The sequence below is a fragment of the Ricinus communis genome, chromosome 6 (assembly GCF_019578655.1).
Source record: "Ricinus communis isolate WT05 ecotype wild-type chromosome 6, ASM1957865v1, whole genome shotgun sequence".
Classification (NCBI taxonomy): Eukaryota; Viridiplantae; Streptophyta; class Magnoliopsida; order Malpighiales; family Euphorbiaceae; genus Ricinus; species Ricinus communis.
Window position 1 is genome coordinate 23279567 of NC_063261.1, and position 141487 is coordinate 23421053.

Consider the following 141487-nt stretch of genomic DNA (forward strand, 5'->3'; position numbering starts at 1 on the left):
TATATTTAAATATTTTTAAAGATTTTATTATTATATACATTATACTTTTTAGAATAAATGTTAAAAATGCTTTTTTTAAGATCATCCAATGTCAAATCTGAAGAAAAAAATGGCAAATTTTTTAGAAGTATATAAGAAAATCAATTCTTTTGCGGGACAAGGCCTCTGGATTTAATAGCTAATAAGGATATTTTTTGTTATAGATTTCATGATGATCCATTTGCTACTTATTTCAACTTGATATTGTTGAAAACTAAAGACATAACTATCATATAATTAATTAATATATTTTAGATTTTATCCTGGTCAATTACATGATATAATTGAAATAAATCTCTAATATTTAATTGATAAAATTTCTAATAGAATTAAAAATACTTAATTACTAATTAAATTTTAAACTTTACACTTTTTAACAATTTTATATAATTATTTCAAAATTTTAATATAAGTACATATGCTTTTAATTTTTTTAAAATTTTTTTCAATAATAATTTTTAAATTTTACAATGACAAAGATGACATGACAAGTCAATTTCTACTTAGTAATATAAAAATTAGTGAGTAAATAAAAAATTTATTATATTTATGTATGAGATTTTTAGTGATCATATTATTAAATTTAAGACAAACTATTCTTTTTGATTTATAATTGTTATTCTTGTAGTAAATATAATTGACTTCTTGTATCATTTTTTTTTACTTTGAAATTTTAAAAATTATCATCGGAAAATATTTCTGAAAACAAATTAAAAGAATGAGTATTTGTTTTAAAATATTAAAATAATTGGATAAAATTATTAAAAATGTATAAGATTCAAAATTTATTTTATAATTAGGCCAATTAAAAAGTAGCAAAACTTTATGATTGTTTTTACCATTACCATGTATTTTTTTACACACAAATACCATCATCACAAAAATAATATCAATATGGAGTAGGTTAGATGGGTAATAATTTCTAACAACAATTGTGTATATATATATATATATATATATATATATATATATATATATACTACAAAAACTAAAGAAAAACAGCTTTTTTTAAAAAAAAATTCTCTTTGGTCAACAATGATTTAGAATAATGCCTCAAATTTTCTCTTGATGCAGTAACAATAGTTGTTAGGTACTTATATGAAGTAAGTATCATATTAGAGTTTCAATCCGTACCAATTGGTAGCCCCACATTTCCCTTCAAATTCAACCCTACCACCATTTTCAATTCAATGGAGGGAAAGAAAATTGAAAAGAGTTACTAAGAAAACAAAAAGGCAAAGGAAAATGTTGGGGCAGAACCTGTAATCAATGGCACAACTTGGAATTGAAGCAAAGCGGTTTCATATCAGTCCTGATTCTTGGTTTTTGGTATTTCCCTTTCTATTTTTACTCACATACCCCTACCTTTATACAAAGCCCTAATGATATTTTACCCAAAAAGCACAAAAATCCAAGGGCATTTCTGTCAGGACAACTCAAAAGTTGAAACAAATTGTAGTAGTAAGAACTTAATGGAAGTTGAAAAGAGATTACCGCCAAGGTGGGTGTAAAAGAAAAAAGGGTTTAGTTTTAATTAACAAGAGAACAAAAAACAGCACTAATTAAGGGTGATAATTGAGGTTTCCTTCTTTTTGACAATTTCATGCCTCTTTTGCCTCCATAAATAGCAGTCCACTCTTTGCCTTCTCTTCACATCCCAAAATCCCCATTTTTTTCTCTAGAGCTCAGTAGATAGTAATAGATAATATAGCAATGGCGGTTAAGGGTGCAATTGGTTTTGTGTTTTTGGTGCTGTTTTTGACCCTTGTTGATGCAAGAATTCCTGGTGTTTACAGTGGTGGATCATGGCAAAACGCCCATGCTACTTTCTATGGCGGCAGTGATGCTTCTGGAACAATGGGTACTTCCATTCTTTTACCTATTCATGCTGTTATGCTTTGAAATTCTTGTTTAGCTCATCATTATGAATACTGGGTATATGTTTTCTTGTCATTGTTTGATGTATACTGCTCTGTCCGTCACTCTCTGTTTTTTTGTAATTTACCCAAGATTTCTTGCTGCATTTTCCAAGAAAACGAAGAACGCAAAAAAGAAGTTCATGCCCTGAATCTAAATTCAACCTCATTATTTCAATAGCATTTAAAATGGTAGGCATACATGAGATGTCAAGAATTGAATTCTGAAGATAACTACTCTGATGGTTACTCGCTAATTTAACAACATACACCACAAAACATTAAATTATGTCAAGAAATGAAAAAGTTGCCATTTTCATGAATGATTTTTCTCTATGTTGGCAGGTGGAGCTTGTGGTTATGGAAACCTATACAGCCAAGGGTACGGCGTGAACACTGCAGCATTAAGCACAGCTCTGTTCAACAATGGACTTAGTTGTGGTGCCTGCTTTGAAATCAAGTGCGCTAATGATCCACAATGGTGCCATTCTGGTAGCCCATCGATCTTTATTACAGCCACAAACTTTTGCCCCCCTAACTATGCTCTGCCTAGTGACGATGGTGGTTGGTGCAACCCTCCTCGCCCTCACTTCGATCTCGCCATGCCCATGTTCCTCAAGATCGCCGAGTACCGTGCCGGCATCGTCCCTGTCTCTTATCGCCGGTAAAAGATTGAACTTTCTTGCTCTGTTTACTACTACTATCTCTTTACTGCTTTTTCTTTATCAAAATCTTGAGAAAGTTGTCCACAAATAGCTCAAATAAGGAAAAGTATTAATGGGTATTTTGATAAGCAAAGTAAGGAATATATTCAGATTATGTATTGATTTTTACCATTTCTTTTTTGGCAAAAAAATCTGGCCACCTTGAAATAAAAGTCAAAATACACAGGTGATGATGAGTATGAATTAGTATCATTGGCTAAACTTAGGGCCCTAATTGCTCCAATTTCTACTGTTAATTACCAAAATGCCTATCTAAATATTTTTATTTTCTCTTTTTAAAAATAGGGTGCCGTGTAGAAAGCAAGGAGGAATCAGGTTCACAATCAACGGCTTCCGTTACTTCAACTTGGTTTTGATCACCAACGTCGCAGGTGCAGGAGATGTCGTGAAGGCTAGCGTGAAAGGGTCGAAGACTGGTTGGATGACCATGAGCCGTAACTGGGGTCAAAACTGGCAATCAAATGCCGTTTTGGTTGGTCAGTCACTTTCCTTCAGGGTCACAGGCAGTGATAGACGCACCTCCACTTCTTGGAATATCGTCCCTTCAAATTGGCAATTTGGTCAAACTTTCACCGGAAAGAATTTCAGGGTCTAAATATTTTTTTACTTCAAATTCCCCTTTTACGTTTTTGCCCTTTTTTTTTTTATTTATAATTTTGGGAAAAGAATTAAATTGGAAAAATGTGTGTTGGTTTAGGTGAATTTTTAATTTTCTCTTTTGAGAAACTTTTGTTAAAGGGGGATTGGGTGAGTGTGTTTTTTGATGGGTAAAAGGTGAAAAAGTGAAATGTAAGGGAAGGAGCTGAGGAGGCTGCAAAGATAAATGTAGCCCGCAGCTTTTCTATTTACCATATATTATAGAGAAATGATAGTTAACTCTCTTCATTTTGTGCTCCATCTGTGATTATTGCAAGGTTTTAGCTTTTATTAGTATCTAAATTTGGAAAAGTTGATTTGTTTAAACATAATGCAAACGGAGAGTAAAGTGGAATCGGATTAAAAAAATCCAATCGAACTAATGTATTCAGTTCTGCTTTATAAATTTAGTTTAAATCAATTTAATTTTAAAAAAATCAAAAAATTTGTTCAAAATCAGTTTCAGGACAAATAAAATTGGTTGAACTCAATTAAACTAATACTTATATTTCTGAATAAAAATATTTTTAGTATATTATAAAATTTAATTTCTCAAAAATAGATTTAGGTTCAATTTGTATGGCTATTAAGTTCATTTATTTTATTTTATTTTATATTATAGAATATTTAATTTATATGACTATTGAATTTGAATCATATTTATTTATGAAAATTTTGTTATTTAATTTTAATTTTAATTGTAATGGTTTAGTTGAATTTTGAACTGAATAGATCAAATGCTCACTCCTAATTATAATAAGATTGTATGGTTAGCAATTTGAGTTAGAAAGCATGGGTATTTTCTCGCTTTTGTCGGACAAAGTTGGATGGAAAGGAAAGGAAGGTGCAAAACTTTCTTTCATAAAGCCTTAAGTCCAAGTTCAACCACTTGGGGATTCCAAATTTGCAATCTTCCTCTTCTTTTCCACTAAGAAAACAATTGAAAAGAAAGTGAACGTTTCCCTTCTTTAATTCATTTCATAAAACATAATCTGAAAGTTGTTTTAGAATTGGCAAATTTGAATTGAGAGCAGGATTTCTTTACTTACAATGCCTGATTTCACATCAATTAATGATGATCTTGTTAACTATTTTTAGAGGTGTGAAAGCTAAAGCATGAAACCAATGAATATAAAAATAAAAACTCATCCATGCCCAAAATTTGACTAAATTCTTTATTTGAAAGTGAGCTTGTGATATCAAGTCAAATATTCCGATTGTGCATGTTGCTTTGTTCATCATTATATCTTTGACCTTGTAGGTGTAGTATGTTCTATCATGCAAACAGAAGCTAGAAGAAAATATATTTATAATTTTGAGAGATTCTTATCTAAATTTGGTATACATATCACAACTAATAGGAGAGCGTTTACACTTTTTTATTAAACTATTGACACATATTTCATAATTTCAAATTAATAAGTATGTGTCAATCGTCTATCAATTTAGTATATGTGTGGAGACAAACATCAAACCTAAATAAAAAAAAATTATAAGCCTAATCCGGCTAGAGGTGTATATTTCATTTTCAATAAACATTCCCTTTTTTTTTTTTTTGTTTATCTTCAAAGAAAAAAGAGTACAAGATAAGAGCAGGACATTGTGGATGCGGCCACGTGCATGTTTGAAAATGAACTTGTTACAATACTAGAAATTAGCGATCATGCTACAGTAGCATCCAAGGCTAAAGTAAAGAAAAGTCTTTTAATCTTTTTAACATTTTAGTATTTTATGTTTCTTCTATTTATCACTCAATGTCCAATCAAACTAATTTTATAAACTTATCATCAAGCATATAATTTTGTAAACCTTTTATTAGGTGACATGAAATGTCATCAATATTATTAATATTATGAATAATTTACCATTTAATTAAGTGGTTTTGGACTCTCACCAAATGAGAATGCATCTTCTTTAATTTTAGCTGAATTAATAAGATAAAAGTTTTTATGTAGAGCTTGTCTTTACCTTATAAGATATACGTATTCCAACTATAGTACATGCAATTTTTCTTTTTTACTTGTCCATTTTGACAGCCTTGACTTGGCATCGCCTTCTGTGAATTGTGGGCAAATTTAATCATTCCTTATGTTCTTCTAGTCGAGTTTGTCTAACAAGCAATTCAACATTACTTCCGACTGATTTTGGTGTTTAGTTGGGCAAGTAAACGACTCTGTGCAGAATTTTCAACGTGCCCAAGTTGCGGTTCAACCTACAATTGGCGTTTACATTAGTTGTCACTTCATGGCAGCCGCCTCCGAAGTGGAGATGGGTACTGCTGATGCTGCATTCCATGAAGCCGACAATAATGGTCATGGGTTGCTTTGTATTTCAGTAAAACCTGCAGAACGGGTGGGCTTAGTTTTGGCTTTAGATTGTGGTTTCTTGGTTGGGCGCTGGTTGTTAAAATCAGATTCTTCTAATGTTACTTGTGGTTAATGAAAAATGGTTCTTGTTCGGGGTTAGGTTTAATTTAGTTGCTAATATTCATTCATTAGCCTTTGCAAGGTTTGCCCATTGGCAGGTCTCTAAATGCTCTGGCATATAGCGTTGCAAAATTTGGTATTTAATTAGAATATAATTTATGAATTAATAAATTAATTGAGTAAACAATAAAGTTACACATATACTTAAATTTTATACGTTAAATTAAGAATTTTATGTGTAAATTAAGCATACATTTTAAAAGATTCTTAAGCGTGAGAAATTTATATATATATATATATATATATATTAGGTTCTGTGTCTGAGACACAGAGTGCTCCAATCCTACTCAAGAATGGCTTGTTTTCTGATAAGATCCGTAGCATTTCAGAACTACTGCATGCAGATGAAAATTACAGAATGCTCTTCACGGACTTTGCTTAATTACATAAACATTAAAGAAGCCACAATTGAACCAATGACGTTTGAAAAACATGGGCTGGAATCACAGAGCCACTAATTCTATTTGGTGATGCGACCCCTTGGACCTAATCTATGTAGAAAAATATGATCCTAATAGAGCAAAATCACAGCTAATAATTTTAAAAAATAAAGATAAAGTAAAACAAAATACACAATAGAACACATAGATTTACGTGGAAAACCCCTAAATAAATTAGGGTAAAAACCACGGACAAGGATAAAATAATTTTACTATAAGAAAATAATAGGAGTTACAAACTCTCTATTTATAAAGGAGAAAACATTAAAATTCTCTCTTTATAATAGGAGAAAAATAATTGCTTAACTCTATAATATTTTTTTCTTATTTTTGGGATGATTGAATAACAAGGCGAGGCCTCTATTATATAGGCTTGGAAGGTACCTCAAGATTGTTAACTTAGCAATCTAGGAGAAATACTCCTCAAAAATTAATAACTTAACAATGTGGGAGAGACACAAATCCCTAAATATCAACAATCTCCTACTTGAAGATTTGATTGAGGATCAGTCAGATCTTCACACCGTCCTTTCTTCCTTGCCTTTCCATGCTGCTTATACTTTTATCAGGCCACTAGAGGATTGACACCAAATAAATTTATCAGTGTTAACTGCCATCGTCAAAAAATCTGCTAGGTTGTCTTTAGTATGAATTTTTTGCATATCCACAGTGCACTCTTCCACTTTTTCACGAACGAAGTGATACTGGACTCGTATGTGCTTTGACTTTGAATGAAAAGCTGGATTCCTTGTGAGATGCAAGACACTCTGACTGTCACAGAACAAAGGAATATGCTCTTGTTCGTGCCCGAGTTCCTCCATCATCATTTTCAACCATGCTGCTTCCTTACTAGCTTGTGTAGCTGCTACATATTCGCCTTGTTGTTGATAGAAGTGTGAACACATACCCTGTAGTAGATTTGCTTTTATCAAGATCACCTGCATAATTTGAGTTAACATATCCTCTGATAATAAAGTCTGATCCTCCATAACACAATGCAACATCTGAGGTTCCCTTAATATATCTTAAAATCCTCTTTACAGCATTCCAATGCTCTCTGCCAGGATTCGCCATGTATCGACTTACTACTCCCACTGCATGTGTAATGTCTGGTCGTGTACAAATCATCGCGAATATTAAACTCTCCACTACTGATGCATACGGTACTCGAGACATTTCCATCCTTCCTTCTTCACTGCTAGGACTCATACTAGAGGATAATTTGAAACTAATAAGAAGTGGGGTAGAAATTGACTTACAATCTTCCATATTAAAGCGTCGCAAGACCTTCTTCAAATAATTTTTCTGAGAAAGCCAAATCTTCCTATTGTTTCTGTCTTGGTGACTTTGCATCCCTAGAATCTTGTTTGCTGGTCCCAAGTCCTTCATTTCAAATTTTCTAGCCAACTGTGCCTTTAGTTATTCAATATGATCCTTATTGGGGCCTGCTACCAACATGTCATCTACATACAACAGTAAGATAATAAAATCACTTTTACCAAACCTCTTGAAATATGCACAAGGGTCTGCATTAAGTCTGTTGTATCCAAGGCTCATGATGAAGGAATCAAATCTCTTATACCAACACCTCGGCGCCTGCTTTAAACCGTATAAAGATTTGTTCAACCTACAAACCAAGTTTCGCTTTCCTTTTTCTTCAAAACCTTCTAGCTGGAGCATATAAATTTCTTCCTTAAGATCTCCATGAAGAAAAACTGTTTTCACATCTAGCTGCTCTAGATGTAAGTCAAATGTAGCACACATCGCCAAGACTACTCGAATAATTGTTAATCGAACCACAGGGGAAAATATTTCGTTGAAGTCAATCCCCTCCTTCTAAGCATATCCTTTCACCACCATTCTTGCACGAAACCGCTCCACTTGATCATCACTATTTCTTTTGATCTTAAAGACCCATTTGTTGCCAATGGCCTTTCTTCTTTGTGGTAGTGGCACAAGCTCCCAAGTCTTGTTCTTATGTAGAGCTTCCATCTCTTCTTGCATTGCTGCCATCCACTGAGATGCATCTGAACTACTCATTGCTTCTTGGAGAGTTGATGGCTCCCCTTCCTCAGTTAGAAGACAGTATGCGACATTGCTGCCTATATTATAATCTTTCTGTCAGGTTGGTGTAAATTTTATACGTTTTCCCTTTCCAAGTTCTGACTTTTCAAACTCGGCTGGCTCTTCAAACTCGATTGGTTCTTCCTCTTCGTGCTCTGGTGCTGCTTCAGAAGAATCTTCTTCTGTAGACTTTCTTTCCACCTGTATAGTTGTAGTCTCCGAATTTTCTTTTGAAGTGCTATCATCTTCTCCCTTCAATTTATCTTCTAAGAAGATTACATCCCTGTTGATTATAACCTTGTGGGCAGTGGGATCCCACAGGTGATACCCCTTCATACCATCAGCATACACAGGACTTCCAAATATATGGAGGTTTGAATAATCAACTGGCTTCCCAGTCCACATCTCCATCGGTGTCTTTTGATCAATTGCTGTAGATGAAGACCGGTTAATCACATAACAAGCGGTGTTAACTGCCTCAGCCCAAAATGCCTTATTCAGGCCTGTAGCTCCCAACATTGCTCTAGTTCTTTCTAACAGAGTTCTGTTCATCCGCTCTGCCACTCCATTTTGCTGAGGAGTGTATGCCGTAGTGAACTGCCTCTTAATGCCTTCTTGCTTACAAAAGCTATCAAATTCATTACTTGTGTATTCTCCTCCATTATCTGTCCTCAAACACTTGATCTTATTGCCTAAATCAAGTTCAACCCGTACTTTGTAAGTTTTGAAAACTGCAAATATATCTCCCTTGCTCTTGATAGGATACACCCAATATCTCCTGGAGTAATCATCGATGAAGGACACAAAGTACTTAGCTCCTCCTAGTGATGAAACTGGTGCTTGCCATACATCAGAGTGAACTAATTCTAGAATATCCTTGCTTCTAGAATTGGATGTATTGAACTGTAGTTGATGCTGCTTGCTTGTTATGCAATGCTCACAAAAGGGTAATGACACCTTTGTGAGATCAGGAAGTAGATTTTTCTCAGCAAGAACCTTCATGCCTTGTTCAGACATATGTCCAAGCTTCTGATGCCACACCATTGCAGATCTCTCGCTTGAACTACTTGAAGCAACAGATGCTTCGCCCATGCACAGTCTCTCCCAAAAACATATACAAATTAGCAGCAATTTTTTCTCCTTTCATAATTACAAGCGCTCCTCAACTAATCTTCATGATTCCTTTCTGAACTTTGATAATGCAATTAAGATCATCTAGCTGTCCCAGAGATAACAAATTCTTTTTCAGACCTTCCACATGTCGCACTCCTTGAATAGTGCGGATTGTACCGTCATGCATCTTCAACCTGATAGTTCCAATGCCTATGATTTTTAAGACATTATCTTCACAACTATACACAGATCCTCCTAAAATAGGTTCATAATGATGGAACCATTCTCTTCGAGAGGTCATGTGATAAGTTGCTCATGAGTCAAGAAGCCATACATCAGCAAATCTCTTCCTGCTCTCAGTTGATATTGCTGCTTCACAGCACAATACATTTCCATCATCCGAAGTGCATGCCACATTTCCTTGAGGATTGGAATTCTTCAGACTCCAACAATCCCTCTTCAAGTGACCTTTCTTACCACAATGGTAACATTTATAATTCTTCTTACTTTTTGATTTTGATCTACCATAATTGTGACACCCATTTGGACCACGTTCTGTTGATCTCCCTCTCATCACCATCAAGGCTTCCACCTATTGTGAACCTGCCTGCTTGTCTTCCTTGTTCCTTCACCAATATTCTTCTTCAAGAATAGCGGCTGCTATATCATCAAAGACTAGAATTTCGGTAACAACATTATTTATCAAACTGATGATGAGTTGATCATACGAATCAGGTAGACTTTGGAGTAGAAGTTATGCACGTTCTTGTGACTCTATTTTATAGCCCAAAGATGTGAGTTGAGAAAATAGAGTATTCAAGACATTAAGGTGCTCTGTCACTGAAGTAGATTTTGACATTCTTAATGTGTAAAGTTTCCTCTTAAGGAAAATTTTTTTGTGTAATGACTTGGCTTCGTACAGTCTAGTGAGGTGGTCCCAAATCTCCTTTGCCGTTTTCTTTTCTTCTATACTGGACAAAATCCCATCTGCAAGTGCCAGATGAAGGTTTGCAATAGCATTCCCATCCATCTCGTTCCACTTATTATCATCTGTGAGTATTGTCGGTCGGTCACTGATAGCCGCAAGACAATTGTCTTTTCTCAATACATCCTTTATCTTTAATTTCTACAGTGAGAAATTACTCCCGTTGAACTTTTCGATCTCAAATTTTACCGCCACTGCTTCTATCACAAACGGTGCCTTTTAGCTTGTAAAATGAACCGCAGTAATGAACACAACTCACTAGGTAAGTTCCCAGGAAAGACTGGAGGGTCACAAGCGGACCTCTTAAATACCAATCTCCTTAGACAGAACCTTCCCTAAATTGTAAGTATTCTTACTACTCCACACAAGCTCTTTTGCACCAAAGAAACCTCAAAAAACCCTCTTCTGATGTGAAAGATCAGACTGAGCTGCAACCACCGAATTTTAAGAAATTTCTTGCCAACCAAGCTCTGATACCAATTGTAGAAAAATATGAACCTGATAGAGCAAAATCACAGCTAATAATTTAAGAAAATAAAGATAAAGTAAGATAAAATATACAATAGAACACACAGATTTACGTGAAAAACCCCTAAACAAATTAGGGTAAAAACCACGGGCAAGGATAGGAGAATTTTACTATAAAAAAATAATAGGAGTTACAAACTCTCTATTTATAAAGGAGAAAACATTAAAATTCTCTCTTTATAATAGGAGAAAAATAACTGCTTAACTTTCTAATATTTTTCTCTTATTTTTGGGATGATTGAATAACAAGGTGAGGTCTCTATTATATAGGCTTGGAAGGTACTTCAAGATTGTTAACTTAACAATCTAGGAGAAATACTTCTCAAAAATTAATAATTTAACAATATGAGAGAGACACAAATCCCTAAATATCAACAATCTAAAGTGACAACACAATGGCTAACTTTGTTCAATTTGCACACCTCACAAGGGGAACCTAACAAATACAAGCACAATACATAGAAAGAAACCCATCAGTGAAACAGCATTTTATGTTTGATATTCCATATCATATGTGATGTGAGGATACTAAAGAACCATCCTGACAATATTACTATTTAACACCAGTCAATTGACAATTTGAGTTAGAAAGCAAAGGGTATAATATCTTGGTTTTGTTTGGAAAGAAAACAAAATAAATCGGATGGAAAGGAAAAGGGAGGGTGCAAAACTTTCTTTCATAAAGCCTAAGCGTCCAACTTGAAGCTCAATCCTCTTCCTTTTTCCCAATAAAACAATTGAAAAGAAAGTGAACACTTTCCCTTCTTTAATTCATTTCACAAGAAATAATAATTCGAAAGTGCTCTTTTTAAAATGGCAAGTCTGAATGGAGAGCAGAATATCTTTACTTACAATACCTGGTTTCACATGAAATGTTCATCATCTGGTTAGCTATTTAGAGGTGTGAAAGGTAGAGCATGCATACATATCAATGGAATAAGAATATAAAAAAAAAACTTATCCATACCCAAACAGAATTATATTCTTTCTTTGTAAGAGTGGAAGTGACATCAATTCAAGTCAAATATTCCAATTCTATATGTTACTAGATTCATCATTCATATCTTTGACCTTGTTCATGCAAACTAAATTGAAAAGAAAAAAAAAAAAAAGGCAAAAGAATGGAGGAGGCAATGGCAATACCATGTGATGTTGAAAACATTGCACATGCATCCATCTCTCATGTTTGAAAATGAATTGTTATTGGCTTAGGAAAATACCAGAAATTAGGTACTGATACAACAAATAGTATCCAAAGCCCAAAGTAAATAAAAGTCCCTTAATCTTTTTAATATTTTATTACCTTTGTTTTTGTTTTGTTTTTTTTAACACTTAATATCGCATAATATTCAACATCTTGAGTTTCATCTATATGTAAAATATAGCTTAACATCTAATTAAGCATTTAGTAAATAAAATTGTATTTTCTTTAAATCTTAACTAAACTTAAAAGATTAGGATAGAGTTTTAACATCCTTTTAGGTCCCGTAATTATAGTTAGATATCATAATATTTGTTTTTTATAAAAAATAATTGTCAGAGATAAGAAGTGCATTAAGACATTCCAATTAGGTTGACACCATATTATTAATAAAAGAAACTGAAAAAAGAAACAATGTCAATGAAAGACAATCCCGCATTACAAAAGAAATTTATGAGAATATAAAGTTCCCCCTATAACAGTAATAAAAATAGATAAAAATCACTACAAAAGTTAAAATTCTATAATTATCATATTACTCTATATAAAAACGGAAATAATAATATAAATAGTTATTTTTAGTTACATTTAGTCTCATTTGATCATAAAAATAAATTTTTATTTTTTTTATTATTCGATTTTAACTTTATTACAAGTTAATTATCTTATCCATAAGAAATTAATATATTTATATTTTTTTAGTTACTTTTTCTATTAGCTATTTTTTTCACTGATAAATTTTTATTTATAAAATAACTAAATTAGAACTTAATTAAAACTGAATAATTGAAACGATAAATTAAAATTTTGTGAATTAAAATAAAGCTAAGATGTGAAGTTGAAAGAATAGTATATATAATTATCTCCTACAAATATGAAAAACCAAAATGCCCATTTGCCTTATCAAGTAGAGGCATTTGGCCACGAAGCTCCCATCGAACGCTCCTATTCTTACTATGGAAGAACTGCACTACCAAAGACAAATCACTTAAAGTTTATGCCACCGAAGGTGTCATTATTCCCGAACAGTAAACATGGCGATTTTCATTTGAACATGAAATGCTGAAACACAAGCTAAAGGAAAAGCAAAACAATTTTGCACATAACCTTTTCCATATCTAAGGAAGTACCTCTAGCTCCCGCATTAGAGGAACCATGAGTATTCACTTTAGTGAATCCACCCACGAGGAAGATGGATCCAACTTATAATAAGAATTTTAGGAGCAAGAGCCGTCATTTCATTGATTTAAGTTGCTAAAGTATCATTAAGTTAGAATGAGAGTTAGATCTAAATCCAACTATGAAGAAACCACATTGGCTTATGCACTTGATGAAGGAAGAGAGATCAGTTAGGAATATGATCCTTAAAATAATGCAAGTACATGAAAAATGGCCTTAAGCTGATCTTCATAGCTTAATTGAATAATTGAAAAATTGTGGAATTATAAAGCATATTAATCTTAAAAAGATTTTCTATGTCTAACCAGACAGACAACTGAAATAAAATGGGCTGATGATGTGACAGGCTAGACTAGAGAAATGATTCGACGAGGGCGGAAAGTGGCGCCGGGACAAGGATAAAATGCTTGGACAATGAATAGTTTCTGACAGGCTTTTAGGATGACAACATTCTAAGATACGGGAATACATGAAATAAATCAAATTGCACATCGAAATGAGACGGAGAATGATTGATAACATATATGTAAAGAGTTGGAACTAATCACATGTGGTGCCTTTTGGTTGTTTGGCCGTGGAGTTGCAGGAACTCCAAAGTTAAACATGCTTGGTGTAAAGAAATTCTAGGATGGATGACCTCTTGGGAAGTTCTTGAACCCGCCAAATGGACAATACCGTGAGGTCAGTGGGGAGCCAAAGCGGATAATATCTCATATAATCTAGTTTCGGATCGTTATAAATAGTGTTAGAACATGACCCCTCTAGTAGATGTGTGGTTCGAGGACGAACCAGGCAGAAGCTAATGGGCATGTGACAGCTTAGCTTAGAGAAGTGGTCCGACGAGAGCGGAAAGTAAACACTAGAGCAAGGATAAGATGCATGGACAATGAGCGACTTCTGACAGACTTCTAGGCACCCATCCTAGAATTTCTCTAAACCAGCCAAAGGGATAAAACTGTGAGGTCGGTGAGGGACCAAAGCGGACAATATCTAATGTGATTTGATTTCGAGTCATTACAAATGATACCAGAACAGAATACATCTAGTAGATGTGTGGTTCAATGGTATTAGAACATGACCCCTCTAGTAGATGTGTGGTTCGAGAACGAACCAGACGGAAGCTGATGGACATGTGACAACCTAGCCTAAAGAAGCGATCTGATAAGGGCAGAAAGTAGACACCACGGCAGGGATAAGATACCTAGACAATGAGCATCTTTTAACAGACTTCCAGAATGACAACATTCTAAAGTACATGATATATGAGTGACTCGAATTGCACATTGAAATTGATGAAAAATGATTGATAACATCTATGTAAAAAATATAATCAAATAAGACACTTTTTGGTTGTTTGACTGTGAAGTTATAGGAACTCCAAAATTAAACATGTCTAATTCAGAAATATTCTAGAATGAATGACCTCCTCCCTTGAGAAGTTATTGAGCCGCCAAAAAGATAAAACTGTAAAATCAGTGAAAGGCGAATATAGATAATATCTTATGTGATCTGATTCCGGATCATTACAAATAAATTTTAATAGCTCCAAGATTATCGTGAATCATATCATATGACAATGGAGAATGCATTAGCATTAGTGAAAAATGGATATAGTTAAAGGAATATAAGTTTGTCAAGTCAAAGAAGGGCTTTCCCCTATTAAGATTGGGCTTTCAATAGCCCTCACTAATAATGTATGATAAAAATATATGGATATAAGGGGCCATCCTACCAAATACAGATAAGTTGCAATTACCCGAAGACTTCTCCATTCGATAACTCTTTCCTATTGGCAATACTAATATTAGTCATAATCTAATCAAGAAAAATTAAAGAGTATTTTTGCTAAAGCCCCACTACAAGTAATATTAATATTTAAGCCTTTTCACGATTTACTTTAACATTCCTATAACTTTTCTTTAACTTAAATCTTTTCGTGGTATTCCCTGCTTCCTCTATATTAATCACATTATTAATAGTCTGCACCAGCTTATTATTAAATATCTGTCTCTTTAAGATTAAAATACATCAAAAAATTTAAGAATTAAAACGCATCAAAAATTTAATAATTGTTATGATAATATTAAATGGCTTGGATTATATTGGATTGTGTCGATTGTTATCCAGCAACGGAAGGTCCCATAGCAAATATATAGGCATTACTCGTTGCCTCCAAGGAGAAATCATCTAACAAGTGGGCTTGCAGCAAATGAGGGATTAGAGTTCATTTCATTTCATTATAACACATCATACTAAACACGCAAGGCTTTCAATTGTGCCAAGCATATCCAACTTATATTCAGGAAAACGTGGCACCCTCTTCTTTTTACAATCACATGTTGCCACAATTGATAAATAAGATTATCCGCGTACTAAGAGATTAAGGAAAACTTAGGCAGATACAACTAGACAAACGCTCTTCTGATAGTTTGCTTGATTATGTAAACATTAAAGAAGCCACAAATTTCATTCTGGCGATGCATAATGAATAAAGCCTGTACTTTGTTTAACTTGCAACTCTCACAAGCATATCGTGAAACAGCATTTATGTTAATTCTAATGAACTATGTCAATTCCCAAGATATTCTGTAAAACCAAGTCCAGCTCTTGCAACAGATATGCAAAAGTCGGGGCAACATGCAAATGTGAATTTTGCTTTTAAAAGAAAAAAGGCAAATGACAAGCCCTCAGATCTCATAGCTTCAAATAATCATCTCCGGTTATAATGCAAATGGCGTCCATCAAAAGCCTTCACACACCACCACAATGCACAGAAATATGTGTGTGTGTGAGGAGGTGGTGATGGCAAATATGGTGGTGAGTGAAGCCTAATAATGAACAAGAAATCCATTTGCAACCGTTCAATAAAGTTTATGTTGTACATCATTGGGCAAATTCAAAGAAGGAAATAAAAAATGAACTAGAAATCCATTTATAAAAATTTGTTTCTGTAGCTAAGCAAATTATATATCTTAATGACCTGTAATGAGAATTATTGAGCAGATTACCAAACAATATGCACATACTACATGCTATAAATGAAGATAGAAGCTCAATACTGGAGAAAGATTGAATCTTTTAGGCAAAAAATCAAACAAGTTGAAGGCAATGTGAGATGGGATTTAGTAGATGAAGTGGGATCAAAAGCAACCACCATCTGTGGATACCATCACTACGGTTGTCTGGCCGCTGCCTAATTTACATGCCCAGATTGCCCCAAAGCAGTTAAACTGCTTTGAGAACAAAACAAGTAGCAATTAGGCTTTCTATGTATGCACAGTTGGTCAGTGAGAAAACAAAGACAAAATATACGCTTTCTCACAACAAAAACAACACATGCAATATCAATACCACAAGGATCAATAATAGAAATAATGGGTTCATATCAAGTGTAAAAGATTAAAAGAACCGTCATCGTGGGAAAGAAAAAAAAACCCAAATTGAAATAAGAGGATACAAAAAAAATACAAATCGGAGAGATACACCAAAAGCCTTACTCTTTTGAGAAGAGTGGCGGCATATACTCTTCTTCTTTGCTTTTTTTTTTTCTTCGACACTTTTAATCGATTTGGGTTTTTTTGAATGAGACCACTCAAGCCTCTCTCTTTCAAATCATAACCCAACGAACCTAATTATATAGTTGAATAACCAAACGGAACCAAGAAAGAAAGAAAAAAAAAAACCTAAATTCTAGGGTTTTAGGAACGTGAGAATTTTGTGACGGCGATAGAAAAGAGATGCAGAGCGTTTAGGTTTTTCAATTTTTATAGAAGTAGTCTGTTTTGATTGGGCTTCCAAGGGCTCATTTCTTAGGCCTATACCCACTGCTTAATTAATATTTCAGTTTTCCATTTTTTTTGTTTTCTTAAACAAAAAGCCATTCTTTCAAGCATAACTTTATTTCAGAAGGAGATGTTCAACCCTAAATACCGTAAATCACAGCATTCATTAGACATGATTACGAATCTCAATTCAATTTCGAAGATGCACACTATTAATTATACAACCTCCTTAAAAAAACTGAGATGAATCAAGCTTCTATTTCTTTTTCTCCTTAATGACATTTTATCACTACATATAATATTTCAATCAATCTCATTAAACATTGAGGGAATCATTTCGATAACGCAAACCTGGTATCCTTTTTTTGAACATTCCATGCAAACCTTGTTTGGTCACCTAAGTTTAGTTAAACTGAGCTTTCTCTGTCACATTGATCATAAAAAACACATAAAAAGAAATGAAATAAAATATGATGCGTGCTTGTTTCTGTGTTACATTTGAACATTTTCCCGCCAAACAGACAGGGATCAGAACGAGAAAATATTTAAACAATAAATAAATACATAAAAATTGTAATGAAGGTGGAAAGTTGCCTTGCACGAATATTGACGAGGAGAGCGATTCTGGTTTTGCTGGAATAGTGTTATTTTTGTCCGCTGTGCAGTCTATTATTGGGTTTCATTGATGGCCTTGCCCCTAACCAAAGCTCTAAAGAGAGGCCCAGGCCCAGGCCTAACTTCAATATTCCTTACATGAAAACCATCTCTTTTGCACTCGGATTGGCATTCTCACTTAAGAATTAAAAAATAATAATTAAACTCGAGTCTCTTTACCGCAATAAACCAAATTAAACTTTAAGTCTTTTTACAGCAATAAAGCAATGTCGCAGTAAACCAATATTGATAAGAGATTATCGTGTTTATAATGAATTAAAAAGATAGTTATCCCCTTGTGTCTCATTACTTAAAATGAGCCTATGATAAATTAAAAGAAAACATTATTTACTCTTTGATGACCTAATTTTTTTGGTAACAGTGCAAATCGAGGAGTTAGTTTATGCTTATTGATTTGAGTTTACATTTATGATTGTTCCTCTTCTGCTTCATTATCTGTATTACAATTGATAAGAAATTTGGAGAAGTTTGATGTCTTTTGATTGGTTGAATGATGTACGTGGTGCGGATGTAGAGGTGCAGGGCTATAAATCTTACTGCATAAAGCGTACGCGCTGACTACTAAATTGCACTCTTCCAAACTTAACTTGAGCATACATTCAAGTTTGTCTTAAATTTTGGAGGGCAATGAAAAAGAAGGTAGCCAGTTCATGTTGCTGCCCAATCTGTGGAAAATGCAAAAAAAATCATAAGTCAAGTAAAATAATCTTCTTTCCCGTTGTAATCATGCAAGAAAAAACTTGGAAAGTTACTAATAAAGTTGTGGAGGACAGTGTAATTACAGTTATTGAGAACCTACTGTTCATTAGGGTGCTGGCTCAATCATTGCACTGGGAAGTAATCTGATTATAGTTTAGCTCAAGCACTGCTCTCACAAAGTGAAAGTCATTGGTCCCAAACCCAAGCCCTCTTCCCAAACATATTATGGCTACATCTTTGGTACAAATTTGCCCTAACATGATGGATTCAACATGTCACATGGACAGTTCATTCCAGGCAAGCAGTCTCATAAGAGTAGCAATTCCTGCAATATCTTAAAAATCTAATATCTTATACAGAATAAAGGACTTAGAAACATAGAGCAATATGAAACAACATAGCAGCTCATCTTCCGGTGACATGTCTTCTAGTTTTGAGGCACACCATCTCCCAATTCTTGTTTCTCGTTTTCTGTTTCCTGTGTACAGAATCAATGTTGCTACATGAGAACAGTACTAAGGAAAAACCAAGTAAAGTTTTTAAATAATTAAATATAAGAATAAAAGAAAGAAAAAGAAAGATCATGCACACTTAACTGCTATTAAGAAAATCAAAGTAACTTGCACATCTAACTTGCTATTAATTAAAAAAATGTACAATTTAATATATGCTTATACCTATCACTGAAGCAAAGGCGAGGAGATGAAAATTGCAAGCGAGTTTAAGTTACCAATGAACATTTTCATCATTTTCTTACAAACAAAAGATATCAGTTTTCATCAATTGCCATCTCTGTGGTGCATGCGGTGAGACATCATTCTCTTTGATATTAAAAAGACATAACCATACTTCCTCAGAAAAAGACAAAAAGACACCATTTATAGCAACAAGTTAAAAGGAAATATGCACCATTTCTTCTCCTCACGAAACAATATTATCAAGACGAACAAGAATTTGTTACAATAAGTGGAGTGACAGGAAAAGGAAGAGTATGTTCTGCAGAAACTGATGTTCCTGTTCAACCACTGAGTTTGTACCAACCTTCATTGTAGTCTCCTGCGCTTAGCAATTTGCCATTGCTTCAATAAAAACGAGACTCCCTCTTTCAAGGTCGCCTTCTTCTCTTCTTTATAGTTCCATAACTCTGAAGTAATATACCTTCCGCTGGGATTGTAATCATTTATCTCTTTCACGGCATCAGTCACAGCCTTGTAAACTTCATCCCCCAATTCATCTTTAAGACCATTCAATTTTTCATCCTTATCATCAATAACTTCCTAAACCAAAAAATTGAAATACACCCATGTCATCGTGAAAGAAGCAAAAAGGGCCTTTATTTGCAAAATATGATAAGAAAATCTTTTAACATTTCAAGAATTTATCTTATTCAAAGAATCGGTTCATGCACACTAACTACAATTTTGCTCCATAAGCTTATTCTGATATATAGCAGAGACTTACCAGCAAAACACAGGAAACACATGTAGCAATTATATAAAGCAGGCAGCTCATAGATGGTAGTATTTAAAAGAAAACATTTCATTGAAAAAACAACATGTACAGATGAGAAGAAAAAACTGAATTAACTCAAAAATCAAACTAATGTAAACCTAGTAAAACTATAGTGAATTATCCAAGAGAAAATAGAAATGTAGAGATTGCTGCAAATGGAAGCTGCCACCATAAGATGCATCTAGTTTGCTGATCCTCTCACTTAAAATAGGATAACAAAAGTACAATATTCTTGTAGTACAAAAGTTCGGCCCAACAGGGCATGGAAGCCTTGGTTCTTTAATTTTGAGAAATCAATTGAAGAGATGGAACTAGTGTACTTGGACTGTTAGCAGTAAATTCGTTGCCAGAGAGTATATAAGCTTGAGATAGCCCCAACACAAGATGGTGAGAGGATACGGTACCGCAAGCGTAGAATAATCAATAAAAAGAGTAAATTTGACATTCCAGTATTCTAGAGTTCATTATTTATAAGTGTGAGCCAACTGAAAAAGCTTTTAAATGTAAGGTTGCACCTGTTGGAGTTGGAACAATGACTCTAAAATGTACTTATCCAATATAACAAACAATAAGAGAAGATTTCACTGAAAAATTAACCGGAAAACAGGCTAGCGATGATTCAATTACTTCTGTCTTGGTACTGGTAGAAGAGTGTCCCCCATGGCTGGACAATATAATTCTCAATGTTGTGCTTTCTTAAAGGATTTTCGAGCAAAAGAAATCTCGTGCGAGTTGCACAAGTTAATAAAGAGTCCCTCTTGTTAATTTTCAATCTAGCACTAAAGAGTAGGCACGTCAGATCTGCAATGTAAATGAACAAGACATGTGTTGTCTCACTTGTACCAGAGCAGCTTTTTCTTATTAAATCAACAGCTGGAGGCTAGATGTTCTAAGATAATTTTGAAATGCATACCTTATTTTTTCCATCAACCATAGCAACTTTGAAAGGATGCCAGCCTGGATCTTTAAGATATTCCACCCACAATGAGCAAAGTTCTGAAGCTCGAACTTCTGCTTCTTCCTCGGTGTACTTTCTCTTCATTGCTTCAAGGAATGGTTTACTGTCAAGTTCTCCCATCCTCTTAACACCAATTTGAGCACGGTTTGATATTTCTTTCAGCCCCTGCAATGTAATTTAATTAGTACCATATCACAAAAAATAGGTAGTTTTAACTTCACAAAGTATAAAATAAGCATTTAAATAACAAGTATAACTGTGTATCAATTACATTTGGAACTTTTAGTTTCGTTTGGTTTGACTATATCAGTAAGAATTTAAAATAAAATAAATTGAGCTATTGAGCCAAGGTTTCCTCAGTTTTAGTTATGCCATCAGCAATTCCATGAACTAACTATTCCGGTCATCAAAACAACTCTAGTAGCATGGAAATGGACTGCAAAGAATATTTGTATCATGAACAAAACCAAGGATGTTGAAAGATTATGGAAATGGCAGTTCTCCTCTCTATCATAACTCATATATTAATTATATTTGACTTTGAAAAGGCAGAAATATAGTTGCTCACATTAATTAATTCTTTTCGGGCTTCCTGCAGTTCATCATTGCTCTTGCGCTCACTTACAATAAGAGCCTGGTTAAGTGTTTCTAAGTCCTCAAGTTCTCCTTCTTTTTCTCTCAAATTCTGAATTATTGTCTCCATCTTTTGCAGAACTTCTACATCTCCATCATCTCCCATGTGTTTCATTACATTTAATGTGCCTCTAAGTCTCTCAATTTCCAGCTCTAGAGCTTGTTTGGCATCCAGCTGTTTTTGAAGTTGAATAATTCGGTTGTGAAGTTCCTCCTTTTGCCTCTGAGAAAAAAATAATAAAGGTAACAGAGGTAACTTCAAGTTTTATGTCTTTTAACATGGAAACAACTTAAAAATAAAAGGCAAACCTTCTGATCTTCTGCCAATTTTAACACATTCTCATCAGCCTTTTGTTGCTCGAAAGCAGCCAGCTGAAGTGAGCTATTTCTGATTGCATTCTGAAATACCAAGAAAATAAGAATTGACAGGCTTATAAAATAGCAATTTTGAGCAGAGAATAAGATAAACACTTGAACTCAAGATGTAAAACAACTGAAAAATAGCACTACTAACAGTGTTCCGTGTGCAAATGAGAGAGATGGAGGAAAAGTGTTCATGTCCATGTTGTGGTATCATGAAAAAGAAGTTATGACGTATTGTGTGGATGCTACAACAGGAAGACAATAAAAAGAAATGTCAAGCATTTAGCACCTTGAGAAGAAGTTTAGCTAAAGAGAAAAAATCATTGAGATAACAAACCTAGGAGCTTCAATTCATGCAATTTCATATAATGCTGCTCGGTGGTGATGGTTTCTTGTGGAAGCAAATGATGTGGTTAGAACCATAGACTGTCTTAGATCATTGTAATTATTGAGAGTAATGGAAGGGTTTCACCTCTTGAAATTTCATGAAAAGGAAACATTGTGGATGACAATATCTAAACAAGACATGGGCCGAAAGCACTACATATCATAGCTTTTTCGATGGTCCATTTTTTGCAAACACAACATACCTTTTCTATCTCTTCAGAGAGCTTCCTTCTGTCATTTTCATTCTTGGCCTCACGTTTTTCTAATTCTGATCCACGCATCTCAAGCTCTCTTTTCTGAGAATCTACTTGCAACTTAAGCTTTTCGTGGTCATTAAATATCTTCTGAAAGTGCTCCCTAGCACTCATTTGTATTTTTCTAATCTCTGAAATGCAAAAGAGATAGAATCACGATCACAGCATAGTACTAAATCCTAAGAAATAAAAATATGGCATTAAGCAGCAATGGAACTTCAATAGGTAAACAAGCATTATACTGCCTGCTATTATAAGAAGCACCTTCATTGTACGCTTGAAGAAGCCTATCTTTCTCTTCCATCAACTTGTTGAGGGAGACAGAAGTCTCGCTAAACTTATCTTGCATCTCCTGTATGTGCTTATTTTTTATCTCGATTATGTTGTTCAAATTTGATATGAGTTTGTCCTGCTTTCGTGCTTCTTCCTCCATAATTTCAGAGATTGTTTTAAGGTCTCCAGTCTTTCTTAGGTGATCTCCAATAATATTATCTGCCTTATAATCATCAGCGCGTGCCACCCAACAATAAACTCCAGATTTTTCTCCTGTTGTAAAATAATCTTTTTTCCCATGATGGTCTGCCTCATAGGCCTTCTCAAATGATAGGGCATTATGTAAACCAGGCCAATCCTTGTGGAATTCCACAACAGCACTTCCCGAATGACCTCGATAATTCCATAGGGGATGTACCCTTGTGGGATTAAATCCTCGACTGATCAACTCATCCCTAAATTTGGATCCACTTGCTCCTACGAATCGCCCGTCTGGTGCCTTCGTAGTTGGAATATTAATCACAATGCCTGTCCAGGGCCACACAATCTTCTCATCATGATTGCAGCTGTCAAGGGGGTCACTCTCACCCTTTGGTTTTGATGGGCTCCCTAAATCTGCTATATCTTTCTCCAAGTACTTAACCAGTGCCAGGTGATTTGCCTTTTCCTTAGTAGATCTTTTCTTTGACGCACTTCGTCCCACCCCAGAAGCATGTTGGAGTAGATCCCTGTATAGGTACTCTCTCTTTCTCTTCTTAGGGCAGTAGGGACAAGTAAAAGTCTCATCTGAAATTTTCACATGGTGAGTTCCATTCTTCAGCTCCTCATAACATTGAGCTTCATACTCATCCAATTCAGATTCACTCATATCTGTGTCCTCATCTGAACTATGATCCACTGAACTTCCCATGTAAATTCCCAAAGAAGCACCTGAAATCAAAAGATATAAAACTAAGTGACATATTCTGTTGATATATCTGCTGACTACTACCATTTACACACAACCTCTTTGCCAAAGAACATAATCCATAATGTAAAATCCATAAGAATGATAATTGGCTAAAATAATTCTTTTTCTAAAAAATGAAAATCCAGAATAACTGGAAAGTTGAGTAAGAAAGAACAAGAAAATATTCTTCAAGTTTGACTTATAAGGCAAATGACAAACTCAAACACCAAAATGTCACTAAAACAATTCTAACGGTGAGACAAATGTACAAACAACAGAAGAGAAAGGAAACACTCCAATGAAATTGGAAAAGCTAAAATGTGAAATTTTTTAATTATTGTAGACATACTTGAGTTCCAAGAATCTCTAGCTGCTTTGGGACTACAAGATCTCTACCTAATTAAAAAGCCACATAGGTGCATTACAAAAGCCAGATTCTGGTCGATACATAATTTGCAATGTTCTTAATCCTGAGAAGTCATTTCAGGCATTAACATATTCTGATACACATTTAACAAAAATTCCAGTTTAATAAATTAATCAACCAAAAGGACATAGACTTTCAGCATAAAATTGTGAAAAGAAATCATGATTCAGTTGCAGGCAAAAAAGAAAAAAGAAAAACCTCAACGAACCAAATGCAACCTTAATTAGCATACTAACATAAGAAAAATATTAATGCAAAAATTCACATGCAGCTCAACATATTATGAAATTGCCCTTTTTCTTTTGCTGTGTTTGTTTGGCCAGCAAGCGCACTTGCACAACAAATTACAGAAATGAGGGAGAACAAATGAGCATTTTCTTGTTTGACTAAGAAGTAAAGTAAAATACCGGATGATTTTCATAATTACTATCCTGAGAACGATACAGAAAGTCGAGATTCACAAAACGGAAAAAAAGAAGAACTTATAATACAAATAAAAATAATCACGAGAGAAGCTAAAGCTTAAAGAACGAGCAATACATGCAGCAGATCAAGGAGAACAAAGGTCACTGAACAGAGAAGTGATGAAAAATTATAAACATTTAAAATTAAAATTGGAATTGAAAATTAAAGAACCGCATGCATGTATCAAAATTTAAGGAACAAAGATAAAAATGCGAGCGAACCAGAGAAATAAACAAATTGGAGCTAGAGATATTATGAAACTGTGAGAGCTTGCTGGAGAGAAACGGTGGAGAAGATTGCAGGGGCTTCTTGGAGCTTTTGGGTCAATAGTAGGAGAGTTTGGCAGTGAGGTCTGAGGAAGATGATTTGACAAGAGAAATGTTTTTGGATTATAGTGTGGGAACTGTGGTGATTTGTACGCGCCGATGATGCGCATTTTGGCAATTAAGCTAGCAAATGGAACATTTTATTTTTTTATTCTGATTTTATTTTACTTATTTTGGTGTAAGATTTTAGACTTTATATTGTTCCCTATTATTTTAAAACGGATAAGGCAATTTTACAGGAAATTCTTTTTCTCTAATGAAAACAACAGATAATCTAAATATGAAGATTTATTTAAATTTAAATATGTAATTAAAGTCAAGATTTTATACTTTAACAAAATTTACAATATTATTATCTAAAATTATGTTATTACTTTATTGTTAATACATTTATCCATACTTTTATGAAATATAGAGTTTTTGATAAATTTGAAAGATTCTTTTCATTGTTTTCAGAAAAAAAAATTAGAAAGATCATTTTTTACATGGATTATTAATTAATTTTTTAAATTTTTTCTATCTATTGTTAATTTAATAATTAAGAATCTAAAATATTAGTTAACATGAATATTAATATCTATAATTAATTTTTATTTAATATAATTTTTATTTAAATATTAAAGAATATAAATTAATATTCGGATTATGGTGAAAATTTTAAAAAAATATTAAAACTGTTTTAGTAAATATTATTAAGAATAGCGGTATTAATTAAAATAAATAAATATTTTAACTTTTATGTAAAATTAAAAATGATCTGTTAAAATTTGATAAAAAATAAAATTTATTAACTAATATTTTTTACTTTTAAATAGAGAATTGCTTAAATATATTTATTTTTTTCAAGAAAAAAAACTAGTTATTAAATAAAGTATATTTTATCAACTTCAAGAGTTCATATTAAACTTTCAAAATTAATAGGATCTCCTATCTTCATATAATAATGCTAATAAGTGCTTTTACTTTCTCTAAACCTTATTATAAAATCATTAAATTCGTTTAGGTCACTAAGACTCAATAAATATCATTGATTAAAAAAATCAGTTTTATTTTAATAAAAATGTAAGAAATAAAATATACCATCAAGTATTTAATTTGTCTTTTTATTATAGACAATATTATGGTATGTAATAAAAAAACAGTTAAAAAAATAATTTTGATTTGAAATTAAAAAGCTAGCACTAAATTTCAAAAGGGTGGCCTATTTCTATGCAATATAAGAATTAATATTTCTTAATTAATTCGAGTATATACATTAAATAATATCTTGTACTATGATAAAAAGAAATCCTATATCGTAGAAGATGGTACGTGTTAGGCACATGGGTTTTACGCGCCATTGGCCCTGTTTTTTTGTTTTTTGAACAAACGCGCCATTGGCACTTAAAATTAAAACCCCAATTATATATCGTAATTGGCAGGTGACATAACTCTACGATCAGACCTGAAACTAGTCCAGTCAGCAAACGGCGCTGCGTGCTGCACCTCAAAAGCACAGGTGGGTCTTTTCCTTATTAGTAAAACTCTACGTGCATAAGAGTGCGGCACCATCTCCGCTTCACGGACTCGTATTCAGGGGATTCATTATATTATAAGGGTAATTATTTTTTGCCACGTAAAGTTTTTTATATTAGGGCATCTGGCCGTACCTTCTATTTTTAAAAAGTTTTTTATTTAATAAAGAATATCTTTTACTAGTATAATATTTTTGTATATAATGCTTTCTTTTATTTTTCTTTTTTTTTATCTAATAAATATTAATATTTTAAATTATTATATTTTAAAAAAAACTATTATTTTTAATAAAATAAACAAAAAAATAGTAAATATCAATTAATAAAATGAGTAAAAATTTATAATATATTTAATTATAATAAAAATAAAAAAAAATTTAGATCTCTAAATATATAAAGTCAAATCTACTCTCTATTTTATATTTTAAAAATATAAAATATATTAGAGTCTTATTTTATTGAATTGCTGTTTATAATGAAAAATTGAGCTTATATAAAAAGTCTTTGGAGATGCTTTTACACTACTTACTCATTATATTTAAGAGATATATCTTTTAATATGTTATATTTAAAATGCTCAATTATTAAAATTTAAGTTAAATTGTCATTAGATGGTATTTAAAAAAATGAATTTTTTCTTATTTTCACTCTCATTTTTTATATTTTTTATTATTTTATTTTATATAAATCAAACCATTTGATAAAGATAATAAAAGTATATATTAATTTAATCTAAAAAAACTATTATCCTTAGTGTTTTGTCCCCTCAAATCTTATTTATAAAATAAAACTAAACAAATATATAATTACGTGATATATTTTCCGTTAGTCTATTAGACCATTAATATTAAATATAATAAATCAATCTCAATTTATAGAAAAATTATCTATTAAAAAATCAAAATTAAAGCTACAAAATTAATTAATTAAACTTTCTATGGAATTATTTTATTTTTTTCTTTGTCCAATAAATATAAAATGCTTAAAAATATGATCAAATTACTGATTTTTTTATTTAGTTTAATTTAATATTTAACTAATTAGATCAGTTTAATTTATAAAAATACATATTATTAAACCACAGCAATTTGGACAGCGAAAGACCCTACTAATATCATAGTAGTATAAAGCAAACAGGGGACGGACAGGAATAAAAAAATGGCCCCACTCAGGCTCTGCGCGTCCTGACTTGTTGAGTGAACTACTGATTTGATATACTGGGCCTGTCCGGGAAATAGATAAATGCACCAAAATTAAGACAGTAACAGTTACTGCATATTTACTATATCAGGTAAAGTGGATAAGATTTTAAAACTTCACTTCTCTTTTACTCTTCGGATCCAATTTTGATAGATCTTTCCATTTTATGCAAAAATTAAAAAATTTAGTATTTTTCAACTAATATTAATGTTTTTAACTATTTTTATTAAAACTCTTAATAAATTTTTTAATATTTATATAATAATTTAAGTATTAATAAACTTGTCATTCTATTTGTAACTTTAAAATTTAATAAAATTTATATTATAATTCAATAAATACTGTTTAGTAATTAATTATAAAATCAAATAAATAAAATTAATTATCGGTATTTATATTCATATTAACTAATGAGAGGGTATTATACACTTTTAATTAATAAACTAACAACTAAAAAGGATGTCTATATTTTTAAAAAATAATTATAAAAATAGTGCATAAATTTATTAAAATTTAACAATTAAGTGTTTAAACTTTTAAAAGTTACAATTTAGTGTGTGAAATCGAAAATTATTAACATTTAAGTGTTTAAACCGGTAACCTATATAAAAGAAGCTGGATAACTATAAAAATGGTATATGAACTTGTTAAAATTTGATAATTAAATATTTAAAATTTTTAAGATTACAATTTAGTGTATTAATTTAGTAAATACTCACAATTAAATGTATATAGCAGGTTAATAACAATTATAAATTTGTAATCTTAAAATATATGTTATCTGCTTAATAGATTAAAAAAATAAAATGCCAAAAAAACTTTTAAAATGTATATATTTTTAATAGATTAATACACAGTTCACCATCATCATATACTGTTTTCACTATTTTTTTTCTTTCAATTCTTTTAAATAAATATCTATTCAATTTTGAGTGACATGTTACTTCTTCGACCCATTACTATAAATATTTTAAAAAAATCAATCATTATTAGTGATAATTACTAATATTTTTATTTATCTTTATAGTTTTTTGTTGTTTACATAAAAATTGTATACTGAATCATGTAAATATTATATTTCATTATGAAAATATAATAGAGTTTTATTTGTAATAAGTTGATATGGATAATCTGGAACCTGTTATTGACCTGCTATACATACTAAATCCTAAATATTTACTAGGCTATACATCAAATTGTAACTTTTAAAATTTTAAACACGTAATTATTAAATTTTAACAAATTCAAACACTATTTCTATAATTATTCCTATTTTTAAATGGATTAAAAAAATAATACATAAATAATTTTCTATAATTATACACTTGAGATCAGATAAAATTTATAACTATAAGGAGGTCATAATTTAATAGAAGTTTGAGTTCTACATATTTTTTTTAGATTTAATACTTAATCTTGTTGGTGAAATAGTAGAAACTAAAATACGTAAACTCTTGTCAGATTATATAAATAATATTGATGAGACAAAACAATAATACAGTAAAATAAAATATAACATAATATATATTTTTAAATTTATATATAAATATTACTATATAGATGAATATTTTTCTAAGACGAAATTTAAAAAATTTATAATTTATTACAATAAAAAATTTATGTCCGCACTCTAAATTATGATTGTAACATTTTTATTATTATATAAATGTCATAATAAAAATTATTTACATATAGAATATTACAATACAGTGATTCTAGTGCATGTTAAAATATAAAATTTCTATGCCTCGTGAATGAGGCAGTCAAAATATATTGGATGGAGAGTTGACCTCAAGATTATAAGTTGGAACTAAAATAAAATTTTCCAACACGTGTTTTTAAGACAAAGTAATACCTCTGCACAGTTGTATCTACATTTTAAATAAATAAAAAATAGGTTTATTTTTCAGAAAAAAACAACGACTATATTTTGATTGGGTTCAATCATATTATAAATCAACTTCCACAAATATACATAAATAAATTATGTATTTTTCTGTTGTATTTCATATAACAACCATATAAATTAAGTATTCAGAGATAATATCTAATTAATTCATATTACTTACATGTTTCAATTTTAAAAGTTTAGATAAATATAAATTAAAAGTTGGAACAAGTATTCAATTCAAATCATAATATAAAATTTAATTTTTCTCATAATACATCATCTTTAAAACTATTATCTATATAGTCACTTATTTTTTATGGTGCACACAATTGTTACTATCAATTTAATTATAGATATCCTTAATTGAAACAAATTAGAAATTAATTTTTATTTCATATTTAACTAATATTAAATTAAATCATATAATAATAATTAATAAAAAGTGTAAAATGAGAAAACCTTGTTAGTTTATTAATTAATATATTAATTAGATTTATATAATTGATATAAAAATATAATTAGTATTTTATTTTTTAAAATTGAGATTATTGTTTAATTAATAAATTAATTTATTATGTTAATACAATAAAATCTTTCTATAATGATACTTTATATATAAATAATCTCTACATAGTTATAAAAAATTTCAATCTCAATTTAAACTAGTTGTAAATAGAAATAAATTCTATATTATAATAAGTTATGAGGTTTTTAATTTATGTCTATATAAAATATATATATTTTAAAAAATATATATGTTATACTATATTTTATTTTATTATTTTATTATTTTAATTTTTTAATTATATTTGTATAATATGACAAAATATTAACATATTTTATCTATAATTGCTATCATTTAACCAATAAGATTATGTTTTAAGTTAAAATAAAAATTTTAATATTCAAACTTCCACTAAGTTATAATCTATTCATAGTCATAAATTTTATTTGATTAATTATAATACGATTATACTATATATTAAATCTTAAAACTAAAAATATTATTTAATTAGTAAATAACATATTAATTAATATATTAATTATATTAATTATTAAAATAAAAATTCAAATAAACATAATAAACATAAAAGTTACTAGGCAACATTATATTTATGTAAAAAAAAAAAATTAAATATATTAAAACCATAATGCATATGGGTAAAAAATGCTTTGTGATATATATAATATTTAATTTCTGACTTAAAATATTTATTTATATATTTCTTTTGAATTTTACTAATTTCTTGAGTAATTTTTGAATCATAATATTAATTTTAAGTTTTATTTTATTCCTATTATAATATATTTTAACTTCACCAACAATGCACAAAACAGAATTGAGGGCTTGGGTTTGGTCTGGAAGCCATGGCTCTCACTTTTGAGTGCAGTGCTTGAGCTAGTGTACTGATTAAGCCATCACCCAAATGAAGAGTGGGTTCTCAATAACAGTTGTGACGACGGCAATTGAACGAAGTGGCTCAAAGATCTTTAAACCAGCAACTGAACAAAGTGAGGAGTATCGGGCAGCGTCTTAGGAGTGGTAAGATAGTATTTTGAGAGTTTTGACGATAACTGCATATCAAATAATTGAATTCGAAATCTTAGTTAAGCTCTTGTCTGTACGCTTTTGGTCCAGTTTCTTTTTTCTTTTGTCATTAGAAAAGAGTTCAAAGGTTCCTTATTTAGTTCAAAGAGTTGCAAATAACCGTCAGCTGAAAGGGATGTCGCTCATCTATAAATGACTGCGGCCCGAATAAGCTAGCGGCCCATTATTTGCATGGAGAAGTATGCTAATCCATTCCGGTATTGTAGTATCCCACAAAGGTACAAGATCATATTTCTCCAATCAGACTACTTATCCTATCATCCAAACAGCCCCCATCGGCTCCAGCTCTCCACTTCTGCAAACTCCAAAACCTCTCTTCTCTCTCTAAAAAGTTAAAAAAAGAAAAAGAAATTGAATTCTGGAAGCGAAGATTTTCGATATATATATATTTGTACAGGAAGTATGTTTCCTCAATTCGGTGCAACAGGAGAGACACTAAGCAAAGCATCAACGATCATGTTTAGAATAGGTACAGATGCTCACTTGTACGACGATCCGGAGGATGTTAACATCGCTCCCTTGCTTGATAGCAAATTTGATTCTGAGAAATGTGAAGCTCTTAAGCGTCTCCTCGCTCTCATCGCTCAAGGATTTGACGTTTCCAATTTCTTTCCTCAGGTCTTTACATCCTCTTTCTGTTTGGTTTTAAGTGACAGTTTTTGAATGTTGAATTAGGAATTTGGTGATTTTGACTCAGCATGAAATTCTGTTTATTTATTTTCATTTCTATGCTGTGATCAAGGGAATTGCAGGTTGTTAAAAATGTGGCGTCTCAGTCATTGGAAGTAAAGAAGCTGGTTTACTTATACTTGCTGCATTATGCTGAAAAGTACGTAACATACATTTATCTAAGTGGAATATTTCGTTACTGAAAGTCATGCAAGACGACATGAAAGATTTGCGAACCTATATGGTATTTTACTTAAGTTAATTCTATCCTTGCTTCTTCCTAGGCGTCCAAATGAAGCTTTGCTGTCAATCAATTCTTTCCAGAAGGATTTGGGAGACACAAATCCACTAGTGAGGGCTTGGGCACTTCGTACCATGGCAGGAATTCGTCTACATGTAATTGCACCTCTTGTTTTGGTCGCTTTAGGCAAGTGTGCTAGAGATCCATCTGTTTATGTCAGAAAATGTGCTGCTAATGCTCTTCCCAAGTTACATGATTTGCACATAGACGAACATTCTACTACAATTCAAGAGGTGGGTTGATTAGATTTGAAAGTTTCGTAAGCGATTGCTTCTTTACATTAGGACTAAGGAATTTAAGCAGTTTGCAATTGCTAATTCATGCTTTATTGGCCAAATAGTTTTCCAAGGATCTATACCTTACAGCATATGAGAATGGCTATGGCTATGCAAATACACTACCATTATGTCCATCTCTGGATAATTTTATGTTATAGCAAAGCTTATATTAGTGTAATATTTGGATTATGTCTTATGCAGATTGTTGGAGTATTGTTAAGTGACCATTCTCCTGGAGTAGTTGGAGCTGCTGCTGCTGCATTCACTTCTGTTTGTCCAAATAATTATTCATTGATTGGAAGAAATTATAGAAGGTTGTGTGAGGTTCTTCCCGATGTGGAAGAGTGGGGTCAGATAGTTCTAATTGGAATCCTTCTGCGCTATGCAATAGCAAGGCATGGTCTGGTAAAAGAATCCTTAATGTTCTTTTTGCATAGCAAGGAAAGTTCCCAGTCTGAAAAGGATGGTTCAGATGTTGAATTTTCATTAGAAAAAGAGAATAGTAGTGTGAGTTGGAAATATGACTCCGAGTTGGCAAGTATGGTTTCCAGGAGTTATATTGAAGGTCCTGATGAATATTTAGCACGGACAAGTTATGCTGACAGTGTTTCCTCTGAATTTAATGGTGCAAAATTCACGTCTGTCAAAAGTAATGATGATGTGAAGATCCTACTCCAATGTACTTCCCCATTGCTATGGAGTAACAACAGTGCAGTAGTACTAGCAGCAGCTGGTGTCCACTGGATTATGGCACCTTTTGAGGATGTCAAAAGAATTGTTAAACCACTTTTGTTTTTGCTGAGATCGTCTACTACTTCAAAATATGTGGTACCTAGCATTTCCTTTCTCTATTTTATTTCTTTAGTATATGCCAGTTGTGTGTATGGATACATTTGTTTATAAGAGCCAGCCTAGGCAAGATGGTAAGGTTATTCCTTTGTGACTAGAAAGTATGAGTTGTGGAAACAGACGTTTTACAAAGAATCAAGGGCCTATGCACACTCCCAAAAGCAGGGGAAGCCTTGTGGGCTAGGGATATCAGATTAAATTTTTCATCTTTTTCCTGGCGTGCTAATTTATCATCATTTCAAGAAGCTTTTGATGGATTGAAGTAATGACACGGGCTACGATTGCTAAGGCCTCAATATGCAATGTCTGAAAATAATGCAAATTAGTAAATTCCGAAAAAGCTAGAATTTGAGAAAGAAAATGACGTTCATTATAAAGGAAACTATGTGGAATCTTTGCTATTGGTGTCATGGAAGCTTGTAAATGTGGAATTGGACCATTTTGACCTTTGAAAGAAAATTTAGGGACTCTTAGCTTTTAGTATTGGGAAAACCTCTAAAGGTTGAACTGAACCATTTTGATATTTGATTGAACCCAATAATATGTAACCTTTCTGTATTTTGTTTCAGTATTTTGTATGTCCATCATATGATTTATTTGGTTAATATCTGGGTTGCTTTGTTGTGTACTTGGAGAATGATATTGACTATTCATCTGCGGTGCTACTAGCTGGTATGATCTACATTACCTAGTGTGTGGATTGCTCTAGTACGTGAAATGAAAATGGGAACATAAAACGTCCCTGTTTAGAAACATGTACTACATAAGGTTCTTCTGGATCAGTTTGTGGGAGCAATAGCCGACTATCTAGATTGAACATGTAATACTTTCTATTTATGTACTTGGATAAGCATAAAGATATTTTCTAATAACATATACATATGTATATTAAGGTTAACTGAAATTGCTATGTTAACTACTTCAACACTATAAAAGATATCCAAATCCCAAACTTAGCAGGAGAACTACAATAATTCTAACAAAATTATTCAAGATATTTGTGACTGATTGTTTGACATATTACTGATGTTGTTCGCGTCTTGGAAAGTCATTTTAAAAAGTTCCAGATCACTACTGATCCATGACCCTGAAAGGAAATTACTGATGTTATTGCACCTTGTTGTATAACTTGGACAATGCATCATAACATCTTTACAAGTTTGCAAGGAACAGTAATACATTATATCAGTTGTTATTGGTCGATTCTTCAGCACTTGACCTATGAATGAATTATGGAATTATGTATATCTATCAATTTAAGTTGGATTTGTCCAGTTTCAATTTTACTTGATAATTTGTAAGCATATCTATTGTTGATTTAACTGTACAGGTCCTCTGCAACATCCAAGTGTTTGCCAAAGCAATACCTTCCCTCTTTGCTCCATATTTTGAAGACTTTTTCATAAATTCCTCTGATTCATATCAAATTAAAGCATTGAAGCTTGAGATTCTTTGTTGTATTACAACAGAATCATCTATTTCATCTATCTTCAAAGAGTTTCAGGTATTTTTTCCTTCTTAATTTGTTTGATAGTTAGGTTCTTTTCCTTGGGAATCTCGCTGTTTTTTTTTCCACTCTCTAGATATATTTGGAGAGAAAATCATCGAGTTTTTAATCTGTATGATCTATAAAATGTAAACAATCTAGTTTTTGTATGCTTTTCTGTGATGTGATTAAGTTTCTCTTACATTTTTTCCTGACCCTGTTGATTATGGAGAGAAACATTGGCCGTTCTAGCATTTTTTACTTGGTGCAATTCTTTTACTTAGTACTTTTCTCTAATGACTTAAATTTACTTCTATGTACCATAAACTTGTCAATCATTTCAAAATTGCATTCATAGAATCGAGGCAGCTTTTAAAATGAGTGAGGTTTCCCATCTCTAAATTTTATTGGGATAGGAGCAGAGTAGGGATTTGGGATTAATTGTTTAGGTGAAACCTTAAGCCAAATAACGACACTGAATATCAGGTCATTAGAAAATTGGGACTGCTAATGATCAAAAGTCACTAGGCTTCTGGAGTTAATATGATTATAATGCTCTAGAGTAAGTGGGCCAGCATATATGTATTTGCTTCAAATCCAATTTCTCTCAAACACAATAAAGTAGCTCCAAGGTGGAATACACAACCAAAGTCAATGCAGTCTTTGGACAGGGGAAGTATCGATTATTTTCATTCATTCCATATGATTTCAAGCTGCATCTATGTAAAGGTCTGTGGTCATCATTCTTTGCTACTTCACCCCAAGTCATGCTAGGTCTTCCCCTTTCTTCTTCTATTTGGCAAGTTCAAATTTTTGATGATATGCCCAAACTATCTCAATTGTTCCTGTCCCAACTTATTTTTAATAGATGTTACTTTAACTTTCTTACAAAAGCAATCATTCGTCATATGGTCTTTCCTTTTATTCCCTTGCAGGCATTCCATCTCCCCTACAATAATTTTTTCAGCTCAACACTTGCTGTCATATATCATAGCCAGTGAAAAATTGCGGTATTATAAAACCTTCCTTTCAACTCAGATAGGATTTTATAATCATGTACATATAAGATCCCTACTTTATTTTTCCATTTCATGGATCCTGCCCTCTTCATATGATTGACATGCTCACTCTCACGGTCCCTTTATCTCATAGAGTCTAGGTATCAGGGATATAAATTTTCTGGGCTCTCCACTCTCTGCTATGTGGTGTTTTAAATTTGTCCTCCACTAACAAAACACAATGAGAATTATGAACTTGTGGTACATTTGGTGACAAAAAATGAATCAGATGGAATATCAGCTACAAGATCTGATTTTGGAAGTCAATTTTCACTTTCAAGTTCACAAGGCCTATCTCATTTCAAGTTATTAATTGGTTTTAATATATAAGTCGTAGGAGAATTTCAAAGTTGGATGACTTAGAATTCCTATTATGCATGTGTAGATATGTTCAATGATAAGCAGGGAAGATATCACAGTGAATGCAGATATATATTACGTATGGAAAAGTGATTTTTGAACTTGGCTTTATGTATGCTGTTACGTTTTTCTTATTTTTACTTCCATAGCCATTATTATGTATATGTACAATAGTGAGTCTTAACCACATGAATTGATGGATTTTGAATTCTTAGGATTATATTAGAGATTCGGACAGGAGATTTGCTGCTGACACTGTTGCAGCAATTGGTTTATGTGCTCAACGGCTTCCCAAAATGGCTAATACATGCTTGGAAGGGCTGTTAGCTCTGACTAGACAGGGTCAGTTTTCCGTTATTTCTTTGGTGGAATTTTGAGCAAAGTGCAAAATTATCTCCTATCTCTGTGTTCTGAAGAAATAGAGTTTGTTGCAGAATATTTGGCTGGTGTCTTTGGATCCACTGATGGAGAAGCAGGCGTTCTAGTTCAAGCAATAACATCGATTAAATTAATCATAAAGCAAGGTCCTCCCACTCATGAAAAGGTATGCTCCAGTTCTTTTTGTTCTGTGATTCCATAGAAGGTAAATATTAATGATTTGTTGCAGAATAGGATGCCCATAAGGTTCTCTTTCTGGACTGGTATGTTTTACATTATAAACATATTGAGGTTGCTTGTGCCATTTCTAATCGTCCTTATGAACTTTCTGAGGAGAATTGGGTTTGCCTAGATGTTGTGGAGGTGTTTGGTGGTTTTAAATGGGGAGGTTTTGGTGATGTCAAACTCCTATGGAACTGTGCTTTCTTATAATTATGTAGAGTATTTGAATTCAGAGGAATGCTTGCATTCCTGGGGTTCAGGTTGTGTTCTTTTGTGGAACTAGGTGAGTCACATATTTCTGTGGGCTTCTGCTTTGGTATATAGCAGTGACTTTAAGCACTATTTAATATGATTGGAAGGCACTCCTTTATAAAATATTTTTCTGTCTTTTCTTTGTTGCTTAGGAGTATACTTTATCCTCCAAGTTATATCCTTATTTTCTCCCTTAATAATATTTCTTTTCCTATGAATGTTTTATGTGCTTCATGTTGTTCTCCTGTCTGTTTAATCATTTAGAACAAATATTGGAGGCTAGAAATAAAATAAATAAGGAGGGCTTCACAATTTTCTGCTTGTAAGCTTTCGCATTGTATACATTCTGGCTGTTGTTAACGTTTGTTACACTGTTGTGTATAATTCTCATTTCTTGATTTTGTAGTTAGCCAACTTTTACTTTCGATTCAAATGCATTTACTATAAGTATTGAAGTGAGCTTTTCCCTCTTAACTATGGGTGGGAAGGGGATTGGTCTCACTAGTTGCCAGACCCACATCCTTATTGCAAGCACAAAGGGATGTTAATTTACTATCAGCTCAATATGACTGTTAAATGATGAGATTGCAGTAAAATGCTTGTAGAATAGTTTCACATAGCTACTTTTTCACCAGATGTGCAAAAACCATTTCATTGTGACCAAGGGCTGTAACAATTCCTGACTTGTACTTTTTCTATCTTTTCCCATAAGATGTGGACTAGAATAAAATAAAAGTAAAATAATCTGTGGGAAGCAGCATCTTACGATAGACATGGACAAGAATGATTAGAAATTCACATGAATAATTGATGGGCATTTTCTAATTGACCAAAAGTGGAAACGGTGCTAAAGCTACTAGTCCTGTTTTGCTGAGGTATTTCCTTTCGCATTTCGCATTTCATGTGACTTCTTTTTATTTTTTAAAGGTTGTAATTCAGTTGGTTCGAAGTTTGGATTCAATCAAGGTACCTGCAGCCCGTGCAATAATAATTTGGATGATGGGGGAGTATAACGATTTAGGGGAGATAATTCCAAGGATGTTGACCACTGTACTTAAATATCTTGCGTGGAGCTTTTCTTCAGAAGCATTGGAAACAAAGCTTCAAATTCTTAACACTATTGTTAAGGTAATCCAGAGAAATATGCTCGTCCTTTTCTCTTAGTCTGGTTTGAGTAAGGCTACCATCTCATGTATTTATCTTAAGAGTTGATTGTATGTGCAGAAATATCTGGAAATTTTTTTTCCTCACCTTTTAGATTTTCCATCTGATTTTGATAGTTATACAAAAAAGATGTGCCTTTCACTCTTAAAGTGGCTTTCACGCACAGGTGCTATCAGGTGCAAAAGAGGAAGATCTTTGTACTCTTAAAAAATTAGGGAGCTATGTGCTTGAATTGGCTGAGTTTGATTTGAACTATAATGTTCGTGACAGAGCTCGCCTACTGAAAAAACTTCTTTCATCAAAATTAGGTTCGCAAGAAATTGAGGACAATACAAATTCTCCACATCAAGTAGAGGATCTGTCACATGTGCTTGCAGAATGTTTCTTTCGAGGAAAAACAAAACACTCGTCTTCTGAACCTATTAACTATCGTATCTATCTTCCTGGATCCCTGTCACAGATAGTCCTTCATGGAGCTCCGGGATATGAACCTCTCCCGAACCCTTGTAGCATACTTCATGACGAGCTTAGCCACCTGTCAAACTCTATGCTTGAGACAGATATGTCAGGGGAGGGAACTGATAGTTCTGGCACTATATCTGGATCATCTGATCAGGAAACTGCTTCGGGTTATAGCTCAGAACATTGTAATACTGAATCAAGTGGTGATGATGCTGGTGATGAGACTGGTTCTGTAAGTGGTAGTGGAAATGATGCTGATCCATTGATTCAGGTTTCCGATGTTGGAGATGGCCATATAAATCAGACTGGAGTTCAGCCTGCCTCTTCTGATTTGGGGGAACTGATGTCAAAGAGATCCCTAGAATCATGGTTGGATGAGCAGCCTGATTTGTCTAACCCAGGTACATCAGAACGAAGTCAAGTCTATAGATCTTCAGCAAGAATTTCCATTAGGGATATTGGAAGCCGAGTTAAACCTAATAGCTATGGACTCTTAGATCCTGCAAACGGGAATGGCTTGAAGGTGGATTATTCATTTTCATCTGAAATTTCAAGCATATCACATCTACTTGTTTGTGTTGAAGTTTCCTTTGAGAACTGTTCCACTGAGACCATTTCAGAAGTAATGTTGGTGGATGAGGAATCTAACAAAGCTCCAGATTCTACTGAAAGGTAATTTTCCTTTGTCTGCAACCTTTTTTTTATCGTCTGTGAAAGTTTTCTTAGTTGTGTATTGGTTCAATGATCTAGGTATTTTCATGTGAACGAGTAGTGTATATACTGGTCAAATTGACGTTGATCATGTCAAATTATCACACACTTCCAATTAAAATTTTAATAAACTTTTTTAAATATATTTTGGGATCCTATACCAGGCACATGTGTGCGTACACGTACAAAATTGATATTTAATTTTGAGTACATTGATAATCCATGGGTGGAAGAAATTCAATCCTCTTTTCATTACTTGTGGTCACTGCATTTTAGTATATCAGCCTTGTATAATGTGTTTAAAAACCACAAATTAGATGTATATCCAGCAGTGTTAGCTTAGTTTGCCATGTTCTATGTCTCATTATTTAGCTTCAAACTTCAAGTCAATTTATACTTTGTTTGAATCTGTCATTTCATTATTCATGCCTGATTAGGGTGCATGCCTCCCAAAAGGCGCAATCCTAGCCCTAATCATAACCTAAGCCCATCTTGGAGAACACCTAGTTGCATTTATTAGTCATCCTTTAGCCATTCTAATAGTAGGAAACTTCAATACATAATCTTATGTTTTTGTGAGGTTGTTTAGCAATTTTTTGTCTTCTTTCTCTATATAAGACTCTAGGCTCTATATGCACTAGGTGAGAACTAAAGGTTCTGCATCATCACCTTTCTTCACTGTCCTTGAACTGTTGCTATTTTAATGTTTGATTTTTTTATATTAGGTTTATATCTTTATTTAGCCCGAGTTTTATAGCTTTCAACTGTGCTTCATACTTGGGGTGGTCTTACATTATCTCTTATGATTTTGGACCATCCTTTTGGAATTCTGTCCAGACATACTATGGCTGGACAATGACTTTGATTTTATGGCTTTTGGTTACTAATATTTGTTGTTTTTATCTTGATTGTGCAGCTCCTTGACATCTCATAATGACGTGCCAATATTGGTTCCTATGGAAGAGATGATTTCTTTGGAACCTGGTCAAGTGACAAAGAGGATACTCCACGTTCGTTTCCATCATCATCTATTGCCTTTGAAGCTGGTTTTATATTGTAATGGCAAGAAGCTTCCAGTCAAGTTGCGGCCTGACATTGGATATTTTGTAAAACCACTTCCCATGAACATTGAGGCCTTCACAGATAAGGAGTCTCGTCTCCCTGGAATGTTTGAGTACATGAGGAGGTACTCCCTTCTTATTTGAATCAATTATTTTCTTGAAAGGATTTAGAGAATAATATAAAGTGAAAAGAAAGACCTTCATTTCTAATTTGATTGAATATTGTTCATTGCATCTCATGATTGAATCATATAAGATATATGTAGTAATTAAAATGACAGTGCTCTGTGGGCCAAGGCATCCTTAGAGACTGAATGCAACTCATCAAAAACATAGTACTATACTTGGCACTCTTTAGGTATTAGCGTCTTCAGAGGAGCCTTTTCAGGTTCTCCCATAATAGCTAAAGTTTTAATTTCTTAGTTGCTAATCAAGATGAGTCTTCCAGAGCATAAAAGAAATGCAGCCTTTGCCTTTAACCAATTTTCCATTCTTTGTTATGGGTTTGGTAGTTCCATCTAGCTAATCTTTCTCATTTGATTTGGAAGTTGAAAAAAAAATATTATTCTTATTTTTGGAGAAAAGTGCTGCATTTGAATTCAGTATAGGCTATCTTCGGGGTTAGATATTAAGTTAGAGGTTTCATTACCTTAAATTGAGATTATCCTTTCCTGATGTAGTACCACTAAGATTGAATAGCAGGTGGATGCCATTAAATTTTGCAAGCTCTAATTTATTGGAATAATTAAGAAGATATGCATATATGGTCATCAGGGAAGTTAGATTTGTAATCACTTCCCAATTGAATGATAATGGATTGTTTTCCCTTTTGACCTCTTTATCATCTATTTCCTTTTGAATGTACATTTGTTGTTTTGAAGTGGTTGTGTGGTCTGACCTTCCATTTGTTTTCCTGGTAATAGTTGCACATTCAATTACCATATTGAGGAGCTGAACAAGGACAAGGGTGACATGTTGATGAGAGACAAATTTCTATTGGTTTGTGAGAGCCTTGCTGTAAAGATGCTTAGCAATGCTAATCTTTTTCTCGTATCTGTTGACATGCCAATTGCTGTCAATCTTGATGATGCCTCTGGTTTATGCTTACGATTCAGCAGTGAAATTCTAAGCAACTCAATTCCCTGCTTAATTACCCTTACTGCTGAAGGTAAATGCACTGAACCATTGAATGTATGTATAAAAGTCAACTGTGAGGAAACTGTATTTGGCTTGAATCTATTGAATAGGATAGTGAACTTCCTTAGTTGAGCACTTATGACCTGCTTGTATTCATTGGTTGTGGTGAAAGCTGTGTCACTCGTGTATCAAGCAAGAAAACTGGCAAATCAACAGATAATGTCTTTGATGCAGTTGTATTAAACTGTAATTGCATACGTCAATTCCTTATATTCATTCTGAACAGTTCATTATTCTTTTTCAAATGCATGTATTGTGTATATTTTTTTTTTTGAAATCATGAGGTGACTTGAATTTTTCTGAAGATTTATGTCAGTATTTGGTGTATGGATGATTAGGAGCTGAATGACTGATCACGTGTAAGGAGAAGCTAGTTGTATGATAAGGTGATGCTGTAATAAGCAATTTGGAAGGCAGAGAATTGTTAAACAAGTTGTTAAGCAATAGCATCGTTTAATTTTCTTGTTCCTTATCTCTCTATGCTTGCTTTCTCACTCTTTCAGTTTCTCTAATTTTCCTGCTGTTTTCCTGGATACCAAATGAGAAACATTATAACGCTCTTGGAGCCTGGTGAATTATTCTTTCGTTTTCCAGCAATGCTGGTGCTCTTCGGAATTGTTATTTAGTTTTGCTGCCCTTTTTCTGGTGGAAGAAAACATACTTGGACGAGACTTTCTTTTCCAATTCTCTTTTGGGTTGAGTTGGAATTTTGAAATTTAATTGCACACATAACATTAGTTGGCGATTTATTGTGAATGCCGCCTTTTCTCTTAGGCCTAGTGATTTGGAGGAAAACAAGCCCCAAGTTGTATTCTCGACAAAAAGTCTGATGTGATTTGATAAAATTAGAAAAATTGGGTATAACTATGAAGCACCCCAAGAATCAGGGTTTTCTTGTCTGCCGTTAGGTATTTTCTTTCACGTAGCAATGGTCTTTGTTTCAGTCTGTTTGTTGTTATATTGTACCGTACATCACTTGGTTTGCTATAGTATACTTTGACAGGATTCTTATATGGATTAATGGTTCAATGAACCCTTGTTTTCTTCAAGTGAAACTCGCACAAATTTTTAAAATTTGCATATATTGATATCACTAAAAATAATGAGCTGATTAAAACTCGATTTGAGAAGGCTGTTGAGGATAGGTCCCTTTTTATCCTCGATCCTTTTGATCTTTAGGACACTAGGTGCTTCCGTGAAATGTGCTGGCAAAAGTGGGGCAACAACTTTTTCTTTCCTGTTACCTTTCTCTTAAATATTGTTTTACAAGGGCAACAGGTAGCGGAACTGGGATTCATAAGGTTGAATTTCCACCATTTTTGTTGAAGAAGATTTTGTTTCTCCATTTAGGCACTCCATCATCAATCTTTTCAGGGACCCAGAGCGTGGCAATTGGCTGTAAATCCATTCTAGTAGTGATTCCATGTCGTCTGCAAAATCTCTCATGTGCCATTGCAAAAGCTTGGGAACCACAATCTTTCTCTTGCTTGTAATCCCAACTGAAGCTTCTAAATACTCCACTTTCGCATTCCCTAATTCATTCACCACTTCTTCTGGGGTATAGACCCTTAGCTGCGTGGAAAATCATATCTTTTAGTCAACATCTAGAACATTTACAATGCACTCATTAAGAATGTATATATGGGCAAGTAATAGAAATGTTATATATACTCACTGCAGGGGAGGACCAAGTGCCCCGGCAAAGAGCAAACGTCACATTGGGTTCTGGATACATAAGACCATAAGCATGTCGCAGCAGCATTTCCTTCTCATCCGGAGGACCCTTGAGAGGGAAAACATCACTGTATCAAGCTACTATATAAATAAGAGGCTAAAGGAATAACTTAGCCCAAAAATTTAGCCATCACTTCATTCTGACTGCCATTCTTCCAATTATGAGACTTCCATTTCTCTTAGGTTTTTAAAATTTGTCAATCCGCTCGAGATGGCTCAGAAGAGGTATGAGCATGGAAGTGTAATTCTAGGTGATCGTAGAGAAAATAAGTATCCATTTAACTTACATGTTTTTCTTCACGTGGATGCCGTAGAATAAAATGCTCGATAGCCAAAGCATTCAGCACTATCCCGCCCACATTCAGCACAGCCTGTACACGAATAATCTCACTGAATTATTGATCATCAACTATTATGTCATTTGAATTTTCTTGTTTATTCTAAATTGTGGGCAGTTGATATCTTGCTTGAGATATCATCTTTGACTTCTGCAATGTTGCCAACTTAGGATAGCTATTGCAGGACATCGACATACCTTGTTCATAATTGCTAACAATTTGTCCTGCGAGGAAGGTAGTCCATGTTCTAGAAATGCCTGAAATTTCATATGAAAATAAAATTTAAACTGTGACTAATTTTGTTGTACGTATGAGACATTTTTATGTGATTTACTTCACGTAGCTTAAATGTCTTACTGTACATGCATTATGCAGGCATTGTAGATATTTATCCAAAATGCTAACTTCTGCTTGTAGGTCAAGAGTGTTAAGTCAACATTACCTAATCTATGCAGCAAAACCCTGAAAGAAAAAAGTGGCAGAATTACAATATATGAAAAAACTCAGATAATAGCCATGCAGAATATCAAGATGTTCTTAGGAAACCTGTAAGCAACCTCAACTTTCCGGCCACTGCTGAACACTCTGACAAACGACGGAGATCTAACGAGTTTCGTCCGATCTGGATGAAGTTCTTGTATGGTCCAATGTCCCTGATAGTGCTGTCTAAATCTGGCATAATGCCATAGGGATCAAGGTTTGATATATTGTTGGTGAAAAGAAACATTGATGCTTTGCAGTTAAATGAGTGCTTTGAGCCTTTTGAATGCATGCAGGATAGGCTAAGCTTTGGGACTATGGCAGCTGTTGATTCTTCTCTATTCTGTGGTACCTGGTTTAGATCAAGAAATATGCCTATTAGGCATTTGATTAGTTCTTCTGATAGCCCATTTGGTTTCTCTTCTTTAATTTCTTTATACATGTGATGCTCCTTTTGCGTTCTTCCTCCTCTTCTTGATTTTTCATCACCTGTTCACAACAAATACAAATGAAAAGGTTCTGTGCAGCCATAAGAACAAAGACAATTAGCTGCAATGCTCCATGTGATATTAGTTAACTTTTGTATATAAATATGTAGAGGCAAGCCTGTCTAGAGTTGAGTCAATACTAATTTAGGCCCTTAAGATTATTATTATATGGTCTCAATCAGAAAATTTTCTTTGCATAGGATATTTGATAATAGCAAGACCATTATATTCTTTATATTTAAAGATTCATTTCAATTTCCTGTTATCTGGTTTTGATTAATGCTCATATATGTTGTTTATGCTACTGAGTACTGAATGAGAAGCCATAATCTGTATGAAAGGGAGAATCATAATTTCCTTATCCTATGTATAATTCTATCTTTCTTTACAGCCATATTATCTGCCCCCCAAATTTTGGTAAACACAAATGTTATACTTGAAAAACATTAAAACAAGAAAAAGAAAAAGAAGAATCCCATGACTTCTTGTAAACATATATAAAACACAGTGCAATTAGAATTACATAGATCACATAAATATTTCCCTTGTTCAAAGCTGCATGATAGCTTCATCATTAGCTGAAAGGATGTTTATAGACAATCTTTTGATGGAGAAAACGGAAGCTTACTAGTAGAACCTGTAGAAAGCAGATATGAAATTTCTTCTGCAGAACCAAAAGAAGCTCTTCTGAGTTTCATATTCTCTTTTCTGAATTCTTCATAATGTTGTGATCTAGATAGCTGATTGGAATTATCATTAAGCACTGATGAATTCCCTGGTTTGATTGGCGGTAAATGCCTCAGCTTCCTCGGCTGCTTCCTCGGTATTTTCCATTTCTCAGTTTGTTTTCTCTCCTCGTACAAGCTCAGTTTCAGCTCATCAACTTTCCTCTCTAGCCATATGATCTCCTCCTCCACCATTGCCAGTTCTGAAAGCAAACCCTGAACCTACAAAGTAGAATACCTCTTTATAAACATCACTGACTTCGAAAAAAAACTACCATCTTCAACTTTTTTCTCTTACTTGAGGTGGAAGCAAAGAGGTAAGACATGGATGTGTAGAGACCGGACCATGGAGAGCACAGTGCAAAACCTTGTTTATTGCTTGTTCATCTTTTAATTCAGTTTTCAAGTTCTCAACCTGCAAACATATTCAGTAAAGGGTAACCATAAGCTTACCTTCAATGCCATTTTTCTGCTACAAACTAAAAACCAGATGCCAAAATGCGAATCAGGAAGTGATGATTTGCATCGTTACTAATGGGAATTGGAGAATCTCGAGTTCGAGTCTCTCCTTTCACCATCTCCTGATATTGGCAGAGCCTCCAACAAATTAAAGAAAAAAAAACCCAGATGCAAGATGGAAAAGGTTTTCAGTAATCACCTCCTCCTCGAGATCGAGTCTTTTCTGCTTCTCATGATCACTTTGTTGCATCAGGTCTTCAAATTTCATTGTTCAAGCAAGGACTCTAAAAGGGGGGAAAGAACAGAACCGAAGCTGACAACCATTATTGCAAGCAAAAGGGCCTTAATAAGACAGAGATAAGGAGAGTTTACTTGGAGGATCGTGGGTGCCATTAAAAGTTTAGTTAACTTGGGAGTCAAAGAATGAGGAAGAAGAACCCAAAAAAAAAAAATAAAAAAATTGTAGTAAAGGAAAAGCGGTGGAAAGAATCTTTAGCTGTGAATTTTGTATAGTGGTTGCGGCTGCTATTAGTGATAGGCATGCCTACCCCATGAACTTAGTCACTGGTTAAAAGACATTAAATTGTAAGAGGAAACATGGACGTGAAGTCCATGAACAGTTTGAAACTTTCCAAACTTTTCGGACAACAGTAAACTAAAAGATAAAAGCCCTTTTCTGGGTAACTCTCACTAGTGATTGTGTATTACCAAAATGTATGATATAATTAACAAATAATTAAAAGAACGTCAACTTAGCTGAGACAGAAAGTATTAAGACCAAAATAAAAATGTGGACATAAAAGTATAGGTCAAACCTAATATTAAGAAAATGAAAATGAATAAATGATTTTTTTTTTTTTTTTGTTTCTAATTACTTTTTTTTCCCTCCTGTGAAGCTAAATCTGTATAATTTTCAGGTTTTAAATAGTTATTATAATAGGTACTCTGGAAAACGCAATTTAAATCAAATAAACACAATTAAGCAGAAAAAGAAAAGATAATCATCAGAGCTTCTATTAAGAAGGTGGAGAAGTTGACTCTGAGTTCAGGTGTACATGTCAACGTCACTAGTGTCAGATAACTGCCAAAAGAAATTGGGGAAAATATAAAATTTCAGGATATAGTGTTTCTTTTTTAACACTTTAATACTTTAAGAGTTTGACTATTAATAAATTATCTAATAATGTTAATTCAACGGTTGTTTATATGCATTAGTTAGTTATCAATTGTGATTCAATTACTATTTAATTTTTCGTTAGTTTAGCTGCATTACAACTCTTGAGTGAGTGCTTTGCCATATGTAAAAATCTTGTCTAGCACGTTTTAAATTAAATTTAGATATGTACATAACAAAAAAAATCACTCATATTATTATTCATTGAATTTGATAAAAAAAATTTATAATTTAATCTTTTTAATTCTATTCAACTTTAATAAACTTTGAATAATCTAGAAAAATTTTACTATTCAAAATATTACTAGATAAGACTAAAAACTTAATTTGTAATGCAAAGACCAAATTACAAAACTTAAATGCATATGGTCAAATTTACACTATTTTACAAAAGGAATGTTGCTACCAGAACAAAGATTAAAAGATTTAGAGTTGAGTAGAAAAATGTCAAGTTCGCCGTCTGTGGGAATCGAACCCACGACCACATGGTTAAAAGCCATGCGCTCTACCAGCTGAGCTAAGACGGCATTCGTGCTTGTCGTTGATTTTAACAATATATCAATTATAATTTTTTTTTAGATTGGGCTGAAACTCCGGTGCATTATTCTTGCAAATGGAATTTTCATTTCAATGAATTCCGGTCTCTTTTTATTTTTATCAAATGAAAGCAAGTGGGTACATCATCAATCATAAACTAAAAGATTTAGATTTAGTTTCAATCTATTATCATGTTAAAGCTGATTTAAGTTACATTTGATGGTTAGTTCAAGTGGCAAGAACATTTGGTCTTGAGAGTGAGATGTCTCAAGTTTGAGTCATTTCCTTCGCATTAGGTGAGTTTTCGTCTTTATAACGAGAGTAAGAGGACAAATACCTCCTGACTTATTAGTCGTTTTTTTAAATTAAAAAAATTAATTTAAGTTGGAGAGAAAGTTAAAAAAAAAAAGATGTAGGATCAATTTTCTTTTAAATTTATATCAAATGGTCAAAACACTAAATTTAAATTTTTTCAGCAAATAGTCTCTTGAATTTATATTCAATGATTAAATACATCCAATTTAAACTTTTCAGTAAATAGCCTCTTGACACTTGTATCTAATGGTCAAATATATCCAATTTATATATTTTTTTTAAAAGTAAAATAAGATTAGATTTTTAAATTTTAATTTAATTATAAAAATTAAAAAAAAAATATTTTTTTATTGATACAATATCCAGTGACGCGTCATATAAGCGTGTATTTGACAAAATTTAAAATTTAAATTTAATGGATCCAAAATTGACAAGTTATGAGCCTAATGAGAAAGTTAAGATTTAATTTATTTGATCCTTGGACACAGTTTTATAAGTGAAATTTACCCTTTATCCAAAGAAAAGTAAGTATTTAAAAAAATGTACAAACAATAACTAATACATTGTCATTTAGTACGGTATTTAATTAATACCATATATATACCCCTAATTTATCATTCCATGCATGCATTCCCTCCTCAATCAACAATCATAAAGTGAGAAAAAAGAATTCAGAGAGTTTGAGTTTTTCTTTTATTTGTCAATAAAAAGAAGTTAGGAAAACAAAATTAATACAAGTCCCTAATAAGTAAGAGTTGACAAAGAATTAGTTTCATTGGAGCCCTAAAATTATATATTACAAAATTGGTGCAAAAAGAAGAAGAAGAAGAAGAAGAAGAAGAAGAAGAATCTTGCAAGTGAGTCAACTAATAATAGCTTTGGTTCCAACCACCATATTCTTCTCCACCATTGTCCTCTTCCACCTGTTACATTCCAACAAAAGCAAACCACCATAGAGTTTATCAACCAAGATATTATGCAATATTCACTAGATGTTATTGGAATGTAACAGGTATCTGTTAATTTTGTGCATGTATTATTATGAGTGTGCATGCTTTATATAAAGGTAGCCCCATTTGCATTTCAATTCTGAATTATATAACATTATTATTGTTTTAATTTTCCCATTTATTGTGTATTATTTTTCTAATATTACATCGCAAATTTTTTAAAATCTAGTAACAGATTGCAATTCCATCAGTAATTTCCAGGTTTGTTGCACATAATTTTTACTCATTTGCAAAGTTTCTATCATTCACAAAAATAAAAATAAAAGAAAATACCTTGAGGGTGAAATTGAGACCAACTTGAATCTCTCCACAGTAAGAATTGTCAGCTTGAACAACGCAATACTTGCGAGGTTGAAGTTCAGCAACTCCATTCTCCACTCCTAACTCCAACAAATCCTTCACATATATCCTATATATTCACCACTAATCAGCTATATATATATATATATATATATATATATATTTATAGAGGTTATTACTCATAATTTCTTTATACATTCTGATTCAGAATTAAATATAAAATCTCTTAATTTTGAATATGATATTAATGTCATTGAACTATTTTTAAACGAGTAATAATTAAATGTAATCGAGAACTTTGCCTTCAGAATTATTTCTTCTATAGTTATAAAAATATACATATATTTGTATATAAAATTTATGGATTCAGCTATAAAGTGTGAAAATAAAATAATAAATGTCTGTTCTAGTTTAATAAAGGTATTAAATTCGAATTTTGAATATACACTGGTTGAAGATAGTGTTTTACTATCTGCAAAAATCCTACTCGATACACTTTAAATTAGTTAAACTAATTCTGAATATTTTTAAAAAAAAAAATATTATGAATTCAAATTAACAAGCTAGAGAATTAAGTGCATGTATCCTAAATATGAAGATGAATGCAGCAACAAAATTTTCAATGTCCAAAAGGATTTTCTTACGTGGCTTGGCCAATAAAATCATCAGCAGAGAAGGTGTCATGGTCCATGATATTGAAGATGAGCTTGTAATCATCCCCCTGACCTGGATATTCCACCTTGAATGTCAGTTTCTCATTCCATGCTGGACTCCCGCCATCATCTGCACCCATTTGGCCACGAATACATATACATCAATATTATGAGTTCTTACCAAGAAAAGAACAAAAGAAGAAGAATGTATCATATATAAGCAACTCAACAGGCTTTTTGTAGAATCAAAATTCTTGTCTTGTTAAATTTGCCTTTCCTCACGCAATCAGTTGATGTATATTCTGATGATTGTGTACCAAAAGTAATACTGCTCCAGTCTAATATCCAAGTGAATTTATATTGGTGAGAAACATCTTATTCCTTTCTTCTTTCCCTCCTTTTTATTTGCTATCTAAATTGACCCATATTAAATATAAAATTTATTCTACATACATATATATTGTCGCGAATAAATTATTATGTAACTCAATTATTTAATAATATTAAATAAATATTTAGTTATTAAGATTGATATGGTTTGAATTTGATGTCCACTTCTAAAATAATTTCATCTTAAATATTAAAATCATGTAATGTTTGGTTTAGCTGATCAATGCAGCTGGTAGCTGGTAGTTGATGACACTGATGGTTGATAAACTAAACTGTTTGTTAGAATTTTATTAATGGTTGTTGTTGGTACGTAAGATGACCATTGAAGATATAATTTAGGAGAAGTAATGATACAAGATGACAAAAAGAGACCAAGTGGGAATCCCACTTGCACTCCACTTACAACAATAATTCACATGCATAATAGGACAAGGTCCTAATAATGCACTCTACTCACGACTCATAATTCACTCCAAGTGGGGCCGAGAGCTGTTCATTCTATAATCCTCATGCTGTAAACTCAAGGCAGATGAGTATCCTCAAGCTAAGACCACAAAGAGGCACCTCGCCATGGGGGTCTTTTTGCTCTTTTGGACCTCGATAGCCGAGTTAGCCCTTTTGGATCATAGAAGAAACAGATCGTAGCAACAATTAGTTCATTGCCATTGGATCGAGGAGAAGAGAAGTGAGAAGTTTAGAATGTCATAAGAGAGTATAGATGAGAGGGAAGCTTGCTTAGAGGAAACTTGCTTAATTTTTATTCAAAATGACTTCTCCTTATATAGAGAGAAGTAATGATACAAGATGACAAAAAGAGACCAAATGGGAATCCCACTTGCACTCCACTTACAACAATAATTCACAAACATAATAGGACAAGGTCCTAATAATGCACTCTACTCACGACTCATAATTCACTCCACTCACAAAAGTAAGTCACATGCATAATAGGACAAGATCCTAATAATGCACTCTACTGTCAAAAGACTAATAATACAAAGGGGAAAAAGTAATAATGGTCGACAGCTTCAATTATTCTGTGGAGATAATGCACCGAAAAACTGTCATATCGTTTGTCCAGCACATGTATACGACGTATTTTAGAAAATATTGTCATATTAATCATCATCCATTGGCTGGGAATCTTGCATGAGAGCTTCTTTTTGTGCACTGGTTAGACTAGGATCATCCAGTGGGGTCGGAAGAATAGGAAATGAGAAATGTTCAATGGATTGTCCAGTTGACAGATGTTCATTGAAGGTGCAGACTAATGGTGCAGAGACATTAGCTGTCCTTAATTCATTCCTTTATTGCAGGGCCCGCTTTAGGTCTTCTGTGATTGCTGGAGGAGCAAGATGTAAAGGACTATCAAGTGTTCTCCAATAGTGACAGATATTTTGAGTTGCATATGTGTCTTCTGACAGTCGGAGATAAGGCCTGTGCAATATGAAAATGGCATGGTATTCCGAAGCTCTGGAATTGTTGTATGAGAATAACTGGTGCTCATGAATAAGTTTAAAGAGATCTCCTGTTCATTGATATGGAGTTTTGAACCAGGTAAGGAATCTCCATGGATATGAACCCGAGTTTGCTTCATTGTTGAAGAAGTGTAAAATATTCATAATGGGTACTTCTATAGCATGATGACAGACTGTAGATAGGCACCATATGAACCATAACTCACTTTCATGCTTTGGATGTTCAGGAGATAAGTGATAAATCAGACACCAAGAGTAGTCTGGAAAGAAGAAGTTGGGTTGTATTGGGAGTGAGAAGGTTTGTTGAAAAGTTGCCAAATAATGGAACATCATGTTCCGGGCAAAGTCAGTGACTTGTTTGGTTGTGAGGTTGTTGGGAAGATCTTGTGGTGAAGGAGGTTGTAGGTTGGTTCTGGAAGATGAAAAAGCCATAAAAATTATGGAGAGATTTATGGTAGAGGTGAGAAGGACTATAGGCTGATTCTGAGGTTTGAAAAGTCTGGATAAGAAATCTGGGATTAGGTTTCTTATCCCTTTTATATGCTCAACCTTAAAATCATACCTGCTGAACCATGACTTTATTCGCAATAGTTGGAGTTCAGGCAAAGTCTTCTGGTTGGATTCAAGAATCTTTGGGAAGGAAGAGTTGTCCATCCGAACCAGGAAGTGCTGTCCAATCAGGAAGAATTCAAACATTTTTATCCCGTATTTGACCGCCAAAATTTTCTTATAGGTCGTGTGATAATGTTTTTCTGAAGAGGAAAACTGACCCGATGCATATCCACATAATCGTTCCTTGTCGTGGAGCTTTTCTAGGAGGATGGCCCCCCATGCATAGTCAGATGTATCTGTTTGGAGAATAAGTTCTCTTACAACCTCCTTCACCGTCAGATCTTCCCAACAACCTCACAACCAAACAAGTCACTGACTTTGCCCGGAACATGATGTTCCATTATTTGGTAACTTTTTAACAAACCTTCTCACTCCCAATACAACCCAACTTCTTCTTTCCAGACTACTCTTGGTGTCTGATTTATCACTTATCTCCTGAACATCCAAAGCATGAAAGTGAGTTATGGCTCCTATGGTGCCTATCTACAGTCTGTCATCATGCTATAGAAGTACCCATTATGAATCTTTTACACTTCTTCAACAATGAAGCAAACTCGGGGTCATATCCATGGAGATTCCTTACCTGGTTCAAAACTCCATATCAATGGACAGGAGATCTCCTTAAACTTATTCATGAGCACCAGTTATTCTCAGACAACAATTTCAGAGCTTCGGAATACCATGCCATTTTCATATTGCACAGGCCTTATCTCCGACTGTCAGAAGACACATATGCAACTCAAAATATCTGTCACTATTGGAGAACACTTGATAGTCCTTTACATCTTGCTCCTCCAGCAATCACAGAAGACCTAAAGCGGGCCTTGCAATAAAGGAATGAATTAAGGACAGCTAATGTCTCTGCACCATTAGTCTGCACCTTCAATGAACATCTGTCAACTGGACAATCCATTGAACATTTCTCATTTCCTATTCTTCCGACCCCACTGGATGATCCTAGTCTAACCAGTGCACAAAAAGAAGCTCTCATGCAAGATTCCCAGCCAATGGATGATGATTAATATGACAATATTTTCTAAAATACGTCGTATACATGTGCTGGACAAACGATATGACAGTTTTTCGGTGCATTATCTCCACAGAATAATTGAAGTTGTCGACCATTATTACTTTTTCCCCTTTGTATTATTAGTCTTTTGACAGTAGAATGCATTATTAGGATCTTGTCCTATTATGCATGTGACTTACTTTTGTGAGTTGAGTGAATTATGAGTCGTGAGTAGAGTGCATTATTAGGACCTTGTCCTATTATGTTTGTGAATTATTGTTGTAAGTGGAGTGCAAGTGGGATTCCCATTTGGTCTCTTTTTGTCATCTTGTATCATTACTTCTCTCTATATAAGGAGAAGTCATTTTGAATAAAAATTAAGCAAGTTTCCTCTAAGCAAGCTTCCCTCTCATCTATACTCTCTTATGGCATTCTAAACTTCTCACTTCTCTTCTCCTCGATCCAATGGTAATGAACTAATTGTTGCTACGATCTGTTTCTTCTATGATCCAAAAGGGCTAACTCGGCTATCGAGGTCCAAAAGAGCAGAAAGACCCCCATGGCGAGGTGCCTCTTTGTGGTCTTAGCTTGAGGATACTCATCTGCCTTGAGTTTACAGCATGAGGATTATAGAATGAACAGCTCTCGGCTCCACTTAATAATTCAAATTAATAAAAATAACTTATAATAATTAAAAAAAATTGTAGTTAATATTTTTAGCTCAATTGTATTTATTATTAAAAATATTTATAAAAATTATTTTAAAAATAAAATTTTAAATTGAGATTTTACTAATAAAAATTTCGAATTTTGAATACTATAATTTTAAAATAAAAATTATTTATTTTAAAATAAAAATATTTAATTATATAAGATCAATTTAAAGTAATTTATTGTTAATAAATTTTAATAAGGATAATAGTGATTAAATAAATAAAAAATCAAATCAGTTACCAGTTGATAAGAAAAAACTCTAAAATGGAGCTGATAAAATCAACAAATAATTAAGACTAAATCAGTTATCAGCTACTGTTTATTAAATCATTTTATTTAATAAAATGTTTTGATATAGCTATTCAGTAAAAAAAACAACTATGAGCTAACTAAACACCCTTTAAATTCATCCATCAAGTTAATATATGAATAAAAGCATTCAGCTTTTAAGTGTTTTTCCACCAAAAAAATCTACATACCGACCGGTCTAACATTCCAGCTGGTGGAAAGATCTTTCTGTGATTTGAAATTGATGCAATGATTTGGCTACTTGTATCTAAATAATAGTACGTTCTTTTATATAAAAAAAGAAGAAAAAGCCGAACCATGGAGAGGGCCACAGGAAGCATACATAAAAACAATATAAACAAATTAATTAAGGCCTTCAAGTAGTGCTAATAATATTTAGAGAATAAATTAAAGCATGCCTCATGTGATATAAATGAAGAACTAACCTCTGGCTACACTGCCCTTGCGTTCTTGGCTTCTGTAATGTATTATAACATATGGGTCTATCTTACCTAACACCCAATTATCATTAATAAATATATTATAATCGTTAGTCCATTACCAAAATAAAATTAAATACAAAACTGAAGCTGCAAAAATAAGAATTATAATTGAGAAAAGAAAAAAAGGATGAAAATCCTCCAGTTCAGGACTTGGCTTGGAAGTTGGAAGCCAGCAGTAAATGAGGGTCGCAAACAAAATTCTCTCAGGATTTTAAAACATAGTTTTATCTATTTTTAACTGCTTTCACTAATTACTTCCATCTTAGACTTTTGTTTGAGCCATTAGCTCAAGAATTTGGTAAGAGTACTCTGGTTGTAAATAAGAAATGAGGGTTACAAACAAAATACACAATAACTATGTGGGTGTAAATAAGAGATAATTATCCTAGTTTACAACTACTCGGTTTCTAATAATAATTCTTTTTTGGCTCAACTGACCTTGCCAAGCATCATTCAAACAAGAAAAAAGAATAAATAAAAAAAAAATCAGAAATATCTTAAAATTAATAAAAAAATCATTTTTACTGCATAATTTTTTTTAAATACTGTTTTTTTAATATATTTTTTCAAAAATAGAGTGTGGTTGTGTTTTTAGTTGTTTTTTTTATTTTAGTTTGGTTGTTGAAAAAATAACAAAAAAAACTACAAAACAACTAAATTTTATTTTTGAAAAATAATAAAAAACCATATTTTTAATATTTTTACAATAAAAAAAGATTTACACAGTGTTTTTTTATAAAAAAAATGGATATTTTTATTATTTTTCAAAAAATAAAAGGAGATAAAAAAGGTTGATCTCAAAAGAAGCAGATTTCTACATCATTTATTATTGATGGTCTACCCACTTCAAAGAACTGCTAAAACCAAACTTTTCCTTTTTCTCTTTGAACTCGGATGCAACTTAATAAGAAAAGAAGAAGAATCAATATTTACATACCCAAAAATCAAAATAGAAATAGCAAAGAAAGAAGAAAAGAAGCAATGGAAAATGGGAAATCCAGAACATAAAAACCATCATCGTTTTATAAAACGGCTGTGGAGTTTTAATTAATACCCAAGCCAAACGGAATTATCCAACCAATGAATAAGAAGAAAGAAAGAAAAATGAACTTGGACATGAAATTCAGCTTCTGGGAAATTGAAGAAAGAGTAAGGTATATGGGCTTCCATTAATCAACAGATCAGAAAGTTAAAAGAGAACAAGAAAGAATATTAACCAAGAAAGGAAGAAGAACAAGAACAAGAAATTAAGAAACGAGATGTTGACATAAAATTCAGATTTACGGAAGATGAACTTTGAAATATTAATTAAGCAATTAACAGAAGGTGAAACGGTACAGTTTATGTTAAATAATATACATACCTAAGAAATCAGTGCCTCTTAGGCCTTTTGCATTAAGAAGCTCTACTTCTAATGTCCCAATCGCCATATCTTTCTCTCGTTTTGCTTTGAGATTTCCCTTTTTCTTTTTCTTTTGAAGAATATAAATTCTAAAGTGGGTTTATATATGGGAAGGAAGGAATTAGGAGTTAATTAATTGGTTAGTTCTTAATTCCTTCATACACATGCGACAATAAAAAGTTACTCACACGGTAACCTGACCGTACGTGTGTGGGTCAACGGTTTTAATTTCAACTCTTGGTCTTTGGTCTTATTAGGCAACAAATTTTCTTATTACTGAGATTATCAGGCTTTTGGGAATTTTATAATAACTCATCATTTTCCTTTCTTTTTGGCTTTTTTTAATACTCCTTTATATAATTTATATTGGAATAAGTTGATTACAGAAAGTGAATATATGAACTATATATATTGTTTGGGAGATTAATATTTTAAACTAACTAAATTATTTTTAAATGAATTAATCAAAACAATGTTTATTATTAATAATATTATTATTTTGAAAAACTAGAGTTTTCTTTAGAAAGATTTCACCATTATTTATTCCTAATATAGGAGCTACTAAAAGCAATTGCTTCTCTCTTATCATTAGGTTCAAGCATAAGAATTTGGAGCCACAGACATATATATGAAGAAACATATCATAACCGAATTCTTTAATTTAACCCAAATAATTTATTATTAATATTATTTAGAAAAATTAATATCTATTTTTATAAAAATATGAGAATTCCAACTCAAAAATGAAATAAATAATAAATAAAAAAATGTATATAGAACATGTTTAAATGAATAGTGGACATTGTGCTATAGGTTAAAAAGTAAGCTTTTCCTTACATTAAAGCCGCCTCTTTGCAAAGTAAGAATAGTCGCATGTTAAATGCAGCCCAGCTGACTCAATCTTGAACCATATAGGCATTATGATTTAGCATTTAAAATTAAGAAATTAATAAGGATCATCAATATTGTTGGAATTTTATTTTATGGGGAATGAAAGAGAATTACAGTAAATCCTTTATTATGTGCGGTATATGACCTATTCAGTACCAATAAAAAGAAAAAAAGAAAACAACCCTTGAAGGATTCGGTACATCTAAAAAGAGTCTTACTTTTAGAAATGTTCAACAGCCATCCATATATTAGCAAGACAGCTGTTATTAATTTCATTTAATGGGTTGTTTGTTAATTAAAATAATCAAAGGCAAGGCATCAGCATTTTACCAAGTGCACAGACGTTTATTTTATCATCTAAACTACAGTCTAGACAGTAACTTTTCAACTAATGACTGCTTTGACGGGTTGGCATAATACTTTTGTCCATAATTCTTACACAACGTGTTAATTATTTAAAAGTCCACCCTCGTAAACAGCACTAAAATAGGGCATCAAACTGAAGATGCAAAATTTAGATAAAAATTTAAATCTTCGCAATGTCTAAACACATTTGCAAAAGAAAATTTTATTTATTCACCTTACCTTACCTTTTCTTTTATATATATTTACTTATCTTTCTCTTTGTTTTCTAATGTGTTCAGTAGAAGTCATTGAACATTAAAATTAAAAATATCAATTGGCAATCCTTCAATTCAAAGGTGTTTTAATATTGAAAAAGAAAAAAAAGACAAATGGGTTCGTTACATCAATGTCTGCCGGTAACTTAATAGGTTCAAATAAAAGTTAAAGTGCCATCAGATGTTTACAGGGTTGAATTAAGCGTTAAGCGTTAAGCGTTAAGCTCCTGATTATCCAGAGGTCTCCAGTCAGAACGTTGCCATTACAAAGTGGAGAACATTTTCATCAAACCAGATTAGTAATTTTTGACATGGTAAATGGGACTATCTCATTGGCCTACTAACATGAACATGGTTTTCTTTACAGGAAACTCCTGAAAACAAGTATTTAAGGTTCAGAAAACTTAACATTCGACTGGATGATTCAACTTTTTAATTCGATATAGAAAATCATGTTACAACCAATCCACTAAATGGAAATTGGCAACCAAATGACAGCCTCTATACCCGTTTTGTTTTGTTTCATCTGCTGCGCCTGGGTGACAAATCTGCTGACCTAGATCTAGATCCAGAGGGTGATGGCCTCCAAGCTCGTGCTTCCTCAGGATCATATGCAGGTTTCCTACAATATTTTACATATTTACTCAGTTGCATAAATCAGAAAGTAATGACCAACTGCTATCATAAAAACAAATTCAAGAATATAATGGTTCAGGCCACCATTCCATGCTCAGGAAGCAGCACAACTATGCAGTATGCATCCAACAAGCATTGTTAACTTGAACAATACCGACTTGGAACTGATAAATATATAATAATTCACCTAGTCAGTATTTTAAAATCAAGCAATGTACTCCTGCAACTACCATTGCTTGCAGTGTTATACAAGTGCTAAGGATGATTTTCACAATGGATCATTTATTCCTTTCGCTTGTGGCAAAATGAAAGAACACTTCTCCATCTTGTCCAATACAAAAAAGACATGGGATTTGGTATAGATAGCACTGAGACATAACCCGGAAATCAAATAAGTAGACATAAAGAAATTCCACTTACTCGCCATAACCAGGGCCATATCCATCTGGGCCATCTGGGCGATAACCTGGCGAATATGACCTGTGAATGTGGTCGCCATCTCGCCCTGGGGGAAGACCACTGGGAGATCTGGCATGGTCTGCATGCCTTCGACCAGGGGAAGCAGAATAGTCCCGCCGTCTCGGTGCAGGAGAGAATGACCTGCCACCATTTAATTGCCCATCAATTAACCAACTCTTACATGTATGATAACAAGTGATGTCAAGTTGAACATATGAATGCTTACCTTGAGCGGTATCGAGACCTAGAACCTAAATGATGTCGAGGGGAGTGTGATAATGAACGAGACCGGGAGCGTCCTGAAGCAAATTGGATACAGAACGGTAACTACTTCTATTGGGAACAGTAAGAAATTTTGATACTGAACAAAAGGACATTCATATAAGCATTGAAACCAACATAGTATTTCACCATTCAATTAGAAAACTGAATGATATTTACTATAAAATTTTCATTTTTATCTGGGGAAAGTTAAAACTAAAATCCTCAATTTCAAGCTTTATTACCAGCATAAAGTCTTAAATTTAATCTAATCAAACTTTCTAAAAACAGTGGAAATTTTAACAAGCACTCCTAAGTGTGATATTACTTCCAACAATAACAAAGCCAATACGAATACTTGAACAGTGAACCTTACACAGTATAAGAAAATACATACAGATTCACATGTAAATGGGAATCATTAATATCCATTAGTACAGCCGCAAAATAACTATTGATTCAAGCATTTAATTTTGTGAAGAATAATCATTTACCTTGAAAAATTCAAATCAGTAAAAATCATGCATGGCCATAGACTAAGAGCATTCCCCGCCCCGTTTGAGTGCTCTCCATTATGAAAAGGGAAAACAAATACTGTGCTAACATCAAGATAACTAAACTAGCAACTGGTGAATAAGCTGACCTAATGCTAGGCCTATCTCATACAAGATTTCGAGCAAATGAGGGGGCCTAAACCCATCAGATTAAAGGCAGCCTAAGAGCATATATATCGACTTTTATGCAGCCCTGAAGAAATGCTGGTGAACAAGTTCCCCACTTCACAAAATTCACTGATAGAAGCGGTCTGCTGGTTGCTAGGATTAAGCTTCTTTTATCATTATCAATATAGAAAAGGTTAAAAAAATGACAACACTATAAGAAATCAGCCAGGAAGGAAACAGAAAACTTGCAATCACATGAAAATGTGCAATGGTAATCAAAATGAGGACAACCACTTTAATAAACAGAGCCTCTGAAAACAAAATCTTGAGTGGTGATAGCAGAATATACCATAATAAGATGATCTTCCTCCATAGCCTGATGGTCTTCTGCGAAATGTACAAAATGTCAGCGAAATCTCTGACAAAACAAGGAATCGTAAAAGTAAGGTCTTATAGTGTGTGCCAGTGAGGATGTTAAGAGACATATTACCCAATCCTAGACCTTTGGCGCATCTCCTCAGGTCTCTTCCTTGTCTCTGCAGCTACCACCACAGATATTTCCCTTCCAGCAAAAATTTGCCCATTCATACGATGCTGAGCTTCCATGGCATCATATGTATCTACAAACTGCACAAATGCAAACCCACGAGGTTCTCTGCATAATAAATCATGGAAAATCATCAAGAAGGGAACAAATAATAGTGAACACGAACATTGAAATGTCTGATAGCAGCAACTTACTAAATTCGGACGACTTATCTTTTGAAATTATACAAGTATTTGTACACCACCTCTTAAATATCTAAAATTTAGCTCTGGAGCACTTGGGCACATGGCACTGAATTTACATAAAGCAGGCTTAGTCGCTAACCTTTTCTTTAAAAGTATGAAAGGCAACTTCAAAAGAGGCAAGTGACTTGAATACTCTTCACATGCTTGTAAATATAAGACGCACTTGAAATCAACGTTTCCCAAACTTAAAAGTCTCCACAAGTTGTCTTCAATTGATCAAAACTCAATTCTTCCCCCTCATCAAACTTCTAGTGATTGTATAATTAAATAATTTCTCCACAGAGGAACATTCTTCATTTCAACATTACTCTTTAACACCCTTGAGACCAATATGTTAAGGAATAACAAACAGTATGCCTTCATCAATTGTGGGGCTTGGTCTTGATTTTAACTTTAGACCATATGACCATTACTCTCTAACACCTTTGAAACCAATATGTTATGGAATGATAAACAGTAGGCCTTCATCAATTGTGGGGCTTGGTCTTGATTTTAACTTCAAACCAACATACCCCCTGACAAACCAGTTCAAAATTTAATTCACTATAAAAAAGAAAATGAACACTGGGACAAATAGTTTAGAATGCGGTTCAGACGTTAATTTTCTATCTACATCGACTTTATGTTATATAAAGTAGCTCCAACAAGAAAGAAAAGAAAAAAGAGAAGTCATTTTCTATCGTAACAAGCCTGCTGTACCTAGAAAAAGTACCAGAGATACAGCAAATACACAAACCAGAACATTAAAACACGCTTTGCCTTACTCCCGGAAGAAAAGCTCACCCTGTGTAATAGTCCTTTGGAATATACACATCCCTAACAACTCCAAATCTCTCGAATGGAGCTCGAAGTTCTTCTGGTCTACAAACAGCAAGAGCACAAATCAAGAAAAAACCTATGGGATCCCTTTAAAACTACAAAAAGGGAAAAATAAAGGAAGAAAAAGACAAGGTGATGAAGTACAAAATTACCGGCAATCCAGAGGGATGTTTCGAACCAGGAGACTTCCATGATTCTGCTCCTTGCGTCTCCCATATCCACCACCACCTCCATGTCCTCTCCTTGGCGGGCTTCTTCCTCGGCCCCCATACCCTCTCCTGGGAGGACTATAATAGGGTGGACTGTACCTTCTCATGTTATGCGCCTATCAATACAATCACCGTCAGATCAATCTAATGCACTTCCAAATTTTCACTGACAAACTAAAATTTGTAATAACACCATAATAGGCTACCACATCATAATCATAATTTTGTCCTTAACAAAAAAATTCAAATAAATCTAAGGCATGACAATTCAAGCCACATTTACATGAATCTCAGGCATAACTCTAGCATTTTTAGTGTAAATTAAAATAAATACAAAAAAAAAAAATTACTCTTTCTCCTCCATAACCTTGAATAATTACTATGAAGAAGCTAAGTTAAAAATAAAAACAAAAGAGAACATATTAATTAGTAATAAGACCTTGTGATTATCAGCAAAAAATTTATAAAAACACCAAAGGTAAACTTATTATATGAAAGATCAAACGTATAAAAAATAAACCTAAGTATCGAAACTTTAACCCCAAACAGGAACAGCAATATCTTATAATTTCAAGAAAAACAATCAGACAACAGATTCCAGTTTCGAATTCTTTGAATTATCAAACAAACAGACAATTAGGCTTTTTTTCAATTAACTGTCAAAAAAAGAAAAAGAAAAGAAAAAATTTGATGATTATTACCTGTGACGAAGATAAAGAGAAAAGAGATTATCAAGAGAGAGAAGCGATCAAGCGAAGCTGTTATACTTAGATCTGAAGGTTGATTTTGCTCACTGGTATTATACTACTCTTGTTGAGTTCTACAAGTTTTGTCGTTTTACAAAGAGGTTAAAGACGAAGAGGTCTTTTATTTCTATTTTTATAAACCCTAGAAATTAGACTCCAATTAGATTCTGAGTCGGGTTGGGTTGACCCGGTTTATCATTCGATTTTGGTAAGATTTTGTCCAAAACATGTCTTTTGGGGCCTTTGTTGCTTGGATAAGAGAGTTGAGGTAGGCCTATTCATCCACGGAACGTCAATCAATTTTCAATTTTCAATTTTCAATTTTCAATTTTCTTTTTTTCTTTGTCCTGTAAATTACATTCCCCGTCTAAAACATCATTAATTTGCAAAATTTAGATTTGAAATAATATTAGTTAATAGAAAGGCTAAAAATGAAGTCAAATAAAAAGTGGTAAAAAATTCTCAAATTCAAATCTCAATCCACCTACTCATAAATATTACAATAATAAACTACATTAAATTCAACCTCATATGAATTAAAACAAAATGACCAATGATATATATTCCATTAAATCTTACTGCTATATTTAGTAAAAATATATTAAAAAATTTATTTTATTTATGAAAAAAACGTTAGAAAAAAAATAAAATAAATATATTGATAAATTGAAAAGATATTTTAGTATATGAAATATTAATTTATTAATATAAAATTTATTTAAAAATTTTATTTATTTTGTTAAAATTTACAAATAAATATAAATTTTAAATTTACAAATAAATATAAAAAAATTTATAGATTTCGACCAAACTCAGGACAGAACAATAATAATATCAGACAATGAATTTCAATTTGCTTTTCTGATTTCAAGTGGAGCTATATTTTACAATAACAGCAAGGTTTTACTTTCTGGAGTGAAATGTCGTCGAAAATACATCATCCATGTCTTATCTAATTAAAAAATGGTGTGCGCTAGAATAATCCGCAGCAGTCTCGGCCTGGGGGAAGCAAATTTGTCTTCAAATCACAGGTACCACTCTTACGGTTTCTCCTTTCTCTTTTGCCACAAAACTACGTAGTAGTGTATGAGATAGCGTGTCCTCCATTCTTCAGTCACGTAGGAAGGCTATTTATATTCCAGCACGTTGGCGAATCAGCAGAAAATACCCATCTATTTCACCTTTTTAATTTCTGCATCATGTTCAAAAGAAGTCGACTCTTGGCTGCTTAGACAGCAGATGCCATAACTAGTTTTGCTGAAGACCGAATTAGCCTGGTCCTGGTCATCAAACAGTATACTTCTCCAGGATGGGAGAGAATTAAAGAGTGTGTAAATGCCAGAATCTAGTATGCAAGAAGACGACTAGTGTGACCGAGGCATCAGCACGCAACTGCAATTTCTGGTTCTGATTGTAAGCTGTCAGAATCAGCAAGTAAAGGACTTTTCTGGAATTCATTTCTTAGCTGACCACAAGCTGCACTAGCGTCCATGCCTCTTGTTTGACGTACACTTACAGTGATTTTACGAGATTCCAAAGCAGCTGCAAATGCTTGCACCTGCCAAATAAGAGAAAAAATAATGAGATAATTATAAAGGATGAATAGAACAAAGTGTTATCATTTGTTCTTCTGCAAGCGTAAAAAGGACACATGGTCATACCGCCTTTTTGGATGGTCGTTGATAATCAGAGCCTTCAATTGGATTGAAAGGTATCAGATTCACATGAGAACCACGTCCCCACTCATGGAGTAATTCAGCAAGTTCTTTTGCATGCTCTGCTCTATCATTGACCCCAGCTGAGAGACAAATGGCAAATTTGTTTTAAGAAATCAGCTTTCTGTTGTACACCCTCAAGTGCACAAGGGGGGATGGAGGCAAAATGTTTCATTGAAATGAAAATATAGTACCTAAAAGTGCATACTCGAAGGACACTCGTCGACTTGTTTCAAGGAAGTAGTCCCTGCAATCTTTCATAATTGCATCCAGAGGGTAAGACTTTGCACTTGGCACAATTGTTTCTCTAAGTTTCTGATTTGGAGCATGTAAGCTGACTCGGGAAGAATGAGAAAATGTCATCACAAGCAGAAAAAATTTTTATTTTGAGAAAGCAATTAGAATAAAATGCCACAAGAACATAAAAGCAAAAAAAAGAATAAATAAAGCTTCTAGAAATTTGCATAATGGGAAAAGCAAAGCAGGGAGATCATAGCAAAAGCAAATAATTATTGTCCGAACTGAACTTTTAATCTCTTATACAATTGAGCAAAAAACTTGAATGTAACTGCTAGTTAAATCATAAATTTCAAGAGAATCCACAAATTTTTTACCAGTATTTGGGTAAGAATTTACAACTGCAAAAATATTCAAGGGGTAAGGATACCTTGCACTTTTAAAGCTAAAATTAAAAATAATTCAATTGGAGGAACACGGAATGATGAAATGAATCATAATGGATGCTCAACAGCATAAAAGATTTTATTGCTTCTTTATTTTTAAACACACATACATCAACTAAGCAGCTCAATTGCAGAAAGAGATGACATCATTTAGAGATCAGCTGAATTATTCAACCACACATTCAACTATTCTTAAAATGAAATACCTCAGAGCCAGTGTTGACTGAAGCTTGTGAGAAGCCAGCTTTTTAATTGTGTTTGGGACCCCCACAGTAGAAATTGTAATCATTCTTTGTCCAATTTGCACATCCTGAAAAACAAAAATAACAGCCTTGCATGAGTTTCCAGATGATGATAATTATTTCAAAGGATAAATTTGCCAAAATCCATGTTGATAATCACATTATAGCACATCTTGGAAGCAAGTTTCCTGGTTCTATAATTCATTATCACGGATTCAATAGAACTCCTAAATCTACAAATCTATATACAATGAATTTAAAGAGAATAACTAAGCTTGATTCTATTAACTCTTTATGTGTTACAGAAGGAAAAGAAGCTAACCAGATTAAAAAATGAAAATATGAAAAGAAAAAATATGAATGAGAAGAAAGATGATTGATGTTTAATATTCTAATCATAGATAGGCAAGAAGCATGAAATAATAACTCATGGAAACAAACGACAACAAACCTTATTCAAGCATTGGTGTGCTTCAAGTACTGACTTCAATGGATATTTAAAATTCTAATCATAGATAGGCAAGTAGCATTAAATAATAACTGATGGAGACAATCAACCACAAACCTTATTCAAGCATCGGTGTGCTTCAAGTACTGACTTCAAGTTCAACATCGGTTCACCCATTCCCATGAAGACTACATTTGTCACTCTATTTTTGAAGATCTCCTCAATAGCCAGGACCTGGGCACATAAATTGTGCACAGGGCACGTATTTGTCATCTGAAGATATAACACCCTAATGGTCGTACACTGACAGAGTGATGAACTGATGATATATACATATAGGGAGATGTGAAACAGACCTGCTCAACAATTTCATGCCTTTTAAGATTTCTTGAATATCCTCCTTTACCAGTGGCACAAAATGAGCAGCGCAATGGACAACCAACCTAAACAATCAAAACAACAAATCTATGGTGTACTTGTCAAAAAATCAAGAGCAGAAAACATAAAAATAAATTATTCATTAAGTTAGAAAATCACCTGAGATGAAATACATGCAGTAAGCCGCACTGGACCTTTCTCATCTTGTATTGGTATACCAACAGTTTCGATCAATCTATTGTCCTCCAACTTTATCAGTAACTACAACAAGGTCAAATATCAAGCTAAAGTAAATAAGAAAATACTCACTTCACAAAATTTCTATCAAGTTACACAAAATCACATTCTTAACCTTAACAGTGCCATCAGCAGCAGTAACAGTACGGTAAATTGGTGACCTTCCAACTCTCCATCCTGCTTCTTGAAGTTCGTTTCTGAATGCCTGAGGCACTTTTTACCGCAACAATAAAAATTAAAATAATCAAATTAATTCAAGTTTATATAGAAAAGAAAATGAAAATAAAGACAAAGAAAAAAGAGAAAAACTCACGTTGACTAAAATCTTGAATTTCTTTAACTTTTCTCTGGTAAATTAGATGATGAAGTTGCTTCCCTCTGTAGCTTTGCTAAACAAATTATAAATGCTTAATTTATTAGTTAACTTTGTATTTCTTAAATTCCACAATTATATTCTTTATCTTACGTTTCCTTTTGTAACCAAACAGATTCAATAAGTTTATTTTACCTGGCCGAAATCGGCGGCGAGCTGTTGAAGTTCCGGTTCGGACATGCCAAGAAGGACGTGAGGGTCTACTTGAGAGCCACGTGGAGGAGATGCGGCGGCAGTGGCGCTGGTGGCAGTAGAGAGGCTACGGGAGGATATAGCGGTGAGAGACAGAGGACGGTGAATGGCACGTGCGATAGGTAAGGAGCAAACGTGTGAGAGCATCGCCATTGAAGTGGTAATCATCTTTTCTGCTTGTTGCTTCGTAAAGGAACACAAAAACCTCAGCTAAAACCTTAGCCTTTGACCTGAAATGACGATATTACCCTTGCTTGTTGATTTGGTGTATTTTGATCATAAGATGGGATTTTTTTTAAATTTCTTTGTTATTATTATAATGTAATGTGAAGGCTTGAGTTTTTGCATTTTCTGTAATTGTGTATATGAAGGATTAAAAGAATTGGAATTCAATGTCAAATGTTATGAATTCAAACGAAATATAATTTAAATCCATTAATTATGAATATGATATAAAATGTTATGAATTGAAATGATGTCAAATTGCTTGTTGTTAGAAATGTTTATCAACTATCAGGATTTTACAATACACAAGGTTCTATATGATAAACTAAACCATTTTGAATTTTAAGCATAGAATTCTTCTTCTTCTTCTTCTTCTTTTTCTTTTTCATTTTTGGTATTTATGGAAACTTTCGAAATATTCTTTTATGTGATTGTTAATAGCAGCAGACAAAAAAGAAAATTCCATGGTTATAATTCTTGAACATTCCATGGTTGATATTTTGACATTTGTGAAGTGCTTGTTATTGCTATGATAAATGTGAAATTATATTTAAAATTTTTTTGAAGTTTAAGTTCATTTCAACTTGTTCATCTTATATGTTTTCTCAAGAAGGGAGTAGGGGCTCAAGTACTCCAAAGCAATGAATTTCCTGACTGTTCTAAAATGCTGTCCTTGCCAGCGGAGTGGCAGCAGGAACCTATTCCTACAGATGACTTTCAATTTCCTGAAACAAGGAAAAATTATTGTCCTTGCTAGCAGAGTGGCAGCAGCCCAAGTCTACTTTCTGCAGATTGAGCTTTCCAAATCTGTACCATACGAGATTGTTGGCCAATGGCAGATGATAATGATTAATGAACCTTCGGGTTTCCCTCAAATAAAATTTGCAAGGTTACCAGTTATCACAAACAGAAGACTGGAAACATGTGGAACAAATATCAGGTTATGATAATATGGAATCAAGAGCTATACAACAAGAGATTGTTATATTACATACTCCGTATACATGAGACAATGATCATTCAACACAAATTTGTTATTTTCTTCTGATAGATGTGAGTAGTAAAGGATTAATCAAAATATCTTTATTCTTTTATGTACGAAGAGGAGAAGCGGATGGCCTTGGATAAGAGGCAGCTTTTCCATCACAAGTTTCTGCTGTACTTTTCCTATGATATCTAGGACCATTATTTGAATTTCGATTAACCTTTCGGAGGCTTTCATGTCGAGAGCCCCTTGAACCCTCATTGTCATTGGACTCGAGCAATTGTTCCAATGCTTTTACCACTTCTTCCATCTTCGGTCTGAACCTTGGTTCTGGTGAGATGCATTGGACTGCAAGATTAGCCACTTTTAGTGCATCTTTCAATGAATACTGGCCTTCAACACGAGCGTCCATAACTTGGAAAATTTTGCGTTTATTGCCAAGATAAGGCCTTGCCCACTCAACTAAATTTTGTTCTCTGGATGGCCTGTTTTTGTCTATAGCTCGCCTCCCTGATATCATTTCAAGGAGAACAACCCCAAAACTGTATACGTCACTCTTTTTAGTTAGATGACCTTCATAAGAAAGAAAATAAAAGTTAGATATCAATGATTCATACCAAATAGATAGCCATATCTCAACTGATGCACAAACATTTGATCATGAAGATGATAGTCAAAGCACATAGAAGAAAATCAAATTCTTCTACAAGAAACAGGAATGTCAAATGGTCAACATAAAACAGAGTAGTGAATGGAAAGAAAGATACCTGTGGCCATATATTCAGGAGCTGCATACCCATACGTACCCATTACTCTTGTTGAAACATGGCTTTTACTACCTGTTGGCCCATCCTTTGCCAACCCAAAGTCAGAGAGTTTGGCTCTATAGTTCTGTCATTTTATATGTGAAAAGAGATGTGTCAGAGAGTGCAACTACTATGGATCCTCTAAAACCAAATTTAGAACATTTTCACATACTGAATCGAGCAGGATATTAGAGGCCTTAAAGTCTCGGTATATCACTTTGGCCTTATCACTGTGAAGAAAAGCTAGGCCTTTAGCAGCGTCAAGGGCAATCTGAATACGGAGATTCCAAGAGAGTGGTTGAACATAAGAAGCCCCTGTTCCAGAAATACTAAAATTACAAACGACGGTTTTGTTTTGAGATGGCAAAAGTCACTCCTTGCTGAAAATACTAACAAGGCAATACAAAAGAGTATATATATTACTCACTTCTAAATAGGTGGTTCTCCAAGCTGCCCTTTGGCATAAACTCATAAACCAGAAGTCGATGATCATCCTCTAAGCAGTATCCAATCAATTTCACAAGATTCGGGTGATCTAACTGACCAAGGTAGTTGATTTCTGCCTAGACTCCAAGAAAAACCATAAACTTTATCAATCATGCTGTCTTTAAATGTTACCATATATGTACATGAGCTACTAAGAGCAAGATCATCAAAGCTGTTAATCTGTATCATTCTAACTGGGTTGATGTGACTCTTCAAAAACATTTTCAAGCAGTACAAAACAATTAGGAAGGTAGAAGGTTTTTGACGAAAGAACCCATGAAAGCTTTAAGAACAGGTAAGTAAGCCAAATGTCAGAAGCAATACTTACCAGCCATTCCTGGTGACCCTGGAAACCCTCTTGGTTAAGCCTTTTCACAGCAATGACAATGCCTGTTCCAGGCTTGGCAGCTGTTAGCGAATGCTCATCAATCCATCCTTTGAAAACACAACCAAATCCACCTTCACCTAAAACACTATCTGGACGAAAGTTCCTAGTGGCTGCTTTTAGTTCATTAAAGCTAAAGCTCTTCAAATTGGAGGACTGTAATATCTCACCCTCTGTCCGAGGAGTTGAAGGCACTGCACTACTAGATCCACTGACATCATGCCCACCTTTGCTGCGATTTCTTGGGTCTGCCCCTACACAATTAAATACCAAATCCCATAACTTCATCTAAACATCTATAAAACCAAATCAGAAATGAACATTCTGCTTAGAATCTCTACCTCTAACCACATAGATGTTAAATGTTTATTAAAAAGAAAATAAAATAACTTGCCAAACTTGCTAATAAATTCGAGGGAATCCTAGAAAGCAAAACTCTGAACAACTCAGTTTATCTTTCTTCGAAGATAAAAACCCTTTGTCAGGAATACCAAAGATATTTTTATTTAGGCTAAATTGACTAGGGGGTTTTTGTGTTTTATCTATTTTGTTTAGTATATACTCTTACTAACCCGCAGAAACAAATAGATTAACTAAAATTCTATGGTGGCAGACAAAAATTTTATAATCATATGAAAATAGTAATGCAATTAAAATCTAGAAGCTTAAATATGAATCTTATATGTTTCTTGCTTTCTGTTCTTATCCTACCTTTTCTCAGCAACCAACAGAAAACTAATGTGTTCCCTCAACAATAAAAACAAAAAGAAGCCAACATAATTATACTTTCCCCCAAAAGTAGAAGTAAGTTAAAGCTGTAAGCTTTCCTGTTTCACTAATTAAGACTAAACAGCTCCATTTTGAAGAAAAGGTCAAAACAATAAAACCATTATTTCATAATTAGAAAGCTCAAATTAGCATCAAGATCTGTGACAAAATAGAAACACCAACATACCATGATGAAGAGGACTTTCAGCTTTGATTCTTACACTAAAGCAAGAACCCATCAACACAAAAACCTCAAAGCTGAAATCTTTCAGAGTTCTTTCACTCTTCCCAACTGCTAAAGATTGAGAAAACAAACACAAACCCAACTCAAGAAAACTTTACAAAAACAAATCAAAGAAGCTAAAGCTGAAGCTTGTGAACCGAGCAGAAGGAGGGGAGCAGAGAAGGAGAATTCCAGTGTGAAAGCAGAAAAAAGATTTATACGAAATATAGCTGTCACCCACGAATATGACTGGCCAATTGCATACTTTGACTGAATATATATACGAAAGAAAAAGAAAAAGAAAGTAAGAGGCAACAAGTATCATAGACAGATGGATGGTTTTTGGTGTTTAGTAAGGGAGGCTTGCCAAGGACAAAGGTGAAATGGTTGACTAGGCCTTTTTGCTTTCTTTTTTATCTACAAGTGGAAATTTTCAGATAAGAGAAAAAGGAAGTCCTTTTTTTTTTCTGTTCATATGCATGTGCCTATGCTATGTGTACACATGTACTTTAATACTTTCTTTAGTGGATGGTATAATTTATTAAAAGGCAATCTAAATTTAGATTTCATCACCAATTATCCAAGTTTTGGATTTTATGGTTTATAGTACTAATTAAGCTACTGAAACTATTGATTTGAATGAAAAAATAAAAAGTAAAAGAATGATACTTTTTACATAGATAAAAAAACTTATTTCATAACTAAAGAAATGTCTAATAAGGAAATTGAATTATTTTATAAAGACAATTAAAATTCTTTTAAAACTTATATATATATGCATGCTTCTAAAATTACTAATTGACTAAATCAAGTGACAATACTCAAATAGTTTGTCTAGGAAATGTGATGGAAACATTCTTTCTCTAAATTCTCAACCTAATATAAATCTGCAATTAAAGACCTAAACTCAACATATAATAATTCTTTTTTTTTAACATGGATTACATAATGTTTACACTCACTAAATAGATGGTACCTCACTTAATTGTTTAAAAATACTTAGACCCAAATATCTCTTATTAGGATTAGAAATTCTAAACACTTAATTTAGGCATCAAATTTCAGCACTAGTAAATTGACATTCAATTTATAATAACTAAAGTACATTTTTTATTGCATCTTGAATTTATTATAATCTTAATAAGATTTCAAAGAATAAATATTTATTAAAAATTTGAATTCTTAACTCTTTTTTTTTTAATCCGGAGACAAGCAATTGTTCACTCAACCTCAATCATTTTTCTTTTTCAAACATTCGCCTATGTTTTTTTTTCTTTGATATAAACATTTATTTGGCCTTGAATTAAGCTTATTCTACAAAATCTCAACTTCTATTATTCGCATGAAATTCCAGACAGAAATCCTTTCATTTTGTTTTTCCTTCCAAATGAGAAGTAGAGCAAAAAATTGTAAAATTTCTAATCAATAAAATACATATTTTAAATTTAAATTTAAAAATTAATAAATATCTAAATTTTATTTTTATAATATCTAAACACTTATGAGCAGTGCATATAGACTTATTGGATGAAGTCACGTACCAAAAAATATTAATAAAATAAAACAAAAATACTTATTAAATTATAATTAAAATTTAAAGTGTCAACAAAATCCAGATATACAAATATGCATTTGGGGTTTTTGATTTCCAATAGTACCAAACCACCCATAGATTGATTTCATATAGGTACTCACCCTTTAAAACATACCAAGAAAATGTACTTTATTTCAATAGTTTTGTTCATCCACTATTCTATATCTATATAATTATATAGACTTGCACATGGATGAAGGGATTCACATTATGGGATATATATTTCTTGTTCCTTTGCTTTGTCAAGGAAGGACAGGGCAGGCAGGGCCGCAGTTAATTTGGGCCATCGGATTGGAAATATCCAATTTTCTTTGTCAAACAAGAAACAAAAATTTTCTTTACAAAATACAAAGAGACGATCGAGTTGTGTACAACTTTTATTTATTATTGATGGCAAGAATAAGGTGCTCTAGTTGATCATCTGAGCTTCTATATAAAAAGTATACACCATTGTTAGATGTAGGGCCATGCATGCCTCAAAATTCAACATTTTGACAACTACCTATCCATCTTATATTGTTTATTTATAATTTTTGTACTTTTATTAATTGCGGTACCAGAACCGAATATGATATCTTATATTTTTAAAATAATAATTTTATAATAATAATTAACACGCGTGATTAGCAATATTAATATTCTTAAGAAAACAATTCCAGTATCACGACCGAATATGGTATCTTATATTCTTAAAAGAACGATTTCAATACCAATTAAACTATACTTAATTTGTGTTATTTATAACTATATCTTATTTTTTTCTCGGCTTAATTTATTTAACGAATAAGTTGGATTTCGAATTTTATTACTTAATATAATATAATAGTTTGGCTAAAGCCAACTAGTGAATATCCTATACATAAATGTATGTACATTGCATATTTATTTAGTCATAAAGTTAGGTGAAAGGAGAATATTTATTTATGTAACAGCTACTTCATATACAATAATTCTATTTTCGTATAAAAATGCCCTTGAAATTATAAGTGTTGACACATTTTACTTTAGTTTCAGCTAACCTTTCTAATATTGTTTCTAGTGTGTTCACATATTTAATAACTAGAGTTGACTCAATTACAACACATATATGATTTTGAGTTCAATGATCAAACCAAATCATGATATTAATGGTTTATAGTTAATATAAATTTGCACTCAAACAATAATTAATTAATTTCTTTTATCATTACAATTAGCTGTTTTTCTTTCCAAATACTTACCAAACCAAACTCAGCCGTACCAATGGTGTCTGATGATGATGATGCTCGTGCCCTAAAATAGGTCACCAACAGCAGGATCATGCATGACGTCATTGTAGTTTGTAGACGAAAATGGAAATTTTTTCCACAGGTTTTTTTTTTTAAAAGAAAAAGAAAAAAGAAAATCCTTTAAAACAAAAAAAAAAAAGGAAAAGAAAACCTTTTACAGATTACTTTTTTGTTCAATTAAATGATTAAATTTATTAAAAATATTCAATATAGTGTCTCTAGTCAATTTTACAGATTAAAATATCTACTTAACTTATTTTGAATAATAAATTGATTTAAATACCTTTCTTTAGAATAATATCATTTTTATTTTTTTTTATTTTTATCCATTTTTAATATTACTTTTTTAAAATTTATTTATTTCTCAAGAAATTAAAAAAAGTAAACTTATTTTATTTTTCTCATTCATTCAAATAAAATTAAAAAAAAGTAAATATTATTTATTTTTTCTATTTTTTGGTACATTCATTCAAAAGATAAAAATAAAATATATTCTTTTACCTTAAACCAATAAGGGAAGAAAGAGGAAAGTATTAAGTGTTCTAAAACAATAATGTTTAGAAATAAAAAAAGATGAGTAAATTTCTGTTTTCAAAAATAAATAAAAATTAAAAAATTTTAATATAATATTTTTTAGTGCTAAAAGAAAATATGTTAAAGAATAAAAAAATAAAAAAGTTAACAAATAGAAAAAATTATGAGTAAGGATATATTTAGATCATTTCATATGTAAAATGAATTAAATTATTACTTTAAGTATAAAATATGTACGAGACACCATAATATATATAAATTAATAAGTTCAGACATTTGATTGAACAAAATAATAATCTAAACACTGAAATAGAAAAAATCGAAAAGTTAAGATATTAAATTTATAATTATTTCATCTAAATACAAACAGTACTAGAAAAAAAGAAAGAAGATTGGCAATCTCTTGTTTCCCACTTGTATTTGTATTTTAAAGAAAAGTAATCTTAACCAACTCATATTTTTAGTTAAATTATTGTCCATCTAATATGACATATAACACTTTTATAAGACTATTCATTAATCTCAGGTTAAAATTTTGATAAAAATAAAAAGAAACCAATAAAATTAAAAAAAGAAAGTGACTCCGTTTTCGATTAAAAAATTTAATTTATATAAATTTCATAAAAATATTATATATAATATATCAAAAAATTAATTAAAAAAAATAGATGAGATATTTAGCATTTTCGTTTACTTAAAAGAATTAGCTAAGGTGGGTAGAAGGATAAATATGAGAATGGATGGAAGTCGTAATTAAATGTGGCAAAGAAAAAGAAATCAACTCGTGTGAAGCCAGACTTTAAGGGTTTGACTTTTTACATATAAGAATGACATAAAGGTTAAATATGGGAAATTAGGAAAAAGAAAATCAAATCTTGTGAAGCCAAACTTTAGGTTTGACTTTTTAGAAAGAATGAAAAGAAGGAGACATGTTTTTCTTCGTGACTGTGATTAAATTTTTCACTTTTATTTAAAAAAAAAAAAAAAAAAGAAGAAAAAGATTCATGATTGCCATTCTTTGACCCTTCTTTATTAATTTCTACTGCATGCTCACGTATTTAATAATATTATTTCTTGGAGATTAATCAATTTTATAATATGCATAGATCCCTTTTTCTTCTTCTTCTAGAAATTGAAAGACCTGCTACAATGTACAGAGTCACCTGTCCATTAAAGAATCACACGAGAATCATATAAATGTTTTCTTCTGTGATTTGATTTCTTGGTTTTCCTCAACTTGATTGGTTGCATCAATTCGAATAATGCAAACATGCACAGGGATGATTATATAGCAGTGCAGGTTTTTCAAATACAAGTCAAGAGCACTGCAAATTGGTTCAAACTGTTCTTTCTTTTCTTCTACCTTTAGCAACAGTGATTCTTGAAATTGTTCTTTGTTCTTATTGAAAAAAAAAAAATTTAATTTAAAGGTCTTCTTTTAGCTGTGTTTAACCTTTTGGTTTGAAGAAACTAAAAATAAAAAAGACTTAAAAGCAAGTTGATTGAAGCTTAAAAAATGAAGGATTTTACAGGTGGGGATTGTTTTTTTAAATTGGAAATCTAGTATGGGCTGGGACTTCCTCTCTTCTTTCCAAATAATGAATTTAGTAGATTGTGTTTGGTTAAATTTACAAAAAGAAACTTTAGTTTATTTATTGATAAATTTTTAGTAGAATTATTTGTAAATGAATTTATTTATTTGGTGCGATATATAATAAATATAAAAGTTATTAAAGAGATAAGGAAAGAAATAGAGTTTTTTTTTATAATAAAAAAAAAAAGAGGAGAATGAAAATAGTAAGGATATATTTAAATTAAGAGAATTTTTATAAATAATAAAAAAGAATATTAATCAAATTCTAAGGATTTAGTTGCAGTAGAATTTTAAATAAATTTTTAGTACCTCCAGTATAATAAAATATAAATTTACAAAAAAATTCCATTAATTATTATAGAATTCATTTAATACCAAACACAATGTAAATCTATGAATTTCATAAAATTTCTCCATCCAAACAATGTCTAAATGTAAATTATATAAGACAATTTATACTCACCACTGAACAATTTAGGCTTTTGGGTTTTGGGTCTAAATGTACATACATGAGACAGCTTGTATGATACTAAGGACTAACAGCTGAATAATGTAATGCATGCTTTTGGTTTGTCACATGTGTTATATACATTCTAAATTCATATTTGAACAAACCCTAGAACCCCCATTTTAGAGGTCCAGTTGTAATGACCGTCTGGATAGAGCTTATTAGGTCAACCATGGAACATGAAAAATATGACATGGTTGAGCAAAAGGAACAATTTCATGCTATCATGGAAGGCAAGTAATGTAGTTTCTTCATTAGTTTACTTTAAAGGCATGAAGAAAGAAATAGTTGGATTTATTCAATATAAAACCATTTTGATGTGCAGTATATCATTACAAAAGCCAAAAAATTTATTTCCTCCGGAAAAGTATGTCTATTATAATTATACAGGATGGATTCTATACCTCCCCAAAACATAAGCTTCAACGAGTCACCAGCCAATACCTATTGCTGTGCTCAGACACTTTTCTTCACCTCTGCGGACTTGATAATTTCAATGAACTCCGGCTGACGAGTGCATCAGAATAAAGCGAATCAAATATAAGGAAAAGGTTTTACATATGGAAAAAATCAAATACATAACATGCAATAAGCAGAGTCATAACTAATTACCTTTAGAGAGGCTCCACCAACCAGAAATCCATCAACATCAGGCTGTGCTGCCAATTCCTTGCAGTTTGTAGCAGTGACTGACCCTGAAAGCAGCATAATTGTAGACAAAAGGCAAATGTTAGCCAACAGCAGGTAAAATGCACATGGATAGGTCTTTTACATTCTTTTTTTCTTTAAGCTTAATGTTTAAGCAGAAGTCCAAAACGGGAGAACCCAAAAACATGGAGGGGATTTCTAAGACAGAGAAATGCAATAATATCTTGTTTCTCTGCCCTTATCATATAGATATCAACTAGGTTCATATCGTTGGGTCTGCTTTGCGATGCACATCCTCTTATTTTCATATTTGTCATCCCTTAAAGTTTGAGATCCCAAGAATTCCATAGATTACACAGATCAAGGACTGCATATTCGATCAAGCTGACCACAACTTGGTTCACTGAACAAACAGAATCTAAGCTAATAATTTCAAAGAAGAAAAATGTGAAAAAGGCTAAGCATTTCCCAATTAATTCATGTCTAAGAGTCCAATTCAACGGGGAGGCCTTGTCGAATACGAACCCCTCCTTCCTCCCAGAGCCATAGCCAGCATTCTCCTTGCAATGTGAAGAAAGCTACATACATCTAATCCTTTCCTGAACCTACAGGTTGCAGGAAAGATTCCCTACTCCATGGATTTTGCAAAGCTTCTTCCCATATGAACAAGCACATTCTATGTGTTTGACTCTGCATATATAGTTATTCTTATACTGAAAGATAACAGGATCAATAAAAAGACAACATAGGCATAGCATCTTGACTTTCCAAGAAGTTCCAATTGTACACCTCCTCTTGCACAACTTTTCTTATAAGGTCATTGATATACAAACATCTGACTCGCATGTTGTGGAGCATTTGTCATGGCATAAACTTGATTCTCATTCAGGAAGTGAACAATTCAACAAAAAGACAAAATGAAGAGTTGGAACCAACAATTCTAGTGTGTTTCATTTCTACCAACTATGAATAAGAGAATGAGAAAATAATTATTAGGATTCAGCAGTAATATAAGAAGATACCTCCATAGATAATCCTGGTTGTTGCAGCAACTTGTGAACTGGTGTTCTCTTTAAGCCATTTCCTCAGTTCAAAATGCACCTATTATATTGACAAAATGGTTGCATGAGAAAACACATAATGCAAATTACAATAACTTGTATAGTGATATCCACAGTTCTACAATGATGACCCAAGAGATCTATCATACAAGCAAAATACATTGGCAAACTGCGAACCAGGAAGCAAACAAATAACTACTGGCACCATTACCATTTGTCAAGTAAAACGATTTTAACTTGTAAGAAACAAAGTCTCCTTAGCTTAGAACAAAAAGTAGAATCTGATGTCATCTGCATGTTTCAGATGTCAATCTATTTATTTCAATGTCAACGACATCACAGGAAGTTGTTAGTATGTGTAGAAAATTTCATCAAGTTCATATAGTTAGATCAACGTCAAAAACAAAATGCTTTCAGGATAGGAACACAGGGTGCAGAAACCATAAAATTGCCAAAATGCACAGGATTTTAATAGAATCCCCAATCCTATATTCTATTTTCTAATCAGATAGATTAGAGTTCTTGATATCTCAACTGTACTTTGGCTCATTGTTGCGACTGCCTCCCTTTAACCCTCTTAGTTCTTATATTAGATATAGGTCACTGCATAAAAGAACTGCATCATGTACAACAACTCTGAATATATAATTATTTGGAAGCCCTAACAATGTCCTTCAAAGTTCTCAGACTGGCAACTTTTCTAGGCTTTTATTTCAATGCTTAAAACAATACAGAGACGGGTACTGCCATGTTCAAAGTGTAGAGAAACAGCATAAAAGTGCTAAATACATATAAATGGGCTTATCTTCTACCAGAAAGGCAAGGTTAGTCTTACTTCCTGTGCCTGAGCAGGAGTTGCAACCTTCCCTGTTCCAATAGCCCACACAGGCTCATATGCCAAAACAACATCTGCCCAATCCTTTACTCGTTCTGCCATCATAGCAAATTTGGAAAAAGTATAAAACTCTTTGAATTTTGTCACAATTAGCATGTATCGGTACATAAGATACATTAAATGAAGTTCCAGTAAGTATCTACAGGAGGAAAAAAAGATATAAAGTATTCTCCCTTTCAGATCATATCCCCAGCCAAAAGAAAACATGTTTTGTTGGCAATTTTTCCACTTGCCCTAATTTGTAACCAATTTTAGCGCCAATATCCTAGGGACTGCAAATGAAGTTATTTTACTAACCAATGAGAGAACATTTATTTTCCATCCAATTCCATTTGTTAGCAGCTGCTTGACAAACTTCTAAATTAAACTTGCAGGGGCATATAATTTGCACTAACGTGATTCACAAAATAGAGTTAAAATTAGAACCACCCTTTCTCTCCTTCTCTTCTTCTAATTTCTTTCTTTTCTCAAAAAGATAATCCGTAAGTCGCAGTCTTAAACAACCATAGAAACTCGACAAACTGCCAATATAATTAGAAATCTCCAGGAATTAGGATATCTACCTGCTATTGCTTTGGTTTGTGCAGCAACAACATCCATGGTAGATCCCGCTTCACGCTGCTCGAGAGTCTCACCGACGCAAGCTATTACCTTTAAACCTTGAGAAAGTGCATATGCAACCTTATCCCCAACAAACTACAGTGAAATATTTCCAAAATCAGGCATTACAATGTGTTGGAATGTTGAAAATGAGCAACAATGACCACTTATGGAGAAATACTCATCACCATATCAATTAGCACTTGGCTGAATACTGCACAATGTAACACAGCCTACCTCATTTGACTCGCTTAAAAGAAGTCTTCTTTCAGAATGGCCAAGAATTACCCAAGGAATACTCAGATTCACAAGCATTTCCGCACTGTGCATTAAAAGCATCTTTAAAATTTCTACAAATGTTTGATGGAAGTAATATTATGTCAGTAATTCATGTATGCAATATGCATCTGTCCATGAAACAAATTGGTCGAGAAACAAACATAAGTACCAACAAAATTAACAGCACATAAGAAACAAGAATCAAGGGCACATGAGAAATAACAAACCAAATAGATTAAATCCATCAAAAACAACTTGAAGCAGTTGCATTTAACCAAATAGTTCTGCTTCTTTTTTTTTAAAGGATAGATGCCTTATTTTCAATTCCTTTCATTTTTAAGGATTTACGTTTCACTTTTTTCTTGGAGAAAGGGAAAATTAGACACAATTACACAAAATGCACCTACTATGGACTCAGGCTGCAAGTCAGTAACAATTGAGAGCAAGTACTGTATACAACTGAAGAAATTAAAATAGAAAAATTAAAACATACCTAACTTCGCCGGTAAAAGCACCACCTTTCTTGACCCAACAATTTTGAGCCGCAACATGAAAATCAGGCTTCAGTGAATCTTTCACCAGCGGGAGAAACACAAATGGAGGGCTTATCACAACCTCTGGTAAAGGAACAAATTTTCAAGTCAGAAGGTGTGAAATGCATCCGTTCATTGGGAACGATAACCACTTCTGTACAATTTATTTATTTATGGTTATTTATGATTTGGACAAAGAAATATTGCGACACTCTTAACACCTAATGACTCTCCCAGAATACTTATATCAAGGTATCAATCATTTCATAGTTACTGTATTACAGGCACAACCCCAGACCATAATTTGAAAGCCTATTCATATTTACTTGGGCAACCATATTTTAATTGAATTGAATTCCTTGCAATATCAGATCACTTCTGGCACGATTTCATTTCTTTCAAAATACAATCTTTTCTGTCCTTTTTAAGTTGAAAGAATCGAATTGTAGCAACTACAAGCTTTCCAAATATAAGAACTGATTAAACAGAATTCAGTTGAATGGAATTCTTGCATTTCTGTAGTTTCCACACTCACAGCTTTTTTTTAAGAAAAACAATATCATTTCCAACTGCATTCCAGTTTTTATTCGTTTAAACTATCCAATTTCAGGTTCAGAGTATTTACAACTCTAACAAAACACAAATATATATGAAACAGAACCGTATGATATTTATACTTACCAACCACATCTGAGGATGGCACGTGCCCTTCATTGAGTGTGGAGACTATCTTCTTCACTTCTTCACTTGTTCCATTCTACATTTTCCATATTTCATTAAAATCAAACAAACGACGTATTATAAATATACATGATTATTTTCAAAAAAAGAAAAAATATATATACATGATCAAATATGAAAAATTAAAATAATTAATAACAGTAACTAAAATGAGACTCACGCATTTCCAGTTGCCGCCAACGAAAAACTTCCTGGCCATTAGTGTTTCGTCTTTGCGATTACAATCTCCGATATTTCGGTTATTGCAGATAATGCTAGTGTTGCAGCTAGTTGGGCCTGCTTACTGATATTTATGAATTTTCTGTTTTTCCCTGGCTATGGATTTTGATAAAAAAGATATATAATTGGACAATTACAATTCTGGACTGGTGTATGGAGTATGCTTTTCGAGTAGGTAAGGATTTTGGAAGTGGGGCTGTTGATGGTAAATTTGTGAATTCAAATGAAGAGGTAGTTAAGGTAGTGACCTGTAAGCATGGGTTTGGGAACGTCACATGAAGTGGGTGGTGCTTAAAGGATTGAGTCATCTTTTATGTTATTTTTATGGAAATGTGGGGATGATGAGTCATTTTTCATGCGGATCCTCTTTTTTTTTTTTTGTCAACAATTCTTTTTTTTTTTTTATCGATTCAAATAACTTCTTTTTAATTAATAATAATAACAATAATAACAATAATAATAATAATAATAATAATAATAATGAGTCCTTGTGAATTTCCTATATTCTTATAAACTTTAAAACAATTAGAAGTAGACGTCAATGCCTGACAATTTTTTTGTCCTCTAATTGTGGCCTTTTTTATGTAGAAAAATAATCTATATTGATTTGGTTGTCTAAGTTTTAATTTTGGATATTTTTTGGATTCATTGAAATTTATCTAATTTTAAATAGAATTTGGTTAGAGCAATTAAGCTTGAACTTGGCTTGGTTCTAGATTTTTTTTTTTTTTTTTAAATGTAGAATATATAACAGAATTTATTAATGTTGTTAAAATTATCTCTATATATAAAAGATATATTACATATATGCAATTGCAATAATAATAGTAATAATAATATTATTAATAATAAATAGTAACTATTCTTCAAGCCATAAATAGAGCCTTGCTAGACATGAAATAAGAAAAAAATTATATAAAAATATCTATATTTTTATAAATTTTTTATTATTTTTATTTTTACTATGTTATAATATCAAAAATATGATTTTTTTACTTTTTTTAAGAATTACGATTTTATTTTTTTTTATTGTTAAACAATTGACAATAATTGAAAAACAATCACAAAACAACTAAAAAATAACTATATCATTAATTTAAAAAATAATATACTTTTAAAAAAATTTACATAATAAAAATAATATTTTTTATTAATTTTGAGTTAATTTTAAAAAATATTCAGAGCTAACTAGTCAATATATATATTAGAACAAGGATTTAACAGGTCTTATCAAAAATAATCACTAAGCTTCATAAATAAATATTTGAATCCATACATTTATAAACTTTTAGCATATAATATATATGACATATCAATAATAAGATTATATATTATTTAATAAATCTTTCTTTATTTATTATTTTCATATCAAGATTAATAGTCATGAGCATTACATGCGCAAATTATTAATTAAAATCATAACTTATATTTATATTTATATAATATTAATTTACAAGACTAATTTTTTAATATATGTGCTTATATTTTGACATATGGACTAATTCTTAACACATATAATTTAAATTTATATGAAATTTTATAGTTTTTTATTAATTTATTAATTAATAAATTATATTTTTAAATAAGTAATGATTTTAATTTTAAAAAATATATATTAATTATATTTTAATACTATATTTACTAATATACTAGTTTTCTAATTAGATAACGATTCTAATTTTAAAAGATAATATTTAAATTTTATTTATAATATTATATTCACTAATAATTTAATTTTAATTATATGATTATTTCTAATCCTAAAAATAGTATTATCAATTATATTGATTGTATTAATTTATATAATATTAAAATTAATTTATAAATATTTTTACAATAATTTTTATATTATTATATTAAAAATATTAAAAAATATTAAAAAATAAGAAAATATTAAAAAATATTTAATTTACAGTTATTTTAAAAATATAATAAATAAATATTTAATATTAAAAATATTGATTAATTTTACTATAAATTTGATTTTATAATTAAAGTAATAACAAAGGCTGTATAATCTACAAATAAATGATTTATATAAATATGTTTAATAAATTAGTATATAGAAAAAAAGAATTTTAAATTTTCATGATAAAAAGGAATAAGGCTTAACAAAAAATATAATGCTTTTTTCTTCTGATTTCTTATTTTTGACTTTTGTAAAAAAGTTATATTAATTTATTTGAATTCTACTTTAGTTCTATATAATGTGATATAATATTCTTATAAAATTAAAAATATATATGAAACTTTATTAAAATTCTGGTTGAATTACATTAATTATTAATAAATTCTATTATAATAGAATCTATAAAATTAAATTAATTATATATAAAAATAACATATAAATTTTTTATTTTGATATGTGTATTTATTTATACTTTTATAATTTTTCTATTAATTTATTGATTAATAAATTATAATCATAATTTAATACTGACTATAATACTAAAAATAACATATTAATTATATTTTAATATTATATTAACTAATAAATAATTTTTTAATCAGATAACAATACTAATTTTTATTTTAAAAAATATCATATAAATTATATTTTAATATTATATTAACTAATAAATTAAATTTTTAATCAAATAATAATTTTAATTTTAGAAATTAACATCTTAAATTATATTTCTAATATTATATTCAATAATAAATTAATATTTTAATTATATAATAAATTTTTATTTTAAAAAATAGTAATATCAATTATGTTGATAGTATTAATTCATATAATATTAAAATTAATTAACAAATATTTTTAAAGTAATTTTATATTATTATACTAATAGAATTTAAAATTTTTTAAAAATTAAAGATGTTTAAAAATAATTAGTTTGCTATTATTTTTAAAATACTATTAATTAATATTAATGTTAAAAAATTTATTAAATTGTATCTATCAATTTAACTTTATAATCGAGATAATAATAATAACAGTCGTGCAATGCATAGGATAAACGACTAGTATATATTAATTTATGAGATCTAAAATCTTTTTGACATGAGTATGTAATTTTTGACACATCACTTATTTGGGCACGTGGAATTCAAATTTATTTGTAATTTTATAGTTTTTTCTATTAATTTATTGATTAATAAATTATATTCCTAATTAAACACTGATTCTATTAGAAAATAATTATCTTAAAAATAATAAATTAATTATATTTTAATATTATATTAACTAATAAACTAGTTGTCCAATTAGATAATAATTTTAGTTATAGAAAATAATATTTTTAAATATTATATTTATTAATAAATTAATTTTTTAATTGTATAATTTCTAGTTTTAGAATGTAGTAATATTAGTTATATTGATAGTATTCTTTATATAATATTAGAATTCATTATTAAATATTTTTAAAATAATTTTTATATTATTGTATTAATAAAATTTTAAACAGAAATTAAGGCATTTAAAAATAATTAATCTGTTAGTATTTTTAAAATTATAAATTAATATTAAATATTAAAAAATTATTAAATTATATCTATAAATTAATTTTTCTAATTAAAATAACAATAACAGTTGTACAACATACAAGTGAATGACTAGTTACTAATTAACTTTTGAGAGCATCCGATAGTATTTTATTCAGCTTAATTTTCTTTTATATATATATATATATATATATATATATATATATATATATATATATATATATATATATATATTATGCTAAGAGTTTCTGATTTTGAGAAATATATTAACTATAATCTCATTGAAACGAAGACAAATCATCAGAACTTACCGAGATAGCCACATAAAACAACCATTCCACTAGTAAGAGGCTCATCTCAAGTCAGAGCTCCAGGAATAACCAAATTGGCTGCAAAATTCTTAGTTTATTAATCCTAGCAAAATTAACAGTTTTTTAGATTTTGTTTTGTAAGGAAAAACCTTTTCTTTTTTTATTTTCGGTAGAATAAGGTATTTTTATCTACTTCTTTTATTTAATAATTGATTGAAATTTATAAAATTTATAATTTTTATTTATAAATATAAAATTTGTATAATATAATTTCAATGAAGTGAAAATTAGTTTAAAATTTTAAATAAATAAATTTATATAAAATTAATTATAATTATAATAAATTGTAATAAAATATGTAAAAATTTTAAATGAATCTTATATTAATAAATCAATATATTTATAATATTAAAATATATCATTCAATATTATCATTTATGTTTTACTTTTTTATATTTTTTTCAAATAAAATAAATTTTTTAATAAATTCTAACCAAACATAATATTAAAAAATTTAATGAATTTCTAATTTTTATGACATTGATCTTTATTACTTTTTGTATTTTTTACCAATTATTTTTAATATAATAAAATTTTACTTTTAGTTATTCTAATTTATATATTAAAATTTAAAAATTTTAATATTTTAAATAGTTTAAACTTTAGTCAGATTCTATTTTAATTCCAACTTGTTTAAGTTTATTTAAAATAACTTAATTTTAAATCATGCTCAAGATAAATTTAAATAATAATATATCCAAATATACTTGGCCTGGTTTTGCTTTTAAATAAAGCATTTTCAAATGTGCCAACACGTGATCTTTCAACTCCGACAATTTTGGTAAGTGTAAGACTTTAGTAGATTTTTTTTTTTAAATATCATAAAATTAGTAAAAAATAATTTTTCAACTGTTTAAATCTTTTCTAAAATCTATTTTTTTTTATTTTTCTTCAAATTTATAATATAGTTATTTTTAATTAACTTTTAGTTATTTTTTAATTATTTTACAAAAAATTAAGAGAAAATCAAAATCTGTAATTTTAAATTAAAAATAAATCATATTTTTAATATAGTAAAAATTAAAAAATTAAAAAAAAATTGTAAATTTGATTAAAAAAATTAGGAAATACAGATATTTTTGATATTTTTCTCAATTATTAGCTCTATCCGAAAACCCAGATAAAAACCCGAAACCAAAACAAAAGTAATGCCAGTTGCATAATTTCCCGCCATCTAGGTTTTATACCCGCTTCAATTTCGCAATTCCTTCGCGACATTTCTAATTATTCTCAAAACTAAGGGAAGTAAAATAAAGAAGCCTACATCAACTCCAGTTTAGTTGCAGAAAATGGCTGGTCAATCTAACTCACAACTCTCTCTCTTTTCTCCAGAAGAGGTATCTATCTCTCTTTTGATTTAATTAAACGGCTAATCATACATAGATTCTGTAATTTAATTGATTGATTTTTGTTTCTCAGGTAGAGTTTATGGCGGAAGATGAATTAGTAGAAATTGTTCCCAATCTAAGAATGGATTCCCTCAATTTTATTTCTGTAAGTTCTCTATTTTCCCCTCTCTTTTGTATTTACAAATTACTGATAATATTATTTTAGTTTTTTGATCAAGTGCAATGGCAGGGAGATTATGGTCCTTTTTATCCACAAATAGCTACTCAAGTACCATTATGGTTAGCTGTAGCTTTAAAGAAGCGCGGAAAGTGCACAGTTAGACCTCCTCAGTGGATGTCTATTGGTATCATTATCATTATTCTTTTGTGTATTTATGTCTCGCAAATCAACATACTTATGATCGAAAGTCTTAACCTTGTTCTATAGTTAGAGAATTAAAGTATTAATTTATAATCTTTCTCTTCATTTTTGTCTGTGTGAATTAGAAAATTTAACCCAGGTTTTGGAAGGGGAACGAGATTCACATGCATTTGAGCCATTACCCTTTCATTATGTGGAAATCTCCAGACTTCTTTTTGACCAGTAATTACCAGACATTCTTTTTTATTCGATTCTCCATTTCTTTGCTGAGCAACATTGAATATTGACTCAAATTTCGTGTATGGCAGTGCACGCGATGACATTCCTAATGTATACATGGTGAGCTGATGATTCTCTTAATTCTTTTTTTAAGATTGTGTATCTGGTTATTGTCAGGAATTCCATACAATTCTTCATTTACAGGTGAGGTCACTTGTTGAGGACATTAGAGATGTACGATTTCATAAAGTGGAGACTAGTCTAGCAAAGTTTACTGCATCAACAGTGACGGTATGCTTTTATTGCCCTGCATGAATGCATTGACATAATTGTGTTGCCTCTTGTATGAAAGTTGTTTGAACATTTCCATCATAATATCTTGTTTTTTTTGGGAGGATGATTTCTATGTTTAGTTAAAAAAATGAAACACGAGAACGAGTGATGGGAACTGTGCGCCTTTCTTGTTCCCATCCTTTTAGCCCCTTTTGTCATAAAAAGAATCAAAGTGATACTTTTATCCACTAAAGAGTGCATAATTCTGATTTGTTTCCAAACTAAGTTCTAACTAAGGAATTATAGAACCACTGAATCTATTTGAGATACCGGTAAATACTTCTTTGATACTTTAGGCATCAAGAGTAAAGCATTGATAGTGCATAAGCCTGTTATGAAGAGCAAGAAAGACACTGAGAATTAGGAAAAGAAATGATTGTAATCTTACCTTGTCACTTCATACTTCAGGGTTCCGGTAAATTTACCTATCAACCAATTAAGAAAAAGTGAAGGTACCTGATTATAATCCTCCCACAAAATCTACAGATGAGGAGCATTATATGGGAAATTTCACGGTGGCCTCAAACTTATCTTTCTTTATTGTCCATAACTAGCGACCACAGTCCACAGGATTCAAGCTGAGTAGTATTATTTCAGATTCTCAAGTTACTTTATATTTGTAAACTAAAATAGAGAATGAAAAAAAGAACTTTGTACTAGCCCAAGAAATGGAAAGGCTCAAATAACACATGAAGCAGAGAAGCCTATATGTTTGCAAGGGTTCATTTAAGACACTAGCTTTTATTAAAGTTTGCTTCGTAATATCTGGTCTTTCTGGAAGCCATTTCTTAAATGCATGACAAAGCTGCTTTCAAACCTGAATTTCTAGAAGCTAGTTATCGAAGTGATTTTACAATATCTCTGAATTTAGATGCTTTTGATTTCTTGACTTTAGAAACTGGTATATTCTTCGGAGTAAAGTTAAAGTGAGACCTAGGAAGCTTTGCCTAGAAGGCGATTAGAAATATGCTAATTTTTGGGGTTTGGGCAACTTTGCCTCTGAATTGCTTATAATGTAACTCGGTCTCTAAAAGTATATAAAGAAAATATAGATAGTAGGAAAAAGCTTACATTGGAGATGGTAATTTCTGGGTGTAGCAAATTCTTGTGGACCTTTCTTCTGTATTTTACTTATAACACAATTGCAGTCTTTCCATATTACGCTGCACTTCATTCTGTGTGTTCTTGCATTATGAGGCTTAATTAGTAGGCAGCATGAGAAGACTTTTGGGAGAGCATTTGTTTTTCCCAAATCTCTTGCCCATTGGATATATCTGTAGTTCAAAATCTGTTTTACTTTTGGCTTCTTTGCTAGTGATTTCTTGAATTTAATGCTGCAGTGGAAAAATATGTCAGCGATGGAAGTGAATATAATTCGTGCATTTGCTGGGAGAGCCTTACAGGCATTCTATAAGCACGAGAATGAGCAGGTTATGGTAGATTCAGACAGAACACAAGATAGACAGCCACAAGTACCCAACGTCAGGCCAAAAGTATGTTCTTGTTTAAACACGCCTTACCTTTCTGTTTTTTCCCCTCTTCATATTTTATAGTAATACTAATAGACAAATCTAATAGTAAAACAGCAGATTATACTGAATATAGAGTTTTGTTTTCCACAAAGTCCATCATTTTTTCATGCTATGCTTATTAATTAGTGATTGGCAGGGGACAGAAATTGTGCAATGGCATAAAGAATTTACTATCTTCTTATTTTAGGAATTTAATGTCCCGACTCAAATGGATAGTTGTTCTTCTTTTAACCACTCTTCTTTATTTTGCAGCGGAATTTGAAGCCTAGATAGCAAATCATCATCTAATGCAGTTCCTTTCTGATCTCAATCTGAGAATGTTTCAGCAGGCTATTACATCAGGTATTTCCATTAACTTTTGGAACCCTTTCCAAAGAATCTTGTCTAATTATTATAGTGATCAACAGCAGAAATTCTCATGCTGAATGCTTTATTGTTATTATAATGATAATATAATAATAATAATTTAATTATTTTTTGAGCATCTCGCTTTGGAGTACTACTAGATGAAACTTTTGGTATCGGTATTGTTATTACTGGAATGTTGAGCCTTATTTTTGCCAAAAATGATTCGAGAAAAATGCGGAAGTCAGCTGTGTTTTTTCTTGTCCGTCTTTCCCTCTTTTATTTATTTATTTTTTCTTTATTTCGAAGTAATGAAACTACGTTGTTGGGAATGTTCTTTTTGTTTTTATCATTAAACAATGCTAAGTATTTCAAGTAGAATTATAACAAATGCTTAAATAAACTACAAATACTTAAATAAACTAGCATCATTTCTTTTTTAATATATGTTTTTTATTTCAATTTTTTAATCTAATTCTGATCCAAGAAAGGGATAAGGGAGGGAAGAATTATAATTGACAATTTTTTATTTTGTTGAGCAAAACATTTGCAAAAAAAAGTAAAAAAGAAGCAATTACAGCAACAAAGTATATATATATATATATATTTTAATATGTACGTTTAATTTTTGACATATAAAATTTCTGTTTTGACATGTGTATTTATTTTTAACTTATGAATCTATGTATAATTTTATAGTTTTTTCTATTAATTTATTAATTTATAAATTGTATTTTTAATTAATATTAATTTTAATTTTAAAAGTATTATATTAATTATAGTTTAATATTATATTAATTAATAAATAATTTTTTAATTATATAAATTAATTTAATTTTATAATTAAAATAATAATATCGGATAATGAGTAAATGAGTAGGTATATTTAAACCAGCAACGTCCGTATTTCCCTTGAGAAGGCCACGAGGGAGAGGCTTCCATATTGTTGGGACGCTACCAGAGTTAGACTGTGCAGAGGTTTCAAGGGCACTCTCAATTATAGCAAGTCATCAAGTTTTGTGCATTGCAAAAAGAGAAGATTGATAATACTGCATTTATCAAAGGATTAAGAAATTAATAAGGAATAAGACTCATTACATAAATAGCTATGATAATGATTTAGTTAAGTAATTACTTTTTTTTTTTTGAATCACATCAATACTTCAAAAACTTTTATTTTTATTTTATAAATATATAATTAATCATCACAACATTATTTAGTCAATGACATTTTCCATTATCAAGTAATGTAATAGACAATTTAACTTCTTTCTTTTTTCACGGTCATAATATTTGTGTAGACGTAATAGGTTTTGAAAAGGTAAAGTAAAAATATATTAATTGTTAAATAATTGGTGTCACTTGTATCGCAACCATAAAAGAATTAGATTTAATGAAATTTAATAAAATGTTAAAATATTAGATAATCATATATCATAACTTATTAGTCACTAAATTTTATTATAATTAATCTTCTATGGATTATTGAGATTTCAGTATTTAATAATTTCTGCTTTAGTACTATTTTTTTTGAATAAAATATCTATAAGAAATCAAGAAAAATTTTAAAAATTTAAACTTGTATTGTTAAAAGTGAAGGAGATAGTAATATGGATAAACCGATAAAGATTTTAATTAAATCATTCAGAAAAAAAAGAAAAAAAGAAAATATTAAAAATATACAAATGTCAAAGAATAGAAATAGTGCTATATAAGAAAAAAAAAATTATATTAAAATATGATAAAAAATATATCAAAATGCATAGAAATGACTTTAGAAAATATATAAAAAATACATTTAGAAAAGAGAAAACATCCTTTAAAATACTTTTTTTATATAGAGAATATTGATTTGAATTTAACTAACCTAACATAGAAAAAGCAAAAAAAAAAAAAGGATAAAGATAAATTTACCTATTCATAGAAAATAAATTCATAATAATCATAAGAATAATGAAGAAATTGAATTGAAAAAGATGGCGGTAGCTTGTGAATAAAATAAGATAAAATAAAATAAATAGCAAATAGAGAAAAATTAATAAATGAAATATGAAAATTAAGAGTTTTTTTTAGAAATAGGAGAATATGAGTTAAAAAAAAAATCTATAAGATATATATAAAAAATGCTAAGTTTTCCCATGAGGTTCTATGTGGCAAAATATTATGAAATCATATCATAGTATTTTTCAATGAGAAAATAACATATATTTATAAAAATATTAACTTATAAATATTTATAAAAGAATTAATGTGATATTAAATAATGCTAATAATGAATATGGTATTTTTGATTTATTTAAATATAAGATTATTATATTCTTAAAATAATTATAATACGTATAATAATTAGTAAAGGTAAAACATATTAATAATAAATGTTATTATCTTTCTAATAAAACATATGTTTATATATATATATATATATATATATATATATATAAATAAATAAAAAACTAATAAAATAGTAAAAGAATAGGAATTTCATTTGGAACATAAAAATAGTTAAAAAAATTTATGACATATATATAGGAAATGTTCAAAAAAAGTTATGACATATATAGATTGATAGGTCTACTCAAATAGCATTTTAGAGTATTTCTTGGAAGCTCTTAAATTATATTCGTTACTATAGGGAGTATATCAAAAAATTAGGACTCGGAGAGACTTTCTAGTTCTTTTTTTTTCACTAAAATATTTTAAGAGTCACATTTTTTCTCTTTAAAGTTTAAAGAGAAAGAACTTTAACAAATACTTTCTTTTCATGCATTCTAGAAATTTTCTTTCAAAAAAATGAAAAAAAGAAGTCTTATAGCTATGAGTTTTAACTTGTTCCAATTTTTAGATTTTATAATTTAATTATTAAATTATTAAAATTTATTTAATTTGGAAACGAGAAAAAGAATAAAAAGTCATTTTGACTTATTTTTCAACTTTTAGTAAAAGCACTAGAATACTTTTATATTTAACTGGATTAATTAATTTGATATTAAAACTAAAAAATTCAACCCAAACCAAACTAAATATGGAACTAATATGTTTAGTTTCACAATTTCATTTAAATAAATAATGCTCACGCGTAGATAAAATTATAGAATCAATACATATAATAAAAAGTCTTGGTGTTGTCTATTTGTACATGAATTAGAAAATCTAAAGTAAGCAAAGATGCATTGCCACTGATTTGTTGACATCAATTCATATAAAATTTCTATATTGGTATTAATATTGTCCACTTTAGACTTCGGCGTGCATGATTTTGCTTTTGGGCTCTATCCAAAAAGTCTCATATCAATAAAGATTTTTATAAACCCATAATTCTTCTCATTTCTAGCCAATATGGGGCTTTGTTACACACCCGATCTTTCAAGCGGACTACCACCGGCCCTCCTCTCAAATGATCATCCACCTGCCATCTTCCTTACTAGGAAGATCTTGAGTACTGACTATTTCAAGAGCTTCCTCTATTTAGGTCAACTCCTCGTCATCGGAGCATGTCGCCAATCCAATAGAGATTAACTACGAATTCTATCATGAGTTTACTAATGGCTCATCACTTTTGTTTGACAATCGATGACTCTTCAACATAGCTAAGTCCAAAATATGACTCTGATACCACTTGATAGAACTATGGATACCATAAATCTCCATATTAGTACAATATTGTCCACTTTAGGCCTAAGCCCACATGGCTTTGCATTTGGACTTTACTAAAAAGGTCTCGTACCAGTAGAGATTCGTCCATACTCACGATCTTTTCAGTTCTAGCTAATAAGGGACTTTGTTTGCACACTCAACAATATCAACATGATATATAATAGTTAGATTTAGAGATTTGTTTTTTTCCTAAAGAGAGCTACATTGTATATATAGAGAAATAACAAACTATATTCATGTAAAAACTAAGTACTCTATTTTACTCATTTTCATGTACGATAGTGTTTCTTTTCTACGGGTTAAAAAAACATTTATGGTTTCTGACTTTATATGTAACAATTAAATATACCTATTTTCGTATTATGTTATATCTACATGATCAACAACCACAATTGTAAAGAATCACTCACACAATGTAATTTTTCCTTTCTCATATTAAAATTTCATATGAGTCTTTCATTTGCAATGCTTAATGTTTGACTTAGAATTTAGGAACAAAAAGGGTCGATGATAAAAGATGAGTCATTCGATAAACTTTACCTCAACAAGGAAACTATCTGTAGCGAGGCCCTTCACTTTGTTGTTAGGCAATAGGGATTCATAAAAATGGTTTGATGTCTCAAAATAACTCATGCTTCTCTATCGTGTTAGAACTTCCTATATTTAGCACCTTACTCCTGGTTCTTTCATGACTATTCTGACCTTTGTGTTGGACAAATGCTTTCCACCTTTTGTTCCTGAGCGTTATGCCTGTACAATCAATAATAGCGGTTAAAATTATTCAAATACAAATTTTGATTATTATGTAAACTGGCGGACCAATTCATTGTAGTTTACTAAATTAAATTAACAAATTAATTTTGAGAAAAATCAGATGACCAATTGGTTGACAAACTAATTGACCGGTTTGTAAAGAGTGCAAACCGATTGGTTGATTGATTGACAGGTCTATCCAAACTCTTTTTGAAATTTTGGATACATTGGACTGGATGATTGGCTAGTCGACCAACATAGCAGATAGAAGGAAATCTTTTTGACAATTTTTTTATTTAAAGAAATTGTGTCTTTTGTAAAAGAGTTATATTTAAGAGTAAATCAAAATAATATTTTTTTATATTCTCCTTAATTTAAAATATCAAACACATTCTCTAAGTGGTTAAATCAAATTATTCTCAAATCTAATTTTTGAGCGTATTATTGTTTGCTCCATATAATTCTTTCAAATGCTTGTAATATATACTAAAGTTGTTTCCATACAAATCCATAGCAATCTTATAAATAAAAGGGTTCGAATATCACTTTTAGAAAATCCTTTATAAATCTTTCAAGCCTAAGCACATCCTATCCTTCTTCATTGTTATTTTTCTAACAATAACAACTGCCGATTTTCTTTTTATTTTTCATATTATCAAATCAAATGAGTCTTTCTTTTAAGTATAAAGTTATCTCAACTCTTGGTGCTTTTGCATTTATAACTTTTATTTATGGAACAATTGGCTTGATACATCAATATTTAAGCATAAATAGTTTTCACTTTTAGCCAAACTGGCTTGATACGTCAATATTTAAGCATAAATTGTTTTCACCTTTAGCCAATGTGGCTTGGTTTATAGTCTTCCAACTCCAGTTCTAGCTCTAGATCGTCAACCAAATCAAGCCAATAAGATCAAACCTTATACTTTCTTTTTGCCCTTATTAACCTTATTAACATTGTGGCGCTTGAGCATGTAGCAATATTTCGAGTCAGTGGAGGTATTGAAAGATTAGATAATAATGTGAATGACTTTTTTTAAGAGGCATACTATAAGTAAAAATGTGTCCTCTTCATGAAGCTGACATGATCCTTTTAGTTTCGGCAGCACATATATACAGATTAATTGACACCCACGTTGACATCTTTTTTATTTTGATTGCATTTACTCTAAGCTACAATTGTACTCATGTTTTGCCAGACTTCCATATATGGGTTATTTAATATGTACTTTGTATATCTAAATGCGGTTTTTATTCCATTTACAGTAATAATTTTTGCATTAAAAAACTATTTCTATTATTATAATCAACTAGAAGAAGAAGAACAGAAAGAAAGAAAAAGGTGGTACTATTTATGATTGTAAATCTCTTACAACAGAAAAATATGCATAAAGACTAGGGATCCTACCATCCTTTATTTCTTGTTCATGTTGTGTTTTATAATGCTCTTGTTTAATGAAATCTTCTTGTTCATTTTCTTTGACAATTTATCAATTTAATTATTATATCCAATGTTTAAAATATTTTGTTTTGTGATATTGTGTTTAAGCAATTCAAGTTTTAGCTTTTTTTATTTTTTCTAATTTGATTTCTTAGTTTATTCATCATTCCTATTATATTTGACTATTAATATATTAATATTTTCAACTGCAATCTCACGTCCAATATATTTGAGTTTTACTTTGTCTAAATATATCTTAATGAATTTTATAGTCTACAAGGCCACTAAACTACAATTATTAATCAGCCAATTTCCATCCCTTCATCAAATCAATAAGAACAATGTGCAAGCTAGCCACAAACATGACATCAAAAGTGGGTCTGCAAACGGTTGATTCGGTTTCAAACCGAACTGAAATCCTATAAAACCGATTGAGCCGAATCGAAAAATTTCAGTTCAGTTCAGTAACTTGATTTAGATATTATAATTTGAGTTTATATTTTTACTTAATGTGATTATTTTAGCTTGGTGAATGGCACTCTCAAACTTTTATTTAAGAAACAGGTTCAATATCCACCGTTATACTTTTCTCCTTTCTTTATATAATTATTTATCTTAATTTGATAATATTTTAAAATAGAAAAAAAGCTTATTGTAAGTTTATTATCTTTTTATATTAAAAATCACATCACTAACTTTCGTTTTTTATATATCAAATTAACTTATGAATGTAATCAAATTTGTTTGATAGACTAGTTGAATAGTTATTGTGTACACAATTTATTAAATATTGTAATAATGTATATACTTTTTTTTTATTTTTTATTCATTATATATAAAAACTAATATTTATGTAACACCCCAACTCAAACTTCCCATTGAATAGCAATATATATATATATAACTTTATAAACATAATTTACTACTTAGTTACAATATACATTCATACAATTTAAGTGGCATGACATACTTAATATATATAAGAAATATTTATACAGTAGTTTAATTCACACAAGTTCCCAAAATGCCCCAATGCTTTAGATAACTCATATTTGGGTAATAGTTGATAGGTTAACAAAATCAGCGCACTTTTTACCTATTCAACAGAATGATTCATTGGATAAGCTAGCCAACTTGTATGTGAAAGAAATTGTTAGGTTGCATGGTGTACCTATCTCCATTGTTTCAGACAGGGATCCTCGGTTTACATCTCATTTCTAGAATAGCTTACAAGTGGCAATGGGAACTAAATTGCATTTCAGTACTGCTTTTCATCCTCAAACAGATGGGCAATCTGAGAGAACCATTCAAACTTTTGAAGACATGTTACGGGCTTGTGCATTAGAGTATAGCGGAAATTGGGATGAACAGGTACCACTTATGAAATTTGCTTATAATAATAGTTTTCATTCTAGTATTGGTATGCCACCATACGAGGCATTATATGGGAGAAAATGTAGAAGCCCTATATGTTGGGATGTAGAAGGGTTGAGACAATTGGAAGGTCCTGACATTATTCAAGAAACAGTAGACAAGATACAAGTTGCGAAGCAGTGTATCAAGGCCACACAAGATAGACAAAAAAGCTATGTAGATAAACACAGAAGGGAAATTGAGTATGAAGTTGGGGATAAGGTTTTCTTGAGAGTATCACCATGGAGGGGTATCCTTCGATTTGGTAAACAAGGTAAACTAAGTCCTCGATATATCGGGCCGTATGAGATTTTAGAGCGGGTTGGTCCTTTAGCCTATAGACTTGCATTACCCCAGAGTTAGCTCAAGTACATAATGTTTTCCATGTTTCTATGCTTCGACGATATCGATCTGATCCTAGCCATGTCATCAAGACACCATAAATTGAAGTTTCTGAGAAACTCACATATGTTGAAGAACCGATTCATATATTAGACCGACAGGTTAGAAAATTAAGAAACAAGGAAATTCCTATGGTAAAGGTGAAATGGAGTCAACATTCATCTAAGGAAGCAACTTGGGAAGTAGAGAAGCATATGATAGATAAATACCCGAGCTTATTTGGCATGTCTGTTGGCGATTAGTTAATTTCGAGGACGAAATTTTCTAAGTGGGTAGGAATTGTCACAACCAAATTTATTTATTTATTTTTTATTAATAATTAATATTCATTAGCATGTCATTAAATATGTCATTTGCATCATGATTATATATGATCTTTTTTATTATATTATGTGGTAGATAAATAAATTATTTAGTTACATATTGATTTAATTGAAAAGTAATGATTTTGGACTAAATTGGAAAGTTAGAAAGAAAGAGGATTAAATTGTAATTTGCCTATTTCTACACCAATATACCACCTCTTTCATTTGTTTTTATCTACGTAAGCTTTCCAATTTCCTTTTCTTCTTTATCTCTCTCATTTTTCTCCTTTCCTTCTTCAACTTTGATTTTTCAAATCAAACTCTACAAAATTTTTAGTAAGTGAAAATCAAATTGTTCTTTTAAGCTTGAAAGATTTGGGCTTTCTTAATTAAGGAAAACAAAGGTGAGTAATTTTAATTGCTTGATTTTGCTGTAAATTAGGGTTAATGATATGAAATTGTTGATGATTATGTGTTTTGGAATTGTTTAATCAAGAGTAAACATGCTTTTACTTGTGATCTCGAAGCTGAAATTTCTGGGCAGATATTTCACTTATGATTTCGTGACCTTAGAGGCTTTATCTCGTAAATTTTCAAACATGAAAGTTGTAGGTATATGTCTCAAGAATATCTCTGTAAAATGGTTTTGCAGATTGTTGAGTGAGTAGGAACTTATGAGGTTCGATTTTGCTGCTGCTCTGTTTTTAGTTCAGCAGGTAACCTGGTTTTTGTGCTGACATTTTGAGGCATTTAGAGGCTGAACCAAGCAGAGAGTTAAACATGAAAGGTGTTCATTTATATATCTAGTACATGTCTGCAAAATTTTATAATTTTTGGTTGAGTATAACGTGAGATATGTTGAACTTAATATGGCCTGCCCGAAACTGTTTTAAGCAGAAATCGGGCTTAGGATTCAGAAATTTGTTGCTAATTTTGTGTTTCACAACTTGAGCTAGAGAAGTCCAAATTGAGTAAAATTAGTGTCTATAGAAACTTTAGAATGTTAAATTTATATCTGGAGAGTTTCATCAGAAAATTCATTCGTTTAATTGGTTATTTAATAGGAAACTTTTTGCTGTTCTGTTTAGATGGAAATTTGAGCAGCTGTATAGAAAATGCCATAACTATTTCTATACCAATGATTTTAAAGTAATTCTTTCTGCTATGGTTTCTATAAAAATGGAAGTATAATTCTGGAAAATATGAGATTTTTATCAATTGTACATAAGTTTTGGTATAATTTCTAAATCAGTACCTACAAGCTGCCTTCATCAACAAATATGTTGATTTGTTGTCATTCATCTCATGCATCATATTAATATCTAGAATATATGTTATTTTGTTGAAATGTGATTTTTTATTAATAGTAAATATATATATATATATTTATGCCTTGTGATTGAATTGTATTTGTATTGAATATGTGAATAGGTTCATCCAAAGGCAAGGAAGTGGTAAGAGAAAAAGAATAGGATTACTTTGTTATCCTATAACTTTTGGTAAGTATTTAATAGACTAAACTTTGTGTATATTGAGTAGGAACTGCTGTTTGATTACTTGATAATTTTTTGGTTGACTGAGTTGATATTAGTTATATTTTTGGCTTGTTGTAAAGTGAATTGATTGTGATGTGTTGTGAAGTGAATTGATTGTGATGTATTGTGAAGTGAAATGATTGTGATTAAGGATTGATGACTCTTGTATGGATATTGTGTGATCGGGAAAGCTGAGCCGGGCGGATAGTCTTGTCAAGTGGTTACTGAAATTTAAAAATGTGAGGAAATGTAAGGATGAGTCATCTGATCCTAATTTGATAGAAATAATATGGAATTAAATTATTTGACTTGGTTGAGTTTGAGATTATTTGCATTACGTGAGATGAAATTATATATTTATGAGAATAACTGAAATGGTTGATTTTGTGATTGTTAGTTAAGTGTTGGTATAATTTTCTGTATTGATAAAGATTTGATAATTCTAGCCTAATATACTATAGTTTAGTAAATTAAATGCTTATTGAGTCGCTAGCTCATTCCTTAACAAATTTTTTTTTCAGGTTAGTGCAGTTGTAGATAGCCTTAACTGTGCATTGCTCTCTTTGCATCAGTCAATATTATCAGGTGGGCCAGAGGAGTTATCTAAAGCATTGGGGCATTTTGGGAACTTGTGTGAATTAAACTACTGTATAAATATTTCTTATATATATTAAGTATGTCATGCCACTTAAATTGTATGAATGTATATTGTAACTAAGTAGTAAATAATGTTTATAAAGTTATATATATATATATATATATATATATATATATATATTGCTATTCAATGGGAAGTTTGAGTTGGGGTGTTACAATTTATCTTTGAGCTTAACAACCAAAATTTCATGTAATTGAACTCAAAAATATTTTTAAAAGAAAAATAAATGTCTATCTGATGTACAAAGTAATTTTAATTAAACTAAAAAATTAGAAAGAAAAAAAGAAGAAAATAATATGTGTAATTAAAACTCGAAAATTATAAAGAATAAAAAAAAATAATGTGTTAAAAAAATACAACATACAAAGTAATTTTAATTAAACTCAAAAATTGGAGAGAAATAAAGAAGAAAAGACATAAGTTTCTTCCATTATTAGGTGAGAAAAATATTTCTTATCTTTTAATATGGTGTGTCTGGTAGCATTGTCTGCAAGACATAAACTTGCATCATTTATTCTTAATCTTACTAATGATTGAATAGGATCCATAATAAATCTTTATAAAAATAAAATATATTTATAAGAAATAAAATAATAATTCAATAAAAGCAATCTAAAGTACTTAAAAGTAAATAAGTTACTAACACTATAAGCTATTGTTTGAATAAAAGACTAAAAAAATAATAATAAAGAAAAATATAAATCAAACTAAAGACCTAAAAAGATACATAATTTTACGTTGTCATCGTCGATCAAAAGATTAATTTTTCCTTCAATCTTCAAAGAAATCTAACACATCTAAATATGTGAGATCAGCAAAATCATCATCTTTTTTGCCAATTTTGCCTCTATATTTTTGCTTTTCTTCTTCAAAGACTCTTGATATAAATCAGTAAGGTGCTTTAGTGTACGACAGGTACAATATCAATTCCCTTTCATGCCATATAAATAGTATTGATTTTCTGAATTTTACTTTGTTCCATTGTTCTCTTCATGATGCTTCCACTTCTGGTGGAAATGTGCATTATTATGTCTAACATTATTATTGTTGTTATTATAATTTCAGCTATAACCTCGGTCACGTCATCGACCACGATTATTGTTTCGTCCTCTTGCTCATCCATGCCGAATATTGTTATATGTTGTTTCATTCACATATGGGAATGGAGCATAGATAGTTAGGCAAGTTTCATAATTTTTCAATAAGAGTTCATTATTTTGCTCAGCAACAAGAAGACATAAAATTAATTCAGAATATTTCTTAAAATCTTTTTATTGATATCGCTGTTGCATGAGTATATTCGAGGCATGACAAGTAGTAAATATTTTCTCTAACATATAATGGTCAATAATATTTTCTTCACGTAATTTCAATTTAGAACTAATTCTAAGAACTTCAAAGTTATATTCACTTATAGTTGTAAAATCTTCCAATCGTAAATGCATCCATTTATATCGAGCCTTTGAAAGGATGACCGATTTATGATGGCCATATCGTTCTTTCAAATTTTTTCAAAGAATTAATGGATTTTTAACAGTCAAATATTCAAGTTTAAATCCTTCATGAAGATAATGACGAAGAATAATCATCGTCTTATACGATTTTGTAGAGATTCTTGATTTCCATCGTTGATTTTGTTTCCTAAGACCTATAATATCGAGATATCTCGGCATCTAGTATCTACAATAAATAATTCTTGTATGAAATCTTGAGTGTCACAAATTCAAGTTTTGTGAAATTTGACATTTTCTATACAAAAATAAATAACATGTCAATTAGTATCAATCTTTTAGACTAATATATTTAGTTCTTCAGAAATATAAAAATATTAATACTTTTATAAATTGAGATATCATATTTTAAGATACTTAATCTTTCAGGCCTTTAGACTCAAAATTGTTCAGTTTACCTTAGTTATTTATTTAATTTAGTTATTCAAGAACTAAACCTAATACTATTTCTTTAGAAACTAAAACTTATAATATAGTTCTTCAGGAACTAAATATAACACTAGTTCTTCAGGAACGAGAAACTAATCAACATAAACTAACAAATAATATATCTATAACCATGGTCATGTTATAAAAGGAATTTCATTAAAAACAAAACTATATTGATAATGAAAAGAAAAGGAAAAAAATCTACGAAAATGCACATAAAATTAAAATGCAACATAAAACAAGATACTATTGTTAATTTGGACAAAAGTATTAACAAGATTCTGGACAAACTCAAGGTAATAAATAAAAAATTGGCATTGCACATTCAAATGAAAAGTAATAAATATATATTTTAAAAAATAGAACTAAAGATGGGATCTTATAAATTCAAAATGAATATGTATAATTTGTATCTAAAATGGTGAACGGAGAAAAAAAATTCAAAATATGTATATAAAAATAATAAACCAAGATTTAAGCATTAATAGGATGACTATAAGCCCATTATGTCAAAAAAAAGTGCAAGATATCGATAGAAATAGAAAACTTAAATACAATACCATAAAAGCAAAACAAATAATATGTGTAGCAAGATTAAAATCTTTTCAAAATATATATTATATATATAATAATTATATTATGTAAAAAAAATGGTTTATAAAAAAATGAAAGTTGCAATTTTACCTTGAGTTATTGAATTGTATCATTCCATTGATTGTAACATTTATAGGTATTAAGAGTCATAGAGATTAGATGTCATTCATATCAAATTGTTATTTATTTTGCAGACATTTATATATTTAGTTTATACAATTTTTTTCTTTATTAAAATTGAATCAAACCGAACTGTAATCTATGGGAATTTTCAAGATTAAAACCGAAAACCAAACTGAATTTACAAAAACCGGACTAAATATTTTATTCAGTTCAATTTTCGGTTTTACCTGAACAGTGCACACCCCTAACCAAAAGCCATGGTCCCTAGAAGCAAACAATAAATATACAAATACTCGTAGTAAAAATATAAAGACGTATCTTCAACAAATTTTGCAATAGTACTAACTAAACATACACTCAAATTAACAAATGATTTACTTAGAATTTAGGAACGGAAAGGAATCGATGATAAAAAAAAAATCATTCAATAAACAAACTTCTATAAGGTAACCGTCTGTAGCCATGCCTTTTCCTTTCTTGTTAGGCGACATAATACTTTACTCTTAATGCTTTTGACTCTTGTGTTATTTGATTACCGTTTGAACAACGATTTTCACCTTCTGTCTTCAAGTATTATGTCAAACTGTACTTTTCCACTCTTAAAAGAAGCTATATTGAACCCATTCAAAGTGTTTAAAGGTTAAATTGGCTATAAAAGTAAGAAGGGTTCAAATTCAACCTAACTGCTAAATTCGAGAGACTAATTTAATTGAACCTTGTTCCTAGTACTAGCAATAACTGATAGAATTATCTAAATACAAAAATTTTATTGTTGTGTGAACCACTTGATTGGTTCATTGTGGTTTAACAAATTAAATTAAGAAAATAATTTTGAGAAAACCCAGATGATTGATAGGTTAACGGACTAATTGAAGAGTCTCTAAAGAATTAAAATCAATTAATTGACCGATCGACCGGTCTGTCCAAACCCATTTTTGGAATTTTGTACAGTTTGGAGCGGATGACCATTCAGTCGACTGATCCAATGGACAGAAGGAAGATTTTGATATTTTTTAAATAAAAGAAGTGCATATTTTTTAAAGGAGCAAGAATATCAAACACTTTTACTTATTTTCAGTGTTTTTTCTTTCTTACTTTAATATTATATGTTTGCATTCAAACTGGGCAACCTCTAAACAAAAGTAAGAATCTGAAAAGAGAGAACGAAGTCTTATAGAGAGCTGATTAAGTTTGGTGAAATAGTTTGTTCAGATAAGGAAAAAGGGTTTGTCCTGCATAAATTAATTTTGGAAAAACTCAGATGCTCGACTAGTTGACCGGTCATCAAAAGTTGCAAATCAATTGACTGACTGATCGACTGATTTTCCAAATTTCTTTTTGGAATTTTGAACAGATTAGACCGAATGGCCAACCAGTTGATCGATCCAATGGATATAAGGAAGTTTATGATATTTTTTTTAAGCAAAAAGGTACAAATACACCCCTTTACTTTCGCTCAAAGTGCAATTTCATGCCCAAGTTTTGGGCCATTTAAGCTCTCATCATTTTAAAAAAACAAGTCAATTAAGCCTAATAATTAACATTTTTTTTAAAAAGCATTTCTCTTTTACTGTGAAACGTGGTGGAGGTGATGCAATGTGGGTTTGCCTTGGCTGACATATAAAGTTGCTTTAAAGATTTGTTGCCATTAACGAGTGAATTCTTAACTGTTGGATTTGTAAATTAGGGTTTTCTGTGAAATAATGATTTTATATTGTGGGAATTTCCTTAGTATTATAATGAGAAATATTAAAAAATATTAACTATTGGCGGAATAGTTGAACGGTTTTTTAAGAATGCAAACCAATTGATTTTTTTAAGAATGTGAAGTATATGTTGAGTATATATTGAAGAAAAAAAATAAATATATATATATATGGTATTATTTTTGACATAAAGTAAACAAAATATATATTAATTTTAATTATATTTATATTTAAATATTAATTATATAAAATACTAATTTTTTAAATATTAAAATTATAAATGGATAACTTAATTAGTATTTATAAGTATTTTAAAAAGCTAAAAAGAATATAAAATATTAATAAAATAAAAGTAAATAACAACAAAAAATAATATATACTAAATATATATTAAGTATCTCAATCTTTTCCAAATGAAATAAAATATAAAATTAAAAAAAATTAAACGACAAAATGTATATATTTACCGATTAATAGTATATTTGGAATATTTAAAACTTTTAAAATAAAATAGAATTCAACTCAAATGTTCAATAGTAAACAGTATATATTTACTAAAATATGGCATACGTTAGGGGGTTTCTCTAGAGTGCCATTATGGTACTCTACCATTATAAGTATATTTTTTTTAATCATAGATAATTTATTAATATTATTTTAAATAATTTATTAATTATATATCTTTCTATTAATTTAAATTATCAATAAATTCATTTATAGTTTTTAATTATTTATGTAATTTAAAAATCATATAAATGAGTCTCATAATTATAAAGTACCACCGACTAAATTTAAAAAATCTATAAAAAATTTTAATAAATAAAAAATAACATATTTAGTTGATCAATTACCAAGTACTATATATAATTAACTAATCTAGTATTTAATTATATTAATAAATTATCAAAATTAAAATAAAACTAATTTTATAGGTCTATATGATACTATACATCTACGGTACATAATAATGATTCTACATTAGATATATGTAAAGTATTTGAAACTAATTCTTACAAAATAGAAAAAATGAGAAAATAAAAAATAGATATTTCTAAAAACAACCGGAGACAATTTTGAAAAAATAAAAAATGGGAGTACTTTCATAATAATTTTAAAAAAAGTTTGGATAAATGGTAAAGTTTCCTTAAAAGAAAATGGTAGAGAGTTAATCCTTTTTCTAGAAAGTCATGTGAAGTAGTCGAAGTGGGTCTTCCTTGTTTTTCTGTGTACGTGCCTTGAGAATTATATGCATGCATTATTCTGTTTGAGGGGTAGAGATAATAAGGGATAATTAAAAGAATCTGCCCCCAACCTGTGTATTAGTTTTTAATTGAAACCTTGAACGAAATTTCTTTGCAATTTGATATCCAAAGCTTTTCTGTTAGACTTTGGGCCACTATCATGTAGGCAAATACATTTCATATAATTAAGTAGGTTAACTTTAATGTTAGGCAATCTCTATTGGTTTATATTGGTAAATAATTATTGGATGGTTTAATTAAGTAGGTTAACTTTAATGTTACATTAACCCTAAAATAAAAACATTTTTAGTGGAGTTTCACCATTTCAATGAAGGTAACCTTTTAAGTGCCACGAGCTTTCCTTTATATTACTACAATGTTTTTGTTAGAGCCAACTTAATTAATCTATCGTCTGACGGTCAGTCCAATTAGTCTGCAAATAAAAAGTGACTATACACTAAAAAAGAAAAAATGTCGCGCAGGTTTACACCTCTAAGTCTAAAAATATACTAACATTAGTAGCAGATTACAAAAAATAAAAATTAAGTAAAATTAAAGCAAATTTATATTTGAAGTCTAATCTGAAATTGCTAATCAACGAGACCAAAGGCCAGAGAATCCCCCCACCTTTTGCCAAATAGTCAATTAAAACTTCTGTCACAATTTTGGTTCAATATTTATGTGCCATAATATAAAATGAGGTTTTAAACTGACTATTTAGTAAAAGATTAAGAATATCAGCAGTGAATGGTATGCTGCAAATCTCAGTGCCGTTACACATATATCAAAGCTACTGATTTATTGAAAACCTCGTGTGTGATCTCCAAGAAAAAAGGAAAAGAGAAATATTTTGTGTGTTTGCGAGTCAAAATATTAATTCAAACCCAAGTACATGCTGCATTAATGTAAGGATGTAAGAAAATAAAACATTTGAAAAAGCATTAAACTTGTCAGTGTAATATTAATTCAAACCAAATAAAGAACACGTTGCATTAATGTAAGGATGGTAAAGAAAGAAAATGTTAAACATTTGTAGAAAACATTAAACTCGTCAGTACCCACTGCGTCTCCTTCTTCCTTTCATCTTTATAGTTAAACATTTGAAAAAGAAACTATTAAACTTCTCTGCTCTTCGTCTTCTTCCTTTCACTTTACTTATCTTTATTATTTCTACTTTCTTGTTAAATATTTGAACAAACCCTTACATTTTTCAGGATCCTTATTACTTCCGTTTTATTTATCTGTTGCGATTCTTCTTTCTTACCTTTAAACATGGTAAGCATTGAAAAAGGAGAATAAAGTTTTCCGGAGAGACTATCAAGTTTAGTGAAATAGTCCATTCAAACAAAAGAAAGAGGTATTTATTATTATGAATTTGCTTGTATCAAAGTTAAAACTTTTCTTTCTCTCCTATCAAAGTTAAAATTCTCTATTTTCTCATATCAAAGTTAAAATGCCTGTCACAGTTGAGCATAAAGTTATTATGATTTATGCTGCATTTGCACTTGTTACTTTGCTTTGTGGAAGCATTGGCTTAATACATGCTTCCGTAGCTAAGCATAAAATTTCTTTTCTTCCTGAAATTTCAAAACCTGTCAAGGTTTGTAAACCTACGACTGTAGCTCAAGCTCCAGATCATCAGCCAAATCAAGCCAACGGCATCGAACCTTACAGCTTATTTAGTGCTATTAACGCTGTTAATATTTTAGTGCTTGCTTTTGTAATAATATTTCGAATCTGGGTAGGTCTTGAAAGATTAGACAATGCAGGGAAAAGTTTATTTAGATCTTAATATTTATTATACATACCAATTAGTTGTTATAATTATCTTTCAATCATCCAGTAAAAAAATCAATAAAATATTTAGAGATAAAGACATTTTCTTTTTATATTTTGATAAAAGAGATAAAAACGTTTTCAAACAAATAAAAGATAGGATCAAAATTGCAGCAATTTGATAAGGTTAACTTAGCAGTTTGAGCAGCACATGACTCTAGACTAAATTAATATATATAGAGAGAGTATGATATCATATCTCAACCTATTATTTAGTGCAATATGCTAAAAATATTGCAATTTCTACAGGAATTTGAGCTGAAAATGTTGAAAATTATAGAATATTATAAGTGCAAAACTTCTGAAAAATGTAGATTAGTCCCTCCAAGAGAAAGGGGTTCTTATCATGGTAAGTCTATTGATACTTCGTTCTTTATATATAATTGCTGCTCTTTATAAAATAGTATTGTATTAATTTTGGTGCAGGAGAACCATACAACTGCCCTTGGATAATGATGGCTTTTACTTCCTATACCTTTGGATTTATAGTTTTCTCTTTTACAAGAAATAATGTGGTGATTAATTTTATGTATTCCGGTCCTTGGCATTTTGGGTTTATGATGCTCTTTATGCCTTTTCTCCATTTAAGTGTGGCAAGTTATTTAGATTATCTTGGTCCTGTCGTGGAAAACCATGTTCTTGGACCTGTTAGAAAATTTGCAATGGTTGTTTTCAGTATATGTGCAGTTAGTACTGTTGCAAAACTTGTTGAGGATAACAAGTATTGCTACGTCTTGATCTTCTTTACTGTTGAACTACAAGCATTTGTATATTTATTGTTTGGTTCAAGGGACCATGGCAACTGGGATATTGCATTTGCGGGAAGCTTGCAGATCGGTATCATCAATCTGATGAGAGGTGGCATTGGCAATTTGCTGGTTGCTATTGTATTCTCTATTTTAGTTTGGAGGCTTGTTCACTACGGGTATAAATCCTATTTCATTGAAAAATATTTACAACATATCAAGGAATCGAATAGTGATATGAAATTAGAATCAAATGGAGAGGTGAAGTTTGAAGTTATTTTTTTGTCAAAGTCAGATGGAGAAGTAAAACTTGAATCCGATAAGAAGATAGTATCAAATGGTGACATAAAATTAGAATCTGACGGAGAGTTGAAAGTCGAGTTTACTTTTTATGAAGATATAAAACCCGAATTCAATAAGAAGGTGGATAATCTAATAATTTTTTGTTCTGAGTCCAAATATCAGAAAAGAGAAACTCTAGTTATGTTTATATTCTCCCAACAAGAATAGATATCCATTTTCTTTCTGTGCAAACATGGATAGAAAAATAAAAGAATTTCTTCTGTTTATCTTTTCTGTTTCCTCTCTTGCAAGTCCCAAATTGCATGATATACAAGTACGGGAATGCACCATTAGATTGGTGATATTGCACGAAGAACAGAGAAAGCAAACTTTATGAGAAAGAAAGAAAGGCACTAATGCGCTATGTGTTATTAATTCATTAACTTGAGCTCTTTTTACGAGTGTCAAAGCTGAAACCTGTACTAGAGAGATCTAAGTGATAATGACTGCAAATTAATTGAGATGCTGATGACTCGTTAAAAATTTTGTTTAATAAATTAAATAAGATATGCTTGTATTAATTTATATGTTCAATTAGTAAATAAATTGGTTATAAAAAATCAAAAATCAACTAGTGTTTAGCTTGTTTAAGCTCATAAACAAACTGGCTCATTTATAAAGTCATAAATAGATCTATGAAATAATTTATTTAAAAATTTAAATATTTACTGATAAGCAGATTCGTAAATTCAATTCTCTCATACATTTGTAATAACTTTTTAGAATTTATTTTGTATCTTCTTACTTAATGCTTACTGTAAAATTTAAGCGCATAATTTATTTTTAATTAGAAAATTTACAACTCTTGTTTAGTTAGTTAATTGGAGCCTTCAAGCCAAGTTCGGACTTCAAAACAGACTTAAATTTAAGTTTATAAGTGTACTAATTACTAATCAATTTAAGTTTATAATTGTACTAATTACTATCAACATTTGACCGATTCTGAACTCAAAAATAATTAAGAATCTAAAATTCAATTGAAGACTTATTCCTTTTGATTTTATTAATTAATTTGTGGAAGCAGAAAATAAATTGGATTTTTAAATTGATTATTCAATTGTTTAATCAGGAGCAGAATCAGAAAACGAAAATTTCGTATAATTCACGGTTTAAATTCTTATGGGGATTTAGAGAATGCTCTCGTGTTCTTTTATTTGATTTGATGCTTCCTTGTAAAACATACATAAATTCTTTTCTTTGAGAAAGACTATTTACGTCTCTATTAATTTGTAAGAAATAACTATTTTGCAATTCTATTTAAAAGTTGCTTGATTGTTAAACTTTTACTATTATTTTTTATATATAATTAAATTATTGGATAGGGTTTTATTAATAATTATTCACCATTATGGACATACTCCAGATGCAAATCCAACATGTTCCAAAAGATGCCAGATGCCATACTTCCAGAGTCTACCATTAACTACATCTACAGATAAAAAACATTAGAATCTGTAAATTCAGAACAACAAATGATAAACTCTGTAGCATCTTTCTTTGCTGGATTGATAATATCTGCCAAATGTCCAATGAATTTACCATAAATTATCATAGAGAATCTCATAATATATATATATATTACATTGTACCATAAAAGAAAAGATATGTCTGGATATTCTTGAGAAGCCAGGTAGCAAGGACTAGAATATGCCTCATTTATATTCTTTTTCATTTTTTCTTTCCTTTGCTTTCTGTGAAATGCTATGATTAGATTCTCCTTTAAGTTCTAACTTTATAGTAATGATTATATTCCATACAAGAGAGAGAAAGAGAGGGAGAGATCCAATTATATAAATAAATAAATAAAAAAAGAAAAATTAATATTTCATCAATTTATTTTATTATTTAATTATGTAAATTATTCTTTTCTTTTCTCCTTTCTTCTTTATGGCCTAAAATGAACATTGTATCAAAGGATTGACTCAAGAATTTCAAAATATATGCTTAGCTTTGGCATGTCATGAACTGTACATAAACTTGATGCTTCAGCTTTATCAAACAAAACAATATTTGGTATAATCTTTACAGAACAATATATACTCGAGTACAATGAAGATATATGATTCTCCACTTCTTTTTCCTAATAGTAATGCACCTTCTTTGTAAAGTACTTTTTGTTTGAGGAATTGGTCCAGCTGCCAGGGCCTGGCAAGGACCACAAGATATGGACAAATTGTTCTTATTATATGCTATCAAGATTATAGGTGTAACTTAATGAGCAATGGACATTGATCTATGTTGTAACATGCTCACATAGTGCACCTTTTATTACATTAGTAATGATGGTTAAATATGAAGGCCTCATTCGGTTTAAGAAAATTTAAAATCTATAAAATTAGCCAAAACAAAACATATTTTAATTCTCTTTATCTAATAACAGTTTTAAAACTTAATCTGAACCGATCTTTAATTTTATTTTATAAAATTTATCAGTTCAACCGGTTAGATATCAATTTTAAAAAAATTAATGATAATCAAAATATATTTAGATTCTAGAATATGAAAAGCGCTTTGAGATATTATTGATGTTATATTAATCTTCTATTTACTAGTAAATTCTAAAAACAATTTAAAATTTTATTAGTAAAGTTATTAAAACTGTATGTGCAGACTTAAATTAACAGTAAGTAAATGTATATCTTAATTTGAATAAAATCTTAAATTTCAATTTTTTTCTCTTATTTGTAATTAAAAATAATCATCAAAACTCTATCTATCAATTATAAATTTTCTTAATCAAATATTAATCCATAGGCTGGTATGGTGATTATTGAACAATAAGAACCAAGAAAATTATGCCAAGTCGGATCCTACCGCAGGTCCAACATGCAGTCTTTATGAAGCCTAATTTATTTAGATATTGGTTTTTTAAAAGTTTAGCCTAACAATAGATAGTAGCAAATACGAATCAAGTACAAAACTATTATGTTACTCTCTACCTATTGGACCATATATAAAACAATTGCCCATTGGAATTTATACCCAATATTGACCTATACCCAAAAGATGACAACCTAATTTTCTAATGCTAACAACTAGTTTAGGTATTCTTGTATTAGAATTTATAAAATCTATGAAATTTATTTATAATATTCTAAATGAAGTAAAATTTCTACATAATCAAATTTATATAGCATTCGAGCATCTCTCCCTGAATTAATTATAACCATCGTTTCTAATTAACATCTCAATTAATTGAAATGGTAGGCCAATTAAAAGTTCTCAGGTGCACTAAAATGAAAGTGGTCCAGTAATCAATCCTTATATATAAGTTACCAAAAAAGAAGAAAAGGAAAATGCCCATAGGATTCTTGCTAGTTCTGGTCCTAATTGGCCGGCCAGCTTTTCTTCTTTTCTAATTTTTTTTTCCCTTAAAAAGCATGAGGTTGGGTTGGTCAATTTTTAGGCCTATGATTAATTGCATAAGTGGCAATTGTCATTGTCCTTATCTCTTATATTAATACTAATAGACAGAAAGAAAAAGAGAAACTGTTAGCAAATAAAAATGAAAGGGTCATTGTCCTTATCTCTTTTATTAATACAACAAACAAATTGTAAGCAAATAAAACAATCAACTGTGTGGTCCCTACCATGGACTTCACTTCTTGGTCGTCGTCCATCTATGTTAATTGAGGTCATGAGAACGTTCTTCTTTTTCTTTTTCTTTTGTCTGTTTGGTTATTTCGAATTGAGGCTTTACAATTCTGAAAACGATTTCAAGAGTAATTAGATTATAATTAATTAGTAAAAATCTGTTTTTCTTTTTATTTTTTATTGTCTTTATAAATTTATAATATATAATTATAATAAAAATTTCATTTAAATTTAATTTGATTTAAATATATAATTTAATAAAATATATAAAATTATTAAATAACTTTTATATTACTTTGTCAATAAATTTCACAAAATCTAAAAACTCTTTTTAATTTCATAACATTTTCAATTCTACAGTTTCCGTTACTATTTTCAGCTTTTTGTAATAAAAAAAAATGAAATTCCAAAAGTTCAAGTTCTACAATATCAAATTAGACACAACCACGTGATATTTTTAGTTTAATAATTATTGTGATTGATATCTTTAACTTAAATCTTTTTAGTGTCAACTCTTTTCTTTATAAAAAGCATAAAATTTCATATATTAAATTATTCATTAATAAAAATGAAAAACATTATAATAAAGAAGTACATAGAAATAACAACTTATATTCATAACTTTTCATAGTATTAAAATGTTTTAATTTGTAATTTAGACAACTTGATTATTTTATACTATAAATTAATATTTTAATAGTTAATAGAGTTTGATTATAATAATATCACAAATTCTCATTATAAGTACCTAAAAGATAATCTATGGACCAAAACTAAAATATTTTAATAAAGAGTGTTACTTCTCTAATTTCAATATGAAAACATTACAATTATTTCGATGTTTCTTTTCACTTATGATTCTTAGATTAGTTTTTATATGAATTTTAATAAGGAAAAAATTATTTTAAATTGTCAAAATCAGAGTATTAATAACTTATTAAGCAACTATTCATAAGATATCAAATACAAAGACCATGAAACGAGTGGATTGCAATTTACCTGTCGTTTTAGGCTGCAACATGTGGCGGCTAAGAGTTGTCTGGTAGATGTGATGAGTCATCATCATCAAAAGCATTTATTGGCAGCGGCGAATTAATTGCAGATCAACGCCACGTGTCTCTCGTTATAATTCTTACCTTGGTCTTCCTCCTACCTTATCACAATGTTTCTTTTAACTAAAAAAAGAAAAATACTATGTAGGAGAAATATTACTGTCCTATTATTATTTTCAACCATGAAAACAATTGAAAAGTTTATAATTAGATAATTACCTTATTATCCTTTTTATCGTTTCAAGTTTTCAACATGATTTTGAACCATTTATAGAATATTATTTAAAAGAAAAGTACTTGATTAATTTAACGATTAACTTTTAGGATTTTTTTTTTCAAAAAACACTCCACTTATACTTAATTTACTAAGTTGATAATTAAATAATTATACCAAATTATCCTCTTCTTGGATATTCACGCAGCTAATATTATATTTTTCTCTATTTATAATAACTGTTTTTTTATTTCAAATTGAAAAAATTTAATTATTTATTATTTTTATATATTTAGTATAATATTAAATTTATTTTTTTGAAATGGAATATTTATTAATTTAGATAAATTATTAAAGAATAATATTTAATAAAGAAAATATTAAATTAGGATAGAGTAATTGTTGGTACGAGAAGAAATAATAAAAAATCACAGGTCAATAACTCCATTATTTGAAGAGGAGGTTTCTGTGAAGCTCAAGGTCACCTTCAATTCAGGCAGCAGACTGTTATATATAATAATATATTTTCTTTTTCTTTTAAAAAATGTTATTATTAATGTATTTGTTTCATTCAAATTTGTTAAGTTGGATTATGGCATTTATAATAATAAAATACAAAGCTGGATTATGACTTGGTCGCCAAGGCAAATATTCTGCTGTACTGTCGAAATTCTCTTATTACCCTTCCCTCTCTTTTCTTTTATTGTCATTAATTTATGTTTACTATAAAACAATTGTGAAACATGAGTAAATAATCAATTCATTTAATAGACAATATTTAAATAAAATAAATTTAAATTCTTTTTAATCTTTATAAGTGTTATAAATGTATCAATCAGAACTTCCTTTTACTAGTATAAACTATTTAATAATTATAAATTTCTTTGAATTTAATATAAATATTATAATTAATGCGTATATATAAATATTTTATAATTAATATTGAATAATAAAATATATTTTATTTATTTAAAATTAATAAATATATATTAATTATCTGTTAATACAATATATATATATATATATATTAAATTTAAATAATTTTTTATATTTAAAAAATAAAAATTCATAATTCTATTAGTTGGCCTTATTTCATATCAATAAAATATTTCCCATGGATTCTGATATATTATAAGTAAACAATCAAATTCTTTGGTCCCTATTATATAAGCAATTGATATATAACAAGAATAAATTATTTTTAGATATACAATTTTACTTGTATAGCTAATTATGACTAATTTTATATGAAACTGTTAAAAAGCATTTAACAATTTTTTGTTTATAATTTCTGTTAGTACACCCATTATGAATTCAAATCAATTTTGTCAAAACAAAATTTAAACAGATTTATATAACAATCTGAAGTGTTTTTCTTTTGTTTTCTTTATACAAAAAAAGAAAGTATTTCCGTGCGTCTTTTATAGTTTATTCAATCTGTCATTCAACAAAATTATATTTTTGGCAGTTTGTTTGTTTTGTTATATTTCTTATAACAGATGGTATTTTATAATATAAAATAGATAAATCTATTAAAGGTTAATAATAATATTAATGTCCAAATATTAATACTGAAATTAAAATTATAAAAATTATATGCTGAATTTAATAATAAACACTAAATAATTTTTTTTTGTAAAAAACTAAATATTTAACAATCTAATATTAAAATATAAGTTGTCCATTTTATTTATTTATTTGTACTTCAATAACTGAAAACCGCGATTAGAAATTGCATAATGCATGACAGTATAAATTAAACTGTAGGGGTAATTGTTGTAATTATCTGTTTAGAGAAACAAAAGCTAAAAGTAATTAATTTCGAAATGGCATTTCGCGTGAGTGCCAACTGTTAGTCGGTTTGGAAAAAGAAAAAAGAAAAAACTGTTAGTAGGTGAGCTGTTGTTAGAAATGAATTTTCATGCCAATAATTCGCAACAGAAATTGCTTTTCCAAAACAAAAGAATTGCTAATTTCTCTTTTATCATTCTCCTAAGCAAACAATTAATAAAATAAAACACACACAAATCTAAAAACCATTATTATTTTTGTCTAAAAAAATAAAAGAAACAAGAAACACAACAAAATTCACCGACCGAATCCTCCCCAATTTTCTGTCCAAATCCATTTTATTATTATTATTATTATTATTATTACTGTTTTTCTTCTTATCCAATAAACCGAAAATTTCGAGGACTTACTTGGCCAAAAAGCAACAAACTCAAGGATATAATCGTCTTTTTAGAATTCTCATCTTGTACTTATTTCATATCTAAAGTCCTTCCTTTCTCCATTTCTTGCGCTATATTCTTTCAAATCCTTTTTGGGCTTTTGCTTCCAACAACAAAACCAGCATCTTTTCTCCTCCTTCTCCACCACCACCTCCGGCCATCGAGTCATATAAGTTTTTTCCAGAAGAGCAAAAGAGAATCGGAACTATTTCTATTGTTTGTAAATTCTGTTTCGTAATTTATATAATACATATATGAAAGAAAATCAGAATCAGTGATTAATTGTGTTTTGATGAATTCAAAACGGTGACGTTTTGTCGTTTCCAATTGAATTGAATTACAACAATACATAATTCGGAATTGTTTTCGTTTTCCTGCCAATTCCACAAATTCATTTTAATTGATTGTTGATGTTTTTGGTTATTGGAGAAGACAACGACGACGGAGATAACAAGAACCACGTCGTTTTGAGTTTTTAACCTTGAAAGAAGAAGAAGAAGAAGAAGAGATGTGTGCAGCAACGGCGACGGGGGAATGGTGGGGTAGGGGGATAACGGGGCAGATCGGAGGAGGATATAGCCATGAAAGCGAGCATGATTTAGCTCTTATGGTTAGTGATTTTCTTGAAAACGGTGGTAGTAGCGGTCCCGATTCTTGGTGTAGTAGCGACAGCGACTCCGGTTTCTCCGATCTTCACTTTCTCGCCGATAAAATTTCGGTAATATTTATTATTTATTTCAATTAGTTTTCAGCTAATTATTTGTGAATATGTTGTTACTATATAAATATTTTGCTTACCTGGGATAACAAGGAAATATATATTATGGAAAAGTTATAAATGATGATTTTAAGTTAAAGAAACTCATTATATGCTATAGTATCACTTTTTCGAGAATTATTTATAGTCGATTTTTTTAAATGATAAAAAAGAAAAGAAATTTAGGCATTATTTTTTTGTTCAATTGCAGATATTGCATTATTGTTTCTTGATTGTAGCAGTAATTTAGCTGATTAAGTCTTGTAGTTGTCACTATCTTTTTTAATTACTGAAAACAATCTGCAATTGTTAACTTCTTGAAATGTTACATGGGTTTCTCTTGGTGTTTGATTTAATGAAGAATTTCAGGAGTAGTATTATAATTATTGTAGCTATCTGGTAGCTAATTTATGAGAGCCACAGCTATTTAGTATTTATCAAGACCAATTGACAACTAGCGTATCACTTTTTTCTCCATGTCTACTAAACCTTCAGAATTGTATAATTCATTCTAGAAATTACTTTGAGGAATGTTCTTGAAGAGATCTTATATGTTTCCTCTTAGATTCTTTGCAGCTTTGCTAATAACTAATGTTAATACTTTCATGTCACTTTTTAATATACTATGTTCCTTTTGATGTCCTCTTTGTGGAAGTAATCCATAAGAATTTTGGTTAGTTGATATGCTTGTACCAGTAAGGTTGGGATCCTGAACTAAGAGTTGGGTAATCATGACTATCAGGGAGTTAATATTAAGACAACCCAAGATCATACATCATGTGTGCTTGTTCCCTCTATAATTAATGAATTCATTTTCTCATTTATAGTATGCCCTTCTGTTTTTCGTGGTTCCGTTTTAATGAGGTTGGTAACTGGTATCTTGAGCATTTTACAGTTGCCTTTTTGGGTGATGCCTTATTTAGAATAAATATTTTTGCTAAACCTCGTTGATGTGCTGCACTGATTACTTTTCCTTTGTTTTCCTCATTAATGAGAATCTCCTAATCTTTCAATGAAATTATTGCATCATTGCAGTTTTATAGACACTCAGTGACTCAGTATGAGAGTGACTTGCTGTCATTGGTTCAGTCTCTTCTGGTATCCATTAAGGAAGCAGACCTTCACCTTGTTAAGTCAGGGTCATGTAATGCCAGTTGCATCAGATTTTCTTTGGTAAAGCTGTTGAGACTTGCTGGTTATGATGCTGCTGTATGTGTATCCAGGTGGCAGGGTGGCAGCAAGGTCCCTGGAGGTATGCAATATAAAGATTTTTTTTTTTTTTTTTTTCTGCTTATGCTATTCACTTGCCTGATCTGTGGATTATATGTACAATGAATATCAATGATGTTTGTTCTTCTAAATATTCGTTCACAGATATGCTTGTGTTTACTTTATGAAGAGTAATTTGTGCGTCTACTCTGCCCTGAAATTATATTGTTGCTGTATAGCAGGGGATCACGAGTATGTTGACGTGGTTAACGGCAATATCAATATCGGTGGAAGTTCTGAGCGTCTGATTATTGATATCGACTTTCGGAGTCATTTTGAAATAGCAAGAGCTGTTGATTCTTATGACAGAATATTGAAGTCACTTCCGGTTGTTTATGTGGGCTCCTTGAACAGGCTGAAGCAGTATCTTCAAGTGATGGTTGAAGCTGCTAAATCATCTCTTAAACAAAACTCAATGCCTCTCCCTCCATGGAGATCTCTTGCTTACTTGCAAGCAAAGTGGCATTCGCCATATCAGAGGCATTTAAGCCCAGATGAGCAAGATTTTAGCAGCATCAACTCTTCTGACCACAAGCAGTGCTGTGAACATTTAAAGAGGCTGCAGTCTTCTCTCCAATCTGAAATGGAAGAAGAACGACTCCTGAAGCCCATCAATACAGATAATAACTGGAGAATGAAACGCGAGAGGCGGAGACATTCCCTGTTGAGGGGTCTTTGAAGTGTATAGAAATTTTGCCTGGGAATTGCATGTTCCCTTTGTGAGAGAGTAATTGTACCGCGGCTTTCATGTTTAGTGATTCTTTTTCCACAGATGAATAAGTGTCAACCATAACAAAGTCCAATTTTATTCGGAGGACGTAAAAGACAATAACACGTCATATTTGGAGTCAATACATATATTTTTCATATTTTGTGCATTGGCAGCAAGTGATAGTATCAGGTCTTGAGAAATGCTGAGCGCAGCCTCTGGGGAAACCTGTCAGTACTTCAACTTCTCCAAGGTGCTTTATCCCATCGGCTGTTTTTTTTTCTTTTCTTCTTCTTTAAGTTTCATCTTGAACGTATTCCTAGCCTTCTATTTTATGGGCCAAGGAATTTTCGTTCTCCATTTCTTTTCCTTCTCTTTTGCTGATCAATATGTTTCTTGTTGAAATATTGAGTGGAATGTATTTGAAAGTCAAAATTAAAGGCTGCTTGGGCGATATACAGTACAAGTTAATAATGATATAGTTGGTTCTGGTAGTTTTGTCTTCTCTATCTAATTGAGCTTTGTTATTTCTGGATGTGAAGAAATGGGAAATGGACCGTTTCAAGAGCCGAATATCTCTTTTCTGTTTTAAATGTTCGTTTTCATCACATTTCCCATGTGAAATAAAAATGGAAGTAGCGTCGTGCTGTACTCAGATTCCTTGCATTACATGATGACCCATTGGCACCAGAATGACGGACAATGAGCTGGCAGATGAAGGTAGTCAGGAAGGCTGCTTTATTTATTTACTTCTTGTTTGATTTAGTATTTGCCGACTCTGGCTTATCTGGATATCTTTATAGGATGAGGTATCCCTTAAAAGTCACAAATTATACCTTAAAACTCTGGAAGTAAGCTATTGTGTTTAACTTAAAACAAGAAAACACGAAAAGAAAAAGGATCTCAGAGGAAACTGAAAATTCTGATTGTGCACAACTGTTTGCCAGCTCTTATTTACTAAAAATTGCTTTTGGTTTTAGATGTTTTGTTCAGGTCTGTTATGAAGCTAACAAGAGTATCAGTATCATTGCCACAATCACACACAAGTGCAGTGTTTACTTTTAGTAACTTTTGTTTAAATTAGGGGTTGTTTCTTTTTGGGTCTAAGAATACAATGTTCACACTAATTTTTATCTTTTTGTTCTTTTATTTTTTCGGTTACTTGTTTAGCACACTCTAATTTAATGTAGCCAAAAGAAAAATAAAAGTTGACATTGGTGATCAATAAACAATAATACTGGTGGTGGATATTATATATATATATATGGGTTTCCATTGAAATCCATGTGAGTTTAAATGTCCTTTTTAGCAATCCAAACCCCCACATGGGATATCACTTGCCATTGTTGTTTATACAAGAAGCAAAAGAGGAACTTTTGTTTGTTTATGTATTATTTGGTTGGTAAAGAAGGGAAGCAGGCAAGAAGATTCGAATACAGAGATTAAGAAGCGTATATACAACGGATGAGTCTTTATATAGTTACATTATACCCTTCCACGTATTCAAACTGATTAAACCAAAAGGAGAATGGGATAGACTTTATTACACTCTCTTTTACTAGACAAAAATCTTCTAGCTAATAGTATCCAATATCATATATAAAAATTAAAATATGATGGGGAATGACAAATAAATTTACTAAAAAAAGTCTTATGATTAATGTTATTAATATTAGTCAATTTAATTTTTTACTAAGTTAATAAAATTTTTAATTAAAAAATAATAATATAAAATAATATCTATATAAAAATAGAATACTAAGAGATTATAAAGAAAATTATATATAAAATAAAAAAAGAACACAACGGAAAAATAAAACAAAGACACAAAAATTTTATATAAAAGAAAACACAAAGGAATAATAAAATGCAACGAAGAATAAAAGGCTACATATGGTTTAATGGAGATGAAGTTTATACAAAAAATAGATAGGGCCGGCTTAACACTCTTTGTGACAATAGACTAGATTTAATTTTTGGAATTTAAACAATTTTTCTTCACATTATTATCACGAGCATTTTTAATATTAATACATAATATAATTTTTTGGTTTAAGGTACATTAACAAGTTAAGAAAACATATTACTTATAAATTATTTAAAATATTTTAAAAACTAAAATTCTATATATATGTCACGACCCCACCCGTGGGCCCGTGACCGGCACTAGGGAATGGGTAGGCTTAAGGCCACCGAAACCCGTAGTAAGCCTGACACTCACTGATTTAAACAAATCTCATCTCAAATTAATATTATTAAAACCATAAATTATCTTAATAGCTATATTCTACATAAATACTTGGTTTGCCGGGAAAAACTAGGGCGAGACCAAGCTCGGAAAATTTACAACTTATACATTTACTATTACTACTCACGGAGAATCTAAGATTTACCAATTTACATACCAAATCAAATACATCACCCGATGATGAAGGAGTTTGAATAAGAGTCATGGAGAACTAACGATCACGAATCCTGAAAAAATATAAATGGAGACTCGGTCTAGAGTGAGTTAAAATCAAATAATCCTGGGGACTATTGCATTCTTCTCGGAAAACATAGATTATTCAAATCAGATATCAAACCATACTATAATCATACCCTACTATTTCCTTCACATAAAATATTAATCATTCGAATCAAAATATCAACCATGCACGTAAATACAATCCATATTATAATCATACCATAATAAATAAATAAATGAATAAATAAAAATATATTTTTACTTTTACGGGACGAGTGGCTCAGTAGAACCCTAAACCCCAAAATCTAGTAGCCATTCGGCTCTCTTAATCCAATAAGACTGGCCCCGAGAGCAATGCTCGACCAGGGACCTTACCCACCTCGCCACTTAAATATCCAAATAAGAAATCTAGTAGCCATTCGGCTCTCTTAATCCAATAAGATCGCGCCCCGAGAGCAATGCTCGACCAGGGACCTTACCTCCACCGTCACTTAAGTATCCAAATAAGCCGAGAGCAATGCTCGACCAGGGACCTTACTTACGGCAATTTACACAAATCAGCCCAGAGAGCCATGCTCGACCAGGGCAAACCCATAAATATCTTATTACATATCCATGATTATTACCGGCAGACGTCCGATGTAACCCATCAAAGGCATGTTCTACAAGCCACATTTCCCAAATCGCAATCACCACATTTAATAAATATCATTGTCTAATGAAATCATTCAACACATATCAAAATAAAGATTAAAAGTTTAGGATAAGGCAACGTGCAATTCGTGTCGACAGAATAATAATATCTGTATTATTATAACGTTACTAATAATAATATTTATATTATTTTCAATAATTAATAGTCCAGTGAAATCATTTACGTTGCGATACTAATAACCATATTATGCATAAACTTTCAAAATAGCATATTAAATCAGACTTAGCAATAGTGCAATGATTAAATGACTTTAACTCACAGGTTTGGCGACCTCCTAGCTCTGCTCCGGTGCCTCGGTAGGAGCGAGCCGAACAGACAGATCATCTAATCACGGAAAACAATTTATCAATACGCTGAGACAATCGATCATTAATCCTAGGTCTAGACTCCTAGGACTGACTGTCTAAGAATCTCGACTCGGGAGAATTCTACCGAAAATCCGGCAGAACCTCCCCTACAACACGAACATTACCCCCCGTAAAAACGGGTCCAGGACCTGCCAGAAAAACACTCCAAATATCCAACAATTTAAACAACGGGAGTCGAGTCCCCAAACTTCACTATTTCCCGACCCCGCCACACAGCACAAAATACGAGGCGTAAATCGATGACAATTATTTTTGACTCACAAAAATCATCAAATACTCAATATAAACCATTAGACACAATTAAACCAAGAATTTCTAAAATTAACGGGCCAAAGATAATTACCGAGACGCTCGATCGCTCGGTCGACTCGCCTCCAGCCGCCGGATTCCGATCGACGATCCGAACACACCATCGGACTCACAACGACGCTACCGATGACGATCCCTCGCCCGATTTTCTGATCCGACACCCGACCATCCGGAGAGATTTGCGAACGATCACGGCCGATTTGCAAACGAAGCCCGATCGCCACGAAACTGGTGCCATCGCGAAGCTTGAGATGAGGAGAGTCGGGATATGTCCTCCGATCATCCATCCTCCGCCGGAGCTCGCCGGAAAAGCCCAAAAACGCGGCTGCCCCCATTATCTCTCTCCACCGGATCTTCCGTCTCCGGCCACCACAGCGCCGCTAAAGAAAGCTCGCCGGTAGGAGCCGATCGCCACCCAACTCGGCCGCCAACAACGCCGGAACACGCTTGGCCGCCGCCGCTGCGGCCGCTGCCGCTCCGTCGACCGCCCACGCCCGACGGCCGCCGCCTTCCTCCCTTCTTCTTCGGCCATCGCCTCTCTCTCTCTCCGATCTACTTTCTCTCTCCCCGATTTCTTTCCCTTCAATACTCGACATTTGACCCCTGAACTTTTCTTTATTACAATTTGGTCCCTCAACTTCCTTAATTACTTACAATTTCATCCTGCAGAATTCCAATTTGACCCCCAAACTTCTTTTTAGCCTTTCAATTAAGCCCTTAACTATTTAATTTGGGCCAAAACCGAATTATTGAAAATACACAATTACAAAAATACCCCTGACCGACATATTTATTTACGAAAATACCAAACTCACAAATTTCCATTAAAACCCCATAAAAATAACATTATACTTTTAATCCTTATTCCAAAATAATCCTCCAATTAAATCCTACACACAATTAAATTAAATAATCAATTTCCAACTCAAAATGTAATACTACTAATCAATTATAATACCAATTTTCTCAAAATTCTTTTATAAAAACATCCCTTACAATTTCTATCATAATTTTCCAATATATAATTTTATTTATATAAATATGCATTTGGAAAAATTTGAATAACCAAAATATAATCATTTCTCAAATAGTTTACTTGAATAAAAATAAAGCTAAAATTAACTTAAATAAAAACTCACTATTAAATATATATTAAAAAAAAAATTCCGGGTGTTACAATATATATATTAGAAAAGATATTTGAAACCCTTAAACTTTTTGAAGCCTTAGGCATAGGCCCAACACTGAAAATATGACAATAAAAAAATAAAAAAATCATACAAATTCTATATAAAAAGAAAAGGAAAACACAATGAATAGTAAAACAATGATAAATATATAAAAAAAACAACGAAATAATAAAACACAACAGAGAAAAGTGTGAAGATATTAGGGAATGAACATTAAAAGAGTACATATGGTACTTATCACTAAAATAATTCTGCTATCACTTCATCATGCATATTTCCATGAATTCTTGGCTTGAGTTATGTTTTAAAAGCATTGATATTAATAGCCCCTCAATTTCTTTTTCTTTTATTTTCATTAAGGATATATATGTATGTATATATATAAATCGTGAAATGTGAATTTTCATAGATAGAAATTATGATATTTAAATTATAAATCAATAATGTAATTCCTACACTTTAAGGTTTTGTAATAATGAGATAAATATAAAATATTTGTCTAGATATAATAACAAAAGGTGACTGAATATATCGTGTTGAAAAATGTAACAATAAAAGAAATGATAGAGTCGTTTTATAGTACGTATTAACTTATGTAAATGAAAATAAATAGAAAAATATAATATATTTGTGAGATAGACATTCACTTAAGAGTAAATGAATATTTAATTTTTTTGAAATAATGAATTTTTAAATTTAATGAATTATATTTAGCAAAAAAAATATCTTGACAAGCTTAGTAAAATGAAGTTTCAATATTGATTATTGAGTTTAATAATAAATCAACCTATTATTGACAGTTTATTAGTTAATTTAATTATGAGAATTACAAAAATTCATAAATTTAACTTCATTTAGGCATATTTATAAAAATTAGTGAATCAAATGAAATATGCAGTTGTAAAAAGCATGATATGATCATTCCATAATACATATTGATTCATATAACTTAAAACAAATTAAAAAAAATATAAACTGTATTCGGAGAAGAGCAATTCACCTCTGACCATCAAATGAAATGTGAATAACCCGTCCTCCTCTCTTTGAAACAAAGGGTGCTTCCGGTTCTGTCGGTGCTTGAAACAATTTTGTCTTCTCCATATTACTATATCTCTAAAGTCAATAATTTTCTATGAGGAACTACTGAACTCAATCACTTCACGTTACTCTTCAGTTTTCGTTGAGGTCTATCCCTGTAGAGGTACTCAATTTGGATCGTTGATCGATTTCTAGGTTTCGTCGTAAACCTAATTGGTTACTTCCAATTCACGTGAAATCAATAGTTCAAACCGCACTCAAAGGTAGGGCATTTCCCATTTTTATAGGAACTTCGTACGGGAAATAATGGTATCTCCAATTATAGCCCCTCCGGGATGTAAAATATATCTCTTCTCACCATCCCCATAGTGTATGAGACAAATGTATGCATTTCGATTAGGGTCGTATTCTATGGTTACGATTCTCCCATATATGTCTTTTTCATTCCGTCGAAAATTGATTTTACAGTATAGACGCTTATGACCTCCCCCTCTATGCCTTGCGGTAATGATTCCTCTGGCGTTACGGCCTTTACCACAACGATGTTGTCCATAGATCAAATTATTTCGTGTATTTCGTGTATTGGATTTCACTTGACTGTCTATGGCTCCATTGCGTGTGCTCGGGGTAGAAGTTTTATATAAATGTATCGCCATGCTATTAAGTATTTTGATTTAAGTTCTTTTCTTTCTAAGAGGTGGAATAGAATAACCCGGTTGAAGAGTAATGATCATACGTCTGTAATGCATTGTATGTCCCATAATAGGTCTCATTCTTCTACCCTTTCCCGGGAGTCGATGGCTATTCATAGCTATTATCTTGACACCAAAGAAGAGTTCGACCCAATGCTTTATTTCTGTCCTAGTTGATCCTGATTCGACATTAAAAGTATATTGATTTTTCCCCAATAACCGAATACTTTTATCTGTAAATACTGCATATTTGATTCCATCCATAAATCTATTTTCTTCCCTATGAGTTCTAGTCTCAATAAGAATGCTAGTTCTTATATTTACTAAATAAATATAGAATGACATTCTTGAAAAAATAGAATTTTATTTAAAAATATAATTATATAAGTTTTTAACTAAAATTCTAACATAATTAATATTTTACAAAATTAGCTAATAAAAAAGATCAAACGAAAATCATATTTCATACTTAGAGATTATTTTAATATTTGACGATATTTTATCATATGATTAATTTTGGCTTTATTTGAACAATTAAATATCAACTTGATCTATCTTAAAAAAAATAAAAAAAAATAAACTTGGTCTATAAAGTATAAAAAGATGCAATTTAATATAGACTCGCAACATAAAATATATGATTAATAAAAAAATCTTAAGTACTTGAGATATAGATTTCTATTTGAATTGTATATCTTATTGAATTAATAAAAAAAATTACTAAAAATAACTTGAATAGGTAATTCAAAAATAAAGAAGATTTAATCCATTCAATTAATGAGAACATTTTGTCAAAAAAGTACAAGTTTTTTTGTGTTCTTATAATATGAGTCTAAGTGCAAACCTTCTTTAACTTTCAAATTAATGTATACAAGAATTATATGAAAAGAATACAGTATATATAATAAATTAATAATTTATAAGTTCAATTATTAACATTTACGTACAACATAAATGGAGAAAAAACTAGTAACATAAAAAATATTTATAATTAATACCATTTTAGTATAAGCTTAATTGTATAAGTTCAACTATATTAGAATTCTAAATCAATAATGATTTTAATCCTATAAAGTAAGATTTTAATTATATCTTTTAATATTATATAAATTAACAAATTAATTTTTTAATTATATAATAATTTCTAATCATTATGTAAACTACCTAGACTCTTACTTATATATCTTATTTACCTGAATTAGTTAAATTAATACTTCTATTCTTTTCTTTTTCAAATAATTTGACTCGTGTGATTTGCTATCCTTTATATATTTTATATAACAACTATATATACACGTAGGGCTGTAATTAAGTCGCAAAAGTAAGAAAATAGAAGTAAATATAAAGCATCAAACACTTGAAACACAGATTTTAGTACTAACAACAAAGTAAGTTCTGCAAGACAATCCATTAAAAGAAACACTTCATAAAGATGTCTGTTGCATCTTTGTCTCGATTATTAATAGAAACTTACTCTCAAAGGAGATACTAAACATATATTGAAACTCCAAATGTGCAATAGTTTCTTCTTGGATGCAACTTCTCCATCAAATGATTGAGCACATACTTGCACATTTGGCCTTCCTGAAATTAAATTAATCAAATCAATACAATGCTTAACATAATTCCTTTTCTTTTTTTATAAACAAAGAAGCCCCAAAAGAAAAACATATACCAGAAATGTTTAAAAGCTATGATTTAGCTAATCAAAAGAGTGCATAAAGAATTGGACATCATCAGGATCTTAATTACCTTATGGATCACTTGTCGAGAACAATTAAACCTGTCTGTTCCCAAGCAATAAGAACTTCATCCTGGCTTCGGTACAGACGCCCTGAAGGATCATAGTAGTACTGCACAGCAATGTCATTTGAAGAATATAATTATTGTTAGGGTAATATACTTTTAGGAATGCTGCCTTAAATTTATATATCATGTTGTAGTAGAATGATTACTACTGCAGCTGAATAAAATCTCATTAATTTGTATCTTTGATTTTTATACTTAATTTGCTCGTGAAAAAACTTGTTTAAATAAACAAATATGAGAGATCTAATTTGACTAGAATATAACCTTGCTATAGTACTTAGGTTGGGCATGAATTTCTAGATATCCTACTATGTATGTCCCAAAATTCAGCCAAATTAAGGTCTATCAATTGTTAATCACATATGTATTTTTCTTTTTAAGAAAAAATTATTTTTAATTTAAATTTATTATTTATTATCTATAATTCAAATTGGGAAATGCTAATTATTACAATTCTATTTTCTATAATCCTTTTCTATGAAAATTGTGAAAGTAATTCACCTTTTTACCATGAGAGTTTGAACCTAAGTAGTTAGGCTTTAGGCAGATAAAATTGATGGATCTTAAAATGTGAAAATATTTGAATCTAATTAGTTTTGAGTAAACAACTAATATTGAAAATTGTGCTAACATCCTCATTCAACTAAAGGAATAGCCATATAAGATGTTGAAGCCAAACATGCACAAAAAAGAAAAAAAAAGACTTCTTAGAAAAGAAAAGACTGATTTTCATTTTCATATATGTAAATCATTTAATATATACTGTTTTCCTTTTTTGAGAGATTTAACATATCTGCTATTCTTGATGAAAATAGTTCATATCCTTTTCAAGTCATTTTAATAAATTTCAATTAGAAAAGATCTAGCAATTTCAGGAATCAGTATAGATCCACTAACCCTTTTGTAGAATAAATCTCAAGAAATGATTAATTGAATCCAAAGTTTTCAAAAATCAAATAACCTTATTAGTTTCTCTCTTACAACATCAATTAATTAATCAAACAAGTAGTAAACTGTTGCACTTTTACATAAAATAAAAACCATTCCATCAGTTTATCCAAATCCTAAAATGAATTGATATAAAAAAAAGACAAGAAAGAAAACCAACTATATCACCCCTCAAACCCTAATTAATTTAACATAATTAAAGAAATGAAAATCAGGCAAGAGGTTGTATGATCTCACAAAGTAATATCACATGATATATATATATAGAGAGAGGGAGAGCGAGAGAGGTCCGATACCCTATAAATCCTGCCATGATCCATGACCCTTTCCTCACCAAGCCAACCAGGAAGCAGCCAGCCATAGCCATGAGAAGTGTTGTCATGAAGGGTGCGTATACTACCTGGATTTGGTGGTTTTCTTTGTCGGCGACGCTCAATGTTCGCCAAGGTTTTCATTGTTTCTGGCGATCTTTTGTAGGTGCCACCCTGATAATAGCTAAGAAAGGAAGGCGTACCAACTTGCCTTTTCTTCTGATGATGACCTTGTTCAACAGTGCCAGTTTCACTGTCACTGGTCTTCTTCTCCATTTTTGTTGATGACTCAGATGTAACTTCGTCTCTGACCTCCATTGCCCTTTTCTTACCCTTCTTCATGGTTTTGCTTTCTCCACTTCTCTCCATTTTTCATAAACTGCACACAGTTTCTTGAATGAAGCTAATTAGAGAGTGAAAAGGGTTTAAATAAGGTCAAGTTAGCTCTCTCTTTATTAGGTTTAGTGCTTTCTAGCTATCCCTATATTTTTCTTTTTTCTTAATTGTTGCATGGATTAGTCCAATTCTTATCATTTGGGTCCTCGTAAGCATTTAGAATAGTGAAGTGTTTATTTTTATTTTTCTTCTTATATAAGTGTTCACAAATTAGGTTTTATATCATTTATTAAAAAATTTCAAATATATAAAGTTTGTATTGTTGTGGGAGAATTTCAATTCACAATGCTTCAAATTCGAAGGATGGATTTTATAATTTTTCATAATGGTGAAAATCTTATACATTTTTTTTTCTATTGATGCAATAGTTTTTCATAAAGAAACCAATTCTCTAAGGAATCAATATTTACCTCCTAATTAATCTTGATAATGGGTTACATATATAGCCCGTACGTCTATTTTCTTTCTTTCTTTTCTTTAAAGAAAATTTCTTGTGTATATTTAGCATTTTATAATCGTTACTCTTTAATAATTAAATAACTATTAATTTTAATATGCTTCGAAAAAAATAATAAGACAAATTTAAAGTAAAAACAAGCAAGCACGTCGAAAATTGTATGCGCAAAGCCATGCATCTTACGTAATTTAAGATAAAAATATAAAACTTCTATAATTGTAATGGATTTGTGACACGTGTTAATTTTGATCTATAATATAATTAATAAAGGAATCATCATTTGTCAGCTATCAGAAGCAGATTGCAAAGAGAATTTAAAAGACACGTGTATTAGTTTTTTAAGAAAACAAATAAATACTTCATTAGTTGATTGCCGACCGACAAAGATACATCGATATTAATGAACTCTACTAAAGTTGTTATTCTAATTATGTTATCACATCTTATCAAATAAAATTTTATACGTACTTCTCAATATTAATTCATATAAAAGTTAACGAATAGTTCGATTTTTCCTCAATGGCGATAAGGGGAAAGAAGCCCTCGCTAAGGCGGGATGGATTGCAGCTCCATTATGAGCTTCTCTTCAGAGTTTCAAGATTTTTGACGAGGTTTTATTAATCGTTATTGACCTTTTTTCCAAAAGTATTTATGAGCAAGTAAAATAATATATTCTTTGGTTTTAAGTTAGATGGTAGTGAAGTAATTCAAGAGGAAGAAGAAGAAGAAGTAGAAAGAAAAAGATGATGGAGCACTTGAAAACTTGTTTTAAATTTGTTACTTTTCACAATATTATGATAAGAAGTTTGGAGAGTTAGTGAGAATTAGTAGTAAAATTAAAGGGTCAAAATGTAAAAGGAAGTGCGCAAAAATGTTAAAAATGTGATTTGGACAAAATAAAAGGTAATGAAAGAAAATCCCAGTAGAAATTTGTTGTCACCTGACTCCATTGGATTCTGTAATAAATATGTAACCGTTTTTGTACAGAAATGCTGAGGTGTCCCAGTTCTCTCCTACTCACAATTAACCATTTAACTCATTTTTGCATCCTTACTAATCTTCAAAATCTTTTACTAACTTTCTTGCCCCAAATGAAATACCTATTTTGGTATTGAGAACTCAGAATCAGATACGTAAAACATACCCCTATATTACTATCTTCTATTTTTCATTTTTATTTTTTTTTATTATCAAATTTCATTTTTATCGATGGCGGCGGACAAATTATTTTTTTATTATTTTTAATAAATAAATATTAATATATTATTTAAAAAGTTTTATTATGAGGATTGTGATGGGATTTATTGAATTCTCATTCTATCAAAATAATGAAAAAACAGAAAAATTTAATATGATTTTTAAACAATTAAATTTATTAAAAAACATTTATGAAATCAATATGTGATTTGGTACCACGGAATGGAGCGTACTTTTTTTAAAATTATAAAAATAAATTTCTCTAAATATTTTTTTTGATATTTACTATTTTTTTTTCTATATCAAAATTACTTATAAATTTTTTACTAATTATATATTTATATTCTTCTCAAATAATAATTATTGTAAAATAATTATATAATCAGATGAATACAATTATTGCATAAGCAAATGTGGCTAGGTCTTTTCAATATTATTGAAATATTCGAGCCTCTAAATATATTTAATCAGTTTTTTAAGAGTTTTGCTAAAGTATTATTGTAGGACTGTATCATTATAAGTCTATTTTTTAATTATAAACTATTAATTAATATTATTTTAAATAGTTTATTTATTTTATATACTCTTCTATTAATATAAATTGTCAATAAATTTATATATAATTTTTAATTATTTATACGAACCAAAAATTTATAGTTGAATATTATAGTTATCAAATACTACTTTTAAATTTTAAAAATAAATAATTTTTTTAATAAATAAAAATAATATATTTAATTAATCAATAATTAAATACTATATATAATTGACTAATTTAATATTTAATTATATTAATAAATTATTAAAATTAAATAATATTAATATTTATTATATGATACCACATTAGAATGATTTTTTTTTTTCTTATGGGGGGTAACATAATTCAAACTTTATCCAAAAACAGAGTCATACCAAGCCGGTTTTATCTGTCTATTAATGGCCATTTCTCATTTGTCCAAATATTCATACTTCCACATTGTGCTTACCCATTTTACCCTCATTCCACATTGTCTTGCCCATTTCTAAATAATCCTCCACTTAATTAATTTATAGCCAATGCATCCATCTTCAAGAATCTAAATAGGAAAAGGACAAAGAGTTGGTGGCAAACTAGCTATGACCACCAAAACTCATCACCGCCATCTCCTCCTCCTTATCTCCACCTTCTTCCACCTCTCAACCACCATTTTTGCCATTGGTGTCAACTATGGCACTCTTGGCAATAACCTGCCACCACCATCTCAGGTTGCTAAATTTATCAAAACTCAAACAATAATCGATAGCATCAAGATCTTTGACACAAATCCTGACGTTCTTCGTGCCTTTGCCAATACAGGCATTTCTGTTACAGTTACGGTTGGCAATGGGGATATTCCTGCTCTTGCCAATATAAATAATGCGCGTAGATGGGTTGTTGCTAATATTGCACCATTTTATCCAAGAACAAGGATTAATCGTATTGTTGTTGGTAATGAAATTCTTGCCTCTGCTAATAAGGCTTGGATTACTAATCTTGTTCCTGCCATGAGAAACATTCACAATGCTCTTCTTTCTGCCCGAATCAGAGGAATTCAGGTTTGAGCATTTTTAATCGCTTTCTCTTGTATGCATGTTTTACGCCTGAAATATAGTATCCTTAGACATTAGTAAAATTAGGAAAAAATGATCTTAATTTCTTCTGATGTGCTTGTGTTCATGCTAATTTTAAGTTTATTTTGGAACATGATCAGCAAAATTCGAGCTATATTTTTCATCATATCATACTTAATTCTTATTCCTTTGATGTATATACTATATATCTTAGGCATTAAATGAATAATTCGTGCTATCCCTTTTTTCTAATTAGACTATATATCTTAGATATTAAATGAATAATTTTTGGCCTTTGGCGTTGATTTTTTTTAAAGTAATCTTTTCGAGACTATATGCTGGTATAATACATATTAAGTTGCATAACTTTAGTAAAAATTATTTTCCATTTTTAATATAGGTCACAACTCCAAATTCTCTTGGCATACTGTCAATTTCCGAGCCACCAAGTGCAGGCCGATTCAGGAACGGGTTCGACCGAGTTATTTTTGCACCAATGCTTCAATTTCTACGTGAAACCAAATCACCTTTTATGGTTAACCCATATCCTTATTTTGGCTACTCTCCACAAATGGCAAACTATGCTCTATTCAAGCGCAATAGAGGCATACATGATAGATTCATTGGCATTACTTATTATAACATGTATGATGCAATGTTGGATGCTGTTTATTCTGCTATGAAAAAGTTAGGCTACGGTGATGTAGGTATTGTGGTGGGCGAGACCGGTTGGCCCTCACTCTGCGACCCGGGTCAACCTGCTTGTAGTGTGGAGAATGCGGCTTGGTTCAATGGGAATTTGATCAGACGAGATCACCAAAGAAGGGGTACCCCATTGATGCCGAACCGACGATTCGAGACATTTATATTCTCCTTGTTCAATGAAAATCTTAAACCTGGTCCGACCGCTGAGAGGAATTGGGGTTTGTTTAGGCCAGATTTTAGTCCGGTTTATAATATTGGGATTATGCACAATGGACAGGTTAGTTAATTTTTCTATGCTTTTACCCGCCTTAAATATTCTGAAATTCTGACAAGTATATATTGGCTTTTTCCTAAAGAAACTCGTGAATGACAGTGGGTCATATATGGTTTCCAAATCCAAACCTTGGTTTTAGATTGGATCTTGTTTTCCATTTGAACAAATATTCAGATAGCACATTGCACATCATTCTGATATCTTTTATGATGTACATGCAGCCAATTGGTGGTCGTCATGGTGGAAGAAATAGATGTGGACCAAGACCAGCACCAAGAGTAGGAGGAGGAAAGAGGTGGTGCGTGCCAAAGACAGGAGCCAATGATCAAGCATTACAAGCCAATATAAACTATGCATGCAGCCAGGGTGTGGATTGCAGGCCAATCCAGGCAGGTGGTGCCTGTTTTGATCCTAACAATGTGAGGTCACATGCATCTTTTATCATGAACTCTTTCTACCAAACCCATGGTCGCCAGGATTTCGCATGTGACTTTGCTCACACCGGTTTCCTTACTTCTCTTAATCCAAGTAAGTCCTGACAAACGTTTTTAATATTTTATGGCTGAATTAATTAAATATTCGCCAATGTTTTGTTTACATTGATTTTCTCGTGTGTTTATTCTTTTTCTTTCTAAATGTACAGGTCATGGCGCATGCAGATATCTCTAATACTGAAGGTTGATATTTAGAGGATGGATCAAGGCTCACTCTCTATTGAGATTCTTGAAGCAATTCTTATGTTTCATTTATCATTTCATTCTTTGAGAAAAAAAAAAAAAAGGTTAACGTCAAGGAAAGAGACCCTTTTCTCTAGTATGTAATCCACTGGTTAAAATTGCATATCAATTTTACCCCTAATGCAAAAACTTTGGGTGAAGAGTTAAAGAGCAAAGATGCCTCGTATGGAAAGGATAGATCAGAAGGGCAAAACCACCTCGTGGGTGGGTAAGAGAGGCAATCACTTATAGACATATTTCATGAAAAGATTATACTACAATAATACTAACATTTTGACATTTTTCAGTGTTGCCTCCTAGCTTCCCTCCCTTATATATTCTTACTATAACCCATTATCATTATGGAGGCTTAATTAATTCCTCTCTATCCATAATTACTAAGTTTGAAACCTTTTACATGCTTGAAAATGGAAATGAAAGAAGTAAAGAGAGGACAATGTTCTATTACATATACAATTTTGCATTCCTACATTCTTTTATCATAATTTCATTAATAACATTTAATTTTCTCCATGTATTAAAAAAGAAAATCATTTTAGCCCCCATCTAGTAAATTTTAGTTGCAATCTTACAAATCACCAATATAATTATTTATTATTATCACTTCTTAATTAAACAGATTCTTTATTTAATTTTACTAGAATTTTAATTCCAAGTATTAAATTCAATCACTAAATATTTTTCCTAGAGTTTATATATACATTGGCATAGTAGTAATGCATCATCAGAATAAACAGACAAATGTATTAAAAAAAATCCGACAATTAAATCTAATACTAATCATATCTCTGGAAAAAAAGAAAAGATAAAACGCATCGTTTAATTGGTTCTTAGCGTGTTTTCTCCGCCAAACGCACAATTCCGCGTTTCCGTTACGCGTTCACTTATTAGAAAGCTAAATAAAGAGAACACTTGTAGTTAAAAGTAATGTTCCAAAATGAGGTGCTTGCTGTCCTAACTTAAACTTTTACCATTATCTAATTAATAAAGCCCCAACTTCTGTCAATAAAATAAAAATAAAATATTCTTTCCTTAGAAAATAATATATTTTAAATATTAAATAACGTATGGGTGGGCATTGAGATTTTGACTCGAAGTCTAAAAGAACGTTCTCTAACCGCCACGTATCATCATCCCCTGACATGAACATTACCGTTTCCTCCCTTCATCCCGCCACTACTTTTGCTGCCTCTTTCGTGTGCATCTTGTACACGCCTCCCTCTATTACACCACGAACATTAGATTTCAACTGCCATAGATTATTTTTTTCAGACCATCAAGATTGATCCAAATATTATCGACTGTTAGAATTTCACATGGCCAACATTTAAACATTTAAATTGAATGTATCAAACCGATGATGAGACTATTTTAAGATTTGTTCTAAATGTAGAATATAAGTAAAGTAATAATATAATATAAATTTATGGTAGAATAATTCTTCTATATTCATAATAAAAATAAAATTTCGAAAGAGATAGAAATTTAAATTTAAATTTTTTATTTTTTAATAATATTAAATCTAAAGCCTTTACTTTTCAATAGTAATTATTCTTTGAACTGGATTTCAAGCTTTGATTAAATTACAATTTAATTAAATATAAAACAAATAATCTGAATAACTGACATAGTTTCAGTTTAATGATGTTATTTAGGACATAAAATCACCTTGGAGAAACAGGCTAATTTGGTACCGTTCAAACAATGCCCATCTGCCATAATAAAAGGTCAAAACATTCGACTCCAACCAGCTGGTTTCTTTCAGATTTTGCATTGCTTAAATAACAGACTTTCTAGTTTGTATCTCTCTTTCCTCTTCTTTTCCCTCTTGTCAAAAATAGCTGGCTCTGCCTTTTCAGAAAAAAATAAAATAAAAAATCTCATATATCTGAACATTTCTCTTTTTATATAAACTGTAATTCTGTAACCTCTTTCATTTCAAAAAATCCACCACAACCATGGCCACCACTTCTACAACCATCAAAACTGTCCTCCTCCTCTTCTCTATCCTCCTCCACCTCTCCACCACCACTTTTGCACTTGGTGTCAACTATGGTACGTTAGCCAACAACCTGCCACCACCATCTCAGGTGGCCAATTTCCTCAAAACACAGACAATTATAGATAGCATCAAAATCTTTGACACTAATCCTGACATTCTCAGAGCTTTTGCCAATACTGGCATTACTGTGACCGTAACTGTTGGTAATGGTGATATTCCAGCTCTTTCTGAGGCTCATGCTGCCCGTCGGTGGGTTAACAACAATATTAAACCTTATTATCCACAGACAAAGATTAATCGGATTGCTGTTGGAAATGAAATTTTGATGTCTGGTGTTCAAGATTGGATTGCTCATCTTGTTCCTTGCATGAAGGCCCTGCATCATGCTCTCGTTCTTGCTGGAATCAAGGATATTAAGGTTAAACAGTTTCTATTATTATTATTATTATTATTATTCATTCGCTAATAGGATAATTATTTATTATTTTCTCTATTTTTTTACAAAAACTTTAAAGAAAAATGAAAAGTCTTCCAATTTCTAATCTTGATCTCCTACTTATGAGGCGGACATTTTATATCTAAAGTTCGCTTAGGCATTCTTGATTTTAGATTTAGTGAAATGTGGAACTCAACTTCTGTCAGGTGCATTCCTTCTAAAGAGTTCCTGAAGAACCGAAAAGTATTAGTATTATTTTTTCTGTTTACTATTTTAACATTTTTTTTTCTGGGTTTATGGCAGGTATCAACGCCTCATACCTTAGGAATTCTATACAATTCAGTGCCGCCAAGTGCTGCTCGAATCAGGCCTGGCTACCAAAAGTCCATATTTGCACCATTGCTTCAATTTCTACGTGAAACCAAATCACCTCTCATGGTTAACCCATACCCTTATTTTAGCTACGCCCCAAAAGTTGATAAATACATTCTTTTCAAGCCAAACCGTGGCATCCATGACAGATACACAAACATTACCTACACTAACATGTTTGATGCGATGATGGATGCTGTTTACTCTGCCATTAAAGCAATGGGCTATCCTGATGTTGACATTCTAGTGGCTGAGACTGGTTGGCCCTCCCTTGGCGACCCGAACCAGCCGGCTTGTACGGTCGAGAATGCTGTGGCTTATAATGGGAATTTGATCAAGCATGTTACTTCAGGGAAGGGTACTCCATTGATGCCCAATAGGCGATTTGAGACGTACATTTTTGCATTGTTTAATGAAAATCTTAAACCTGGATCAACTGCTGAGAGAAATTGGGGTTTGTTTAGGCCAGATTTTAGCCCTGTTTACAATGTTGGAGTATTGCGCAATGAGCAGGTACGTTATTAATTAGTACTCATAATTCTATTGTTCTTTTCTTCTGAACTTACATTTTACAACTTAATTGTCACTGTTGTATGTTATTGGACTATAATTATTAACAATTGAGTTCAATTTCTTTGCCATTAAATTGAAGTAAGCATTGTCATATTGATTTAAATTTTGTTTATATTGTTACTTAGACCAATACACCAAATCCAAATCCAACCACAGGCAAGAAATGGTGTGTACCCAAAGCGGAAGCTAATGATCAGCAATTGCAAGCAAACATAGACTATGTGTGTAGCCAGGGAGTAGATTGCAAGCCTATTCAAGCTGGTGGTGCCTGTTTTGATCCTAACAATATCAGGTCTCATGCATCATTTGCCATGAATTCTTTCTATCAAACACATGGCCGCAATGATTTCAATTGCGATTTCTCTCATACTGCTGTTATCACCACTGCTGACCCAAGTAAGTCAATATTTGCCTCACCAGTTAAACCAAATTCGTCTCCGAATCTGATTCTGATTCTGATTTTAGTTTTAATTTTGCCCTGGAAGTAAGAACTCAATGTCTAGGATTCTTTATAAAACAATCATGCATCTCTATATAGGAAACGAGGTTCTGTTTTATAATTAATAATGACATTTCTTATGGTTTTCTGTGCAGGTCATGGGAATTGTAGGTACGTTTGAGATTAAATCTAGACACTGAGGAACCGGGATTTGCTTTGAATTGAGAGAAGCCCCATACTAGCTAAATTAATGGAAATTTTAGACATGTAATTTATTTCTTCATTCTTTGTAATTAAGCTGCAAAGCAAATGTATAATTTGAGAAAATATAATTTTGATATCTCGAAAAGGACAATGTTATTTGAACACATATTGACACAGAAATAATAGTATACAATTTTTTGTTTGAATTATTTCAAATATAATGTGATTGGTCTAATATTTGTATAACATGAATTTAATCATCTCTCGAGTTTAATAATAATATTAATAAATAAATATCTCAGGTGGCCATACGATAAATTATGTAAAAAACTTAGATTTTTTTTTAATTAATCAGTTTCAACTAGGGTTGAAACTCAAAATTTCTTAGCCCTTGAGATGATTTTGTTACTAATTAAGTTATATTTAAGGGGTATTTACTATTCTCTGATTTTTTTTATTATATTACTTATTCATTCACATTTAAAAGTTATATTTTTTATTCTTTTATCTTATAAATATATACTAAAGAACTCTTCCACTATAATCTTATTAAACAATCTTTAAATAGATTAGGTTAAATACTATTTGCCTCCTATTTTTTAATCTAATACACAAATTATTTCTTATATTTTATTTATCATATTAGAACTTCCTTATCTTTTAACAAAATAAATTATTATCTTTTCTTATCTAAAGTCAAAACAATTAAAAGACTAACTTAGTAACAAGAAAGGTAATAGTTAGTCTTTATCAATTTAGTCTCTTAATTGTCTAAAATATTAAATATTAGACTCATCTAAATTTATCTTTTTATCCAATCAATATAAAATTTTATATTCAACAAGAATCAATTTTTGTGTATAATAAAAAAATTAAATAATATTCTGTTACTTATTCTAATTTTTAGCATAATTTATCCTATTAAAATTAAATTTCTTGAAGCACTCATATTTAGCAATATATTGAAAATTCATATAACTAACTTTAAATTATAAAAATAAGATGAATATAATTTTTTATTAATTTTATTAGACACTCAAATCATAATTTTGATAAGTGTAAAGATTAAATTATATTTTTTTATTAATTTAATTCTTTAATTTTCTGGATCTTTATGTAAGAAAATTTTAGCGTAATAGGAGCAGGTTATATATTAGACTAAAAATAAAGGGAAAATAGTATTTAACTAAACTTAATTAAAGATTGTTTAGCAAAAATTTTAATTGGGTATTTTTTTATAAATTTACAAATTAATTAAAAGATAAAAAAATATAACTTTTAATGTAGAGGAGTAAGTAATGTAATATAAAAAAATATAGGTGGTATATAGTAATTAGACACTCTAATAACAATTAATTCCACGAGCATTTATACTGAGTATTAGTAGGGACAGAATATGGTTGAGACTCTAACGAGAATTAACCAAGTTGTCTAGCTCCCTAATGTTTGAATCTTCATATCCTTTTGCCTGGAAGCTGCCAATAATTAAGGAAATTAAATGGTGTCACTTCTGCATATTCCGTTGATGAAAATCCATTAGACTACAATTCACAACGCTGCTGGGCATCATACGAACATGCCCACCCTACTCTAGTATCGAATGTACCCTCTTGATAGACCCGAATGGCTTCCTTTTAAACAATTTTCAGGGCCATTCCGTCAAACAGCCTTATGTACTCTTAATTCTTCGTCCCTATGGTTTCCTGGAAATTGCCTGCATGAGATGGGAAATGTTAAAAGGAATTAGTTGCCTGGGTTAATTAATTAGCAGATTTGCTATTGAACTGAAAAGTCCAAAATCTCGTGGAATTATTTATTTATTTAATTTTTTTCTTGGGACCTTTAAATCTCCTGAGAATAAGTTTTCTTAGTGATTTGTTCTATGTGTCAAAAGATGCAAGGAGAAATTCCGATTAATCCAAGCAGCATTTCTTCCTCACAGAAGCTAGATGAAAGTCAGAGTGATGATGGAGGCTTGCCTGAGAACCGCTATGATCTGGCTCGCCTCAGTTTCTTGCAGATTTTTCTTTTACGGTGACTTCGGCTACGGCGATCAAGACTTGAGTCATCGCTGGAGCTTCAGTCAATTACTCGGTCATTGCTGGAACTTCCATCGAACAATCAATCATCACCTAATTCTACATCAAGCATTCTACACGTAGGAATAGATTGTAGTGTTGGAGAGGATAGGGATGAAACACAGTCTAATGTTGCTTTGGCTTCCTCTCCACATTCTTCTTGTGACACAAATTACTACAGCTGCTATAGTGAAAATGGCAATCAAAGGACCTCAAAACCCAAGGTCAAAAACTTGAAATTCAATTTGGCACTCACAAGTTGTAAGTTTGTCTTTAATTTTAAGTGTTGCTAACTAACAATTAATTAATACTGCTTCTTCTTTTAAGGTCTTGAACTGGATTTTTTGCAATTGCCAACCTCGTTGTTGGAGTTGTATCCATACTCGCAGCATTACTCTCTTTCTCTACCAATTTGCCTGGGATTGTCTTTTCTAAGCTCGTCTTTTGCATAGGCAAGCTTGTTTACAAGTTAAGAAAGGAAAGGGCGTATGGAGATGGAGTGGCACCATGCCTTGGTTCTATTATCCATCTGAAAATGGCCCGCTGTTTGGTTCCTACACAGATATTGCTGGATTGATTTGTGTCATTTCTCAGTTCATTCTTGCTGCAACAAATTATTTATTGTTCCGCAAGACTGGTAAAAATCCAATCAAAATATCTGCTTGGCCTATCATTTTTGCCTCATGTCGGTTGGGTTCTATAGTTGGGAGGAACTCTGACAGAATATGCATGAGTAAGATAACTCATCTATTATTGATTCAAGATCTTTAGTTCCATGACACCAAACAAGATTTCGTTTTCCCCATTTTTGCATAGCAAATTCTGACTTCATATATTTGATAGAAAGCATTAATTATTTCCATTTCTTGTCTCATGTAACACTTGAGTAATTATTTGATATGTTAAATGTTCTGAGGTACGGTAATCATTCTTATATTTACCCGTTATCCATCTTATATCTCGAGTACTTTAATCACTTTGTTACTCTTTAAACTGACTGTGTTATTCAAATAAGCTTGTGTTTAATGCTTGTAAATCAGCACTAACAAGCAAAGGTAATAGATGGAGAAGTAAGGCTAGGACAGTGGCCTTGTGACCGCAAAAAGATAATGAAGACTTTACCATAGTAATTTAATAAAACATATTGAAAGCATCCACATGGACTAAATGTTTAGGGATGGAATGTTTAATTAATTATTGGGTCAGATTATACATAGAACTTAACAGAAAATATCCATTAATATCCAAACTTGTAGTTAGTTCCGATGCTTCAGAAAGTACCAGTGGCGATACCTTCTTTAGCCAATCTTCGTTCCTGTTGCTTGGAAACATCTTAGAAAATCACTTGCATAAAGAACTACAATCAAATTCGTTTACTGAAGAACTCTTTATGGGCTTATATATAGATACCTATTTCCCTCCTGGAAAAAACCTCTCGGAAGAAAATGATCCAGCATCCAGCAGATTGGAGTGATGGAAGGAGTTAATCGTGGTGATCTGAGCCCCTTTCCGCCATATACTAGTCATAATAATATGGCAGAAGGAGGAATTCCTAATAATCCGAGTAGTAGTCACATGCGCCGCCTCACAACCTTGGATGTAGCTTACAGGAAGCTTCAGTTATTGCCGGGACGTCTTTCCAGGCTTCAGTCACTGCCATCTCCTCGGTCGAGCATCCAGTCATCACCAGAATTCGAATCAATTGCTTTATCATTACTGGAAATTCCATCGAGTACTCGATCATCATCATCAATTCCTCCATTGAGTACTAATTTATCATTAAGAATGGATGGTAGCACTCAGGAAAACTGGAACGAAGTCCGGTCTAACGTAGCTTCGCGCAGTCATATTTCTCCTGAGACAACTGTTTTCTACAGCTGTGACGGTGGTGAAATTTCCAGCGAGGTTTTCAGGAGAGGGAGCTCAAATCACAAGGTTAAAACTTGATCAAAATATTATAATTTGTAGCCTAACAACTACTAGCCAATTAATGCAGTGCCGATTTCGAAATGCAGGAACTCAGGATTTCAATCCCAACGTCCCCTTTCCTTCAATTATTTCGTACTCAAAATCATTGAATTGAAAGTGAGATGCTAATAATTAATTATGCTTCTTATTGTTTGAAGGTTTTGGAGTGGATCTTTGCTCTTGCTAATTTCATCATCGAGCTTTCATCAATAGTTTTCGACCAACTCTCCTCTCAGCACAATTCCCTTTTCCTGCCAATGTGTATGGGGATGTCTTTTCTATCCCTGATTATTTGCATCTTTGAGCTTGTGTATAAGGTTCGTCAGGAAAGAGTAATTTGGATTTGGAGGGATACCATCCCTCGGTTCTATTACCCATCAGAAACCGGCGTCCCTTTTGGTTCCTGCACACAACTTGTTGGACTAATTTGTGCCTTCGGACAGTGTATTGTTGCCACAACTAGTTATTGTTTGTTCATCAAGAATGGTAAAAATCCCATTAGAATATCCATTTGGGCCGCCATTTTTGCCTTTTGTCAGCTGTGTTCTAAACTTTTCAGGGAATTCAGGCAGGAGGATGTTCACAGGCAAGATGTCTCCTCTGTAGAATTGACTAGTTCAGGTCAGTGAAGCCCAGACAAGATTATAAAGATAAATGAGTTATAGTGGGAAATGGTGTTTATAACAAGTGATAGGTGGTACATCTTTTGCTTCTCAGTTCTTTCAGTTTGACC

At 31.0% G+C, this 141487-nt stretch overlaps 16 protein-coding genes, 1 long non-coding RNA gene and 2 other non-coding genes across 26 annotated transcripts in view; 9 read left to right on the plus strand and 10 right to left on the minus strand.

The window, feature by feature from the left end:
• Window positions 1–1672: 1672 nt before the first annotated feature.
• Window positions 1673–3565, plus strand: LOC8261656 (expansin-A4). Its single transcript, XM_048376209.1, has 3 exons — window positions 1673–1900; window positions 2301–2619; window positions 2966–3565. Exons 1-3 carry the CDS (start codon window positions 1753–1755, stop codon window positions 3273–3275), a joined length of 777 nt encoding a protein of 258 aa, XP_048232166.1. The 5' UTR covers window positions 1673–1752; the 3' UTR covers window positions 3276–3565.
• Window positions 3566–16418: 12853 nt separating this feature from the next.
• Window positions 16419–16555, minus strand: LOC112536889. The gene has a single exon (XR_003080809.1). It is a non-coding gene; the product is annotated as a small nucleolar RNA snoR143 (small nucleolar RNA).
• A 2039-nt stretch (window positions 16556–18594) lies between these two features.
• On the minus strand, window positions 18595–25188 carry LOC8261655 (protein INVOLVED IN DE NOVO 2). Of its 2 annotated transcripts, none has more exons than XM_002533108.4 (8): window positions 24911–25186; window positions 22840–23778; window positions 22525–22706; window positions 21881–21970; window positions 21507–21794; window positions 20894–21103; window positions 19510–19745; window positions 18595–18946 (listed from the first exon to the last, which is right to left on the minus strand). In XM_002533108.4, the coding sequence occupies exons 2-7, from the start codon at window positions 23756–23758 to the stop codon at window positions 19512–19514; spliced, it is 1923 nt and encodes a 640-aa protein (XP_002533154.1). In that variant the 5' UTR covers window positions 23759–23778; window positions 24911–25186; the 3' UTR covers window positions 18595–18946; window positions 19510–19511. The 2 variants fall into 2 exon arrangements, 1 of the variants encoding a protein (XP_002533154.1); XR_007216399.1 differs by lacking the exon at window positions 18595–18946 and adding an exon at window positions 20608–20781 and having other exon boundaries at window positions 19509–19745; window positions 24911–25188.
• A 5785-nt stretch (window positions 25189–30973) lies between these two features.
• Window positions 30974–41922, plus strand: LOC8261654 (AP3-complex subunit beta-A). Of its 2 annotated transcripts, none has more exons than XM_002533107.4 (11): window positions 30974–31847; window positions 31982–32058; window positions 32183–32432; window positions 32679–33305; window positions 34657–34830; window positions 36446–36572; window positions 36665–36774; window positions 38010–38210; window positions 38413–39380; window positions 40336–40605; window positions 41404–41922. In XM_002533107.4, exons 1-11 carry the CDS (start codon window positions 31632–31634, stop codon window positions 41747–41749), a joined length of 3366 nt encoding a protein of 1121 aa, XP_002533153.2. In that variant the 5' UTR covers window positions 30974–31631; the 3' UTR covers window positions 41750–41922. The 2 variants fall into 2 exon arrangements, with proteins under 2 accessions (XP_002533153.2, XP_025015563.2); XM_025159795.2 differs by having other exon boundaries at window positions 30975–31847; window positions 31972–32058.
• A 633-nt stretch (window positions 41923–42555) lies between these two features.
• Window positions 42556–46580, minus strand: LOC8261658. 2 transcript variants are annotated; one of them, XM_048375762.1, is made up of 9 exons: window positions 46101–46580; window positions 45741–45857; window positions 45355–45664; window positions 44307–44718; window positions 44112–44211; window positions 43947–44006; window positions 43699–43782; window positions 43353–43460; window positions 42556–43249 (listed from the first exon to the last, which is right to left on the minus strand). In XM_048375762.1, the coding sequence occupies exons 1-9, from the start codon at window positions 46167–46169 to the stop codon at window positions 42941–42943; spliced, it is 1569 nt and encodes a 522-aa protein (XP_048231719.1). In that variant the 5' UTR covers window positions 46170–46580; the 3' UTR covers window positions 42556–42940. The 2 variants fall into 2 exon arrangements, with proteins under 2 accessions (XP_048231719.1, XP_002533152.1); XM_002533106.4 differs by having other exon boundaries at window positions 45346–45664; window positions 46101–46175.
• Window positions 46581–47529: 949 nt separating this feature from the next.
• On the minus strand, window positions 47530–47602 carry TRNAK-UUU. The gene has a single exon. It is a non-coding gene; the product is annotated as a tRNA-Lys (tRNA).
• A 995-nt stretch (window positions 47603–48597) lies between these two features.
• Window positions 48598–56403, minus strand: LOC8261652 (16 kDa phloem protein 1). Of its 3 annotated transcripts, XM_048376228.1 has the most exons (6): window positions 56248–56403; window positions 54828–54893; window positions 50121–50228; window positions 49882–50020; window positions 49211–49346; window positions 48598–48850 (listed from the first exon to the last, which is right to left on the minus strand). In XM_048376228.1, the coding sequence occupies exons 1-6, from the start codon at window positions 56312–56314 to the stop codon at window positions 48794–48796; spliced, it is 573 nt and encodes a 190-aa protein (XP_048232185.1). In that variant the 5' UTR covers window positions 56315–56403; the 3' UTR covers window positions 48598–48793. The 3 variants fall into 3 exon arrangements, with proteins under 3 accessions (XP_048232185.1, XP_002533151.2, XP_048232186.1); XM_002533105.4 differs by lacking the exon at window positions 50121–50228; XM_048376229.1 differs by lacking the exons at window positions 50121–50228; window positions 54828–54893 and having other exon boundaries at window positions 56248–56389.
• A 1697-nt stretch (window positions 56404–58100) lies between these two features.
• LOC8261651 (serine/arginine-rich SC35-like splicing factor SCL30) lies at window positions 58101–62583 on the minus strand. The gene is made up of 8 exons (XM_002533104.3): window positions 62337–62583; window positions 61579–61751; window positions 61391–61468; window positions 60306–60470; window positions 60165–60202; window positions 59119–59191; window positions 58854–59033; window positions 58101–58419 (listed from the first exon to the last, which is right to left on the minus strand). Exons 2-8 carry the CDS (start codon window positions 61740–61742, stop codon window positions 58320–58322), a joined length of 798 nt encoding a protein of 265 aa, XP_002533150.1. The 5' UTR covers window positions 61743–61751; window positions 62337–62583; the 3' UTR covers window positions 58101–58319.
• Window positions 62584–63223: 640 nt separating this feature from the next.
• LOC8261649 (probable dual-specificity RNA methyltransferase RlmN) lies at window positions 63224–66918 on the minus strand. Its single transcript, XM_002533103.4, has 10 exons — window positions 66593–66918; window positions 66398–66473; window positions 66200–66297; window positions 66007–66108; window positions 65826–65912; window positions 65587–65703; window positions 64986–65089; window positions 64291–64430; window positions 64043–64179; window positions 63224–63939 (listed from the first exon to the last, which is right to left on the minus strand). Exons 1-10 carry the CDS (start codon window positions 66815–66817, stop codon window positions 63763–63765), a joined length of 1263 nt encoding a protein of 420 aa, XP_002533149.1. The 5' UTR covers window positions 66818–66918; the 3' UTR covers window positions 63224–63762.
• An 879-nt stretch (window positions 66919–67797) lies between these two features.
• On the minus strand, window positions 67798–70847 carry LOC8261650 (receptor-like cytoplasmic kinase 176). The gene is made up of 6 exons (XM_002533102.4): window positions 70492–70847; window positions 69480–69790; window positions 69093–69228; window positions 68838–68980; window positions 68627–68750; window positions 67798–68432 (listed from the first exon to the last, which is right to left on the minus strand). Exons 1-6 carry the CDS (start codon window positions 70541–70543, stop codon window positions 67966–67968), a joined length of 1233 nt encoding a protein of 410 aa, XP_002533148.1. The 5' UTR covers window positions 70544–70847; the 3' UTR covers window positions 67798–67965.
• Window positions 70848–76298: 5451 nt separating this feature from the next.
• Window positions 76299–81279, minus strand: LOC8261657 (triosephosphate isomerase, cytosolic). Its single transcript, XM_002533101.4, has 9 exons — window positions 80943–81279; window positions 80723–80798; window positions 80002–80125; window positions 79467–79551; window positions 79193–79325; window positions 78570–78664; window positions 77696–77774; window positions 76638–76720; window positions 76299–76532 (listed from the first exon to the last, which is right to left on the minus strand). The coding sequence occupies exons 1-9, from the start codon at window positions 80979–80981 to the stop codon at window positions 76482–76484; spliced, it is 765 nt and encodes a 254-aa protein (XP_002533147.1). The 5' UTR covers window positions 80982–81279; the 3' UTR covers window positions 76299–76481.
• Window positions 81280–85959: 4680 nt separating this feature from the next.
• LOC125370343 (DNA replication complex GINS protein PSF2) lies at window positions 85960–89103 on the plus strand. Of its 2 annotated transcripts, none has more exons than XM_048375376.1 (8): window positions 85960–86162; window positions 86245–86319; window positions 86380–86518; window positions 86661–86757; window positions 86844–86874; window positions 86959–87045; window positions 88428–88580; window positions 88872–89103. In XM_048375376.1, exons 1-8 carry the CDS (start codon window positions 86115–86117, stop codon window positions 88890–88892), a joined length of 651 nt encoding a protein of 216 aa, XP_048231333.1. In that variant the 5' UTR covers window positions 85960–86114; the 3' UTR covers window positions 88893–89103. The 2 variants fall into 2 exon arrangements, with proteins under 2 accessions (XP_048231333.1, XP_048231335.1); XM_048375378.1 differs by having other exon boundaries at window positions 85961–86162; window positions 86404–86518.
• Window positions 89104–97279: 8176 nt separating this feature from the next.
• Window positions 97280–98408, plus strand: LOC125370398. Its single transcript, XR_007216312.1, has 3 exons — window positions 97280–97336; window positions 97585–97719; window positions 98364–98408. It is a non-coding gene; the product is annotated as an uncharacterized LOC125370398 (long non-coding RNA).
• Window positions 98409–105849: 7441 nt separating this feature from the next.
• Window positions 105850–107821, plus strand: LOC125370321. Its single transcript, XM_048375352.1, has 2 exons — window positions 105850–106086; window positions 106992–107821. Exon 2 carries the CDS (start codon window positions 107018–107020, stop codon window positions 107819–107821), a length of 804 nt encoding a protein of 267 aa, XP_048231309.1. The 5' UTR covers window positions 105850–106086; window positions 106992–107017.
• Window positions 107822–114791: 6970 nt separating this feature from the next.
• LOC8267779 lies at window positions 114792–117973 on the plus strand. 2 transcript variants are annotated; one of them, XM_015726410.3, is made up of 3 exons: window positions 114792–115462; window positions 116537–116753; window positions 116950–117973. In XM_015726410.3, exons 1-3 carry the CDS (start codon window positions 115253–115255, stop codon window positions 117447–117449), a joined length of 927 nt encoding a protein of 308 aa, XP_015581896.2. In that variant the 5' UTR covers window positions 114792–115252; the 3' UTR covers window positions 117450–117973. The 2 variants fall into 2 exon arrangements, with proteins under 2 accessions (XP_015581896.2, XP_002530865.2); XM_002530819.4 differs by having other exon boundaries at window positions 114795–115462; window positions 116953–117973.
• Window positions 117974–125600: 7627 nt separating this feature from the next.
• On the minus strand, window positions 125601–127751 carry LOC8267778. The gene is made up of 3 exons (XM_002530818.4): window positions 127312–127751; window positions 126011–126111; window positions 125601–125842 (listed from the first exon to the last, which is right to left on the minus strand). Exons 1-2 carry the CDS (start codon window positions 127693–127695, stop codon window positions 126019–126021), a joined length of 477 nt encoding a protein of 158 aa, XP_002530864.1. The 5' UTR covers window positions 127696–127751; the 3' UTR covers window positions 125601–125842; window positions 126011–126018.
• A 2604-nt stretch (window positions 127752–130355) lies between these two features.
• LOC8267777 (glucan endo-1,3-beta-glucosidase) lies at window positions 130356–132968 on the plus strand. The gene is made up of 4 exons (XM_002530817.3): window positions 130356–130951; window positions 131367–131948; window positions 132167–132473; window positions 132589–132968. Exons 1-4 carry the CDS (start codon window positions 130493–130495, stop codon window positions 132612–132614), a joined length of 1374 nt encoding a protein of 457 aa, XP_002530863.2. The 5' UTR covers window positions 130356–130492; the 3' UTR covers window positions 132615–132968.
• A 1414-nt stretch (window positions 132969–134382) lies between these two features.
• On the plus strand, window positions 134383–136914 carry LOC8267776 (glucan endo-1,3-beta-glucosidase). The gene is made up of 4 exons (XM_048375233.1): window positions 134383–135102; window positions 135424–136005; window positions 136191–136461; window positions 136660–136914. The coding sequence occupies exons 1-4, from the start codon at window positions 134641–134643 to the stop codon at window positions 136683–136685; spliced, it is 1341 nt and encodes a 446-aa protein (XP_048231190.1). The 5' UTR covers window positions 134383–134640; the 3' UTR covers window positions 136686–136914.
• A 3187-nt stretch (window positions 136915–140101) lies between these two features.
• The window catches only part of LOC125370448, a 1723-nt gene continuing 337 nt past the window's right edge, over window positions 140102–141487 (plus strand). The window contains exons 1-2 of the mRNA XM_048375940.1: window positions 140102–140721; window positions 140913–141487. The exon at window positions 140913–141487 is cut by the window's right edge and continues 337 nt beyond it. Of these exons, the coding sequence (XP_048231897.1) occupies window positions 140260–140721; window positions 140913–141383 (933 nt within the window). The 5' untranslated portion in view covers window positions 140102–140259 and the 3' untranslated portion in view covers window positions 141384–141487. The remainder of the gene's footprint in view (window positions 140722–140912) is intronic.

Excerpts from the sequence above, each read along its gene's own strand:
- LOC8267777 (XM_002530817.3), top strand. The coding sequence starts at position 130,493 with ATGACCACCAAAACTCATCACCGCCATCTCCTCCTCCTTATCTCCACC. Across the intron at positions 130,952-131,366 it reads CCCGAATCAGAGGAATTCAG|GTCACAACTCCAAATTCTCT; the intron begins GTTTGAGCATTT and ends TTTTTAATATAG. Across the intron at positions 132,474-132,588 it reads CCTTACTTCTCTTAATCCAA|GTCATGGCGCATGCAGATAT; the intron begins GTAAGTCCTGAC and ends CTAAATGTACAG.
- LOC8261650 (XM_002533102.4), bottom strand. The coding sequence starts at position 70,543 with ATGGGTTCTTGCTTTAGTGTAAGAATCAAAGCTGAAAGTCCTCTTCAT. Across the intron at positions 69,791-70,491 it reads TGAAAGTCCTCTTCATCATG|GGGCAGACCCAAGAAATCGC; the intron begins GTATGTTGGTGT and ends TTAATTGTGTAG. Across the intron at positions 69,229-69,479 it reads AGGGTCACCAGGAATGGCTG|GCAGAAATCAACTACCTTGG; the intron begins GTAAGTATTGCT and ends CTTGGAGTCTAG.
- LOC8261658 (XM_002533106.4), bottom strand. The coding sequence starts at position 46,169 with ATGAAATTTGAAGACCTGATGCAACAAAGTGATCATGAGAAGCAGAAA. Across the intron at positions 44,719-45,345 it reads GCTTTCTACAGGTTCTACTA|GTGATGAAAAATCAAGAAGA; the intron begins GTAAGCTTCCGT and ends TGTTGTGAACAG. Across the intron at positions 44,007-44,111 it reads ACAATGCCTGCATAATGCAT|GCATTTCTAGAACATGGACT; the intron begins GTACAGTAAGAC and ends ATGAAATTTCAG.
- LOC8261655 (XM_002533108.4), bottom strand. The coding sequence starts at position 23,758 with ATGGGAAGTTCAGTGGATCATAGTTCAGATGAGGACACAGATATGAGT. Across the intron at positions 22,707-22,839 it reads TCTTCAAGCGTACAATGAAG|AGATTAGAAAAATACAAATG; the intron begins GTGCTTCTTATA and ends TTTGCATTTCAG. Across the intron at positions 19,746-20,893 it reads TGGTTGATGGAAAAAATAAG|GAAGTTATTGATGATAAGGA; the intron begins GTATGCATTTCA and ends TTTTTGGTTTAG.
- LOC8267778 (XM_002530818.4), bottom strand. The coding sequence starts at position 127,695 with ATGGAGAGAAGTGGAGAAAGCAAAACCATGAAGAAGGGTAAGAAAAGG. Across the intron at positions 126,112-127,311 it reads ATCATGGCAGGATTTATAGG|TACTACTATGATCCTTCAGG; the intron begins GTATCGGACCTC and ends ATTGCTGTGCAG.
- LOC8267776 (XM_048375233.1), top strand. The coding sequence starts at position 134,641 with ATGGCCACCACTTCTACAACCATCAAAACTGTCCTCCTCCTCTTCTCT. Across the intron at positions 136,006-136,190 it reads GAGTATTGCGCAATGAGCAG|ACCAATACACCAAATCCAAA; the intron begins GTACGTTATTAA and ends ATTGTTACTTAG. Across the intron at positions 136,462-136,659 it reads TATCACCACTGCTGACCCAA|GTCATGGGAATTGTAGGTAC; the intron begins GTAAGTCAATAT and ends TTTTCTGTGCAG.
- LOC125370343 (XM_048375376.1), top strand. The coding sequence starts at position 86,115 with ATGGCTGGTCAATCTAACTCACAACTCTCTCTCTTTTCTCCAGAAGAG. Across the intron at positions 86,320-86,379 it reads ATTCCCTCAATTTTATTTCT|TTTTTTGATCAAGTGCAATG; the intron begins GTAAGTTCTCTA and ends ATATTATTTTAG. Across the intron at positions 86,519-86,660 it reads TCCTCAGTGGATGTCTATTG|AAAATTTAACCCAGGTTTTG; the intron begins GTATCATTATCA and ends TGTGTGAATTAG.
- LOC8261649 (XM_002533103.4), bottom strand. The coding sequence starts at position 66,817 with ATGATTACCACTTCAATGGCGATGCTCTCACACGTTTGCTCCTTACCT. Across the intron at positions 65,090-65,586 it reads CACACCGATGCTTGAATAAG|GATGTGCAAATTGGACAAAG; the intron begins GTTTGTGGTTGA and ends TTTGTTTTTCAG. Across the intron at positions 64,431-64,985 it reads CAGTCAACACTGGCTCTGAG|CTTACATGCTCCAAATCAGA; the intron begins GTATTTCATTTT and ends TTCCCGAGTCAG.
- LOC8267779 (XM_015726410.3), top strand. The coding sequence starts at position 115,253 with ATGTGTGCAGCAACGGCGACGGGGGAATGGTGGGGTAGGGGGATAACG. Across the intron at positions 115,463-116,536 it reads TTCTCGCCGATAAAATTTCG|TTTTATAGACACTCAGTGAC; the intron begins GTAATATTTATT and ends GCATCATTGCAG. Across the intron at positions 116,754-116,949 it reads TGGCAGCAAGGTCCCTGGAG|CAGGGGATCACGAGTATGTT; the intron begins GTATGCAATATA and ends GTTGCTGTATAG.
- LOC8261657 (XM_002533101.4), bottom strand. The coding sequence starts at position 80,981 with ATGGCCAGGAAGTTTTTCGTTGGCGGCAACTGGAAATGC. Across the intron at positions 80,126-80,722 it reads GCCATCCTCAGATGTGGTTG|AGGTTGTGATAAGCCCTCCA; the intron begins GTAAGTATAAAT and ends TTCCTTTACCAG. Across the intron at positions 79,326-79,466 it reads TTTTAAGCGAGTCAAATGAG|TTTGTTGGGGATAAGGTTGC; the intron begins GTAGGCTGTGTT and ends ATTTCACTGTAG.
- LOC125370321 (XM_048375352.1), top strand. The coding sequence starts at position 107,018 with ATGATGGCTTTTACTTCCTATACCTTTGGATTTATAGTTTTCTCTTTT.
- LOC8261654 (XM_002533107.4), top strand. The coding sequence starts at position 31,632 with ATGTTTCCTCAATTCGGTGCAACAGGAGAGACACTAAGCAAAGCATCA. Across the intron at positions 32,433-32,678 it reads ATTCTACTACAATTCAAGAG|ATTGTTGGAGTATTGTTAAG; the intron begins GTGGGTTGATTA and ends TGTCTTATGCAG. Across the intron at positions 36,573-36,664 it reads GTTAGCTCTGACTAGACAGG|AATATTTGGCTGGTGTCTTT; the intron begins GTCAGTTTTCCG and ends AGTTTGTTGCAG.
- LOC8261651 (XM_002533104.3), bottom strand. The coding sequence starts at position 61,742 with ATGAGAAGGTACAGTCCACCCTATTATAGTCCTCCCAGGAGAGGGTAT. Across the intron at positions 59,034-59,118 it reads AGGTCTCGATACCGCTCAAG|GTCATTCTCTCCTGCACCGA; the intron begins GTAAGCATTCAT and ends AAATGGTGGCAG. Across the intron at positions 58,420-58,853 it reads TATGGCCCTGGTTATGGCGA|GAAACCTGCATATGATCCTG; the intron begins GTAAGTGGAATT and ends AAAATATTGTAG.
- LOC8261656 (XM_048376209.1), top strand. The coding sequence starts at position 1,753 with ATGGCGGTTAAGGGTGCAATTGGTTTTGTGTTTTTGGTGCTGTTTTTG. Across the intron at positions 1,901-2,300 it reads TGATGCTTCTGGAACAATGG|GTGGAGCTTGTGGTTATGGA; the intron begins GTACTTCCATTC and ends CTATGTTGGCAG. Across the intron at positions 2,620-2,965 it reads GTCCCTGTCTCTTATCGCCG|GGTGCCGTGTAGAAAGCAAG; the intron begins GTAAAAGATTGA and ends TTTTAAAAATAG.
- LOC8261652 (XM_048376228.1), bottom strand. The coding sequence starts at position 56,314 with ATGGCGATTGGGACATTAGAAGTAGAGCTTCTTAATGCAAAAGGCCTA. Across the intron at positions 50,021-50,120 it reads TTTGATTCTACAAAAAGCCT|ATGATGGCGGGAGTCCAGCA; the intron begins GTTGAGTTGCTT and ends AAATGGGTGCAG. Across the intron at positions 49,347-49,881 it reads GATTTTATTGGCCAAGCCAC|GATATATGTGAAGGATTTGT; the intron begins GTAAGAAAATCC and ends GTGAATATATAG.